Source organism: Mustela lutreola, chromosome 3 (assembly GCF_030435805.1).
Source record: "Mustela lutreola isolate mMusLut2 chromosome 3, mMusLut2.pri, whole genome shotgun sequence".
Taxonomy (NCBI): domain Eukaryota; kingdom Metazoa; phylum Chordata; class Mammalia; order Carnivora; family Mustelidae; genus Mustela; species Mustela lutreola.
The window spans coordinates 169,936,100-170,080,278 of record NC_081292.1 but is presented as its reverse complement, the minus strand read 5'-3'; the positions used below and the strand labels follow the sequence as shown (position 1 = coordinate 170,080,278).

The window sequence follows — 144,179 nt, the reverse complement described above, 5'->3', positions numbered from 1 at the left end:
TTATTTGACTATTTTTTCAGCTTTTTTGTATGTTTGAACTTTTCTATATACGTGATTTGGAGAAAGAAAGAATGAGTCGTAGTAATGAGTATGGTTTATAGATATTCAGTCCAAAAGGAGTAATGTTATAGCAAATGATTTTTTTAAGTTAAATTGAGTAATACATTCATTCAGTGAGTAATGGGACAGCATTCAGTTGAGCCAGGCATTGTCTTAGGTGCTGAGGATTCTATGGCAAACAAGACCATCAGAGTTCTTGCCCTCATGGAATTTTTGTATTCTAGTATTTTTCTTAAACATCTACAATTCATTGGCAGTCTTAACATTTTGGCCCTTCATGGCCATTCTTGATATCGATGAGTAATGCAAGTGGCAGTAACCAATCACAAATCCCCTCTACTCTCTGAAGACTAGCCATTACCTGATATTCCTTTTTTACCAATTGGACTCTGTCACATGCTTGGTGTGATCAATAAGCAAGAAGCCAGTGACCATTTTAGGTTATGGTCTTTCAGTTGTACACAGACAGTAAAACTGACCTAAGCAAATGAACCATGGTAATTGTCAAGGTCCCATTTCCTCTAGGGGCTGCCTCTGAAGTTGCGTATCAGGACAGTGCTATGGTGGGAGACAGTGGGTGGACAGTGGGCAGGTGTAATGCTGGATCATGGATACTTGGATACAGAGGTAAGAAGGTGATATACAGAGAGATGCTGAGGCTCTACACAGGTCGTAATTTGGGATCCACCTCTGTTAAGAAGACCCAGTGTTCTTGTTGTGATGACATGTCTTTGATGAAAGATTTTAAATGTCCTAGATGACAGTATGTGGGGATTGCTCCCTTTCCTCTTTAAGAAACCCAACACAAGAAAAGCAAACCTATATAGTTTGGAAAGGAAGGAATAAGTAAAAGATGAAAATCTGAATATGATTTTTAAAAAACCCTCTCAGTTTCTACAAGTTCAAAACCAGAGGAAAAAGTTGCTGTTTGTGTTATCATTGTCTGTCAGTGAATTGTTTTCAGTTGAGTAGCATTGTCTCCCGAGTCTATTCTAGGAGACATGATGAAGACAGTAATTCATTAATTGATAGTGTTTAGGAAGAGAAAGACAAAGAAATGAAGCCTTTTGTGTAAGATTTCAACGTTAAAAAGTTAGAGAACTTCTCTGAATGAGGTTCTGGTTTTGGTTCTCTTTGCCTTGAGATTAATTTCTTTTGCAATCCCTTCTATGGCTGTCCCCAGGAGGCTTGAGCCCTGCAGGTGATACCTCCCAGGCTCCCTTATTGTGGTAGACAGAATAATGGTCTTCCAAAGATGTCCATGTCCTAATCCCCAGACCTGTGGATATATTTCTTTACAAGGAAAAGGAGATTTTGCAGATGTGATTAAACTAGAGATCTTGAGATGGAAAAGTTGCCTTGGATTATGTAGGGGAGTTCATGTAATCCATAAAGTCAGAGAGAAGGAGTTGTGACAGCAGAAGCCAAGAGTGGGAACAGAGACAAAGAAATTTGAAGATGTTACCCTTGCAACTTTGAAGATGGAAGAAAGCACTGTGAACCATTTCACTGTGGTCCACTGTGAACCAGAAAGAAATGCAGGGAATTATTTCTAGAAAGGGAAAAAAGCTAGGAAACAGATTTTCCTCTAGAGCCTCCAGAAGGCACCAATCTATCTAACACTTTGACTTTAGCCCAGTGAAACTGATTCTGGAATTCTCATCTTCAGAATTGTAAAATAAACTTATGTCATGGTGTGTTGAAAGTTTGAGCTGTTTTGTTACAGCAGCAGTAGGAAACAAATACATTTATTAATGCTGCCAAATGGATTTGGCCAAGGGGAGGCATTATTGAGAGATTGGAGGGTGAAGGAATAGAGAAGCCAAAGCATTTATTTTTTTCTTTCTCTGCATTTGGCATTACCACTAACAGGGGACACATATCCTCCTTGGATCCAGCTTAGACCAGACATACCTGATCATGACACCATCCCTGGGCTTTGGTAAATCCACTTTCACCCTTTGTTCCTCCAGCTTGTGATGGCATCAGCTCCTGGCTGATGCTAATTTCTGTTTTGTTTTTTTTTTAAATCTCAAATGAGGTGCATGACAGAGTGTATACTTAGAGGGATTATACATGTATCATGATTGTACATGTATTGTGATATACTTAAGTGAGTTTGTTAATTAAGATCCCTTCCCAGTTGTATGGCCCTACCGGTATTGTGGTATCACCACAAACCATGCTCCTATTTTATCAAAATAAATTTTGATTTGTTGTAGAAATGTCTTTATAAGCAATGTGCTTTGATTCTAGTTAAAATGAGAAAAAACAACAAGCAAGATTGCTATGATTAAAATGCTCATATCACCTATTAGATTGGCTAGTGTTTTTATTGCATTAGCAAGTTTATTACTATGTAATACTTTATAATCTTAGATAATGACAATCTTACCCAGGACATTTTACCTATTATTAATCTGTAATAGCCAGTCTCTATGTGGCCACAGATGACTCTTGTCTCCTGGTATTTTCACGCTGTATACTATCCAGCACACTGGATCTGTGTACCCAATAGAATATAACAGAAGTGACAGTGTGTTATTTTTGAGGCTAAGCCATAAGATATTTTAATTTCAACTTTAAACTGATTTTTAATCTATTTTTTTCTTTTACTGAGTGGAGGATTGAAATTGAACCGTAATTGTGCTTTTGTCAAATCAGCTTTTGTATTTCAAAGTTCAGTTAGATGCATACGCATTTAAAATTGCTATGTCTCCCTGATGAATTGACTCCCTTATCATTGTGAAATGTTTCTCTTTATCCCTTTTAATATTGTTTGCTCTGGAATTTACTTTGTGTGATATTAATAAAACCACTCCAGCTTTCAGGGTATATCTTTTCTCTTTTCTACTTTTACCCTGTGTCTTTATCTTTATTTTTATTCATTTATTTAAATTTTTAAAAAATAGACTGCATGCCTAACTGTGAAGTCCAGTATGGGGTTCGAACTCACAACTCTGAGATCAAGACCTGAGCTGAGATCAAGAATTGGATGCTTAACTAACTGAGCCACCCAGGCACACTCCTATCTTCATCTTTAAAGTGGATTTCTCATTGGCAGCATATAGTGGAGTTTTGCTGTTTTATCTACTTGGAAAATCTCTGTCCTTAATTGAGGGGCATATCAGTCAGGGTTCAACTAGAGTCAGGGAGTCAGTAGGAAATATCTATTAAGAGTTTTATGGCAAGGAACTGGCTTACATGAGTGTGGGAATGGGCCAGAAAAATCTAAAATTATAGAAGTGTCCTTCAGGAGGGCAGACCAGAATTCACAGTCACAAACTTAAGCTTGTGATTTAAGGCAGAATTTCTTCTTCATCAAGAAAACTCAGCTCTGCTCTTCGGGCCTTAAACTGATTGAATCCAGTCCGCCCAGATTTTCTGGGATAATCCCACTGACTGACAGTTGACTGATTATGGACTCTAATGACATCTATAAAATACAGTACCACCTGGGTTATGTTTGATTGAAGAATCAGCATCTGTACTTTTGGTTTTTTGCTTTCTAAAAAACATTCCCTGTTAATCCATCTTGGCCAGAAATATCTAGTTATTTGTTTTTGGATAGTATGAAACCTATTCATAAAATGGCCTTTCAGTTTTTTAAAATGTAACCTCACAGAAAGAATTGAGAGAGACACAATTACAATCACAGGAGCAATTTTGGAGATCTATCTTCCATTTCTAACTCTAACTCACAGAACCTGAAGTATAAAGTTCTCATGGGGAAATGAAGTTAATAAGCCATCACCTTCACTCTGTTGTGGCAGTCAGGTTTCACATACCAGCAGCGAGTCCTTCAGGCTCCATGAATTTGGTTACAATTTCCACTCAGTAGGAATCTGTGTCAGGCCTGTGAACCTCTAGCTTCCATTCCCCCTTGAGCTGTGTAAGTGTATTTGTAAGCAACTTACAATGGAAAATGAACCTTCTGCCTTCACTGTCATGATTGGTTAGCTCAACTCAAAATCTTGTAGTGCTGACAACGAAGTAACGTGGCTTTGAGGACCATATCACAAACAACCAAGATTACTTAGATGGATAACGACAGAGGGTTTCAGAGTGCCAGCAGACTACATTTCTCTGGAATTTGCAATAAATTTGTAAAATTCACGTACATGTTTGATTTTTGCTTTACTTCATCCAGTGACTCTTTCCACTAAAATATGTTTCTGATCTTTTTCACTTTTTGTAAATGAATTTTTTCTCATTTTTTAAATTATCTTAAAAATTACAATGTAGTGCCTTGGGGGGACAGGGGTGGATGGATGCGCAGAATGGGTGAAGGGCAGTGGCAGGTGCTGGCCTCCAGTTATGGAATGGATAAGTCATGGAGATAAAAGGCTCAGCATAGGGAATATAGTCAATAGTATTGTAACAGCACTGCATGGTGACAGAAGGGATCTGGACTTGCTGTGAGCATAACATAGCATTGTACACCTAAAACTAGTGTAACAAGCATCAACTGTACTTCAACCAAAAAAAAATGAAAAAAAATTTTTAATTAAAATATATTTTCATACTAAGTTTCCAAACATTGGTAATATTTGCTGATTATATAATTACATGTACAATTACATACCTATGTAATAGATATTGGTTTCATACTCTTCACTTCATCTACTGTAATCCTTATTCTTACAAATTTCCTTCTTGTAGTATTTCATTTGTCTTCTAAATATTTCATTTCTTCTAAAGAGGAAGCTAAGATGGCTTCAAGATCCTCAGATATTAATTTTGGTTGAAATATTGAGAGTTTATTAAACAATTCTGCAGTGATACAAGTGGCCAATCTAAATTGTCATGGCTTTACCAAATGTTGAGTGTTCCAGGCTTTTAAAAATATGCTTCAGAACACGGCAGGGATGTCCATTATCACCACTGCTATTCAACATAGTACTAGAGGTCCTAGCCTCAGCAATCAGACAACAAAAGGAAATTAAAGGCATCCAAATCGGCAAAGAAGTCAAATTATCACTCTTCGCAGATGATATGATACTATATGTGGAAAACCCAAAAGACTCCACTCCAAAACTGCTAGAACTTATACAGGAATTTAGTAAAGTGTCAGGATATAAAATCAATGCACAGATATCAGTTGCATTTCTCTACACCAACAGCAAGACAGAAGAAAGAGAAATTAAGGAGTCAATCCCATTTACAATTGCACCCCAAACCATAAGATACCTAGGAATAAACCTAACCAAAGAGGCACAGAATCTATATTCAGAAAACTATAAAGTACTCATGAGAAAGAAATTGAGGAAGACACAAAGAAATGGAAAAATGTTCCATGCTCCTGGATTGGAAGAATAAATATTGTGAAAATGTCTATGCTACCTAAAGCAATCTACACATTTAATGCAATTCCTATCAAAGTACCATCCATCTTTTTCAAAGAAATGGAACAAATAATTCTAAAATTTATATGGAACCAGAAAAGACCTCGAATAGCTAAAGGGATATTGAAAAAGAAAGCCAACGTTGGTGGCATCACAATTCCGGACTTCAAGCTCTATTACAAAGCTGTCATCATCAAGACAGCATGGTACTGGCACAAAAACAGACACATAGATCAATGGAACAGAATAGAGAGCCCAGAAATAGACCCTCAACTCTACAGTCAACTAATCTTCGACAAAGCAGGAAAGAATGTCCAATGGAAAAAAGACAGCCTCTTCAATAAATGGTGCTGGGAAAATTGGACAGTCACATGCAGAAAAATGAAATTGGACCATTTCCTTACACCACACACAAAAATAGACTCAAAATGGATGAAGGACCTCAATGTGCAAAAGGAATCCATCAAAATCCTTGAGGAAAACACAGGCAGCAACCTCTTCGACCTCAGCCGCAGCAACATCTTCCTAGGAACAACGCCAAAGGCAAGGGAAGCAAGGGCAAAAATGAACTATTGGGATTTCATCAAGATCAAAAGCATCACTCGGCATCAGGGAAATACAAATCAAAACCACAATGAGATATCACCTCACACCAGTCAGAATGGCTAAAATAAACAAGTCAGGAAATGACAGATGCTGGTGAGGATGCAGAGAAAGGGGAACCCTCCTACACTGTTGGTGGGAATGCAAGCTGGTGCAGCCACTCTGAAAAACAGCATGGAGGTTCCTCAAAATGTTGAAAATAGAACTGCCCTATGACCCAGCAATTGCACTATTGGGTATTTACCCTAAAGATACAAATGTAGTGATCCAAAGAGGCACGTGCACCTGAATGTTTATAGCAGCAATGTCCACAATAGCCAAACTATGGAAAGAACCTAGATGTCCATCAACAGATGAATGGATCAAGAAGATGTGGTATATATACACAATGGAATACTATGCAGCCATCAAAAGAAATGAAATCTTGCCATTTGCGACAACATGGATGGAACTAGAGCGTATCATGCTTAGCGAAATAAGTCAAGCAGAGAAAGACAACTATTATATGATCTCCCTGATTTGAGGAAGTGGTGATGCAACATGGGGGCTTAAGTGGGTAGGAGAAGAATCAATGAAACAAGATGGGATTGGGAGGGAGACAAACCATAAGTGACTCTTAATCTCACAAAACAAACTGAGGGTTGCTGGGGGGAGGGGGTTTGGGAGAAGGGGGTGGGATTATGGACTTTGGGGAGGGTATGTGCTTTGGTGAGTGCTGTGAAGTGTGTAAACCTGGTGATTCACAGACCTGTACTCCTGGGGATAAAAATATATGTTTATAAAAAATAAAAAATTTAAAAAAAAGTTAAAAAAATGCTTCAAAGACAAGTGAGAGATATTATTTTTCTTTTTTTCAAAAGGAAAAGAAATACTGTATTTATGATTTGAGAAAAATGATAAAAATTTCTAAGTGATTTGGGGAATAAAGAAGTTATACCAAATTACTAATTTGTTAAAATTTCTTTGCAGCTGAGTGGCCCTGCCTCTTGTGGTTACTGTCATCCCAGACCATGCCACGTTTTTACCAGAATCAAATTTTTTTTGGTAGGAATACCTATATAACTGATGTGTGTAGATTCTAGCTACCTCCTTATTAATAACAACAATAACAACAACAGCAACATTTACTAAGATGTTCATGGAAAATATGAACTATTTGGGGCACCTGGGTGGTTCAGTAGTTTAAGCATCTAACACTTGGTTTCCACTCAGGTCATGATGTCAGGGTTGTGATGTAGCACCCCATGTCAGGCTCTGCACTCAGTGAGGAGTCTCCTCAAGTTTCTTTCCCCCTCCATGTCTCTCCCCTCCACTTCTCCCCACTCTCCTGCTCACGCCCTCTCTCTCTCAAATAAATAAGGAGATAGATAAAATATTTTTAAAAAGAAAATATTCCCTATTAAGTTGGCTATTATTCTTCCATTGTACTTGAAAAATATATTATTATGTATTGTCTTATAATCTTAGATAACAGTGACCTCACCCATACATTTCCGTCCTTATTATTCCATAAGAGCAAGCCTCCAAGATGGCCCTCAATGATTCTCATCCCTGTATGAGCACCTTGTACCTCCCCACCTACATTAATCAGGGCTGGCCCTGTGCACCGAGTAGAGTACAGTGGAAATTACAGTTTGTGATTTCTGAAGCTAGGTCATGAAAGGGATTTCCATTTCCATTTAGATCTCTTGGACCACTTACTCTGGGGGAAGCTATAGCCATGTTGTAAAGGCAACCCCATGCTGAGGTTCACGTGGAGAAGAAACAGCTCATTATACCAACCTGCCAGTCCACATGAGGGAGCAACCTAGGAACTGGGTCCTCCAGCCCCAGGCAAGCTTTCAGATGATTACAGCCAACCAACTTTTTAATTTAACCTGATGAGAAACTCAGAGCCAGAACCACCTAACTAAGCTGTTCTTGAATTCCTGACAGAATCCACGAGAGGCAAAATATCATTATTGCTGTTTTAAGCCACTATGTTTTATGAAGATTTGTTATATAGCAATAGGAAATGATAGATATGCTAATGATACATTTTAGAATTTCGGATGTTTTTATAGAAATCAAGCTAAGTTCATCTTTTGAGCTCTTTTTTCTTTTTATCCTTGCTTTTTTTTTCAATGATGGCAAACACAGATTTCCAAAAAGTAGATATTTTCTACTGTAAGCTTCAGGTATATTTCATTTTATTTTTCTCAACTTGTTTTGAATCAGTAGATGGCAATTTCTTATCTATAGTTTCATTTATAAATCTTTAAGTTTCGAAAGAATATCTACTCCAAAATTATCATTATTCTGGTTATATTTCAGTTATTTCTTTACAAATTTGTTGAAAATTTCTAGAGTTGTTCCCCCAGATAGAAACTCCTTGTATTATAAATAAATTTTTTACACAACTGCTTTTCTTATTGGCATAACAGTTGGCATGAGTAAAATGTTAAAGTGATGCATCCTTAGTGACAATATTCAAACTACTGAAAATCTGAAATTCAGGGTTCTTTGACATTTTACGATTGGCCTGGAATCTTTTTTATGTGTATAATCTGAAAGAAGACTTCATTGTTACCCATGACCCAAATACCCTGCGTCCATGTGTTCTGATGTTTGGGTTGGGGATCTATGCTCTGGATTTGATCCCCATAAACCAGATATAGAAACACAGAACCTCTGTCTTGCTCCAGTATATGGATTTTCAGCATCCATGTGATATTTTCAGACTACCTGGGCAAAAGGCACTGGTCTTTGCAATTTACCCTGGATCCACCCAAAGACCCCTGATTGGTCTTGTCATCAGTGGTGACATGAAAGAGAATTGCATCTAAGTTTCAAGTAAAAATTAAGCTCTCCACAGAGAGCCAGTGAAAGTAGAGGGAGGTAATGGATATCTTACTCTTACTCTTGACAGCAAGAAATCCCAAGGTCTGTGATCCTTTGACTACACAAGATAAGGGTTTTCAAATGCCAAGGAGACTTTTTTATAGGATTAAGTTCACTGTGCAGATGGATGGAGGCCCTGTAAGGAAGGCTGTGGGAAAGCTTTATCCTCTGAATATACTTTCCCATGAAGCATCTGGGATTCTGAATAAGGAGGAAGAGAAGAAGGTACAGGGCCTGTTGATGAATTTTCTCACCATAGAAATTTCCCTTCTGGAGGGGCTCTGGTGTCGTAGGGGGCAGAGCTGAACTTGTTCAGGCAGCCAAGAGGAGAGGCACCTTGTTGTGCATAAGGGGAGTACCTCCAGGCAGGAGGAGAAGGAGATGGAGGAGGAGGAGGCAAGTGGCAGGGTCTGGCCTATACTGCACCACACAGGTGCTGTCTTTGCATTGACTGGGACCAGCTGGCCGTGGAGTTAGACAGATTTGAGACTTGATCCTGATTCTCCAACTATGACGCTTTGGAAAAATTTAACCAAACATCATTTTTCAGCCTTCTCATCTACAAGATCAGGATAATAAGAGTTTCCACACTGAGTCATTAGGACTAGATGGAGTGCACTGTCCGTGTTTCACCCAGTGCTGGGCCAGTGCTCAGTATCTGCTAGCAGGTCTTCTTCCCACCCAGACAAGGATAGGTATGTGCTCAGGTAGTAGTCAGGTGGTAGCTCTTAGCAGTGCGTTCAGGGAGCTGTAACAGTTACCTACAGGCTGGGGGATTAACCAATAGACATTTATTTCTCACAGTTCTGGAGGCTGGAGGTCCAAGATCAAGGCATTGGCAGACCTGGTGTCTGGTGAGGACCTGGTTCCTGATCTGAGGATGGCCTTCTCTTATGTCTTCAGTGGCAGAGAAAAGAGATAATGTCATCCTGAGTCTCCCTCCTCCTCACATGAGGGTGCTGATTCCATTCATGAGGGCCTCTCTATCATGACCTATCACCTCCCATCACCTTATTGGGATTTAAGCTTCAGTGTATGCCTTTGAGGGGACACACCCATTCAGTCCATAGCTCAACTGGAATAAATCCTTCCATCTACTTTTCCCCTATCTTCCAGGTCACCTCAGCCTACACCAAAGCAGAGAGAAGGACTCAAAAGAAACTCTGGAGACAAAAAGGTAAGCATGAAGCCCCCAGGATTCTTGGAGAACCAGTTTCTCCGCTTGCAGGGACTAGCAAGGTCCGCTGGGAGGAGGGGAAACTTGCTGGAAAGAGGTCCTGGTAGATAGAGGAAGGGGTAGAATCCTCCTAACGCAAAAGGAAGAAGGGCCTACAGGCTGTCCCGAGGACAGAGTAGAAGAAACATAACAGCCACCTAACCTCTTGGAGTATGGATCCCACTGACACATGTTCTGGAGGCACTTGCTATCTAGTAGGCAAGGTCACTTGTAGTCCTGCCTCTGAGTAGAGGGTGGACCTGGGCACCTGGTCCCAGGAATGGGATGTGAAGCATGTCCTCTGCCTCTGACCCGGAGGTAATGGGCTGTTCTCAGGATGGTCAGGACAATGGCGAACATCTGCCCCTCTCCAGTCACCATCCTTTGGCGACACATGTGACAGATGCTGACGCTGGCTGGGTTGCTCACGGACCCTTGGGTAATCTGGCTCACATGGGGGTAGATATGTATTTGCCATACATGTTGGCAGATTTCTATTTTTTAAAAACTGATATTTAAAAAAAAACGCCTTCCCTTAGCGCTATCAATTTACTGAAGAAAGGACATTCTAATATAAAGGAAAACTTCGGAAGGGCAATATTAAAGTAAAGGTGTATTCTTTATGTTGAAGAAATTTGGTTTTCTTCAAAATTAACAGTGTCAACGACTCTTTCTTCCAGGCCAGTGGAGGCAGCCTGTCTGTGGTGGGCACTGGATGGGAGCCTCTTTGAGGAACAGTCCTACTGGAGCCCACTTTCCCCAGGGAGCTCTGAAGGGAGAATCCAGAAGGCTGGGCTGACCCTTGTGCTTTGGTACTTGGTGTCTATGTGATCTCAGCAGAAGTGCATGGGTCACACAGCTTCCTCCTGGGTTGCATAGGAGTGTAAATGCCCACCAGATAGACTTGTTCTGAGGATAAAGTAGGTGAATATCCACAAAGCAATTAGCTCACTGTCCAGAACTAGGACAGGGGCTAGAAAGGGTCCGTATCATTGTGTTACATTATTTTAACTTCATTTTTTTCTAAAGATTTTTACTTATCTATTTGATAGAGAGAGAGAGTGAGAAAGAGAGCGCGAGTGGAGTGTGGGGTAGAGGGAGAAGCAAGGAGCCGAGTGAGGAGCTCTATTCAGGGACTCCAGGATCATGACCTGAGCTGAAAGCAGCTGCCTAACTGCTTGAGCCATCCAGGTGCCCCATTATGTTAACTTAAAGCATCCAACAGCTGCTATGTTTATCTAGGAGTGACTGGTTTCTCCTAATTCAATGATACTGCTTCAGCTGGCTTTAGGCACTTTCAATAATATCGGTGACATATTCACGCATGCCCAAGCGGGGCCCCCATTTCTTCCATGCATCTGAGAGGTCCTGAAACTGCTTTATGATTGCTCCAGTTGAACTTGACCCCACCAGCTTGGCTACCCCTAAGAAATCAGAGCCAGGGAGGCACTGCCTGATAACACTGCCCACTGAAGAGATGAGCCTGCCCTCCCCCTGCGTGGCCCAGATCTTCTGGATGACTTGGGATGATTTTGGCATCTGTGTACCTTCTTCCCTCTCCTCCTCCCCACACACCCCACCCCCTCCCACAGATAATGGGAAGATGATTTTGTACAAACTGTGTGTTTGGGCAGAGCCACGACGAGGGCTAACAAAGAATGTGATGTGTCTTGCCCTTGGCACGATGTTCGGCACAAGGATGGTCAGCGCAGCAAATTCTGGGCCACGTTGCACTCTTCCCCTGCCTTTAGCCTGACTTTCGGCTTAAATCTGAAAGTGGAAAAGTGTCCATGTCAAGCTTGTTTTGACTATTGCAAAAACGGGGATGAATTTCTGTAACATCCATAGGAAATGTTGAAGGCACGGATGCCCTGTAATGAATTAAACAAGCCATGGTGCCAATACAAGGAAGAAAACAACTCAGGTGTTCATCCCTAGCAACACAAATTCATGATTTACAAGTCTTGAAACAAAAGGTCAACATTCACAGCCCTGACTGCAGATCTTCCTCAGAGACCACTCCCCCTGGGATGTTCGATAATGTAGCTAACACAAGGCTATCAGAGAATCATAGAAATGATCTCTGGAGACTCTCTGGAGAAAAGGTGAGATAAGAAACCAGGTAGACGAACAATGGGGAAGATGAACAAGCCCGTAGCCAGAGAAACCTCATCTGTGTGTTGAAGGAGAGCCTGCTGCGACGGGCCGACCTTCATCACATGGGATAGCTTCTCGTGAGGTCTGGTTGATTGTAACAGACCTCTAAAAAAAAAAAACCAGTGAACAGCAGGAGTCTACAAAAAGCTTGAACCAGAAAAGAAGGAGAAAAGGAAACATCCAAAGCACCCCTTTGAGCCCTATTCTGCCTTCATTTCTTTAGCTTCCTGACCAGAGTCTGCAAATTTCTAGAGCAAAATCTGATGCAGGCAAAGGCCTTTGAAGAGATCATTTGAGCTAAATGGATTTTATATTTTTATTTGCAAGACTGGAGTTTTATTAAATACCTCTTATCCATTAATCAGGTATTTGCCAAGTTTCAGATTCCTCTTGGGTGAGGAATAGACGGCCTCTTTTGAGTCACTTAGGAGGAGGAAGGACAATTAATAATAATGTTCAAAGGGTTTTAATTAATAGTACAGGAGTTAGATCATTACATAAAACAATGGTCATAGGTATCAAAACGAACCTTCCATGCTTTGAAGGACTGTCTTTTTGAAAATAAGAGTATCTTTTTTGGTTTTCCAGCTTCCCCTATGGTTGATTATAAAAGCATCTCCTTATGGGAATGCTGTAAATAGCTAGGCTCTGAACCCCTACCTGCTTGATTAACAGGTACCATCATCTCTTCCTGGTGTTTCCTTGCCCATCACATCTTCTTGGAGTCCATGGTGGGAGAACGGGGTGGTTCTCACATCACCCTGCTGCTGTCCTTAGAAGCTTGGGCGGTGTCCACCATCTGCAAGCTCCTCCTTCTTGTGGTTGGAGGTCCCTGGGCTCAAGAAGGCTCTCTACGCTGCCAATCACCGGCTGCTGGCTGTGCCACTCACTGCCAGCCTCCACAGTGAGCTGTGCCTGGCTCTCTCGAGGGCCTTCCCTCATCATGTTGTCAATTTGTTTCGTTTGTACAGTATGTGGAGGCATGCCTTATGCCCAATAACTCGACTGGTTTCTGAATGGGAGTTGTGTTTCCTTCTCACGACTCTGGGGATTCCTGGGCACCTTCTCTGCAAGGCCCCAGAATGTGGATTCCAGGGTGTGAGTCAGGGAAGGCAGGTACGGAATCAAGGAAAGGAGACCTGTCCTAACAGACAGAGCGGTCTGCCAGGTCGCTTAGGAACAGAGAGGCATGGTGGCCCTCTGACGGGGTCAAAGTTGCCCAGAGGTGAAGGCGGTGGGGGGTAAGTGCAGGGGTGTCACAGATACCAGAGGCCTGGCAACACACCCAGGTTCTACCTGGATCGCCATGAGAGCTCAGAGAGCAAGGGTTGAATTTTCAAATCAGGCAACGGGGAGTCAAAAGCCCAGCTCCCGAACAGCCAGTGGGGCCATGGGGACCGCATGCTAATGATGGTATTAAGAGTGACAGGGAAATGTCTTTGTTCTCATCAGCGAAAGTCATCTCCAGGTAGCAATAAATTGATTCCTGAATATCGTGAGCAGCATAAATAAATAAATAAATGGTCCAGAAATGAAATTCTAATAGACTTGTTGGGAAGTAATTTGCGAACAAATCTTCCCTCGGCTCGGGATGCAAGCGGTGTCTCTGGGAGAGGTCGTCAGCCTCTCCAACACATTTTCTAATTACTAATGCTAATTACTTGCATCATCATTTGCATACCGTTAGGAGTCAGAAGCTACAGAGGGCAGAGGCTTTTGGGTTTTTTTTTTTTTCTCCCATTCATTTAGGAATTGGAGACTTCCACTAGGCTGAGCATTTTGTCAACAGCCAGGATGGCTGGAAGAGCATTTGCCCCTCTCCAAGGCTGGCAGCTTCCAGCAATCATATCTAAACATAAATGCAGCTTAATCTATTCTTACACCGCTACCTACTCCTGTACCTGCACTTGTACCTGTATCATCTATCTATATCCTATCTGTCATCTATCTATCTATCTATCTGTCTATGTTTCGAGGCCCATGGCCAATTTGCATATATTTTCAGGCATTCCTAGTTCTGAGGGGCCAAATGGCTTGGTAGCTTGGAGTCCAGGCTATGGAGTTAGACCCCAAACTCAACCAAATGAGCAAAACTGCAAAACCACATCAAGCCAATTCTGATTCCTTCCAGTGCATGACTAGCATTGACTCATGTCCTGCTCCATCAGTCACCTTATTTTTCAGAGCTAAATTACTGGTGATGCATAGCGTGTGGTTCTTTGGTTGGGTGCTATGGCGGTCAGGATGGGCTTCCCTGCAGTTCAGGCTCCTGGCTTGAAGCTACTTATGGTTAGAGAGCATCCCCCAAAGCAGTGGCCTCTGTATATTCCTTCCTTGCCCTTCTGCTACCTGCAGAGGGTTACAGTCTGCAAGGGGGAATGTGGGGAAGATGCCCATAGGGTCGAAGGTGGGGTGGGAGGCTGCTGTGCCCCTGACCTGCTTCATTCAGAAGAAAGTGTCTGTAAAGTTGACTGATGACTACATGGCTTTTTGACTCTTGTTTGTTTTCCTGATTTAAAAAAAAAAAAAAGTCTGCAGGAAATTGTAGGAAATCAATTATGGTTTTTTTTAAGCTCAGAAGATGGAGCATGTATTTCTCAGACCACTTACATAATCTATACCACAGCAGAAATTTCACCATGAAATTGACCTCTGGCTCTTCCTCTCCATATTTGACTATCTTGACAATTTTTAAAATGAGAAGTGGGTTGAAGCCATTTAAAATATAGCTAGTCAACCTTTGTTATTCTAACCCTGAGGTTTAAATGTTATTTCTTAAAAAGAAAATAAAATGGGAAATTTCCTACTGCTACAATATGGAGCAATTATAATTATATTATGAGTAATATAGAGGAATTATTTGAGATGTGATATGTGGGGTTTTATTAACAAATTAGAGAATCAAAATGTCTCTGTAGTTTGAATTATGATTTGTTATGTGCTGACATGCTTGAAATTATATGTATGAAGTCTTGCATAGAGTTCCAAAGTGAACTTTGCTGCATTTAATTATGTGTTGTTTAATAAACAAGTTACACTGTACCTGATAGTAGTTTTCTGAAACCTTTTCCTACAGGCATAATAATAGCTCTTGTACTTGTGGAATGCACTTACACATATATAAATGTCAATCATCACATGACTCACAAATCTAGTCCAGTACTCAGTGCTGCCCTATATCAGTCTTCTGGTTGGTTGCTACCTATCAAATCATCACAACTTAGCAACTTAAAGCAGCACACTTTCATCAACTCACAGTTTCCATAGGCCAGAAGTCTGGACATGGCTTGGTTGAGTCCTTAGCTTGGTATCTCACAAAACTAAAGTCTATGTATTGGTTGGGCAGCGTTCCCATCTGGAGGGTCAACTGGGGAAGTATCTGCTTCCACACTCCCTCGGGCTGTTGGTAAGACTGACTTGGGACAATAGGACAGAGATTCCTGTTTTCTTGCTGGCCATTAGCAGGAGCTACTAGATGTCTTCCATGGCTCCCTCTACATGGCCCTTTCCATAGCCAGTTCACAGTGTAGCTGTTTGCCTTTCCCTGCAGCACTCAAGGGGAGGGGATTACTCAGGCCATCACTGTAGGATTGGAGATGATGGGGCCACCTTAGGATTCTGTTTACTACTGGTCAGTTCTTTCTGATTCCAGCCTAATGCTTTAGGAATACCTAAGGGGGTTGCAAACTTGTTTTGATGGACAGGGAAGAATGGCATTTTTATTCCCAACTTAGATTTAGAGAATTTGAGAAATTCCACCGATATTTTTGCTGAATTGTTTATGTACTTTTGGAGTATAGAATCTGCTAGATACTTTTTGTCTATTAGGCACTCGTCCTCCAGCATGCTGACCTTTGCCTCTAGGTAGACAATTTTATGGAGACACCCCTCCCTTCCATTCTGTTGATTAATCCAAAGCTAGATTTTATCTGTAGCCTCATTCTTGCTTTGCTCCTTCCCCTTCCTCACCTGCTTTCTCTCTACCTTACAGGTGTCTCCTACAGAGCACCTTCACAATACATTACCTGTGCCTGAATCTCTTACTCAGGCTCTGCTTCTAGGGAATTCAATCTGAGACGTCTGTCTTGTTTCAAAAGAAAGGTCTGATTTCTAGTGCAGCCATTACCTGACTGGGTTTCGGCACCAGGAAAGAGGGAGCTTGTTTTTTGTCTCTGCCACTTATTAGCTATGTGTATTTGCTGCTTAATCTCTGTAAGTCTGTTTTCCTACCAATAAAATGGGCATGACAAGGGTAAGAGGAACAAAGAGAGAACATGTATAAAATGCATATCATAGAGTAAGTGCCTGGGACATTTATTATTACTATTCTTTCCAAAACAAAAGTGAATCTGTAGACACGCTTTTCAAGGAAATATGTTTATTAAAATTTTAAGCTCCACACATATGCTTTTCTCCACATCTAAAATAATTATGCAAGTTCTCCAGGCAGTGGCTTTGATTTTTTTTTCCTTTTTTTGGTATTTGTGGTAATGGGATCCCATTGGAATTTGTCTCTTTCAGGCACTGCCCCTGGACCCTAGGCCCCTGCAACAAGGTTGGCTGCACTTCTCAGGTAGCCCTAAAGCCAGAGGTCTGAGCCCACCTTCTCTTTGGGGACCTGGAGCCAGGTCTTTGAATTTATTAGCAACTTGCTCTCATTTGTTTTTGAAGTGAATCAATCTAGGCGTTCTGGATTTCTTCCAGTTCTGCTGCTCACTCATTGCCCTGAGCACTGAATTAAAGCTCAGATCACGGTTGCCTCCTTCATTAGAAGGTGTGCATGTGTGTGGAGGGCAGCAGGAGGGTTCACTGGGGACAGGGAATGTAAATACTTACCTAGTAGATTTTATTTTATCCCTGTTTCATTACGAATGACCTTCTAATCCATGGCGAAAAATTTAAATTTTACTCTAGGCAGTAGGGAGTCATTAAAATGTTTTAAGCAGAGAAATGCATGATCAGATTTGCATTTTGGAAATCTTTAGCTATGCGGAGGATAGATTGTTGGGGGAGAGGGAAGGCAGGTAGAATGATACCACGCTGTTGCAGTTACACAGAAGAAAGATAATGGGACCCTGATTTAGTGTCATGCTTGTATGGGTGGGTGAGAGAAGTGGAGAAGATGCAACAGATATTTGGAAAGCAGAACCAAGGGATTTGGTAATCGATCCCCTGTAGGGGGAAGAGAAGAATCCAGAATGGGGCCAGGGGTTCTGTGTTTGGCAACCGGATTGATGGCGAGTCATTTTCTCAGATGGGGGCATGGTGGAAGGGGCAGACTGGGGAGTAAGAATGTGAGTTAATGTTGGCCATGGTGAATTGAGATAGGACATTCAGGTCCAGATTTCTGGTGGGAAGTTTCTATAAAGAGGGAAGAATAATAGCTTTGGTAAAACAGGGAAAGGAGAGAATATGGGGGTATAGGAGAACCATTAGTCTGCATTAAAGGATGATTGGGGAGCACAAACCCCAAGGTGCAGCCAGACTTCTGTAAAGGCAAGGGTGCAGAAGGGACATTTGGTGAACTATTTCATGGTATAGGCTGAGATTATTTATTTGGGGGACAGAGGAAGGGTGAAAAATTGAGTGAGGGGAGAAGAAAGACTGTGTGAGAATGAGATTGTGGTAGAATGGGGTGACCATTGCTGCTTCAGCTCAAATGGTACCAAGAAGAGGGGAGCAAACCACAAGGGTTTTGTTAATTGTAAGAGTTCCAGGCACTGACAGATGTAAGGGTCATTGTCTAGGTGAGAAGCTTAGCAATGAGTTTTTCTGTTCCCATTCCCTATTTCTCAGACCTCTTGACCAGCAGACATAGGCTAATATCTACCTGCTCTGCCCACGAGAGAGCTTCACACCATGTGTGAATGGGCCCCATTCACACACTGCCCAGGGCTTGGCTCATTTTCTTCATCTTCTCCAAGACATTTGGTAAACACCTCTGCATTAACTCCACCATCTTTTTCACTCTCAGTTTCCAGTTCTTTTTTTTTTTTTTTTCTATTTATGCCTTGTGTAAATGACTTAGGATTCATGAACTTTAACCCAAAGATCTTAAGGTAAGGATTTTGGATAGACAAGAAATTCAGGGGGGAACTGGTACCCCCTCAAAAAAAAAGTAGGGCTAGGACAGAAGGTAGAAAGTGAAGAAAGAAACAGAATTTCTTAGGAGGAGACTCCAAATATCCATCAGCTGAGATGATGTAAAAAAGTACGTGGAGATAGAAACCAGAAGGGGAGCCTCAAGCAGGCAAAGGGCATCCTCCATCACAAACACAAGGAGGCCAAAGGGAGCAGAGCGGGCCTGAACTGGAGGTGAGACTAGATCAATAATAACACCAACTCTTACATCACTACTAATGTCCTCATCATTGTTTCATAGTTAACTTTTTAAAACTTTTGTTATTAGTATTAGTATTTACTATATGCTGGGCACATAGAATATTCAAGATATGACCAGCATTCGGGTATAGCCCAACCCCTGGGTACCACTCCCTCTTTACAAAGCAGAACTGTATTAAAATCCATTTATATAGTGTTTAACTGATGTAAAAAAAAATGTGCAGAACTCTCAACATTCAGGCAAGAACATTCAAAGCTATTCTCAGAAGTACTTTGTGATAAGGCGGAATTTTTTGCCCTCCCTCAAGCAAGATATTTCTGTTTATACTCCTGGAAATAATGCATTTAATTATACCATCTCTCACAAGAAATACCCCTTTGGGATCCAAGACAGCCCCCAAGTCTCTGCAGAGAGTGAGGAGATATTAGCAGAGAACCTTCTCCAAAATGCAATGCCTCGTGACAGGTGCAGAGTCAGAGACACAGACAGTGTGACCACTGAAGAGGGTAGATTGTGGTGGGGGCATGGGGGGAGGGCTGGGAGTGGGCTAGGTGCTTACTAGCCTTAGTGCAAGCCAGCCAGTGCCTCTTGTTCTAGGTGGCCATCATTCCTGGAGGGCCGAGCCCTAGAAAGCTGTTGTTCCCTTGACTGTGTGCTTTGCCCAAAACCCTCTGGCAATTTCACACAGAATTCTGTCAGTTTTCTTTTCTTCTCTTCTTCCTTTTCTTCCTGATTGTCCACATTTTCAAAAGTGTCTTTAAACATTTTTCTTTGGATCCTGGATATCTGGAATCATTGTAAGACTCTGCATGGTTCTTGTCACTTCTGTGCTCTTCTGCAGAGAACCAGCCACTGGTTCTTTGTCTTCATAAGCACAGAGTCCAAGTGAGCTTTGGCTGATGGCATTGCTCACAACTTGAAACCTCATCATCTCTGGGCCAGACCATGTAGACATCCTCTGGCCCTTCTTGGCAGCATCTTTCCTGATCATTGCACTGGCCTCCTTCTGTTTGGATATCTCTTATTTGCTGTCAACTACCCTCATGCCTCTTCTTATCTTCAATGGCCATTCATCAAACATCTGTAGGTGGCTTTGGTAACCCTGATTGTCAGTGAGGTGGAAGAACTACTCAGAACTTAATGGGTCAGGGGAAGGGACGAGGTGGAACACACTGGATCTTGTAGGTTTGGGGGCACAGGAAAGATAAGGCCCCTGCCCAAGACATGAGGTGATCAGCCGTCAGGTCAGAAAGTTGTGTTGCACAAAGGTTACTCAGAAGCAGAATATCAGTGGATTGGGATGGCTGTTGTCACCATCTAGAAGGAGGTAACGAGTATTACACCAAGGAGATGATGTTCATAATGGAGGGGTGGAGTGAGTGTGGGCATATTAGAGGAGGGAGGAGGAAGGCAGTGCCCAAGGCTTCTGCCCTGGAGGCAGAGGGTGATGATGCCATCAACTAAAGAATTGTGTTACAAGCTGACGTGTCCTCCCCACTCTCCCCAAATTCATATTGAAGTGCTAACCTACAGCACAGCAGAATGGGACTATATTTGCCCTTTGAAGAGGTCATTAAATTAAATTGAGGTCATTGGGGTGGCACCCTAATCCAATATGACCAAGGTCCTTATAAGGAGAGAAGATTAGATTAGAAACACACAGACTGAGGGGTGGCCATGTGAAGATGCAGTGGGAAGATGGCCCTCTGTAAGCCAAGGAGAGAGGTCTCAGTTGGTCTTGAACTTCCAGCCACCAAAGTGTGAGAGAAAAAATTTCTTTGAGCTACCCAGGCTGTGTGCCTTTGCCATGGCAGCCCAAGTGTACAAGTGCACAGACAGAGGCAGAGGAGCACAAAAAGAAGCCAACAGCTTCTGAAAACGTGAGGCCTTCCATGTCACCCCCAGTGGCTTCCTAATGCATACTTTGCTTTACTCAACTAGATTTACTCAACATCAGCTGTTTTGAGGTAAAATTTACCCCTTTAAAGTATACCATCCAGTGACTTTGTCAGTTTATACAGCTGTGCAGTGATGCTCACAGTCGAATTTAAGAGCACTTCCAACACCTCATCAAAATGGCGGCCCCTCCTCCCCTCCTCCCATCCTCACCCAGGCCACCACCGGCCGGCTTTCAGCGGCCACAGCTGTGCCTTTTCTAGAGATTTTGTAACTGTGAGGTCGTGTGATGTGCAGTCTTCTGTGACGGGCTGCTTCCCCCTCAGCACAGGGTTTGGGGAGCTCATCCACGTTGTTGGCTGTATTAGTACCTTGTTCCTTTCTATAATTTCCTGTCACATGGATGTATGCCATTTTGTTACCCACTCACCCGTCGGAGGACTTCCGGGCTGTTTCTGCTTGTTGGCTCTCGTGAGTAATGCTCACACTCATGTCTTTGTGTGGGCACGTCCTCCTTTCTCTTGGGTGTGTATGTAGGAGTGGAGCTGCTGGGTCATGGGGTAAGTGTGTGCTTAACTTTTAAGGGACTGACAAACTGTTTTCTGAAGTGGCTGTGCAAACCCAACCAGACTTTCATTCCTTTCAAACGTACGGTGTGCTGAGGCTGTTATTTCACCTTTGGCCTCCCACTACCATCGCTGTCCTCCTCTCTCAAGACTGTGGAGAGGGCTGGCAGGAATTCACAGACCTGTCCACAGGCCAGATGAGCGAACTCCTTAAAAACATGTAGCTTGCTGCTGGCGGAGCATATGCGGTCCTGTCAGAGGTGTTGGCTCTGCAAGAACATGTGTGTGCTATCGTTGATCTAGCACCGGGCACATTCTTTCTGGAGTGGCTAAATCACTAATACAAACTCTCCAAATCCAACTGATCCCTCACGTGAGCCGGCTGGTGACCACAGGACCCCAGGGTGGTTGGGAGGCCCACGGGGTAAGCGTTCACCTCCTCTGCTCCCTCTGATAGGAGACTCTACTGAGTTTTTGCAGTCGTATCTATCAGCTTGGAAACAGTGAGACTCGAAAGGCAGAGAACACAGCCCACCTGTGAGGTGTGAGATCAGAAGCCTAAAGGTACTCTGTCCTAGGATCCCCATTGGATGGCCAGAGAGGGCTGCTGATGCCAGGTCCCCAGGCCTTTGATAGCATTGTGCCTTCTCGGCCTAAATGAGCAGGATATCCCTTCTTTACTTCATAGCTCGTGTGGAGATCAAGCTGTACACTGTGTGAAAGCTTCGTGAAAACTGTAAAGGGGCTCACCGAGGAAGTGGCCACCGTGGTGCTGAGCTCATTGGCAGCATCTCCCCCGGTACCCCCAGAGGAGGAGAATCCTCTGAACAGATGCACAGATTACCAGCCTCTTCCCTGGACATTCTCATTTCATGGGGCTGAGTCGGGGCCCTAAGAATCTTTGTTTTAACAAGTCCCCTCTGAGAATCCTTGTCATCGGGGCATTGAGGAAACACGAATATCATCCAGTGGTTCTGAGCTGAGGCTGCCTGGGAGCATGGCTGAGACAAAGACCCCATTTGCGATTTCTGACAACTTTCAGACCCCACCCACCCTCCTCCCCAGCTGCCCCACATCTGGGAAAGCTGACAGGGATGCTAAGAGCCCCTTCTTGGGCATGTGGGAAGTTCAAACGTTGGCCTGTGTGCAGGAACCTCCAACCCGGCACACTCCTAACCACGATGAAAACCAAAGCCAGCACCGCCAGCACCACCTTGGCTCAAGCCCTTGGGCTGGCTGATTTCCCCAGAAGTCCCACTGTGTGAGTAATATCCCTTTCCATGTCCTCCCGGCGCCCAGACTCGACATCCTAAGCAATTTGGAATGGGGGTCAATCCTGCCCTCCGTGAGATAACCCCACGGGGAGAGTCACATTTGAGCTTCTGTGAGACAGCCTAGGCATGGCTTTTGAGGGCTCCAGGTGGCCACGATGTGAAGGAGGGAGGAGGACCCTGGGGCAAACCCCTTCCTTCTGGTTGAGGCACTGCAGCTCTCCCCCAGGCAGCCAGGAGGGCGAGGCTGTGCTTCTTTTGTTACAGTTCAATTCCTGCATCTTTGCAACTTCAAGGAGGTACTGAGGCAGGTGCTCCACAAGCAGGGGAAAGAAATGATACAGATGTGGAAGCTTGCAAGCAATTTACACACCCAGTCCCGCTCACTCTTCCCTGCTCTCGACTGTCATTCTTCCATGGAACTTTGGGGTAAAGCACCATGCTGAAAAGGTAAGGAATGGGACTCCAGCTGAGGAATAGGGTTCTAGGCTTTAGAGTTGTCTGAAAATGCAGTAGGGAGTCCCCATATTGGGGGGCTTAAGGCAAAGGCCAGGTTTGGGATTCTTTGGAAGGGCTTCCCAAAGTAAGTGATGTTCAAGATTGAGTGCTCATGCATTCTGGGAGTTGGGGCCTTTTGTGCCGGGAGAGGCTCACTTCCTCTTCCTGGGCCCTAGTTGGTGACCAGGCATCAACCAGGCCTGGGACCTGCAGATCTGGGCTGGGCTGGTGGCCCTGAGAAGCGGGCACTGTCATCCTGATAGTGAGCAGGAGACCAGACAGGTCTGGCGGGGCCAAGGACATTGCCTCAGGATCATGCGGTTGGTTCTTAATCCAAGTGGCATGACGAAGTCTGCTCTGTGGACTCTCCAAGCCCCCGCTGAGGCTTCGGGGCCCAGCCAGCGAGCCAGGCCAGGGAACAGGAGTGGTCGGGGTGCCGTGTAGCTGGGAATGAAGAAGCAGGTCTCTGTAGCTGCTCGAATCTGTCCCATGAGTCTGGGGGGCGATGGGCATTTGAACTCCCGTTAGGTGCTGTGCTCCGAGCCTGCCACCCAGGGCTGCCCTGCAAACACTCAGATGGTTCTTAGGGATGCTTTAATGGTAACAACATCTATGGAGCTCTTACCACTGGCTAAGAGCCGTTTTGAGCACTTTCCGTATATCAACGTATTTAATCCTCACACTAACGCTGTGGGGTGGGCACTGTCTTCACTGTCACTTTGCAGATGTGGAAATGGAGACAGAGAGAGTCAGGAACTTGCCCCAGATCACACTGCTGGTGGGTGACAGAGCTGGGATTTAGACTCTTGACCCAGAGTTGTTACTCTGCATTGTTTTGTGTTGTTTCTGAAATGACCAGCATGGACAGATTGATTCAATTCAGTGAGGGTTCTTCCCATGACGTCCTTGAAGTTAGAGCGTCAGAATGGTCCTACCTGGGAGGGTGGGGAGCAGGGCTTGGGGGGTGAGTTGTTGACACACTCTACTAGTGGGACCCACACAGCTCCCTCCCTAGACTGTGTCATGAGTTGGTTAGAGCATGCTCTAGAGGACTGCCATGTGAGTTTGCACAGTGAGAAGAGTGTTGGGCGACATTTCTGAGCAGTGGGAAGATTAGCAAAATCTTTTGTGGGGAGGATGGAGGCAGAAATCATAATCACTATCTAGAAGGACTCCTTGTTCATTACAGTTCCACCTTTTTCAGGCCAGGATAAAGCTTCTTTGGACCTGTTAGGGCTGAAGCAACGGGCTCCCTCACACGGAAAATGTCTATGACACTCGACAAAAGCTGTCAAATTGCCATGCCTTTGTTCTTTGAGAAATTAGAGCTACCTCACCCCCAAATGCCTGAGGTTACATTTGCAACTCGTGATTCACTTCACTGAAGTGAGTTCTTTTTTCTATAATGATGTCAAGTTTTTGACACTAGCTGGATCTTGGTGGGAACACTGAATGGGAACCACAAGGAATCCCACAGCTCAGTGCAATTAGGTCAAGCTTTAAAAAGCCCTTTCAGTCAGATAAAACTTTACCAGGTGACATGATGAAGGTGAACAGCCTCTGGGGGCCAACTCAGTGGAAGTCACACACCCCACCTCCCCAGATGCACCGGGCCACTGTCTGAGACATTCTGAGCTCATTCTGGTTCCTAGTCCCAAAAGTCCTCGGCTGGCATAGATGGACTTCTGTCCCCATGGTCCTCTCCTGGGCAAACAGAGCACATGGCAGCATGGGAACAGCCTCCTGTGCCCAGCCTCCACCAGGACACATGGGCTGGAAAGCAGAATTTAAAATCATGTTTCTTTTGCTGTTGCTGTTGTGATTAAAAATATTTTCTTTTTTGACTTAAGTTTTGTGAGCATCAAATTTTAAAATCCTGGCAAGATGATGCAAGACCAGTGATTCAAGAAGCTTGAGACGGTCCTCAGATTTTAGCAAAAATGTCACTTTCTTAGGGAAGCCTCCTATGACCAAGGCCTCCAAACCCCACCCTCCACCCCTCAACATTCATGCGAATTCTTCACAGCACTGTGCTCCTGTCCTTTAACATCTTACTTTGTGGACATGTGGATGGCTTGGTGGCTGGGCATCTGCCTTTGGCTCAGGTCATGATCCCGTGGTCCTGGGATCCAGCCCTGCATCGGGGTCCCAGCTCAGTGAGGAACCTACTTCTCCCTCTCCTGCTCCCACCACTTGAGTTTTTTCTCTCTCTCTCTCTCTGTGTCAAATAAATAAGGAAAATCTTTCAAAAAGCCCCAAACTCCCAGAAAATAACAACTTAGTTTGTCATCACGGGCTGATGTCTATGATTATTTCAACTGTGGTTGCGAACCCCCCAATCCCTACTAAATCAAGCCTTGTCTTTGAGAACTGGAGTGTCCAGAGAATACTGCTGAACCTTAAAACATGAAGCACTTGAATCACTTAAAAAAAAAAAAAGTAAATGAGACATTACAGTAAAGAAAAGGAGGGAGGCCTGGGTGGCTCAGTTGATTAGGCATCTGACTCTTGGTTTCAGCTTAGGTCATGATCTCAGGGTTGTGAGATGAAGCCCCACATTGAACTCCTTACTGGGCGTGGAACCTGCTTAAGATTCTCTCTCTCCCTCTCTCTTTCTGGTCCTTCCCTCCGAACTCCTTCTCTAAAAAAAGAAAAGTAAAGTAAAGAAGTAAAGAACCTCCTTACATAAGTAAAGAGGTTCCATGGAGAGATGAGGAGGAAAGTATGTGTTTGGCTCTTCAAACTCAGAGTTTTCTGCACAAAAGACACTTGGCATTTACCCAAAGGATACAAAAATACGGATCTGAAGGGGCACATGCACCCAGATGTTCACAGCGGCACTATCAACAATAGCCAGACTATGGAAAGAGCCGAAATGTCCATTGACTGATGAATGGATAAAGAAGATGTGGTATAAATACAATGGTATGTTATTTAGCCAAAAGAAATGAGATCCTGCCATTCGCAAGGACGTGGACGGACCTAGAGTATATTATGCTAAGCGAAGTAAGTTAGTCAGAGAAAGACAAATACTATATGATTTCACTAATATGTGGAACTTAGGGAGCAAAACAGATGTAAATAGGGGTAGTTTGGGGTTTCTGTCCCATGGGTGCAGGGAGTTTCATGCTAAGCAACAGGCCTCTCTGATGGCAGCCCTAGAGGGTTGTTGTAACTCTTCACCATAGGGGCCATCTTCATGGCAAAGGTGGCATTCTGGGGTAACTTCTGAGGGCAAGGAAAAATCATTAATATTTCACACCAGCTAAATTCCCATGGGGGCCTCTTCTCCAGATCCCATTCTCCTGATCTAATTCATAGAAGGTCCTTCCATGAATAGAGCTGAAGATGGTCATTCTTTAATTTCACACTAGTGACTCTGGGGCAACACTAATTCTTTGAGTAAGTCAAAGATAGAGAGCTCACTTCAGACCCAAAGCATTTCCTTGGAAGCTCTGGATATTATACTTAAAAGAACTGGATGTAAACACGACTAGGGTCTATTTATGTAGATTCAACCCTTTTATGAACTATCTCATATTGCTGGGGTTTGCCTACAGGGCAGTAGAAATGGCAACATTGCAATTAATTATTTAAGCAAAAGCATCTCTGAGAGTTGCTTAAGTGATATTTATGGTATTTTACCATGGCAACTACTCTTGTTTTGAATATCATTAAAAATCTATCAAAGTACAGTGGGGGACTTCTGGTTTAAAATTGCACTGGGCTAGCAGCTCCTGAGACAGCTTCTCCCAGCGCACTAGGAAAATGCCTGTTCAAGGTGAAGAAACGAGGAGTATAGCATTCGACCTTGAGTTGGCTGGATACAGGAAGCCCTGGGCAGAATTGTCATACCACCGGGAGAGATGGCTCTGTGTTCCCAGGGATGGATGAAATGACATTTCTTACACAGTGTTCTGAGTTTTCTGTGGCTGCTATAACAAATTTCTACAAACCGAGTGGCTTTAGACAGCACACATTTATTATATTACTGTTCTGGAGGGCAGAAGTCTAAAATAGGTAGGCAGGGCTGGGTTCCTTCTGGAGGCTCGAGAAAAGAATCTGTTTGCTTAGCTTTTAGTTTCTAGAGGCGACGGCTGTTGCTTGGCTCATGAACCCTTTCTCCATGGTCACATCTCCCTCCCTCCTCCTCTCCGTGCTTCTCTGACTCTGGCATTCCTACCTTTCTCTTGTAGTCATGTCCTTTGGATGACAGGGATCCCACCTTAAAAATACAGGTTAATCTCAGAATCCTTGACTTAATCACATCTCTAAAGTCCCCTTCTGCCATTTAAGGCAACATATTCACAGGTCTGGGGGATTTGAAATGGGACATCTTTTTTGGGAGGAGGCATTACTCCACCCATGACACACAAGTTCACATGTCATGTGCTGAGAAACATCAGGATGTCTTAGGAATGGGGCTCTGTGAGGCTTGGTGAAGGGGAACACATACAGCCCCCATGCCCGGTCCAGCTCCTCTCCCTTTGAGTCTTCTCTCCTCCTCTTGCACCCTGAGTCAGCCCCAGCCACTTGCCTGTCTTGATGACACCAGCCTGTTCCGTGCCTCTGTGTCTTGTAGGTGCCCTCCCTCCTGTCTGGGACACCCAAGTCCCTGCACCCTGGTGGACTCACACTCCACAGCAGAATCCTCTGGTCTTGGGCCCCAGTTCTGCCTCAGCCCTGCCAAAAGAGGAGCCAATGTCATGGTAAAGTGGACAGCCCCAGGGGCTTCTGGATCTAATTAATAATCCCTCTGTCTCATCAAAGTCACACATAAAATGTGTATAATTGTTTCATGCTAAATAAAACACTATCTGCGACCTCTCACTAGTCAATTCTACTTTCCATCTTCTATTTCGATTCTGAATGCATAAATGAGCTTAATAAAGGGGCGTGAGGGATAGCCTTCTGCGGGGGTTCCCACACCTGGAGGCCACACCATTCTGACTATGAATAGCTATCTGACAACTATGTTGCTGATTATTAAATTGGTGTTTATCAAAGCACTTCTCAATTGCCTCATCCCTCAAAGATTCTCAAAGGATGCTGGGTTATAAAGTGGCAAAGTGTTTTGTTCCAGCAGCCTAGCTTTGGGCCATAATAAAATGTGAGCTGCTGCACACGAACACGGATGAGGAAGTTGGGGAGGGAAAGCAGCTTCCGCTGCCAACCGCCTCAAGGTCACTGGGGCTGGTTTTACCATCAGCACGGGGGGCATGGTGCTTAAAGGCCACATACTTTGAGGGCCCCCCCACAAAAATGTATCCATTTCTTTTAAAATCAGAAGAAAAAAGTGAACTTTCTTATATCAGAAAGAAATGAAAATTTTAGGGCCTGTATTTGTTTACTAAGGATAGCATAACAAAATACCATAGATGAACGTTTCTCTTACAGTGGAAATTTATTTTCTCACCAAGATCAAGGTGTCATTGAGGCTGGTTTTCCTTGAGGCCTCTCTCCTTGGCTTGTGGGGGGGCCTTCCTCTTGCTGCCTCTCCATATAGTCTTTCCTTGTGTGTGTGCAAGCATAACCCAGGTGTCTCTGTGTGTCCTGATCTCTTACAAGAATACCAGTCATCCTGGGTTAGGGCCCCTCCCAATGGCCTCATTTAAACGTGATTACCTTTTTGAAAGACCCATCTCCAAATGGCAGTCACATTCTGAGGTCCTGGGTGTTAGGACTTCAACATATTAATTTGCAAGGGATACAACTGAGCCCATGCCAGGACCCACAAAAATTTATTAGGATGGGAGGGACCTACCTAAGGCAAGAGGGCCCATAAAAGCCATTGCGAGAGTCAATTTGATTTTCTGTAAGGAGGGCAATGGAACAGGAGAGGATCTGGGCCGTCTGCAGAAATTCCAGAAGGTTCCAGCTGACTACAGCAGGGGTGCTCATGCATTTGCTGGCAGCATCTCTACCTTCTCCTGTTGGCTACCCTGTTGCCTGAAGCTGGAAAGAACACACAGAATCAGCAAAGCATGTTACGAAAATTCTTGTTTAAATTTCTCCATAAGAGATCTTACTATTTGCCGAGCCTATAGAGTTTTATAGACAAGATTCATTCAACAAACATTGAATTCTTTACTTCTAAACTGCAAAGATCTATGCTAGACCATTTGCTAACCTTATGAAAAGAAACTGATCAATGTGTTTTCCACGTCCCGAAGCGGACAGGAGAGTGGCAGGAAGCAGGCAGTGAGTCAGGGTGGGGCACCAGGCCCAGACCTTGACTCACTCAGGACAGGGAAGACCACATCCTGTCTCCTGTTTCTGCTTCTCATTAACAGGAGATTGTGTGTGTGTTCAGAGAGTTCTGCAGACATTAATCACATCCACAGACACCAAGCGAGACTTGCTAACATTAAGAAGAGTGCGCATCCCCAAGGTCAGCAAAGGTCATCCAGAAAGTCAATGTTAAAAGAAGAGGTGACCATGTTGTCTGGAGGGTAAAGCCACAAAATGGCCCCAGTGTTCCCTGGGTGTAGATGGAGTCCTTGGTCTTCATCTTTCCTTGGGGAGAACGTGTGGTGGGCATCCTCACTCAACCCCCAGGGGCTGCCCTGATTCTCAGAGAACTGCTGGGAGAAATCTTGGGAGGCAAGGCTCTTGTGAAATACCAAGTGTCATGCTTGTTATTTATAATGCTGTGTTTTCATGTTCTAGCATGCTTTCTTTGGTTTCCTGTAGGGCTGGTCCTCCATCCTGCTGGCCACTACATAAGATGGGTTGAGTCAGGCTGGATGTCGCAGGATCCCACCAGGAGAGGGTGCTGAGCTGCCGCCATGAAGATGGGGGTCAACTTTCATCACAGGCTGGGGAAAATGTGAGGGAACTCTGCTGTCAGCTCAGCGACTGAACAGATTCCATGAGACCGGGATGCGGGACGGCGGGCAGGGGCATGGGGGCTTTGGGACCAGTTGGCAAAACATTTGTGATTCCTTCTTCCTAGTTTGCTCTGTGGGAACAAGTGATTTAACCGAGGGGCTCCCACTTGGCAATGACCTCTAACAAGTAAACTGTTGAAGGGGAGCCTGGTATGACTAGTAAATAATTAACATGGGTTCTTGGAGCTGCTCAGTGAGCAGCTGTTAGTGGTATCCCACCACTAACAGTAAATGCTAATCAGTGCCTTTAGATTATAGACTCAGATAACGAGATCAAAGGGGCAGGAAATAAAAACTCCTGATAACTGCTTTTCAAACAAGTCAGGGGAGAATATAGTCTCATTCTTCAGAAATGCTTTACAAGCTGTCTTTGCCCTGACAGGTAGGGAAAATTTAATTATAGATGACCAGCATGAGGGTAGAGTCTGTCCTCCATAACCAAGCTTGGAAAACTATGTATGACGAATATTTGTTTAGAATCAGGCTGGTTATTCTCTCTATGAAAGCTGAAGTGTAACTCCACAGCCAGATTAATCATTAAATGAAGCAATTTCAGGTGAATTCAATTCTGCAGCCTTGTGGCTACAGATGGATGAACAGGAAACTGGAACTATGAAGGGGTAGCCTATGGTTTTTCCAACTTGTAGCTTAAGTCCAGCTTCCTTGAATTATTTGATAGCAACTGTTTGCACAGCCCTCAGTATGCTTCCAATGCATTCCCCAGGCCTCTCTCTTTCCCCACTGTGTGTTTAGAGTGGCCTCTTTGGAAGGATCCCAGCCATGGGATAGGCATGGGAGCCTATCGCCCACCTGACTCCTCACAAGGGTGAGTTTGTGGGGAGAAAGAGAGGAGAACATGCTTCCTCCTGCCAGTCTGGAAGGCAGGGTCAGACCCACGTGTGCCAAAGCCTGTTTGGAACCCCACTGGCCCTTGTTCTGGGCTTCCTGTCCAGGTTGTGGGAGGAGACACAAAGCCACCCCAACTCAGGGGCATTTGATCTTCACTTTCTTTTGGCATCTGAATAGCTTCTTACCTTCTGACAATCAGTAGTATCAGTGTGACCCTTTCCCCAAACAACCAACGTTGGTCAGCCTCACCCAATTCTCACAGCCTGGAGCTGTTCCCCCTTTGTTGTCCCCAGGGTCCCTGGGGGACTTCCTGGGGGATGAAGACCACATAAGATATAGGACAACGAAGGGAGAGAACCTGCTGTCTGCCCATCCCAAGCCCCAGCATGCTGAGCACAGTCAGAGTAGGGCTTCCTCTGCTCCTCTGTCTGCTCACTTGGGGAAGCCATCCTACTCAGCAGGAGGGGATAAGAACTGAACAAGAACTGGCTGGCCAAGGGCAGGCAGCATCCCTTTTCAGCCTGAAGCTAATTTTCAGAGCTTGTAGGTTACAGATCTCGGGCAGCCTTGGTCTAGTAGAATGTACTGGTCACAAATTTCACTTGCCCTGGACAAACAGGTTGCCTCAATTTTTAGGGGAATCAAAATCATCTTTGTGCAGGGGGCCTTCTGATGGCTTATTTAGAGTAGTATCCCTTCCTTCTGGCTCAGTCAGACCTGTTGAGCTTCCCTAAAACACTTGAGTTTGTGGTCATCGTTCCTTCTCATTAAGAATGAAGCAGAGCCTTGGGGCTGTTGGAAGAGTTTCCAGGCAGAGTCCTTTTGCAATTAGTATATTAGTTCTAATAAAGGAAGGAACTGTGTGTCATGGGTGAAGATAGATGAGCATTGTCTGTGGGCCAACACATTCTGCAGGAACAGATTCATGAGGCTGGCAGGATCAGCTCCATGAAGGAAGAAAATCCAGGCCAAGAATAAGGCCAACTGTTCTTCCTCTCATTCAGGGCCATGGCGCAGAATCCCCCAGAGCGGAAAGATGGGAAAGTGACCACACAGTTGCTCCACGGTAGTGCCTGTGAACGTCTCCTATGTGTGGACTCAGATGTTCAAGTCCATGTAATGTGACTCTCCACCCCTGGCATTTGTGGTTGCAGGGCCAGAGGCCTGGAGCAGAGAGGTGACCCCTGTAACCACAATAGATGCTGGCTAGGAAGGATGGGAGGGCCAGGTATGTGGGTCAGGTTGACTCCAATCCAGCAACCACCGGCTGTTCCCATGAGCTACTCATCTGCTTTCTCCTCTGTGCATTTTCATATGCTGGGTGTTTCATATGAATGGAGTCATACATACACTGGCGTTTTATGTCAGGTTTCTTCACTTAGCATAAGTGTTCAAGTTCACCTGTGTTGTTGGGTTGAGTGTGTTGAGTATTATCTACCTTTGTGCTCACAAAAGCAAACACAGCTACTGGCTGAGATTCATGTCCCCCTTGGCCCCTTCCCCTTGCCAGAAGGTTGACAGGTTTTTTTTTTTTTTTTAATTTAATTTTTTTTTAGTGATCCAAAATTCATTGTTTATGCACCACACCCAGTGCTCCATGCAATACTTGCCCTCCATAATACCCACCATCAGGCTCACCCAATCCCCTATACCCCTCCCTTCCAAAACCCTCAGTCTGTTTCTCAGAGTCCACAGTCTCTCATAGTTTATCTCCCCCTACAACTCCCCCCAACTCACGTTTCCTCTCCATCTCCCAATGTCTGTTTTTTTAAGGCAAATGATTTAATAGCCAGGCATTTGCACACATGTATTCCCTTGTTTTCTTTCCTATAGGCTGGCTCAGGTTTTCATACTTTTGATTGCATGACAAATGGTGTATAGGGCTTTATATGAAAAACCGAGTCTACTGTACTTTCTGGGCTACTTAAGGGGTGCCAGGGATACTCTGGATGTCAACTAGTCTTCTGACGGGGTCAGACTCTGTCCGAGCACCTCTGCCTGGGGCTGGAGTGATGCCAGTTTGCTTCGTGTGCAAACAAAGGGAATGTGGACTCCTCTCCATTTATGATCAAGAGCCTTCCCTGAGCTGAGGTCTGTGGCCCCTTCCTGATCCTTTGTTGAAGGATGGTGACAAGACACGGCTAGATTTGTATTTCAATGAGTCTCTGCAATTTCGGGACTGTTCTTTAACTTCATATTTTCAATTACCCCAAGATCAGTGAGGCCTTAGGAAACTGATTTGTATGAAGTACCTTCATAAGAGATTGATTTAGAAATCTCTTGGGAATTTGGTTCACTTACTGTTGGGGTTTGTATCAGTAAGTACAGGCAGGACTCTGTTGCCATGACCGCTCCAGCAGGCAGAGCTGTAAAGCAACGAAGCTATTGTTCTTATTGGTGCAAAGGCCACTACAGGGTCCAGAACTCTCCAGGGCAGCTGTCCTCCTTGTGTGGCTTGGTGCTGCACTTCAACAGTGACCATATGGCTAGGATCAATGAGGTGGGAGGGTCTCCAGGCAGCTACTTAAATGCCCCCTACATAAGCCCCTTTCACTCACAACTCAGCCAAAGCAAGTCATACACCCACATCTGATCTCCAAGGAGCAGAGAAGAACAATTCTGGGAGTGTCCAGAAGGAGAAGAACTGGAAATATTGGAGAAGTACATTGATGTCTGCAGGGGGATACTCCTTTCTAGCAGCTGACATCCTCATGTCCATGTTCCTCCAGACAGCAATGCCTCTAAGAAATGAAATTACCAGGCAGAGGTCAGTGGGCATAAACTGCACAACAAGAACTGGACGTGCCCTTGTTTTTATAAGAACAGCTGACTTGATTGTGCTTACCTCATATGCTATGTCCCAGGAGGTGTCATGTTGACTATTACAAGTCTGATAGACCTTCATTGCTCTTCTATCAATACAGTTTGAAGGTTAGATTATTTGTGGCCCTGAAAAAGAGGGGTTCCTGTATCCATTCACTTTTGTGTGCCTTACTGGAAGCATGTTATTACATGGCAAACGTTTTGTAGTAAATTCATGTATTACTTTGTATTGCATTCATGGATAGATGATGGACAGATAGATAGATAGATAGGTGCAGCTAGTTTGTCTGTGTATGTATGTAGATGTGTGTGTGTGTGTGTGTGTGTGTGTACAAGCCTATATTTATTGCTACTTCTGTGATCATCAGTAATCAATTCCACAGTCAAATTCAGTGGGGTTCTTATAATTTTGGGGATTATGGAAGCCCACTGGTCTCCTTGATTGTATTTGAGTATTTAAGAAATATTACTATTAATTGGAAAACAATTCTCTTACCCCCAAATTATGAAGAGGGCCTCATGCGAGCTATTTATGAACTAATTAAAATTCCTACAAGGTCACATGTTCCCTGGTAAAAAAATAATGTAATCATTGCATTTGTCTCAGGATCATCTGTGACTCAGTTTGTGATCTCCCTCTAACTGCAGGAAATAGTATTTTTAATTTATTTATCTCATTTAATATTAAATATCCCAATAGATGGTGCTCATGAAACTTTATTGATAATTTTATGTTTGAATAAAGAATCTTTTCTTCCCTTTTAATTAGCTTAAATTACAGAAAATACATTATCTGTAATTGTATTTAATTAATTTATTTCATTCCTAATTGTACCACAATAGATTACTCATACTCACTTTGATATTTAAACATTTTAAAGCTTTTGATATTTGTTGACTCACCTGAGGCCTTTCCTTAGCCACATATTAACACAATTTGGGGTAAGTTAAAATGCATTCACTCACTGAGAAAAATGCAAGCAATTTCAAATGCCCATTTTTTCTTTGAATGGGTTGATATCAAATGCAAGCCTCCTATACACGAATGAGCCTTTACTTTATAGTCTATGCCCTGGCCCTGGTCTTCACTGGGAATCCTACAGTTGGCTAAAGTTCTACCCTTGGTAGCAGATCTGAGCCTTTGCCCTGAAATTTTAGGTCTTCAAACTCAATAAATTTCCTTGACAAATTGCTCTTCTTTTTTCCCAGAGTGAAAATTATAATGAAAACAACATTTTCTTGTTTCCTCTGCATGCCATGGGAAGGTTTCAGTGGGATGGTGGAAGGCCCTGTCTCCCTCCCTGGATTCCCTCTTTTCTCCAGTGCTGGGTTTCCTTTGGCCAGGGCTGACAATAGATGCTTTCCACAGTTCTCCTTGATGTCGTCACCTTTTACCAGACCCAGCTTATGGTGTGGATTTTAAAGCCAAGCTGCTGTCAGTTGATGGTGAATCCTCTTGGCAGCTACACCATAGCTGTTTGACCAACAGCCCTTATCCAGTGGCTTTGCCATCCAAGGGTAAACAGTTGCTAGCAATGTCCCCCCACAGCAATCATGGCTGTTTCCTGTGATACATGTTAGCTGTTGCCCTCTGCACCTTTCGTAGGGTCCTTGAACTTCAAAAGTCCATGTCTTCTTTAAAAAACAACACAAAAGCTTTTCATGGCCTACACGTGTCACTTGTTGATCTCTCAACCTTATCTCTATCAAGTATCCTGGAGGAAGTCTCTGATGAGCTGCCTCTTAGGCTTCTGTGTTCCTTAGCTTCCTCTAAAACAATGCCCAGACCTTCTTGGGAAGCAAGGGCTAGATCCTGTCGATCTTAAGAGTCCCACAGAAGAGTCCTGCACATAGTGGATGTTCAAGAAATGTTTGGTGAAAACCCAGATTCTTGGATGAGCCATATGAAATTGCCAAAATGCAACCATGTTTTTAAGCTATAAAACCAATAATTTCATAAGGCTTAATTTATACATGCAGTAATTTCCATCTCATTAAAATTATAATATATATATTATTCCTATCTGCTTTCAAAATAGTTCCTAGGATAAAATGTTTACCTAAAATTTTTGGATTTGGTCCCTGTGAAATCACAACCATTTTATTCTCTTCCTGAATATTCTATGCTTCATATCATTTTAAGACATGAGAAAAAGTGCACCCATGCATTTTAATAAACTGTGTAGTATCTTTTGATGCAACACTCGATGCCTGTCTTGTTCTAAAATCTGAAATAGCTCAAAGAATCACTCAGACATTTTGCCAAAATTTCAGTCTAAAATCATGCAGGACTTCTAAGTTCTTACTAACATGGCCATGAAAAGAGCAAAATATTAAAGCTCACTGCAATTGGCAGACCCATTAACACCATGATCTCTGGGGGCGGGGGAGGGGCCGCCTGATAAAAATTACAGCACAAAACAGAGCTTGGTAAAATCAAAGCAGCAAACAAATACAGACAATTCTGGGAATTCAACTCCCAGGTTTTGCCTGAGCAGACTTCAGACGATGTTTAAAAAAAGAAAAAAAAAAATACTGCGAATTTGTGAGCTGGGGCCTCCACTATCAAGAGAATTGTGTGGTCAGCTGCTTCTCCTCCTTGGGGGCTGCGCTCTCCTCTACCCATCCACTCTCCCCTCTCCTCTTCTCAGAAGGGTGATGAGGGTAGGAAGGGAGAGGCTGAATGGAGGAAAAGCAGTGAATTTTGGGAGTTGTAGGCTGGAAGGAAAGGAGGCAGTGCATCTGGGGAGTTGTAGTCCCCAGGAATAAATACTGGTAACCTCCAGTATCAAGGGAGTGCTGACTATACATCAAGCATCAGTTGAGTGCTTAGCACAAATTACTCAGGAAAATTGTATCAAATCTCCACTTTTCAGTAGTGACTTCTTTTAATTAACTTGACTGCTTTACTCTTGGGAGTTATCTGGATTCTCCCCTCTCACAATCCCTAGTTGCAAACAATTCCTATGCATTTTTCTGGATAAATCCAGAAGTCCTTGAAAATTACATTTCAAGCGCCTGGGGGGATCAGTCAATTGAGCATCTGCCTTCAGCTCAGGTCATGATCTTGGGGTCCTGAGATGGAGGTCCATGTTGGGCTTCCTACTCAGTAGGGACTCCGCTTCTTCCCCCTCCTCTCTGTGCTCCCTCCTCCTCTCCCTCTACATCTGCCCCCTCCCCCCACTCAGTTCATGCTCTCTCTCTCTCTCTCTCACTTTCAAATAAATAAATAAAATCTTTTTTAAAAAGTTTCAGTTCAATGATATATCACTCTACAGCAGATCTGTGCTGTTGCTTTCTGAAAGAGCTCTTTCCATTTCAGAGTGGAATGGAAGGGCTGAGGCTGAGCCCTCTAGCATATGTTCAGGTGAAAATGTACCTGTGGGCATTTGTAATTGCTCCAAGGGATAGTCACATTAATCATGAGCTATATTAAGAATATTTTTAGAAAAATTCTTTTATCATCTTGCATATTTAGCTTTTAACCCAATTCTGTAAGGTCAGTTCTGTAAAGCTATAATTATCTGTGTAATTAAGGTAAAATATATTCTTCGAATATACTCCCTCCCCCCTTTTTAAAAGAAGACCTTATTTTGTTTTTGTAAAAATCATATATACTTATGGTAAAAAATTCAAGTAGGATAGAAAGAGGAAAGTTAGAGAGAACAATCACCTACATTTCTGCCTCTGAAAAATAGCCATTCTCAATTTAAGGAGAATATACACCCCAACAAACGGTTCTTAATAATTGAAGACATATCAAGCAAAAAGGATTTCCAAAACACACTTCACATGAATTATATTTAGATTCTGCCTTTTGATTAGAACTGCCTACAGAATGTGATTTGAGGCCTCTTTGCTAAAACATAATTCTTCTTCTGGTGTCAGAAGAGTATGAGTGCCAGAGTATATGGAGAACCCCCTCAATGCTCTCCCCAGAGATTTCTCCCTAACTTCCAAGATTCTGCTGACCTAGGACAAGTCACCCCACTCATTCTCTGGTTCCCCAGCTTCAAAATGAGAAGCAGGGGCCAACTTGTTGCTAAAGGCCTCTCCACACCTTATATTCTATGGTCTTTTTCCCTTGTTAAAATGGAAAATCTCCTAAGTGGTGCTTGGGTCATGAATGTGAGTGTGGAGCGCTCAGAGGAATGGGCAGGACAAACCCCAGAGGATCCTGGCTCCCAGACTCTACAATGGAGGAAACTCAGATATTTGGGGGTGGAAATGAAAGAGGAGAGACCAAATTTAAGAAATTTCATTTCTCTTACATCTAGTCTTCTAGGATTGACTTAAATTTTATTGTTTGCATCTTTGATTGCCAGTACATTAAAAAATAATTATATGGGGTATAAGAACCCAATAATTTTAAAAAGCACATTAGCGAAGGGTCTTTAAATTATTCCAGGGCTGCGTGCATTTCCAGTCCTGATTGTTTTCAGATCATTAACCAATCGACAGAGAGGTGAGGAGTCGGACAAACTTCTAATGCAAGCGTCAGGGGAGAAAAGACCAGTCCCAATGTGAGAGTTAGTGTAAGGCTTCACTGAGCAGAAGATGTAAGTCAAGGTACACGCATGCCTCCACTTATGAGAATTTGATGATCCCACACATTTTCCTTCCAGGTCCGCTTTGGAAGGTGTTATGCATCTGGAGGGATCCCCCGGGCTGCCCAATTAGAGAATGTGCAGTGAAGTGATAGACTGTAGCAAAAAGACCCTCCCACTGCAAGTGTTTAGACTTCAGTCAGTGGCTGCCTGTGTTTGCTGTTGGCCTTCCTTACTGACACTCAACTCTGGCCGGCAAGAAGAACATGCTCTGTTTGTTTCCTGCTACATCCCTGAGCCAGGGACAGAGCCTGGTTCAGTAAACCTCTATGCATGATGTCTCCTCATCTAGCCTGAAAAAGATGGGCTTCCTGCGGGGGAGAGATGATTCGCAAAGTAATCAGGATGGAAAATTCTTTCATGTTCTTAATCCATGACGCAAGACACTGAGGAAGGAACTCCCAAAGCATGACCAAAAATGGGATGTCCTAACCTCAGTGGGGGGCTTACCAAAAGTATTCGATTTAAGAAAGTAAAGATGAGGGTTCCAGTCCCCTGCTGCTATGTGAAAGATCAATCCCAAACTTAGGGATGTGCAACAACCACCTTTTCATTACACTCACAGTTCTGTGAGTCTATAACTTGGGCAGGGAGGGCTCCTCTCTGCTCCATGGGGCCTGGGACCTCCCCTGGGATGATGTGAAGGGCAGAGTGGTTGGGGTCTTCAGAGGTTCCACCACTCACAAGTCTGGGCCCTGTGCTGAGACAACTGGTGGTTGGGCTCATCTGGGTCTCTTAAGCAGAGCACCTGCACGTGGTCTCTCCTGGTGGCCTTGGCATCTCGACCTTGGCATGGTGGTTGGTTTGATGGTGGAACTTCCTCAGAGTGAACATTCCCAGAGAACAGGTGGAGGCTGCCTCAGCATTCTGACCCAGTTTCAGAAGTTACACAGTGTCCATCCCACCAGCCTCCACTGTCAGAACGTCTCTATATCCAAAGGCTAGAACCCCACATCTTGATGAAAAGGAAGCCAAAGAACTTATGGACTATATTAGAAAACTTTCCCTGTGTCTGAGCCCTTTCCATTGGATGGATGTCTACATGGAGACAAAGGGCATTTGATCCTGGACTGAAAGCAGCTGTTGACTACAGCACATGGTCATCTTTTCCACTCTGCTCACTGACAGTCTGCTATGTGCCCGGCATTCCTGTGGGTATGGACAACAGCGTGGAGCAACATGGATCAAAATACATGTCCACAAGCAGCCTATATTTCAGTGGGATGAGATGGACAATAAACATGCAAGTAGGTAAGATATACTATATTAATTGGCTACCACTTCATGGAGAGAAATAAACCATGGAAGGGGCCCACGAGGGTGGGGCATGCAAGGAAGGACTCAAGTGGAGGGGAGGGCTCAGTGAAGAGGTGACATTTAAGGGTAAGAGACGGTGATGGCCCCCAATTCTCTGGTACTCCTCTCTTTGAGATGTGGGACCTCTGTGTGCTCTGTGAGTGCTTTGACCCATAGAGCATGAAGAAAGGGACTTGGTACTTGTTTCCTGGTTAAGGCCTTAAGAAACAGGCAGCTTCCATCTCTTAGTCTTGGAGGCCAAGTCACCAAGTCAACAGCCCTAAGAATCCTGCTGGTGAGAACACCTGGCCACAGGACCCCACCTGAGGCCAGACTACCAGGGACCCCACCATTATGTTCTCAGGACCCTCAACTCATCCCACCTGCCAGCAGCATGGCATCTGTGCCCTAAAATGATACATCAGGCGAGACTTCTTTAATTGCAGTGATTCAGGAAACTTACTGACTGGAGTAGACATGGTGACCAGCACTTCTGCAGAGGACAGGAACTGCCCACTTCCTGAGCACTGCTGGTGGGCCCCACATACCCAGTTAGTGAGCAGAATGACTCAGTGAGGTGGGTTATTATCTCCATTTTACAGATAAGAAAACCGAGTCTGTCCAGAGGTGAAGTTACTTATTCACGATCGCATGGCCCTGACAGGCTGAGTGAATTCAAACCCTGTTCTTTCTGACCCCAAAACTCATGTTCTGTCCCCTCTCCTATTCTCACAGGATGGGGGCCCACACCCTTCCTGCCGCCCTGATGACATACCTGAGAATCACCTAGGGCCCTCCCGGGCCCTGGGCATGTGTAGTGAGAAAGAACTCTTGATGTTGCCTGTTTCTAGGTATTATCCTGTTGTTTCCTTGAGAGACGGAATTATACTCATTTGGGCTCGAGGCTTTTAAAGCTTTCTGTAGCCAGGAAGGGATGCTGCCCTCCATGTGCCGTCAGCTGCATTCACATTGGTGAAGAAGGGGCCCCAGTCCTACCTTGCTGATCCCAAAGACCTGCTGCCAGCACCCACCTGAACAAACAGGTGTGACAGCAGGCCAAGTGATGCAACAACTGATCTGAAGGAATAATGTAGAGTGTGCTGTAGCCCTACACACACGTGTTCAAGGTTCTTTACAGAGTTAGTCTTAGAACTCACATAAAGTTGCTTTCTCACGGTAGTGATTCATCAGTGGTGCAATTCCACACCCAATGACAAGCATTCGGTGAGCTCTACTTAGGTAGGGGTCTCTGTCCAGAGTGCTCAAATCACTCTGGATAAATGACTCCACTGCTCAGAATAATGAGCCAAATGCAGGCTTTCCACACCACCAGCTACAAATAGAACCAAGGGTAGAGTTGCGCGATGAGTCAGCCCAACGGGTCTGAAGAATTTCTGCTGACCTATGAGGCAGGGTGAGTCATAACATTCTGGGTCATAACTGGGCAAAGGGAGAGATGAGATATCTGTTCAGGTTATCATCCTAGAGTACACAAAGAAAGATGGTGTGTGTGCGCGCGCGCGCGCGTGTGTGTGTGTGTAGTGTATGTGTTGTGGTTGTGTATTGTGGGTATTGATGTATGTCTACTGTGTATGTGTTGTGCATGTGTGTGCTGTGTGTGCTCTGTATGTGTTCTGTGTATGTTGTGTGTATATGTGTTCTGTATGTATTCTATATGCATATGCTGTGTATGTTGTGGGTGTGTGTGCATGCACACAGGTATGTCTAGTGTCAGGAGGGAGTAGAAGCAGACTTAGCACACCAGGCTCAAGGTCAGGAAGACAGGTGACCCAGGGAGTGGGATGTGATCTGTGTCCAGCCAGGGTGTCCAACAGGGGCCCAGGGGACAGCTCAAGGTAACAGCAGAGCTCCAGAGGACTGGCCACACCTGGTCAGATGAGCACCATTACAGTTGACTTCATGGGAAGTCTGAAAAATGGACAGTTATTTCCAGGTCAACATAGAAATAACCTGAAATTGAGCCTGGCTGAGGGGAAACAGAAGACCAGGGAAGGAGATATGAAGTCCAACTCTCTCTGCCTCTGGCCCAGTGAGAATTGGAGTAAAATACAAGTAGGCGCCATGTCCTATATCTTATCCATCTTCAGATCTGAGCAATGATTTCCCCTATGAAGCCCACTGTGCCTTGCTGGTCTGACGTCAGCATTTATCTTTGGGGAACTGTTTACATTTGCATCTGTTCCTTTCTAGCTTCTTCTTCCTTTTCCTTGACATCTCGAGCTCTTTGTCTGTTAAATGACAACCACACACACAGAGGGAACGCCTGACTTTGCACTCTCATTTAGCTCTATTATGAAGTCTGCTCTGTGGCCATATTTATGAATCCCAAGTTTCTTACTAAAACTCGGTTTCATTAGGGTAAGAGGAAGAAATGTTCTTGTCTTTCATATAAATAATGCAAGTGCCAATGGCTAAAGTCTGCTGTGTGGGGCGCATTTCTTTTCCTCTTTTATTTAAAACACCTAGCTTCTGCCCACTGTGCTCACATAGTTGAAGTCCATCTTGGGAACCCTGGAATCTCAGGAAGGAAGGGGAGAGGATGGAAGGAGACAAGACCATGCAATGTAGGGTGCAGAATTAAAGCATATGGGGACAAAGGCTGCCCATCATGCAGGGCCTCCATCTCCACCCAGGAATGAGATCAGCCTTGGACTAGATTTAGGTCATCAAGAGAGGAATGCACTAACACTCCACATGGACCTTCTTATGACCATGGCTATGTCCTTGGCCATGTCCATGAGAATTTCTCTGTGGAGGTGGCTCTAAATAGCAAAGGAGCCTAGGGTTCTTGAAGGCCTATTGGGGCCTTGGTGACTTGAGGGAAGGACTGTCCAAGAATAGCTTCTGAAAGCCTGAACAGAGGGTCATCAAGGGAGGTCCCTGGTATAGTAAAACCATTGGGTGATTGTGAATCCTGGCTCTGCCACTTATAAATGCTATGACCTTAGGCTAGTCACATGGCCTTTCTGAGCCTTTGCCTTCACATCTGTCAAATGGGCTGATATCAGTGAGCTCTGAGGTTGATCCTGGGATATGGGAGATACTGAGTTGCGAAACCATTGAAAATGTTGGAATGTGGAACAGGGTCCACACCCAACAGGATAACAGGATGGAGTCCCCTTCTTCCTTCAAGGCCACTGCCAGTTTCCAGGAATGGTTATTGTGCACAGTTTGAATATGAGAGGAGGAAGAAATGTGAAGTCTCCCTTGAGATTTATCTCATTTCCTTTCTGTTCCTCAAACTTCACCCATTTTGCTCTTGTGACTATCCCGTGGTCCCCTGAATCAGAACCCACAAATCAGGAGCTAAGAAGTCTGGGAGGGAGGCTAGTTGCTGGCTTTGCACTGATGGATAAACGTGGGTGACTCAGAGACCCACTGAGAGCACAGGCAGAGTAAGGGGCTCTACATCCAGAGGTCCCTCTGTCGATCCCCACTCCTATTGTTCTTACTGTCCCTGCAGCCCCTGGGTCTGTGGTGCTGACCCTTCCTTCCCTGCAGGAACCTCATCCCCAGCACCCTCGGCACCCTTGGGTTATCCCTGCTCTGCCCTGGGTGATGGATTTCTGATACCTCTTCTGCAGCTGCCTCCCGTTCGCATGCCTGTCTCCCTCAGTCCAACCTCCCCATCCACCAAGATGACTTCCCCACATCTGCTTCAGATCCTCCCCGGACAGTCTGCAGCACAACCATGGCCCCTCCTGGCTGGCAACATCAGAGGTCCCAAGATGACCATTCCAGCCCTTCCTATGCCAATTTCCAACAGCGATCACAAATGGGCAGCAGTGTCTGCTGGGCTTTGCTCCTGACCCCGTCTCTCTCTTAAATTTCCTCTGCTTGGATTTCTAATGGCCCCTGTCTGCCAGGAAAGCTCCTTCTATCTCCCTCAAGATGCAGCTTAAATGTCACTTCTCTGAAAAGTTATTCTATAATCTATAAGGCAGAGTTAATCTTTACCCCATCATGTTTCTGCAGGTCATAGGATGTAAAGGTGGACAAGAAAGTCTCTGTCCACCAAAATCTTTCTAACTAGGGGAGAGATGGCAAGCTAACAGCCAAATAAAATACAGTGTGATCAGAGTGAGAAAACTGAGAGACATAACCATGACAAGCCAGACAGTGTTGTAGCCTCTTCACAAACATAAGTTCATGGAAACATTGTTACAACAGAAAGAGTTACAACGGAAAGAGATACAAACATTTCCAATTATATAGATGAGAACACTGAGGCACAGAGATGCAAGAGACTTGCCCACCATCACACAAGTATGAAATATAGTCAAGACTTGAGAATCTGTGTTCTTAGCACAGAGGGTCCTGGACAATGTCACACAGCCACTCTTCATGGGTCCAGAAGGAGTGGTCACAGGCCATTCTCAGCCTGAGACCCAGCTGCACACCCATACTCCTGTGGGGGTCACAAGCCTCCCTAAACCCTGAAGAAGACAAGTACACTGGGAGTCCTATGCAAAATCACAGAGAACTGAGTAGGAACAGAATCACCAGGAAAATTCATAACCCCTGTCCTGGGGTTCCTCTCTCCCGGTCCAGGGTAGCAAAAGGAAGATCTGGAATGGGTAAGCACTACCAGATGCAGATCTGGAGATGAGAACGTGCATATTTCAGACAACATGTAAGTAATTCAATGCCCAAGAGGTAGAATCCAATGGAGTTGGTGGGCATGTGGGTGAGGACATGGGGTGGGGTGCAGTAAGAGATGGCAGAAGAAGGAAACAGATCGTGGGGGACCTTAGCTCAGACAGAGGGCTTGACCTGAGGGTAAGGGGGAGCTAATGCGATAATTAGAGTGTGGATGGTGGCCCTCACATGGCTGACATTGCTGACACAGGCTTGTCAGGTTTAGCCAATAAAAATACAGGACACCCAGTGGGGTTTGAGTTTTAAACAATAAGTCACTTTTATAAGTATATTCTCTGTGATATTTGGGACATTCTGATACTTAAAAAGTATTTGTTCGGTATCTATGCAATCAAACACACAACAGATAATGTTTTAGTATCAGAATGTCCCAAATACCACATGGGACTTACATATATTAAAAAAATATTCACTGTGGTTTCTAGAAAATTCAAAGGTAGCTGAGCATCCGTATTTTCTTGGCATCGCTGATGGGAGGAATGTGGGTTCGGGAAGGAGGACCAGCAGTGTGAGTTCGAGGTCATGCTGAATCTGATATGCCTGTGGGCCATCTATCCACGCAGGCATGAGCTGTGGCCAGTCAGCTGTACAGGAGCCTGGGCTCAGCCCAAGTGTAGCTAAAACCATGTGAAATTCATCCAAGTATAAAGAAGCCGCTGGTGTCAATGCACGGTGGGAAAGCCACTGCTTAGCCACCATGAACGCTCTCTGTGGATGAGCCCCTTCAGAAAATGCTGACTGTATGGATTGCAGCTCCGTTAGGGCTGCTCTTAATAGTGAGAAGGTGCAGTAAAGGTGAAGGTCGTTGGAATTCGAAGAGTCTAGTGTATTGAAGCGCATCTACAAGGACACTCATGACCCTTCCGTCTATGTGACCCTCGATTATTTACAGCACGCTTAACAAGGAGCTGGTTGGTGCATCCACCAATTCGGTAAAGTATTTATTTCCACCGCATAAATGATGAAATTAATTTACAGAGAGATTTGGTAATCAGTCCATTATAAGAAAGCTAGCATGTGGCAGTGTCGCAGGGACAAACCGAGCCTTCGGATGCATGCTTTCCTCTGCGCATAAGCCCTTCTGCAGAATACCACAATTCTGCGGTGTTTGGGAAAAAATGAACTATCTGAAGCAATGACATACATTCACTTTGGCCCCCAAATGCTGTCCCAAATGACTCTTAAAAATGGCCGAGGTGTCATTGTGTTATAACACACAGCCTTACGTGAATGAAAACCATAGAAACACTCGCTCCTGCTCCACACCCCTCCGATCCCTTGGCCGTCTCCCTGGAAATGCAGAACTCCGTATGTCTGTTGTGGTGCTGTGACCCGCATCAATCCTGAAGTTGGATCAATAATTGAATTCCCAGTGCCATGAGCTGTTTCAGCAGTAACTTAGAAACCGACTGTGCCATATTAGAGAAATGCTTGTCTGCATAAGAACAGCCTGGTCTGGAAGACTTTCGAGGCACCGCACACGTGACTCAAAGACAATTTTCTGCCTTAGAGAGCTAATGGCCTTGCTCATCATCCCTACAGTTGCATGTGGATGTTAATTCATAAACTTTTTCTAGCCAGTAGTTTTCTGGGAAAAACATTTCTGAGCAGCCATGCACTGAAATACTGGTGCTCCTTTAAAGGGAGGAGATGCCATTGAACATCCTTCCTCTCCCAGACACATGCAGACTCAGAGCTTGTTCCCATCTGGCTACTCAGCTTATGGTGCTATCAGTCATTGCATTTCCCATGCTATCACAAATATTTTAGGGGAAGTGCGAAAATGAATTTGTATATGTGCACACGTACCTGCACTCACAGGACAGACTGGATGGGTAGAGGAAGCGTGTTTGACTCCGCACTGGTATGCTTTTAGAATGTGTTGTTTTATGATCCAATAATGGGGATTCCCTGTGGTCCTTCCATGTGGCATCTGGTTTACCAATAAGAATTTGAGCTTTTTGGGGACACCTGAGTGGCTCAGTCCATTAAGTGGCTGACTCTTGATTTGGGCTCAGGTCATGATCTGAGAGTCCTGGGACTAAGAACTGGGTCAGGCTCTACATTTGGTGGGGAGTCTGCTTGAGGATTCTCTCTCCCTATCCCTCTGCCTCTCCCCCCGTGCTATCTCCCTCTCCCAAATAAATAAATAAAATCTTTTTTTCTTTTTTTTAATTAATTATTTCTTAACATATAATGTATTATTTGCCCGAGGGGCACAGGTCTGTGAATCGTCAGGCTTACACACTTCACAGCACTTACCATATCGCATGCCCTTCCCAATGTCCATAACCAACCACCTTTTCCCCCAACAAACCTCAGTTTGTTTTGTGAGATTAAGAGTTTCTAAGGTATTTCTCCTTCCTGATCCCATCTTAAATAAATAAAATCTTAAAAAAAAAAAAGTGCTTGAGCTTTTTAAGGATTTTTAAAAATTTATTCATTTGACAGAGAGAGAGAGATCACAAGTAGTCAGAGAGGCAGACAGAGAGAGGGAGGGAAGCAGGCTCCTCGCTGAGCAGAGAGCCCAATTCGGGGCTCAATCCCAGGACTCTGAGATCATGACCTGAACCGAAAGCAGAGGCATAACCCACTGAGCCACTCAGGCGCCCCAAGAATTTGAGCTTTTTAAAGATAGAATCAGGACTTAAAGGAGCTGGAGATGCTTGCTTCTAAGAAAAGATGATGTGGGTATGTGCCTTGTGCATGGTGGTAAGGGCTGAAGGCGTAGGTAATGAAGGTCACAATTATCTGAAGATTCCAGAAGAGCTGTTATAGACTCACTCTACATAGAGACAGGTTGTGATTGACAGGAAGGCAGGTTTTGTTAAATGCAGAAAAGATGTTCTAGCAATTATTGCTATTAAAGATGCAACGGATTATATTACAAAGCACAGAGTCTCCTGTTCCTAGAAGTGTTTGAGCTGAATCTAGATACCGGTTTTGCTACCTATTGCTGTGCAATAAACTCTCCCACATCTCTGGCGTAAGCAACTGTCATTTCATCAATTTGCTCGGGACTCCAGAATCTGAGCAGGGCTCAGTAAGGACAGTTCATAAGGCATCACGTGGCTGGTTCAGAGGATCCACTTTGGAGATGCACTCACTTGGGCCTGGCAGGCTGGTACTGGCTGTCACCTAGAAGTCCGGCTGAGGCTGTTGGCTGGAAACCTCAGCCTCCTCCGTGTGGCTTGCATGCATGGCCTCTGTGCACGGCTGGGCTGGCTTCTCACAGCATGGTGGTCACAGGGTAGTCCGACTTCTATTACAATCTGCTCCACTTAGCCCAAGAGAAGTCACTAGGCTCCACTAAGGGTTGGGCCTCGAACAGGCATGGGATTACTTCCTCCACCTTCCACCCCTTGAAGCAGGTCACTGGGCCTGAGCAAATTCAAGGGGGGAGGGGACTGCACGAGGATGTGAATACATCAAGTTTCTTGGAGGCCACCAAAGCCATGTTCTATCACAGTGCCCAACTAATTTATTTTATTATGAACATTTATTCTCTAAGCTGGATATTAAATTGGATGACCAGTGATTCCTCTTCAAACTCTGGAGTTCCCTGGTTCAATTTCTTTCCAACCGCCCGTTCCCTGGTATAATAACAGGCACCCCATGAGCATTAAAATGGGACTTCCTGACTGATTGATTTCACGTCTTCCACTTTCCAGCCTTGGTCAGTCATTTCACAGGAACATAGCACTCTGCCAGACACGATGCCTTCTCAAGCCAACGTGTGATTCCTCCTCATGCTGCAGATATCAGCGTGGTCCCAAGTAATTCATTTTGTAAATGCCATTACCAGACAGAAGCACACTTTACTCTAGTTTGCAAGCTCTGTGCTATGATAGAAGGGCTGGTGGGGAGCTATACGCAGTAATTTAACATACATATTGCATTTGCTACTGGAACTATTTTTTTTAAGGCAAAGTTTTTATTTATTTATTTATTTATTTATTTATTTGACAGAGAGAGAAAGAGAGATCACAAGTAGGTAGAGAGGCAGGCAGAGAGAGAGAGAGGGAAGCAGGCTCCCTGCTGAGCAGAGAGCCTGATTCGGAGCTTGATCCCAGGACCCTGAGATCATGACCTGAGCTGAAGGCAGCGGTTTAACCCACTGAGCCACCCAGGCACCCCTCTATTTGTTTTAAATGTAATACACACTCACTGTAGCAGAAATGATGGAAAAGAACCACACAAAAAAGAAAAACAATCACAATGACCTGTAGACAACTCTGGCTTTTTAATACGTATTTTATATTTAACTTAACAATATTAGCTCATTTAGTCTCATAACGGGTAAGTTTCAGAAGTTACTTTCTATAATATTAGAAAGTTTTATGAGATCAAATAATATACTTTATGTTTTAATAATATTCAAGAATATTATTAAAATCTTTACAGATATTTTTAATCACTATATACAATTCTCCCATTAGTATGAATACTTTTATACATAAAGCCTTTCCTTATTTAGAAAACGTTCTTAAGGGGCGTCTGGGTGGCTCAGTCAGTTAAGCATCTGCTTTCGGCTCAGGTCATGATCCCAAGGTCCTGGGATCAAGCCCCACATCGAGCTCCCGCGTCTCCTTCTCCTTCTGCTTCTCCCCCTGTTTGTGCTCTCTTGCTCTTTCTGTCAAATCAATAAAATCTTTAAAAAAAGAAATATGTTCTTAAAATACACTTCAAAGAGATGCTTAATGTTTGCTCATCTCATTGTACAAATATTTATTGAGTGCCTACTCTGTTTCAGACATACTCTGGACTAACAAAATAGACCTCTACCTTGATTGTGTGCTTAATGTTTGTTAGGAACTATGCTAATGGTGCCTGTATTTGTTTGCGAGGAATACCATGACAAATGACCACAGATTGGGTGGCTTAAACAACAAAAATTTATTCTCTCGCAGTGCTGGAGGCTGGAGATCTTGAGATCAAGATGTGGCCAGAACCATGTTCCCTCTGAAAGATCTCGGGCAGAATCCTTCCTTGCTTCTTCCAGCTTCTGATGGTTGTCAGCAATCCTTGGCACCCTTTGGCTTGCTCCTATGTGATAATGACTCATAGCTGTGTCATTCCAATCTCTGTCTCTGTCATCACATGTCCTTCTTCCCTCTGTGTGCTTGTGTCCGGATTTCCTTTTCTTATGAGGACACCAGTGGCCTCATCTTTACTTGATTTATACCAGCAAAGACCCTATTTCCAAATAAGGTGGAATTCACAGACTTAAGATAGACATGGAGTTTTAGAGGAAACTATTCAACACAGTACAACATTCTGTGAATATAATCCTTTCTGATCTTCACAATTGCTCTGTTGGGTAAGAGTGTCAATCCTTCTGAGTCCTGGGCATGTCAATGATCTTTTCTAGGGTCACACAATGAGGAAGTCAGGGAGTAGGTGTTCAAAGTCAGGTTCCCCAACTTCAAGACCCTTTGCTTGCAAACATCAGTGACATTGCTGGAGGGGTGATTTGTGTCCCTGCCTGCTATGGAGCTATGAAGGGTTCTGGAGCAGCTAGGGTCATAGGGTGGTTTTGAGAGGCGCAGATGCTGGTGGCAACAGAAGGGCAGCTCTAAGCCAACGAGACATCCTTTCCTAATGAATTTTGCCTTCCCTCTGATGAGGACACATGGATTGGCCTAAAAATAGCCCAAAAGGAGCCTCTATTAGTCTCATCATTCCCACTATCACATCCTGAATGAGCGCCTCTAAATTTGGAACTGACAAAAGGCTGCTGAAAGATTTCCTTTCAGAAAATAATGGGCTTAATGAGGCTTTTGACAAATGGCTGAGGTTTCATTTTCTCCTGCTCCTTAGTTTGAACTATTTTCGTTTTTTTGTTTGTTTTCTGTTTTTTAATTTTTTTTATTTTTTTATTAGGGAGGTGCCATGTGCATCTTTGTTTTCAATAATTGGACTTGAATCCAAAGGAAAAGACTTGGAATGAGTTTCCTGTGAAATCGGATCTTAACCTTCTAAAGTGAAATAGTAGTAGGAAGCTGTCTGGTTTCTTCCAGAAGCCAATTGTAGAAAGATAGTCTTCCCACTGACTGCTGTCGACAAGGGGAAAGATGACTGGGAGGTGGGTGACAAGGGAGCTGACGTCCCCAGATCTGAGCTATGTTGGTCCTGGGTTCCCGATAGCTCTGGACACTGCTTCCCTGGGTGGAGGCTTAGGACCTTTCAGAGCTGGCTTCCTTGTCATCTGCTGTCCCTCACCTAAGAAACTGTTTGTGCCATATCTACCTTGTTTTGTTCTACATTTAGCAAGAAAGGAGGAACCTCCCTATGAACTTTTCAGTCCTCCCCCAACTCCATTTCCAATTTTAAATCAAGAAAGGAACCCAAAAAGAGAAAAAAAATACATTCGCACTACAAACCAGGAATGGCACATTTCAAAAGCATGCCAAAAACTTCATGGGATCTCTGCAAAATGTCACGCAATGGAAATCAGATGGAGGGCATGTGTGTCCCACGCCTCCTGGGAGAGGCTTAGCAGAGCTCCATCTACACATTATGTCCTTGGTGCAGAGACGAGAGGCAGAGGGGGACTAGAGCAGTGATGGGGAGTCACCATCCGTCCCTCCAAGTGGGTGCCTGGAGCTGACAGAGATGACACTGGAGGCCTTTGTCATAACACCGTCCCCATGCATAGGCAGAGACCCCATGACACTGTGGGCACTGTTACATCCTGCTGCTACCAAGAGGCTCCATGGCAGCTGGAGAAGTGACCAACAACCCAGCCTCCTTCAGCAAAGAAACTTCAGCACAACCAGGAAGCCCCTCATAGAGAAAGTGACCTCCAACTATGAAGGTAAAAAGTATGGTCAGTCACGGCTTTCCTGTTTCCTTCATCTGGATTTAGACCCCTTCAGCAGCAGGCTGCATGGTCTCCCTTCATGTATGGAAGCCCACTCCTCTACCCATGTCCCAGATAGAGTCAGAACCCCTCTGCATGACTAGCAAGCTGGGAAAAAACAACTGGACACTTGGAAAGATTCCCCCCAAAGGATCACTTTAGATAGGGGGACAGAGGGCAAACACCTCACCATGGTCCTGAATTCCTGGGGGTGGAATAGGCAACTGAGCAGGAAAAAAGCCTTGGAAACTCTCCAGTCTGTGTTCTCAGCATGCAGTGTGTCTGACCAGAGAAGGACACGAGAGCAGGGGAGAAGGTTTTCTGATGAACGGTACAACCCCTGAAGCAACAGGGGGGAGAAAAGTCAGTGGGAGCTGAGAAGTCCAGAGCAGGTGCTCTGTCCTCAGAGGAAAAGTCTGCGAGATTAATGAAAGAAGCAGAGTTAGCTAGATAAATAAATACACGAGAGACACGTAGAGATAAGTAAGTGACATGGAGGACAAATTCGGGAGATTAGAAATATCTGTCATCAGAGTGGAAATAGCAACGAAGGACAGAGACATGAAAGAAGAATTTCTGTCACAGACGACATTGCATTCTTTCATACTTTTGGAGCTTTCTCTATAAATGTGGCTGCTCGTAGACTCACGAGCTTCTCTATTTGAACGACTGCTCCTTTTACCTTGATTAGCTTTGTCGAAGACTGGCTAATTTCAGGGTTTCCTAAAGTTGCCCATTTGTGACAGTCTTCTGAAGAGTGTGTTGTGAACACAGACTTCAGGGCCTTTTCCTCCAAAGTCCTGGATTTGAATTTGGAAGCGGAGGGGTGGGGAGAAGGACCGGGGAATTTCATCTTTTCAACCATCGGAAGCTCTTTGAGGATCACCTCAGTTTGAGAAACTGGTATATACTGTGGCCTTTTCAAACAATTCATTTCAAGGGCAATTTAATACTTTTATTGTTTTTTCTGTTAATTCAAGAAGTTTTGGTTTTGTCTCCTTTTTTCCGTCAGGGTTTTGTTTCCCTTACATTCGTAAGATAAATCCTCGGTTTATTGGTAGTTTTCTCTACTTGCTAAGTAACCGAAGCTTTTAAAACACACACTTTTCCTTTGTCCAAATTCTATGGTATTTGATAAGCAGTATTTACATACTGATTATAACTGCAAGTTGACTGTTTTTATTAACCAAAGCAACAGTTAAGTTTTTTCCCACGTGGTTTTTGTTTCCCCTCTATTTTTTTTTTTTTTTTTAATTCAGGCCAGTAAAGACCTGAAGTGTGCTAACCAACTAGAAAACATAAGGTCAACCTTGACATGTAATCAGAATTGTGAAGTTGTTGGTATGGGTGTATAAATTTGGAGACCAAGCTGATATTGCTAAGTAGAGGAAAATAGAATTAAATGTTGGAATACATCATCATTTTAGAGCAGAGTTTCTCAGCCTTGACACTAATGACAATTGGGACCATGTAATTCTTGGTCGGGGGTGGGGTGTGGGGAGCGGCCCTATGATTATAGGACATTTAAGGGTATCCCTGGCCTCCACCCCCAGGTGCCGGTTTCAGCATGCCCACCCCCATGCATTGGCGGCCACCAAAATTATCATCCGGGAGGTAAAATCACCCCTGCTGACAACCAGAGTTAGAGAAAGTGACTTCCATCCTTGCTCAAGGATGAGTCTGGTAACCTGCAGGTCTCAAAACCATCCCTTTGATCGCTTTCAAAATCCCTTCTCCAGCAGAGATTCACTCCCCTGGGCTTTGGAGAGGAGACTAGAGAAAGGAGCTCGCTTTAAAGAGCACACAGTAATGTGCTTTAATCAATTTATTGATTCTTTTTTCTGTCCAGCAGAACTCCCAGCCTCATTGCTCTTCCTCCTTGGCAACAGTTTCCTAAGCCAATTACTCACCAAAGCCCGCGGAGCAGTGCCTGTCAGACAGTTATGCAGCAGGTCCTTCATACATGTTAATAGCCCATTCCACAGTATTTATTCTACATCACCGAATGGGGGCTGTTCTAATTTCTCTTTGTAGTCAATAAATTGAAGCTTGGGAGGTTAAATAAATAGCCCAAAGTTATGTATATACTTCAAAAGTGGTGAACTGGAAATAGGACCTCAGGGTGGCCCGATCCCCATGTGAGGGCTTGGATTTCTTTGTTAGGACAGAGGCCGGTTAACCGAGTCTTATTTCTTATAAAATAGCCCATAAAGCTTGTAAAACTACACTGCCTGGCAAAGTTAAGACTATCAAACAACAAATCGCCAATGAGGGATATTTTTCCAAATATCAGTTTTTTTGGTGTCCTGTTCTTTTCCATTGTATTTATGTTTTGTTTTATGAGAATAAGAAAGATAAGAAGACAGGAGTGTCACGAGATGCCTGGGTGGCTCAGTTGGTTAAGTGTAGGACTCGATTTTAGCTCAGGTCGTGTTCGCAGGGTCCTGAGATCGAGCCCCACATTGGGAACGGGGCGGTGGGGTGGTCCACTCTCAGCAAGGAGTCTGGTTGTGATTTTTTTCCCTCTGACCCTCCCCCTACTTGCCCTGCTTCAAATAAATAAATAAATCTTAAAAAAAAAAAAAGAAGAGAAAATAGGAGAGTCAGAAAACATTTATGCCATTTGATCCACTCAATCTAGTCTGATGAAACTCAAGTAAATCCATTTTGCAATAAAATATTTATGGTTGTGTTATGTATAACTAACAGCAAAACCTTCAGAAAAATACAAATGTTCAGGATAAGGTAAAGGGTTATAAATTATGATTATGATTAAAAGATTATTAAAAATATTTTAAAATGTGATTATAAAGCTATTTTATAAGCTTTTTAAAAGATAATATGTTAATCTAAAAATAAAGTACTACAAGGTACAAATCTTTTTGTTACTCTCCCTTTAAGTCATTTAACTGATTTTTATTGTGAATAATCTTTGCCTATTAGTCCCTTATCTGCCAGATAGGTTGCAAACATTTTATCCCTCTTTGCCATGTTTTTTTCATCTTTGTTCATGATTTCTTTTCACAAAGAAGCTAATGTTTCTATAGTCACATTTTATTCTTTATTGAAAGGATTTGGTCTTATGCTTCAAAAATGCTTTCCCATTTCAAAATGATATATATTCTCCGAAGCTGTACCCTAGTGTTTTTATGTTTTTGTATTTGAATGCTTAAAATTTATATAATCTGGAATTTATTTTGGAGAAAGAATTCAAATTCACTCAAGAATTGATTGACTCTTCTTTTTTTTTTTTCCAACTGGTTAATAAATTGTCCCAACTCGATTTAGTAAGCCGTTTCTCACATCACCATTGACTTAAAATTATGTAGTTTTTGTTGACAGAGAAACATACTCACCATGATCCCATATGAAAAGAGTTGAATGAAGCAAAATTGTAACAGATAGAACGAGCCCCCTCTCTCAGGCAAATGTATTTATCAAAAAAAAAAAATTGGAAGGGATTATCTAACACCAGGTTTTGGAGAACATTTTTTACTTTAATACTTTTATGTATTTTCTCAAATCCCTACCATGCATTATGCCATTTTATAATCAGGAAAAACATACATCAATTTAAACTACCAAGCTCTTGCCTGAAGTGAGGCAAGGGGCCTATCAATTCAGCTTAGTTTCCTCATAGAATTATCTTCCTTGCTTTCACTGTATTGTTCAAAGTTCTCTGAATTCTGGCAACATAACTAGTTAATTTCCTGCTATATTGTGCTTCCATATCTCAAATTCATCACCCCATAAAGCTTCCACACAGTGGGGATAAATGTGAGTTTTCTCAAGTGAAGAATTACAGTGCATCTTCAGTGAAAAAGTAAAATCTTACGAGTGCAATGGAGTCGTGCACAGACACAGAGTGAAGATTTGCAGACAACTCACACTCCTGCTGTTTCATGGCTTTCTTCTTTCTTTTGCTTCTGGTTCTTCTTCCTTTTGTTTCTGGTTACAATAGATTATGGAAATGCTTAGGTCTTTTTTTTTTTTTTTTAGTGCTTTGAGAATTCAACGGCTCTCAAGGTAAATACCACTCTTCACAATTTACAATGAGATTCTGTACAGCAGTGAAATAAATTAACTAGATCTGCTGCTTATGGATATGTTCTATGAATATGTGCATATATGCTCACATATTTACAATAAGCTTCATAAATGTAACTTATGCAATATATAAAACAGAAATTTATGCAAAATAAGCCAATTACTGAATTTACCGTATTATCTTTATTATTTTATCATCTTAAAAAATATAAAAACCTTTATAAAGGTTAGAGGGATAGTGCAGAATGATAACTGTCCAATCGGGCCTGTGGTCAACTCTGCTGGGGAGTACAGGTGATACAGTGGGGAGACGCCCCCAGAGATAGAGGAATCAGGAGAACCTTGACTGCGTGAGACAGCTGAATCTGTGTGGAGATGAGGGAAGACTAGGGAGAGGCCAAGTGCTTCCAGATTGCCAGAGGATGGTTCTACCATCCCCAAGACCCAGGATGTCTCAGAAGACTTGATTATCCTTTCTATTCTTTCCCCTTCATTCTGTGACCAGTGGGGCCAACCTCTAAGGACAGCCCAGGTGGGATCCCTCGTCCCGTGGCTTGTAGCTGGGCTTGGCCCTTAGGCAGCCCCAGCAGAGCCCAGAGCGTGGGAGGAGAGTGTGGTGAGGGCATTTATTTGCCTGCTCCCCACCCTGCCGGCCTACAGGCCCTTCCCTGCTGCTTTCTCTGGGGCCCCCTCTGGTCCTGCAGAATGATGGTTGTCCGATGGTGCCCATGCCGGGATGCACCACCTCCCCACCCCCTTATTTTTCTTCAACTGTGCTCACATCTAGAAATTGGCTACTTGATTAAACTGTCCTTAGTTACCTGCTTCGAATGAGTCATCTGTTACCTACAGATTTTCTGACTCATAGAAGGATGTGACAGATGCGTTAGTTCCCTGTGGCTGCTAAAACAAATGACCACAAATTGAGTGGATTAAAGAATTCATATTTATTCTCTTGCAGTTCTGAAGGTCAGAAGTCCAACATAGGAGGCTATGGCTGTAATTCCTTCTAGAGGCTCTAGAAGAGAATCCATTTCTTAACAGCTTCTAACCTCTAGGGGCTGCCACATTCCCTGGCATGTGACTCTGCCTCACTCTAGCCTCTGTGTCTGCTCTCACCTCTTGTCTGGCTTTAATTCTCCTACCCTGCTCTCATCAGGAACTTTGTGATTATGTCTAACCCACTCCAACAGTCCAGGGCCATCTCTCCAACTCATGATCTTCAGTGAGTCACATCTGCAAAACTCCTGTTGCCATGGAGGGTAAAATTCACAGGTTCTAGGAGGATTAAGATGTGGGCATCTTTTGGAAACCATTTTTTGGCCTATGGTGTGATTTTAGGTATAAGATGTTGGTGGCAATTGGAGGGGACTGGAGGATACAGAGTGGGCTCTTGGGTATCTGGGTCTGGAGGTCAGTTTGGTTTTTAAGATCATAACCCATTCCTACATTGAAACCAATGTAAAGTCAAGCATAACTCATCCTCCCACATTTGGTTTTGCTAAGTTTTGTGAGGGAAGCAATCCATAGTCCAATACCACTTACTAAGATGGTCTTAAAGATAGCCCTGTTTCTCCTTGGGCCTGCCTTTTCTATCTGACTGATTTAAACCCTCTCCATTTTATAGTCTTGTCATTTCAGGCAATAGTCAAGCAAACCCAAAGTGAATTACAGCACAATTCAAATCCAATGACCTCATATGCAGGTGGTTGTTTTTAAGACTTGCACTTGCTGTATTGACTTCACTATGTTATTTGGGTCCATTGAGAGTAGAGATAGGCTGTTAAAAGCTCAGATATTAGCTGGATTTGGAAATCTAAGTGTTTTTAGATCATAGCAATAACTTTTATAGGCTTAGATTCTAAATTAGGTCACATATCTCTTCAACCTTTTATTATGTAGGTGTCCTTGAACTTATATTTTGTTTGCCTCATTTTTCCTTTTCATGACACAGTGATGGGGTCATTTACAGGCTGTTGTCAGATTAAAGATGGTAAAGATGGAGAAGACTGCTAACAGTCCTTGCACACAGAAAGCACATGAAAATGTTAGTTCCTTGGTTACTTTGCCACCCGACCCTCATGGATTGAAATAGTGTGCCAGTAGCAAAATACTCATTCGTGGTAAAATTCAAATCAGTGATTGCTTATTGAACCCAAACACTTAGTACCATTGGTCACTGAGGCAGATACAAGAATGAATGAAGTTTGCGGTCAAATGATAAAAGCAGGAGAGAACAGAAATAATCCTAATAGAGACATTAAGTCTAATAAATATGTCTTTACCCAGAGCAATGGTAACAGTTTTAGACCAATCTCTCCAGCTTTCCCATCTGATATTTATTGCTATACACAACTGGCATTCTGGCAATAGCTGGCTGGAAGCAGGGGTGCAGTTTTTGGCTATGGACTGAAGGATGAGTGATCATCCATGGTCATGCCCTTGTTAACACAGGGTTCTAACCTGCTGAACTCATCAGCCAGAGACCTACAGATTTTCTCTGGAAACTGGTATTAATTATAGCCCTGCAAAGAAAAGAATATTTATCAAAAGGAGAAAATCAATAATGATTAGTGGATTCCATAAAGGATTATTTCAAAATCCAATTCAATAAATAATATCATCTGTGTGCAGATACTGTGCTTGGGTCTGAGGGATATTGTGCAATGAATAAGTCAGGGAAGAAACAGTCTTACCCTCAAGAAACTGGCAGTTTAGGGAAGGAGAAAAAAACTTGAGGATAGCTAAAGAAGAAGATGACAAGAGCCTTGGGGAAAAGCTACACTTTGGGGTCCAATGGGTTAAAAAACAAGTCAAGCAGATGGAGCCCTTGAAATAGGCTTTGAGGTATGACCCTGTGAATATGCTCCAAATATTCCATTTGCCTTATAATTTATTTTTTCAATTCTGCTTATATCTTTTCTTGTTGTTCTGAAATTATTTAGAAACCAACCCAGTGGTACATTGCTACATTATCAGAACATGCAAACATAGAGTCAAATGTGTCTTCTATGTCAACTCCTTTCTCCAGAGATTAGTATATGTATATTATTCCAGAACATTCTCTATGTGTTTGCATACATTTGTTTTTATGCAAATATTTGAAAAATTGACCTACACTGTGTATATCTCAAACATACCCAGTGTTACATATTATATCTTGATAAGCCTGAAAAAACACACAATGTGTAAGTGTTATGAGAGATCGAAAGAGTATACTTTATGATGTTGATTACTTCTAGTTGGCTAGATTCTTGTACTTTTCTCTATCTTCTACAATGAATGTATATTTAAAAAAATTAAAACGTTATTGAAAATAAACCAAAAGATAGTCAGGGGGAGAAAAAGGGTTCTCTTTCTCTTTCTTCAACCATGGAATACAAGTTGTGGCTTCCCTTTTAATGGACCAACTTGGGTCATTCATCTGCCCCAAAAATAATTAGCAACAGAGGAGTGTGTGTTGCTGGTTCCTGAACCATTCACTCTGGTACAGAGGATGGAGCCATAGTGGTTGTCTTCATATACTGAACGTGGAAATCCTACCACCCAAACCAGATGGTGTCTCCCCAGTGGTGGGATGGGTGTTTGGGAGACAACCATGGCTATTACTTCTCAAATCCTCCCTCAGTGTATTATGTCCTGGGTTTCATAGTGTCTGTCCTCCACCCCCAAATTCATGTCTGTCCAGAACCTGTGAAAGTGACCTTACTTGGAAATAGGTAGATATAACCAAGTTAAGATGAGGTTATACTGGATTAGGATGGACTCCATCCAATGAATGATGTCTTTATAAGAAGGAGGCTTGAAGACAGACTCACAAGGAGAATCCCATGTGACACCTAGAGGTAGAGATGGGCTCAAGAGGTCCAGAAGGCTTTCCAGAGGGGCTGGCCTACCTGTGCCATGCCAGTGAAGAGGAGATGAAAGCAGGTGGCAGAAGAGAGCACATGTCAGGAACACAGGCAGGCACTCCCAGGGTGCACTGGCAAGGGTGTAGTTATACCACTTCAGCCACACACACTAATGTCCTGGATAATAAGCTTCCCATGTGACCTTCCTAAAAACACTTCCTTGCCCTTTGTGTTCTCACTAATATTTCTAGTAGATTTCCAAAGTCTCTATGATTTTTCAGTAGCTCATCTAAATGTTCTTTTCTTATTTTAAGTAAGAAATTCTTCTACTGTGTAAAAAAAACAAAAAACAAAAAACCAAAACATCAACAACAACAACAAAACGGTTTACTTCTCCTTTTACTATTTTTCTGGTAAAAGTAGTGATAGGTGTTATTGGTTCTTACATTGAACCTCTTGCCATCTTCTACCTCCAAGGCTGCCGTCCTAAGACAAACTGCCTTCCCTTCTCTCTCTCTTTCCATTATCTCACACTTTGTTCTATTTTTTAGCAGAACACTGATATTGACTTTTGTTTTCCTTTTTATTTATTTTTTTGTTTTTTAATGGTTCCTCTCTGCAGGACATAAGCTGTATGAAGGCAGGGACCTTGGCTATCTGGTCTACTGCTACATCCCAGGTTCAGAGAAGAGAAATTGGTCCATGACAGGTGCCAAAAGGTGTTTAGCACACGAATTGGTGAAAACATGTGAGAGATATAGTGAAGAAGAAAGAAATGACATTTTCTCTACCTAAGAAGTAATTTGTAAATATTTTACTGCATGAAGTCACTGGTTGAGGAAGTCAGCCTGCTCCACCCCTGGCACCCATCCCCATCTCTCTTTTCACCCCACACTCAGAAAACCACAGAACAGGAAGTGGGGTGGGGTCCTGGTGGAACATTGCACCTCAAGAGTTGTAGTTCATACATGTAGGACATAAGACTACTGGTCCTACACATGTGATTTGTTGCTTTTCCTGTGTTCTGTTGTTTCAGGATCTGAAAAACAGTGATGTGCTTATAAATGATTAACACTCAGCTTTTTGGAGTGAGGGAATAATCCCTCATTTGTAACATTTGCCAGATTTTACTACCGCTACAGCCAATTTCAAGGTACCAACATGAATTGACTGAGTACAGAGTTGGGAAGATTTGTGCACAGTCTGGTCTCATAAACCTGCATGCCTCCTCCAGCACGTCAAAAGAACGGTACGGGCACTCCAGGGTCTCACAAAATTCCATCTGTCTTATATATTCATGGCGGTATGACTCTCCCTATAGACATGAATGTGTTTTATAATTTAACCCATTTCTGGCTGGACCTGCTTTCTCCCTGACCAGTGGAAGCACTTGGACAGAATCTTTGCTTTTCTGTTGTGGCACCTGCTAATAACAGCCAGGCTCTGTGTGGTTGTGAGGCAAGAATAGCTGTACTAAAAGGCTTTTTCTTCTCTCCCCACAAGCAGCAGAGATGCACAGAAGAACATAATGGCCATTTTCAGTGCCAAAAACTAGAGTGCAGGTTTTCTGCATCTTCCAAACTCATAATGATGGGCCTGAATCTTGGGAGATTTTTTAGAGGAGAATAGTCCATAAACCACCAAGAAGCTGCTTTTCTGTGATGAGTGTGTAATTTCCTTGTAAACAGGGGAAAATAAACTTGAATATCATTATGCCCAATTTTGAATGTACCACAGGGTCTTAAGAACTGTAAGATGAAAAGCAAATAGAAAAAAAGACTTGAAGGAAATGCAGTCAACAGTTAGCTGTTCTTGTCTTTGATAACGAAAATGTTTGCATTTTTTCTTTCTCTTACTTTTAGTTTCCAAACTCAAAAAAAAAAAAAAAACAAAAAACAAAAAAAAACTTGAGTGTTACTTTGATAATAGGAAAAAGATATTTAACTGACAATAGCAGGAGAGCAAGCAAAGAAGTAAACTATGTTTCCACCACCAGCGATAAAAGCAGGAGGAGCATGGGGGGCTGCCCTGAATTCATGCTGGGGACTAAGACTAAGTCTCAGATTGGGGTTCAAAGTGGTCTGAGGCACAGCCAGAGAACAGGTTAGAGAATAGTGTCTTAGGTTCTGCCCTTACAGTCACCACCTGCCACTTCACTGCAGAAATTGACAGCTTCTGCCTTGACCATGGGTTCCAGTATATACCAGTGTTAAGGGGCCAGGGTGGGTGTCTTAGGGCTTTGGGGGCTGAGTTGGGAGAAAGACATGACCACAAGGTGGTGGTAGCACATGCAAGCCCTAGCCTGCCTTGTTTTGACAGGTTTGCAAAAGAGGAAAGTCGCTCAGGGGTGGCTTCTCAGAAGGGGAGAGGGCTCTAAGGAGGTGACCTTCCAGTGTCTAGGTCAGAGAACACTGTAAGATGGTCAGCGGGGGCTTAGAGCCTTTTAACTACAGGCTCTACCTGAATAGGTAACGCTATTGGGAGAGGTTTCATAAGATCTGCAAAGGACGCAGGTTCTGAACTTACTTCTTCAGGGTACTTTGTAAGTAACTGGGATGTAAATTTGAGTCTGGCAGTAGTGAGCTTTTGAGGTAAAGGGCTGATATCCAAAATCTATAAAGAACTCCTCAAAATCAACACACACAAAACAGATAATCATGTAAAAAAATGGACAGGAGACATGAACAGACAATTCTCCAAAGAAGACATACAAATGGCTAACAGACATATGAAAAAATGTTCATAAACCACCATAATCTACCAAGAAGCTGCTTTTCTGTGATGAGTGTGTAATTTCCTTGTAAACAGGGGAAAATAGACTTGAATATCATTATGCCCAGTTTTGAATGTACCATAGGGTCTTAAGAACTATAAGATGAAAAGCAAATAGAAAAAAAGACTTGAAGGAAATGCAGTTAACAATTACCTGTTCTTGTCTTTGATAATGAAAATGTTTGCATTTTTTCCCTTTCTCTTACTTTTAGTTTCCAAACTCATCATTAGCCATTGGGGCGATTCAAATCAAAACCACATTGAGATACCACCTTACACAAGTTAGAATGGCCAAAATTAACAAGACAGTAAACAACAAGTGCTGGAGAGGATGTGGAGAAAGGGGAACCCTCTTACACTGTTGGTGGGAATGCAAGTTTGTACAGCCACTTTGGAAAACAGTGTGGACATTCCTTAAGAAATTAAAAATAGAGCTACCCTATGACCCTGCAACTGCACTACTGGGTATTTACCCCAAAGATACTGATGTAGTGAAAAGAAGGGCCATCTCTACTCCAATGTTCATAGCAGCAATGGCCACAGCCACCAAACTGTGGAAAGAGCAAAGATGCCCTTCAATGGATGAATGGATAAAGAAGATGTGGTCCATATGTACAATGGAATATTATACCTCTGTCAGAAAGGACGAATACCCAACTTCTGTATCAACATGGATGGGACTGGAAGAGATTATGCTGAGTGAAACAAGTCAAGCAGACAGAGTCAACTATCATATGGTTTCGTTTACTTGTGGAGCATAAGGAATAACATGGAGGACATGGGGAGATGGAGAGGAGAAGTGAGTTGGGGGAAATTGGAGGGGGAGACGAACCATGAGAGACTGTGGACTCAAACAAACTGAGGGTTTTGGATGGGAGAGGGATGGGGGGATGGGTAAACCCGGTGGTGGGTATTAAGGAGGGCATGTATTGCATGGAGCACTGGGTGGGGTGCATAAAAAACAAATTTTGGAACACTGAAAATAAAATTTTAAAAACCAAGAAATTTGAGACACATCTCAAGCAATATCTAAAGAGACAGTCATCACTCTAAATATAGTTTTCAAGAAACAAGCAAGTTAAAAGTAAGTGGAGTTTCCAACTCAAGAAGTTGAAAAGCAAAGCAAAACAACAATAACAGAGCAAACTAGAGGAGATATAACAGAAGGGAATAATACAGAACTGACAGAAATCAATCCAATGGAGCATAAAATGACAACAACAGTAGAACAACCGAGAAGGTCCACAGAATCAAAACTGGTTCTTTGACTCTTAATGTCACAAAACAAACTGAGGGTGGCTGGAGGGAGGGATATAGGGAGAGGGTGGTGGGGTTATGGACATTGGGGAGGGTATGTGATATGGTGAGTGCTGTGAAGTGTGTAAACCTGACGATTCACAGACCTGTACTCCTGGGGCTAATAATGCATTATATGTTTATAAAAAAATTTAAAAACCTGGCTCTTTGTCTTCACCAAGACTGATCCAGGGGGGAAAATAATAGAGAAACAGAAGATGCAAATAATCAAAATAAAGAATACAAAACAGTTAACAGTTTTAAAAATAATAAAAAGCCTATTGTGAGCATATATGCATTAAAAATGTGGAAGCCTAGTAGATGTTTTCCCATACCAAAAAAAAGATATCAAATTGGGCCCAGAAGAAAGAGAACATGCATGCATCAGTAAGATTAAGGATGCTGAAATTGTCATTAAAGATCTTACCTCTCCCCCAAACTCAATTCCAAATAGTTTCACGGATGAGTTCTACCAATCTTTCAAGGAACAGTAACTCTGTATCACACAAGTTGTTCTAGAAAGCAGAAGGAATTGGGCTCTGCTTCCTTGGATGGTCCTCTGTAACCTTGATTTTAAAATTAGAGAAGGGGGGGTGACACCAGAAGGTGAACCCAGGGATCCATTGCACTTATGAAGATAAGAACAAAGCCTCAACTACAGTGTTTGCTATCCAAATCCAACAGTGCACTCAACACCAGTTCATTCTGATGAAGGAGGCTGGCTCTGGATGCAGGGATGTTTCGAATCAGACAAGGAATCAGGGTCATTCACCATATTCATAGGCACAAGGAGGAAAATCACACAATTATCTCCAAATGTGAGGAAAAAGCATTCACTAAGATAAGAGCCCTTGGAAACCTGCAAGAGAAAGGAATGCCCTGGAGAAAGTTTATGTACTTACAATCTATCATGGCAAACATGCTTCATGGCAAAGTGTGTGAAAAAGGATGTCTTTTATCAATGCGAATGTTCACCATAAACCTGGAAATTTGGGCCCAAACTGAAGAAAGAGGAATAAGAGACTAGGAGGTGAAACATAAAGCTATCATTCTTTGAGGACCAATGTCCTCTTCATCTATTTAGAAAAGGGAAACAAGAGATTCAAGTGATTAACTACTAGAATCAGAAAATCTCTGTAACTTACCAATATCAGCCCTAACCAACTGGAACGTAAAGTAAAAGTTAAGAAACCATTCACAAGAGCATAAAAACATTGATAAGTATTTCAGACTTAATGAAGAACACTATAGAAAATTTCTGAGGCTCAGACTTCAGTAAAAGGGGAAGCAGTCTAGACAAATGGAGAGGGACTCCACATTCTCACAGAGGATAACTCAGAGTTGCAGAGATGTCGTTTCTCTCTAAGTGAACCTGTCGATTCAAGGCATTGCCAACCCAAATTGTAGGTGGTTTTCCCAGCATATACACCTATACTGAAACATGTGCTTGAGTGATTAAAAGTACATGAATAGACATTGGGAGATGGAGAGGAGAAGTGAGTTGGGGGAAATTGGTGGGCAGGGGGAGACAAAGCATGAGAGACTGTAGACTCTGAGAAACAAACTGAGGGTTTTGGAGGGGGTTGTTGGGGGGGGGGAGAGGTGAGCCTGGTGGTGGGTATTAAGGAGGGCATGGATTGCATGGAGCACTGGGTGTGGTGCATAAACAATGAATCTTGGAACACTGAAAAAAAATTAAATTAAATTAAATTTTTTTTAAAAGTACATGAATAGCCAAGGCCACCAGCATTATCTGACTCAAACAGAAATCCCACAGGGCCATTTTCTTTCCTGGGAGCTTTCTGGCTCACTGTTGTCACTTTTAGAAATGGAATATAAAGGGTGGATCTTGCCCTATCACGTATTTATGTACATACAAAGTCAAAATAATCACTTTTAAAAGCCCAGTTTAGCATTTGTTTCTGAACAGATAAACATCCGCTGATAGATACCAGCAGAGAGCTGAGAGGTGGGCCAGACATTGGTCCTGGATGTTTCTTCATTGCTGAGGCTCCAGGAAGCCCACACTGCAGGCTCTAGGGGTCATCCCTACCCCTCCCCAGCCCTGCTCCCAACCTGCTTGCTGCCCTTCCCCCTCCTCCTCCCCTTTCTGAGCTGGGCTGGATTTAGAGCTAAAATGGCCCCGTAGATGACTTAGAATCTCAGGGCTGTTTAAAGGACCACCGTGTCTGAGCAATCAATCAAAGAGGAAAAGAAGAGAAGTGACTCTGGTCTTGGCCCCCAGTCTTTGCCATTGTGTTTATTTGTCACTTGTTCCAGCCCCGATGTGACAGCTTCTCTGTTAGGTGTGTTCTCAAGCACCACTGCTGCATTGAGGGCTTTTGTGGAAAGGAGGAAGGAGGCTAGAGTTAACATGGAACATTTCATGCAGATCCTTTGTTTTGTGAAGCCCCTTGCTCCCAGCACGAAGACTGAGAGCGGCTCACTGGTGTCCCATCACCTCCCTCCTCGCACGCATTGCTGGAACTCTGGCTAGTGTGGACAATCAGTTCCCCAGGGCTGCCAAAGAGAAGTACCACAAATGAGTGGCTTACACAATGGAAATTTTCTCTCTCCCAGGTCCAGAGACCAGAAGTCTGACATCAAGGTCAGAGCGGGCCAAACTCATCCTGAAACTTCGAGAGAGAAGCTGTGCCTGGCCTCTCTCTCAGCTACTGGCATTGCTGGCAATCCTTGGCCTCTCTTGGCTTATAGATGAACCTGTCCCACTCTGTCTCTCTTGTCACATTGCATTCTCCCTGCGTATCTGGGTTTCTTCTCCTTTTCTCATAAAGATCCCAGTCATCATGGACTAAGGACCATGGACTAAGGACATGGACCACCTTACTCTAGTATGACCTCTTCTTAACTGATTATATCTGCAACAAGCTTATTTCCAAACAAGCTCACCTTCTGAGATTTTGAGTAGATATGAATTTGGGGGGACACCGTTCAGCCCAGGTGTGCTTGGTTGGCTTAATTTTGTATTACACCGACTTTGGCATTTTTTTCCACTATTAGGAATGCACCTAATTCTAATGTCCCTCATTGCTTTCCCTATGAAACCATGGATAGTAAAATGAAGTTATCAGACATTTGTGCATGTTATCATTCTGCAACATGCCAGACATTGTGCTAATGAAGACATTGAGGGGTTCATACTCTGTGAGGGGAGCAAACGCATAAACAAACAAACAAAATCACACAGTTGGTTGAAATAGATACCCAAATGAGGGGCAGAGAGAGGAGCACTTGACAAGACCAGAAAAAGCTGCCCTGAAGTGAACCTGGGTGAGAATGAGGTGGGGCTTGCAGTGAGGAAGGAGGGAAGGGAACTGGGGGGCAAGAGAACCAGCACATGCAAAGGCACAGAGACCTAAAGAACAATCCTGTTGGAGGAGTTCCATGCATTTCAGGTTGACTGGGAGGGTCTGGTATGTCTGGGTGCAGTAAGCAATGAGTCCGGAAGGACCATCCCGGACTAGAGAGCAGCTGGGAGTAGAACTTCAGCTTGTAGGTGGTGTGGAGGGCTTGAAGCAAGGGAATAAAACAAAAGCACATGGATTTTTAGGAATGAACCTGGGAGCAACATGGAGGATAGATTGAAGGGGAAGAGACAAAGTTGGGACCTCAACAGAACGATGCCTTATAAGGAGGATGGATGCATCAAGAGTCAAGGGACAGCAGTAGTGGGGTTGTAGGGAGGCGAGGGAGAGAGAGGAGATTCAGTACAATTCTCAGTTTCCAGCGAATGCCAGACATGTAGGTGCCGTTGATCAGAGCAGGAAACAGTGGTTTTTGCAGAGAGTAGCTAGCATAAGCAGTGACTTTCAACTTGAAGTTGGACATGTATTGCTTGGTGTGGCAGGTGAACTGGGTTGCTTAGGCAGAGAGCCGGCTCCAGTAATTGGCATATAAAAGGAAATAAGAAGTTAAATATGCAGGTTTGGTGGCTATTGTGCCTTGGACATGGTCAGGAGTGTTCCCGGAGTGCACAGAATTAGGGCAGGATTGTCGTAGAACCTCAGAGAACTGAACACATGCAGGAGAAAGTGGTGAGAGGTTTGAACGAAATGCTCAAAACAGGGTAGAAGGACAGGAGACTGGGATGTGGTGGGAGGCGGTTCTCGATCCCAAAACTATGCACAGTGAAGTGTGCGGAACACTTTGGGCTCTGAGGCATGGACTGCACACACACAAATTATTTCTATCACAATGATTTCTAAAGAACTTAGCTTTCTAAATCTATAAGGTTAGTATTCTGATGCTGATTGTTAAATACATATAAATAAAAATATATATGTATATATTATGTGTATATATATAAATATATATATTTAAATGCGAAGGACAGTTAAAGGCATTTCAGAAACACTTTGAAGGTAATTTTGCTGAAAGAAATTTACTGCAGCAACTGCATCCCATAGATAAAGACAAGAGGAAACTAACTCAGAGTTCTGTCGTAGCTCTCTAGATCAGCTCCACACTACTCTGCCACAAGGGTGATTCTTAGGATGAATTTGATGGATGGTAGAATCCCAGTGATGCCATACTGACAATGATAGAATCACACTGACACACATGCATACACACACTTTTAAAATTAAAATCAGCTCATTATTAATTCGTTCACTATCATTTCTTTTCCTTCCTTCCTCTCTCCTTCCCCGCCTCCCTCCCCTCCTCAGTTCTTTCCTTCTTCCTTTAGAAGGGAAAACTTAAGCAGCGCCTGGTTTTGCACAGCGGGGGTCGGGAAATGGTGACAAGAGCTAGGAAGTAGTTCCTCGCAATGCAGCTATTTACAGACAGCAATACCTAAGGATTAACAACAACAACAAGTCTAGATATCTTTATGAAGATAAGATTGCTTTAAGAATAATGGAATGTGTTGATGTGACAACCACCTAGAATTCCTGCGTGTGCAAGCCTGAGATGCATCAAGAACCGATGGCCTGAGCTTGGGTTCCGCAGCTCGACTGCGCTGAGAGTGTGGTGGTCGCGGGGCCAGCCCGGTTAAGAGCACAGTTGTGTTGACCTGCGTCCTCTCTTCTGGGCTCCAGAATCCTCTCCTGTGGGGTCCAGCCTGCTCTGGCTCACTCTGTCCTGCAAGGATGTCTGACTTCTGTTTGTTGAGATGTCTGACCTCTTTCTGCTAAGCCTTGGCTACTTCTTATGCACCTGTCTACACCTCAAGCTTTGAGGTCCAAATCTTGATTTGTTGGCATAAATGAAAGACTTGCGAATTCCAGGCAGTCTTAGTGAACATAACTATAGATATATCACCTTTCTGCCTCTGACTGGAGACCGCTGATGGCAACCTCTCTCAGCTTTAGTTTCCCTGTGGAGAAGGAGGGTCTCTCTCTTGGAAAGGGTGCATCACCTCCAGCTAGGCTGCAGTGAAAACAATAGTAGCTATGACACTCCCTGCAAAACACCATTGCCCCCAAAGCCAACAGGCATTACTGCTTATTGATTGCTTGGTCAAGGCTGCACAGTTACCTCAGAAAACTCAGGTCTACTGGCCATGGCTTGAAGATGGCAGGTAGCTTCATCTTTAGGTAGTTTCTGAATTTATACTGATTTTATTCAATGGGTTTCCAAAGTCAGTTTTTATTATCTTACTCCTCTCATACACCTTTGCTAGAGAGATCCATGTCCATGCTCACCATGGCTACCTTTTTCCTCCACCACAGTCTGGGTTCCCTTGTACTGATCCCTGTTGGAACACCTGGACCCAGCTTCCAGAAGCACACGGGTAATTTGTTGCTCTTTTAAGGGTGATGTTTCTTAGCGACAATGGATCGTTAGCCTTGTTTCCTGTCAGCTGAGTCTGTGCACGCTGCTCTCAGCTCAGTTTTTCCAAACTAATCATTGGGAAGAAATAGCACCAGTGAGCTGAAACTAGCATGCTCTTGCCGTCAAAATAAAGTAATCAGAAACAACTAACCAGAGTACCATGTTGTAGGACTATCCTAACTATACTTCTGATTCATACTATTCATCAGTGTTGCTAGACGTTTTCTATGAAGCTCCAAATGTGCTTTTTTGTTTCAGGGCCTAGAACAATTATAGCTGACAAAATTTGCATATATACATCTAAGTCCCCTATGTATACTTACATACATACATACATTCATTTACATACGTATGCATACACACTTAACTTTTCATTTCTTCCTTTTACATTTCGTTTTACTTTTTGCATTTCTCCAAGTGCTTATTGGCCGCTTGCATCTCTTGTTGAAGGATTTGGCTGGTTCAGGACAAGTGTGGCCTTCATCTGCAGAGACGTTATCTGAACTACTACTAACCGAAACTTGGACCAGAGAATCCTCAGGTCTTTGGAGGCTCTCAGTATTTATGGTTTCAGGACTTACTTCCGCTCACACTCAGAAAGAAGTGCCAAGAGCACCATGACAGAAGGAAATAGGAGGACCCCACTTATTTGGGGGGTGGGGTCTTGGAAGTCTCTGAGGAGAGATGTGAGCATAAGTAGAAGCAGCAGAATTGAAGTGTGGACATACAGGGGAGAAAGGGGGATGATAAAGAATGAAATAGGTCCAGTGACACCTGTTACACATGGAAAGGCAGTCTCCATTCAGACTGCTATGATGAACACAGAGATGGTTGTGATGGGGTTTTGCAGTGAGAGAGAGATTTGGCTCATCTCCAAATACAGCATGGGTAAGTGAGGAGTTACAGCCAAGGAACAGGGTGAGGATTAGTGGATGGAAAATTACTAAGAGGACACATCAGGAGTAACGGGGATTCTGGCTAAACACACCTACTGATTCTTGCTGAAGATGGGCCATAGTGACCAGATACCTATCACCTGGGGGCTGGTGGAGGATGAGGCTTCTGATCAGATATCCAGGTAGGTGGTTCTAGTCAACCTACCTAAGCAGTGTTCTTGTTAAAACTAGGTTTTACAAGGCAATGCGCAGATGGGTTCAGGAGCCTGACTGAAGTTTGATCAAGCAAAGAATCTTTGTTGAGGTGGCACGGACATTTGGGATTAAATGATTAAATTAATCAAATTGGCTTTAAATTAAATTAAGTGATTAAGTCTAGGGCTAGACTAGATTAAGTCTAGGACTAGACAGACACGAGAACATCTGAACCAGCCTCTGACAAAGGTAAGGATAAGCTGGGGTACCCTGTTATTTCTCGTATCCATTCTTTTTGCAAAGTAAGTTCTCAGTGTCCACCCACTGTGGGCAGGGCCACTTCCCCATGCCTTCATGATGAGCCCAACCATGTGATTCGCTTTGGCCAATGGGATGTTAACAGACTGGATGCAGTAGGCATGGAGCACAGGTGATTTACTTGCATCTGTGTTTCTGCTGCTCCTGGAAGGAAGATGACAGACACATAGAACAGTGTTATCTCCAGCCACACCAAGTCTCGATTAGCTGACCTCCAGCCAACTCACAGGCTCGGGAGCTAAATAAACACCTGTCACCGCATGCTGTAATTGATAGTATTCAGAATTAAGGCTATAGTTACCTGATACATAGCAAACTTGGGCTTCAGCAGAGTTAATGTTGACCTCCAGGGCACGTCAAGCCATACTGCAGGAAGTATTGTATCTGTTTCCAGGGAATTCCAACACGGGGTAGAAGCCCAGGCACTGACTTGGGGGAAAGGCAAGGAAGTCCAGTGGGACCCTAGGAAGAAGGAACTGGTAAGGTATAGAAAGGCCGTCAAGATCCAGGCAAGGGGAACAGGAATCTGCAAAGCAACTTAACAAAGAAATAGGAGTAAATCCAGGAACCATGTGGGAAGTTTGCTATCAAGGAATAGAACAGAAGGCACTGAAGGAAGACCAGAAAGAACTTCATGGTCTATGTGTACCCTGGGGAAGAGCCTCACACCCTGGAGAGGATCTTGTTCACTGGATTCAAATCATCCTACTCTTTGGAGCTGGTGTAAAGGACCTTTGTGGGATCCAGCCTCCAAGTGAGAGCTTCAGGTCTTGAGAAGCGGCTAGGGACAGAGCAGATGGAATGATTGTATTTTACATGCATATGGCACGGTCACATATATTGTCTCCTTAATCTTCCCTGCTATCCTAGAAATAGGTACTAACATCCACATCTCATGGATCAGGACTTGAGGTTCATGTAAATCAAGTGATTTTACTTCCGGTCAGGTAAACAGGAAGAGGCAAAACCGAGGTCCAAAACCATCGCTTCTGAATTCTGCCCTCTTAAGGGGGAACTTGTGTCCATTATACATCTCTCTGTTCTCCTGGCTGTTACAATTTTTAAAAAAAATTTTAGTCATTAAGAATATCCAGTGAGTTCCTTTTATTTTGGTTTCAAGCTCACAAAGTAACTTTCTTTTTACATTTTGCTTTCTCCTGTAGACTTGTTGGTAGGATAACCATAAATGTATCCAACTTCATGAAGTTTATTCTGTGTTCCTCCTTGTGAATTTATGGGTTGGTAATCTTGAGCATACTCTAGATTTTGCTGATGTTGGTTAGGATGAGGCTTTGTAGCTCTGGGTATACTGACCACTGAGATTCTGGACAAGGAGGGGACCTCACACTTGGGGACCCACCCACCCAGCTGCTCAGCTGGATTTGGGGTGACCTTCCTAGACAGCACTGCTCAGACTTCATATCTTTCTTTCAACTGTAGAACACAATGGCAAGACCAGGCTGATGGTCTTATTTGGGGAGGGAATGTTTTTAAACTCCACACTGTCTTCTTCTCAGGTCAATAGATCCATGCTTTTGTGACAAATTAATACTTTCTGCTGTCATTAGCTTCCCATGCAAAGGGAAAAAAAATCAAACTATAGGATGTTTATAGAGGTTTGTTTGTATTTTGTTTTGTTTTGTTTTGTTTTTGTTTTTAAGTAATCCATTGTATTATAATCACAAATCTTAAGGCTGAAATGTGGAGATTCCTGTGTGTAGTAGCCTGGTGCTGCCAGCACAGTTGTGACGGGCTTGGCATCCTTGTGGACATGCTCAGTGGTACCCTTGTTGGTGCAGCAGATGACACACTTGTTTTGTCTGGAACACACTCTGAAATATAAATTTTCTGCTCAAAAACATGTTTTAATAGGTTGTGTTTTATTTTGTTGGCTACTAATTCAAACACTTACTGCTTTAATAGTCAGTGACTAATTGCAGCTCCTATTCATGTGGGAATTTCTCAAGGCTCCTCTCAAAACTATGCTGCATTAATCAGTGTGACTCACCTTTTCTCAATTCCAGCGTTAATAACAGGGATTATTCAGGCGGTACTTCAGGAAATGAGTGAGAGTGAAGTAAGCTGGCAAGCTCCCTATCCTTCTCTTCTTTTGAGTTTGAAATGAAAGCTTCCTAAGAGTTTGTTTGGTTTGTTTTTTTGGTTTAGTTTTTGTTTTTGCAAAAGGAGACTATTATGTTTGCTTTTCTTTTGGGAAAAACTTTTTAATGTTTTATATACATTAAATATGTAAATAGATAGATAGAATATATAGATAGAATAATATATAGAAGAAAACATAAATAAATAAAAAGTGTATAGCCTGGTAGATTTTAGCAGCATAAACCCACTGGTGTTTCCACCCTTTCCAGGGGCTGCCTCTTTGTTTTGTTGACTGTTTCCTTTGCTGTGCAGAAGCTTTTTATCTTGATGAAGTCCCCAAAGTTCATATTTGCTTATGTTTCCTTTGCCTTTGGAGATGTGTCTTGAAAGAAGTTGCTGTGACTGACGTCGAAGAGATTACTGCCTATGTTCTCCTCTAGGATTTTGATGGATTCCTGTCTCACATTGAGGTCTTTCATCCATTTTGAGTTTATATTTGTGTACGGTGTAAGAGAATAGTCGAGTTTCATTCTTCTATACATAGCTGTCCAATTTCCCCAGCACTATTTATTGAAGAGACTGTCTTTTTTCCACTGGATATTTTTTCCTGTTTTAATGTCCAGACTATGGTAAGAGCCAAGATCCCCTTCAACAGATGAATGGTTAAAGAAGGTGTGGTCCATATATACAATGGACTATTACTCAGCCATCAGAAAGGATGAATACCTACCATTTGCATTGACATGGATGGAACTGGGGAGATTATGCTGTAATCAAGTCAAGTAAGTCAAGCAGAGAAAGTCAGTTATATGGTTTCACTTATTTGTATAACATAAGGAATAATACGGAAGACATTAGGAGAAGGAAAGGAAAAGTGAATTGGGGTAAATTGGAGGAGAAGATGAACCATGAGAGACTTGGACCCTGAGAAACACTCAGGGTTTTAGAGGGAGGGGGGTAAGGGAATGGGTGAGCCTAGTGGTGGGTATTAAGGAGGGCACGTATTGCAAGGAGCACTGAGTGTGGTGCATAAACAATGAATTTTGGAACACTGAAAAAATAAAATTGAATTTTAAAAAGGTGTTTTTTAAAAATTCATTTGAGAGAGGAGCGCACGAGAGATCACAAGCAGAGGGAAGGGTAGAGGCAGAGGGAGAAGCAGACTTCCGGTGAAGAGGGAGTCTGGTGTGGGGCTCCAACCCAAGACCCTGAGATCATGACCTGAGCTGAAGGCAGATGCTTAACTGACTGAGCCATCCAGGCACCCCTATACCCAATTTCTCCACTATAAAGTTACCTTTTCCTCCTATGTAATTAATATGTATTCTCTGGAGAAATGATACATTGTTGATACCAGGTCCTGCAACAAACATTCACCCAAGTTCTTGTCTGAAATAATTACCTCTGTGGTAGTGGCAAGATAGAGATTTTCCAACTCTATGATGCCTTCTACACTTGTTAGTTGTCATAAAAAAAAAAAAAAAAAAAAAAAAAAAAAAAAGAGCCTTTCCTTCTTTCCTTTGCATTTCATTCATCTGTATTTATTAGCACACTGGGGACTCCTGTATTTGCTTTACATTCAATGTGTTATTCATTTTGTCATTATTCTTTTGGAGAATCAATTCATCCGAAATTTAACCAATGGGAAATCCTTCATGCCAGTTAGGGCATGCTATGCATGGGATCAGTCTTTGAACACTTCCTTGCTTTAAAGCACAAGATAGTCCAGGCTTATCACTAGAGTCATTTGATGAACACATTATCTTAATGAAGTCCTTTAGGGTCATCCCTTTCTGTATTCCAATTAGGAAATCATTGTTCAATACCATGAAATGTTTTTCCCATGATTTCTTCTATAGGCTTCAATATTTTACTTTTCATGCTTGAATTAAATAAGGAGAAAAAACAGACCTTGAGGATGAAATGCGGCACTATCAATTACATAGGGCCAGCAAGCATAAACCAGAACTGTCCTGGGGAAACTGGGCCCATGCCCAGCAGGACCCCTGAAGCCCACTGATGACATGCATTGTTTGCTGGCCACCTCCCAACCTCAGTGCCTACAGATGTCCTCATCATGCGAATATCCTTGCTCTTCCTCAGACCCGTCAAGTTCTCCCTCATCCTTAGCATATGTTGTCCCCTCCACCTGAGCTCAGCTCTCCCCAACATCCGTTTGTTCCCATCGACTCTTCATTGGAGTCTCTGCTCAAAGTCACCTCCTCAGAAACCCAATCCAGAAGAGTCAGTCACTCTCTACCCTCTTAACTTGCACCCTGTTCTTCATGGTCTTTACCAGTGCTGGATATAAGCTGACACTGACTCACAAGCTCCAGGAGAGCCGGGACAGATTCTCTTCCTTTACCCTGTCATGGTCATGACAGCATCAGCCACCCAACAAGGCGCAATCAACATCCCTCAAATTCATGAATGTGTGAGTGTTTGCTCCTACTGTGTCTTCACATTCAATGAACCTGCTCTTTCCCACCATGGTGGTTTTTTCTTGTTTGTTTTTCAATGCTTACTTGCTACTTTGTCTGTTTATTTTTCTGGAAAAAAAATGTTAGAATCCCCATTCCCTATTCTAAAATAAATCAACAAAAACAACATCTCACCTCTCTTTGGGTTATTCTTTGAAATTGTCTACACTTAAAAATTAACTTGGAGGAAAATGCCATTTTTACCATAGTCTGCCTTAGCAGGGTACAGAATCCCCACTCTTCCTTCCCTTCTGCCAGTTTCTCTTATGGCTCTCAGTGTGGCTTTTGTTAGTCTTCAAGATGATTTCCAGTTATTTTGTGGGATATTTTGTGTTACTATTGTGAATGGGATCCTTCTGCTACCATGTCTTCTCCCTTGGAATTTTGGGTATACAAGAAAACTCTTTCAGGTGTTGATTTTGTCCACATGTTTGGGTGAATTCCCTGTGCTGACACATACTTCTTTGTCCTGCACTTGGGCATGGGAGAGATGCAGCTGATATAATTGTAACAGCACCATTCATGGCAACAACCATAGCCATGGCTGATATTTGTAACAGCAACATTCATAGAAACAATCATAATAATCACATGACCATGGGGAGCCTAAACTGTCTCCAACACCTACAACACCTGGAGCATAGCACAGGCCTGCAATGAGTATTTGTTGGATAAGTGAATAAATTAGCAGCCATTGTCATAATCCCCATTCCTGCCCCCCTTCCCAGTTTCGTTGAGGACCCCAAGTGAATCACTGACTCCAATGATAACCATTTTTAGAATAACTATCCTTAATCCGTGAGGCAAGAATTCTTTCTGTTCTGGTTTCAAAGAGTTATATCTGAAAAAAGAACAGAACTGTATTAAAGCACTTGCAAAACCTTTGAGATGCTTATATATCTTTCTTTTAAAAAATATCAATATGATGTATTATTTAAATATTACAGCACCTTTCCATTCCGGGATATAAATTCTATATTTCTGTGTATGTGTATGTTCAGATTTAGTACAAAGAGGTATGGTAGGATTTTAATTAGGATCTCTACATTCTAGTTAAATATGAGACTGATTTACAAATTGCCATACCTGTTCTGTGTTAGTCACATGTAGAAATCAGGTATAGAAATTGCAAAAATGCATTTTCTATTACATTTTCAGTACAATTTGCTTAAAAAGATACCTGAAATCAGAGCTTTAAGGAGTAATTATTTGAAAACTTCTATAGTATTTTTTAGTTATTGGCACTCTTGTTTAAAAGCTTCTATTATTTAAAAATTTTGCACAAAATATTTCTTCTTATTAACATTTTCAATTTATTAGTACACAGTTTGATGAAGTAGACTTGTTTTGTGAGAAATGGTGTCGTATTTTTTCTTATAACAACTTACAAATTTCTAATTTTATTTCTTTACATTTTGGAACTTTAAAAATTAGATTTAACAAAAGTTTGGCTATCTTACTAATTAGGAAAGGAAGCAACTTTTAGCTGTATTTGTGGATTGCATTCTTTTTGCCGGTTAATTTCTGCCATATTTCTGTTATTCCTCTGCTCAGGTTTCTTTATGACTAATTTTATTTAAAAACAAAATTAAAAAGTGAAGCCTGAGGTGAATATTAGTACCTGTACTTTTTGTTATTCTTTTTTTTTTTTTTTTTAAGTGTACGTTTCTCTCTGATGACCTTACTGGTGGTGGCATATGTGTTTTGAAATACTGTGATCTCACTTCTAGTCTCATCTGAGTAACTGACCATTGGATATTTTCATTTACTTCTTAATCCTAACGGCTTTTAGACAATTTTCATTTTTAAGTTTCTGAGTGATTTTGATACTGTCTTTTGAACACATTTATTAATGTTCAAGTTCATTGTACTATGTTCAAAAATGTGTTTTGAGCAATTTCTAGTTTAAGAAATGTATGAGGTCTGTCAGAGCAAACATGGCAAATTTTCATGGACACAAAATAAGGAAGAACTCTTATTTATTTTAGGAAAAATTATAACATATCTATTCATTTCTCCTTATTAATTACATTGATCAAGTCTCCTATGCTCATATACATTTTGTGTGCATTTTCTCTCTCTTGGAATGACAATATTGCTTTAAAATCTTGCCAGTGCTTTTCTGTTAAATGTCTTTTGTGATTATAATAATTTTTGCCTTATCGGTTTTGAGTCAGTGTATATATAAATCTCTAACACCATTATCCTCTTACATTGGATTGGGTTTTATGTCCATTAAAAATGGCCCTATTTGCTCCCATTTAATAATGTTTGCTTGGAATTCAATTTCTCTGCAACCTTATTTCTTTTCCTTTATGTGCTAACATTCACTTGTTGTATATTTGCTCATGCTTTTATTTTTTATCTCCCTTTTTCCCCCCTTGGGGATATATTTTTGTAAGTAGCATGCCAGGGAGAACCTTGGTATTTTAATAAGTGGATTAATCCATTTCTTGTCCTTCTATGCTTTTGTGTTTTGTGCTCTCAGCCTGAAAGCTTCCTGTCACTCCATTTCTCATCTGCCCTTTGCTATAGAGAAATGCATTTAGCTTGCCCTTATCTTCTGAAATGGTTTTGAACTTTGACATTCAAAATGTAATCTTATCAGAACACTGCTTTCCCCTGTGCTTGGCCCTGTGAGATGTTCTGTGGGAAAAAGATCTCTGGTCAAACCTCATGAGGAAAGAGGCATACTGTGTACCTCCTAAGATGGTCTTAAAACACGGCAGAGAAGAAAATGCTCTGATAAGTCCTGCAGTACATGTCTTTCCCTTTTTCCTGAGTTACCTTCTTAGGAGGGCTTATACCACTACTATAGCTTGAAGTCTTCAAGAGGTTATATCCTCCAAATGTTTGCCAAGTATGAATTTCTGAGCCTATCCTGGTATAATGGGGAAATTTTCAGTATTATGTTTCTCTCTGAGTTCTAAGACTCAGCCACGTGGTCTAAGGCCCCTAAGAAGAGGATGGTGAGCACACTGGAGCAAAAAGGTTCACGGGATAGGAAAGGAGATGCATTTGACTTGGAGGAGGTCCCCATGGGGAATGAAGGGGTGAAGAACCTTCAAAATGGGAGGGGAAAGGAGGCAGAGGGGACGAGGGTAAAGAGGTCAAAGCCAGAATCCTGACTCCTCCAGGGTTGAGTGGTCTAGGGATAGTAAATTATAATAGCCCTAGAAAAACAAGAAGTAAAGAAGAAAGCAGGGTGTCTTTTGTCTCATTTCCTGTTTGGAGCTCAAGGAGACCAGCCAGGGGCAGAAACTATGCACCAAAGGCATCTAGAAGAAGGAAGTTGGGGTTTCTGGAAGGTCCCATAGGCTTGGGGACTGCCCCTGTTGCAAGGCTGCTGGAGGTGCCTTATACCCTGAGGACCTGCAGCTCCAGTGAGAACCAATGTAGGACCAGAAGGTTCCTGGCTGTGCCTAGGGAGCCTCAGGCTTTCACAGCAGGGCCAGAAGTTCCCAAACAGGACCAGAGCATCACTCAGAGGTCTGAGAGGGATCCAAGCCTCCATCAGAATTCTTTCTGGAAACAGGGGACACTTGAGTTAGGATATTTGATGTAGATCTGAAACTAATCATATACTATAAGTTGGCTAATTGAATTTAAATTTAAAAAGGGGGTTATCTGATGTAGAGATAGAGGAGCAATCTCCAAAGTGTGTCTGAAGGCAGGGGACCACAGGTGACAGGGCAGAGCCCTGGGCAGGGAGAGGGAGAACTTCCCAAACCCAGAGACATGGGAGGGCTGCACAGAGGAAGCTGCCTTCTAGGAGATGAGACAGTTAGTCAAGGGACAAGGTAGTCCTCAGGGACTCCAAAGGGAAGGAACCAGGGGCATGCTCCTCCTTCTCTCTGCCTCTTGCTAACATACCCATTTGCTGAACCCAACTGGTCACCACAGGACATGGAAACCAATGGATGAGGTCCATGTGGTCCAGCTTTGCAGGGCCCAGAGCAGGGTGGAGAGGACACCTGTGCGCCTGGAGAACAACACCCAAGGACAGCACAGGGACCAACAGGGATTCAAGCCCTTCCCATTCCCATGCTGGGAGGCAAAGTCCACTCTCCTCTCTACGCAGGTGAAATCTTGCTGGGGTGATGGGGGTGGGAACGGGGGAGAATTGCAGAAAAGGAGCCCGGCACCCCCTTCAACAGGAAACTGGCATGCTTGGTTCAGCCTCCTTGCCCTGCTATCTCTTGGGTCCCAGAGGAGGGTTTCACATCCATAGAAGACAGTGACGCAAATGAGCCCTAGGTATGTTTGCATACATGAGCGAAGTGTGTGACTATGAACCCTGATCCACAGGTACGTGAATATTTAGTATGAATCAGCTTTAAATATTTGTTTGTTTTGGTGGCAACAAGTTATTCGGATGAAAAACCTTTGTTTCAAGGTTAATGCCTCAAAATGATTCTCATTTTCCTTGCCCAATTCAGCATCTGTTATTTATAGCCCAGTTTGTCCAACAGTGATGTCTTTGCATTTACTTCCCTTAATTGAAGTCGTGTGTGATTAGGAAACATCCAGGAGCAGCCTCAAGAACCTGTTGACTGGAAGTCTGGGTAGACTTTCTGAGGAAGCTCTGCAGAGGTGGAAGGAATGGTCCGTGTCTCTCTTCCTGTGACATGTTAGCATCAGGAGTCAGGACGTGACTGGACTTGCTGCCACCTGGACTTGAATGAGTTGGAAAAATATCTGTGCTCCGAGTGACTTCTCCCTATCTTTGCTCCTGCTCTTGGTGTGTACTTCCATCCCCCAGGCTTGCAGGGGGTCCACAGGGTTGGAGGAATAAAGTCAGGACATCTGGCGAGGATGTCACTGGCCTGATCCATAGAAAGTTCAGAATGTTGATCGTCCTGGTTGGATCATCTGTGGGTGGTAGGAAGAACCAATAACAGAACCCCCAGAGTCATTTCCAGGACCACCACCAGGTCCCTCTTTCCCCAGGTGCCCCACTCACTCTGAGGCACTGGGTCCCCACACCTGAGTCTTCCTCATAGGGTGGGCTTTAGCCTGAGCAGGGATTCTCAATTCTGACTGCACATCAGAATCCCCTGGGGGCTTTGAAAGTGCAGGTTACTTGTTTTTACCTCCATTCATGCAGCTGGTAGTGTGTTTGCATCTGTGTCTTTTAGGGAGACCAGGTGATTCTAATGTGCAAGTAGGCTCGGACTGAGAACCACTAACCCCTTCTTCCTCACCTGTCACTCACACATCTCCCTAGAAGGAAGAGAAGCAGTGGCTTCTGGGCGACTCCTGGGGAGTGATCTGGGCACTTCAGCCCAGCTTCTTCTCCTCACCCCACTTCTTGACCCTTTTTGATTGTCTGCAGAGAAGTGCTCTGGTCTGTAGATCTGCCCTGAAGTCAGGGCCATCCCCTAAAGGTGACATCCTGCGGGTGTCTAGCTCTGCTCATGGCCAGAAAGGTATCTACTAATTCAGTGGCAAAGTATTAGGAGCCCACCTGCCTGAGATCTCAAACCATATCTCCATTGAGCTTCGGTCATTGATAAGGCTAATATTCTCATCTCTTGCCTGGCATTTCTTTCTTCATCTCATTGGTTCAAAACACAGACTATGAAAGAAGGGGTGATATATATTAACAACCTCTCCCCTAGGTTCAGTCTGTCTGATTGGCACATGCTTCTCCAACTATAGGGGAATATGCATGGAATATTTTGAATATTTCAAGAATGCTTTTATTTGTAATGAATACTTATGGAAGCAAATCAAATTCATTCTCATTATAATAAACACTTGCTGTGTATTCCTTTGTTTTATTTTAGTTTCTATTAGCCCTCTGGAGATGACAAGTACATATGTGGTGTGTGTGGGGGGGCGGGCAAAGATGATAAATACAGAAAGGGAAATTAGAGTGGAGCCTGGGGTCTTAGATGTGATTATAAGTGGCTCAGCCTTAACATGGTCCATCGGGATTTGCTCAGAGAGTCTGGCCTGCCCATGCCTCCACGTAGACCTTGTTAGAAGGGCACCTGTGTCATAGTGCTTGAGGCAGGTGTCCCCAAACCAGACCTCATCACGGACTCAGCATACAGCCTGGAATGCTGCTCTAACCCTAAACCAGAGCAAACACTACTGTGTCAGATGCCATATGCATTTTCTTTAGGATTCCAGATTCATAGAGAAGAAATGCCCTTTCAGGGGAAGTTGCAGTAAATTATTTTCCTTGCAGAAATAAATGAAAGTTCTCCAGTCATTGCTATAAAGGGATATGATTCTTTATTATTAAGAAAGATACTATTTTTCTTTATATCTTAGGAAAGATACTATCACATGGTTACTTTAATCTTTATTTTGTTGATTAATGCTAAGATTAAGCCTCTATGTTTTTCTTCTTTTTGAATTAAATGTCTCCTTTATTTTCCTCTTAGAGTATTTTTTTCTAATTGATTTTAAGAGCTCTTTATATAGTAGAGCTCATGTAAATTGAAAATATTCCCCCTAGATTGTCATTTACCTTAGTTTTGCTCTTAGTGGTTTTCACGAAAACCTTATAGTTTCTATAATAACATATATCACTACCTTTTTCTCCATTTGATACTGAAAACAAAGCTCATCTCAACTTTCAGTATTAATAATAAACAACTACATTCTGAAAGAATGACCAACACAGAAAAGTCATCAGTGTACATGCAGAGATGCAGGAGGTCAAGAAAGGACAAATAATCTGAGAAAATAGAGAAGAGGTATCTCTCCCCATGAAATAGATGTATTGTAAGAAATCAAACACATAAGAATGTACTAAAAGGGGTGCCTGGGTGGCTCAGTGGGTTAAAGCCTCTGCCTTCAGCTCGGGTCGTGATCCCAGGGTCCTGGGATCGAGCCCCACATCGGGCTCTCTGCTCAGCAGGGAGCCTGCTTCCTCCTCTCTCTCTGCCTTCCTCTCTGCCTACTTGTGATCTCTGTCTGTCAAATAAATAAATAAAATCTTAAAAAAAAAAAGAATGCATTAAAAAAAATCCCAAAGGACATTAAATTATTCAAAAGAAAACCTCCCCTAAGGTCAGAAGAGATGGATTTCAGGTGGAAAACAGGATTGCAATATTTTTTAAGGGAGGTGGAGATCAATGGTTTGGCCACTGCAGAAAAATGAGTTGGTGAAGTAGAAAAACAGTCCAAGAGCTAGAACCAAAGAACAGGGAGATGTGGGTCCAATCATTCATTCTATAAGCATTGGAGTACCTCCCATGTGCCAGGCAATGTTTGGGACTGAGCCAAGGCAATGAACAAAACAAAGTCCAAGCTGTCATGGAACTTGTGTTCTTCAGTGGGACATAGGAAAAGAAACGAAAATGCATGTGATCATGTATGCTCTGGAGAAAGATACAGCAGGGAAGACAGGGCTTGACTGGGGTGGGATGACTCCTTAAAATAAGTGGTCAGAGGAGTTTTCTCTAGTTCAGTAACATTTAAGAAGAGGCTAGAATGAAATTGGGGAGGGGCACTTAGGTGGCTCAGTTGGTTGAGCATGCCACTCCAGTCATGATCCCAGGGATACATGATCGAGCCCCAAAATGGGCTCCCTGACCTTCTTGAGATTCTCTCTCTCTCCCTCTGTGCCTCCCCACCCCCAGCACTCTCTCTCTCTCTCTTAAATAAATAAATGAATCTTTAAACAAACAAACAGAAAGTGGGGGAACAAAGGATAGCTGTAAGAAGAGCATTCAGACAAAAGGAATAGCAAGTGCTAAGGCCCTGGGGTGAGACTAGGCATGGCATTTCAAAGAACAATTGATTTATTTCATCCATTTGGAAGCATACACAGATGTTTCTCTCTCTCTTTCTTTCTCTCTCATTTTTTGCAAGGAATTACGTAGTTCTCAACTGCCCTTAATATTAGGAAGTCTAGGGGTGCCTGGGTGGCTCAGTGGGTTAGGGCCTCTGCCTTCGGCTCAGGTCATGGTCCCGGGGTCCTGGGATCGAGCCCCGCATGGGGCTCTCTGCTCAGCAGGGAGCCTGCTTCCTCCTCTCTCTCTGCCTGCCTCTCTGCCTGCTTGTGATCTCTGTCTGTCAAATAAATAAAATAAAATCTTAAAAAAAAAATACTAGGAAGTCTACTATCCCCATCCTAAAGCCCAGCCTATCTCCACACCCTGTCACAAAGCCCGAGAAGCCTGGCGATCTAGATGGGGATCTCGACTCCCCTGTCTCTCCTTGCTGGTTGGAGAGAAAGCTGAAGCATCTGAGCATACAATGACATCACTTCTCTTGGTGCCACAAGAGTCATGTTTGAAAATGTTTTGCACATTCCAGTGACATCTACCCAATGGGTGCTGTTGGAGCCTCCCACGTCCCAGCAGGGACTGTGGGGTGCCCTACCATTGGGCTCCAGGCTCTCATTCCTGTGGCCATGGTTAGGCACTCCATCTCTCTCCCCAAGTAAAACCATTTTGGCAGGTTGACTGGGTCCAGACAAACTTTTAACTTTGGCCACATGTTCTGTTACATCCCGTATATTCATTGGGTGTAAAATGGTGTACCAATGAAATCTCCATGCAGAAATTTCAAGGTAGACTTAAAATCCCAGTTGTATAGCTTTTTAAGACCCTCACCCACATTGAGGTTGGGACATAGAGATTGAGAGAGAGGATTCTGGGGAGAGGCTATTGTGGCTATAAATACTCCTTCTCATCCCTCAGGCTGGTGTAAGGGTTTTCACCAGGCCCTCTTAGAGAGTCTGAGGCATGATCCCTGTAGTTTGTGGACACAGTGGGCTGACACCTGACTGCCCAGAGCAAGTACGAAGGGCAGGAGGAGATGGCCCACTGTGGATGGGTGAGTGGACAGACAGGAGGGCATGCAGGGATGGATGTGTGCACCCAGTTTGCGGGGGCAAAGCATTCAGGGGTGTTTCCTTATTTGGGTCCACACGTTTCAGCCCACAGTGCAAGATGTCGAATCCTGTGCTGAAGTGCGTCAGAGACAAGCCTGAGGTCCTGGAGAGTTCCCAGTGGGGAGCGAAAGGGGTAAGAGGCTGGCTGGGATTTATCCATATTATGGGAACAACAGGTAAGAAACATCCAAAGATCAGGGCAAGAATTCTCTAAAGAAGCTAGAAATTCCTCCACAAGCAATCAGTCAGCGTAAACATGTGCTACTGAACTCAGAACATCCTTGCTTTTCCCACAGCTCTGTAGCAGACTCTCCGCAGTGTGTGTGTGTGTGTGTGTGTGTGTGTGTGTGTGTGTGTGTAGAGGGGGTGTTTGGGTGGGGACACAGGATGAGGGGAAATAAAGAAGGAACGGCCTCAGCCCCAGGGTAGCCCACTGCCTACAGGGCTGGGCTGGGCTGGGAAGGGGAAGCTGCTGTAACTGGATAAAGCATGTACTTGAACTCCTAAAGGGAATGGACATTCTAATGACCAGAAGGGGACTGCATGTAGCCCAAGAATGTCTAGAAAACATGAGAGACTTCATGGTTTTCACTGGAGCAGAGAAAACCCAGTGCCACAGAATTTGTTTGAAGACAAGATTGCTTGGCCCCTCTATGCAATGTGTCCTCTGGTTTGATATACTGATTATGTCTAGAATTTCAGAAAAGAACACAGGGATAAGCTTATGTTGCCTTTATCACCTTTCAAGCTCTGCCCTTAAGGCTTCCACAAGTATTAGCTCATTTCATTTCCACCATCTCCTGGGAAGAAAGGCTCTTATCTTACTTACAAGGACTCTGAGCTTCACAGAGATGAAGGAATTTGCCCAAGTTTAGCAGGTGACTAATGGGTTGCATCTGGGGTAAATTAAAATTCTTAACATAATCCAGTGGAGGAAGAGGGAGGCTGGAGGTATAAATGAACAAGATAAGCCTTGAGTTGGCAACTGTTGAAGGCTGGTGGTGGCAGATGGGGTTCACTGCAAGACTCTCTACTTTCCTGTGTTTGAAAATTTCCATAATAAAAGCTTAAAAGTGTATTGCATGTACAGTTTGGTGAGGGCAGTGCAGGGATTGGTGAGAAAGTGCACACTGAAAATCACCTGAAGGCCCCCACCTGTGCATTCTGGTTGAGGACCAGCTCTTGGTGCAACGGCAACTCTAACCAAGCAGTCCACCTCTAGCTTGGGCCCCTGTCATCTACCCCGACTGCCTGCTTTGCTGAAACAGCCAGAGGAGAAGTGGATCTGGGCACCAGATCTTTTCTGGCCCCTTTGCCCATAACCTAAACTCTCTGGGATTCTCTTCTGTCTTCATTCTAGAGTGACCCCCTTCCAGGGTCCTTGCAAGGACTTGGCAGGTGGGAAAATCAGATTTTCCCCCATGAAGAGTTAAATTCACTGCATGATCTCAGAGCAGAGATTTGCAAAGCCACAAAGAGAGGCAGAATTGGTTTTGAGCCATTAATGGAGGAACCAGATGCTCATTTGTCTAATTAACAGGTTTCAAGGTCATGCTCCTTTCTTCTCCATGCATGCATATCTCTTTTAAAAGTCATTAAAATAATATTTCATGGAAGAGGGTTTGATCACAAGCACTGAGCGTCTAGTACATCTGTGGTTTTCAACCACTAATGTGTCGTTAGAGTGGCTTTAACGGTGGTTTCAGCACCAAAGTTTATGAGTTTTATTTTTATTGGCCAGAATTTGAATGTATTTAAGATTAACCTTTTCAGTTGTCACAATAATTTCTTCTTGCATTCTGATAACATGTTTCTAAGTTGGGAGGAGAGAGTAGAACCGAGGCTTGTCCCGGGCCACCCTGGGGAAGGCTCTGTATGTGTGAGAACCATCGTCTTGGTCAGGGGAAATCAAATGATTGAGATCCACTGTTTAGATGCCAGTAAGTGATGGTCAGGTTGGATTGAACACCAAATCCTGCCGTTTCTATTCGGAACAGAAGCATAGAGATAACAGTTTGGATTCCTTTGAACCAAAACCTCACCCGGAGGTGATGGCACGTGTGAACAGAGGGATAAATCACTGTTTGGTTATAAGCTTTTTCAGGAAAATCACCACTAAGGATCCTCTAAGTGGGATGTCAAATGCTTGTTTTGTTAAAAGGTATTGATAATGATGAATTGGTCTTGGATAAAAGGTTTATAGTTAGAGGTAACTTTATTGATTCAGGCCTGGCTGGCCTCTTGGAAGTACAACATTATTTTCAGTAAATCGATTGTGTCTGGTTTGGAAAGGTTTTGCACTACATTTGTCTTAAATTATATTTAAATAATTGATCACAATTTGTATTTGTTAATGACCTTTAACTGAACTGTCATTGACCTATGTTGGGCCACTGAAATCAATTTGGTGGACGGCTCATTCGTCTTTGTGACTTTTCTGAAATACTTGGTGTTATTACACACTTGAATGCTGCCCTAGGTGTTTAAGTCAGAAGTCATGGATTCTGGCATATTTCTGTAAATTAGAATGGAATTTCCATGAGGACCAATGTGTTTCTACTGCCTTTACAGCCATAGAGAAGATCCAGGTACACACATCATCCTCCTGTTTTTGGGTCAGATTGGAAACTCTGGGACAGGGAAGGAAAAGAGATTCCACGTACTTCACACGGTGCACACCGTCTTTCCTCAGCAATCCGGGGTCTGATTTCATTAAGGGCGTCTACAGCTACTCCACTTCCCACCTCCAGCCACCATGCAGGCCTGTGTGCCATCTTTGTTTTTGGATTCTTTCCCTGACCCCCACCCTGTCCATTTGTTGCAAAAATTCTCTTCACACTTCTTCTGGGCTGCAGAACTAAGACACCTCGCCCCATTCAACCACCCCATTCCACTACTCTGATCCAGATCCTGAAGGAGGGGGAGTTGGCAGGAAAATCATGGGTGGCTGCCTATCTCTTGGTATCCTGAAGGACCCCAAAATTGGGTAGCTTGTGCACTCATGTTCTCAGGAAACTGGATATCAAATCTAGAAACCTGATTTTGCCCTAACTGCACAGGGAGGGTGGCTACTCAGAGGTCATTCGCTTATCCAGGGCTTCCCACCTGGGTGCCACAGAGGCCCTGGTGGTCAGGGACTGAGCTCCCCAGCCCACGTGTTACCCAGAGCTTTGACTTTTCATCTTTTCAAAACAATTTGCCAGCATCTCCTTCTTTCTTGTAGGGAAGTGGCAAAATTCTTGTGGGTGGGGGTGGGGTATAAATGACTTTTTTGCTTCTGGAAAGCCTTGAAGGGGATCAGGCTATAGGAGATTAAAGTGAGCTACTTTGCTTTGAAATGGCAAAGTGTTTGAGTTTTCTGCAGGCAGCCTCATGCACGGGGGCTCAAGGGGTCAGGTTAGAAGCTTGACTCTCAAGGATGAGAGCGTTTTAGCTTCCTCGAGCTGCTGTTACAGGGGACCACAAACTGGGTGGCTTTAAATGACAAAAATGTATTGTCTCACAGTTCTGGAGACTGGAAGCCTAAAATCAAGGTGTTGGCAGGGCCAGGCTCCTCTGAAACCTGTGGAGGCAAGTCCTTCCTGCCCTTTATGGCTCCTGAATATCCAGGCAGCCATGTTGGTGCTCCTTGGCTTGTAGACACATTATTCCAGTTCCCTGTGTGTCTTCACATCTGTGCATGTCTGTCTCTGTGTCCAATTTTCTCCTTTTCATAAAACCACCAGTCATAATGGATTTTCCCCTCCCCCTTCCACCAAATGACCTCATTTTAACTTAATTATCTTTGAAAAGATTCTATTTCTAAATAGGGTCACAGTGTGAGGTAGTGTGAGTTAGGACCTCAATATCATATCTTTTTTGGGAAAGGGACACAATCGAACTCATAACAAGGGGGAAGATTGAAGAAAATGCTTAAGGGGTAGAGATCCAGATACTGGAATCTCAGGAAAATAAGCCATTTGGTGGGGACTGGGCAGAGAATTTTGGGGAATAGTGAAGTCTGACATTAAATTGGAAGATTTTCTTAGTTTTAACCTATAATCATACTTCATTTCTTCAAACTTCCAATAAAAGATTTGTGCACAGCAGCCTGGAGTTGGTAGAGCTGGGGGAAGGATGGAAGAAGAGGTGTGTCCATGCTCAGGCAAGGGAGAGTAGCTGTACTACTCTCTAACTGCTGATTAGTAAATTGTCTGGGTCTTTTCCTAGATTATAAGGAGCACGGTCACAACAAGAACAGGGCTCTCTGTCTTATTCATCATGCAGTGCAATGCCTGGGAACTAGTAGGAATTCCATAGACACTTGCTAAAGACACATATGAATGAAGTTGCTGGAGGAGAGGTAATCTTATGGGTTGAGAGCTGGGCCAGTAGCATTCATCTGTAGTAACGGGTAATAGGACACTTGCTGCTCTTCATGCCCTGCCTTCAGACCCCAGGCACAGTGCTGGCTTCCTTCTATCCGTGGTGGGGACTCAGGTATTTCATTTGGATGTTAATGGAGACAGCTTCCAGAAGGCTGAAGAACTCAGGAACGATCAGTTTCCCTGTTTGTGAATAATTATCTTCCTGATTTGACACAGTGCCATCATGGAGGTGGATAGCAGGTGGATAGCAGCGAGCCTTTCCCTTAGTAGGTGCTCAGTAAATATTTATTGAATTGAAGTAAGTAATGTGAGGGGTTATTTGTGAGGTACAGAAAGGAGGGGGATGTTGAGGGTCTAACTTCTATGGAAACTAAAATTCAAATATACCAGTGAAACCTCAGTGAAATTTATCAGTATCACCCTGACATTCTTAACAAATAGCTCAGCGTGTGTCTCAATCTCTCTCTCTCTCTTTTTTTTTTTTTTTGGCAAACCTTTATGATCCTTAGGTCCTCCTCATTTGTATGCTGCCTGGGGAACTGAACATGAGACCCAGATTGATACTGTGACATTTAAATCTTACCCGTGACATTTTCCCGAAGCTCTGCATAGCCAAGATGCTGTCTCTGGGGTGGTACAGTGGTTGGGTGGGGCAGAGCATGAATTGTGTGCTCCTGGCTCTCCGGTCAAGCTCATCTGCTGCTGGTTCATGGGTTCACACACCCAAGGTATTAAAGAATACTGGGCTATAGAGGAAAGTGTGTCCCAAGCCCTGACATAAAGCCAAAGTTTGACCCAATGGGGAGGACATTGAATGAATCAGGTGTCAGAACATTTGAGTTCCAACATCTCCACCAGCCATATGACCTTGAGCCAACTTGCCTCACGGCTCAGCAAGGTCATTTAGAGGACTAAAGGAGAAACACATATGCAAGTATTTTCAAAGTGGAGGATACCAAGGTCCTTCAAATGAATATACTGGAAACAGTTTGTCTGCTAGCAAAGAGCAGGCCTTAGGTGGAGGAGGTGGGCCTTGGTCAGAAGGGTTCTGTTAGGGAGCGTCCCCTTGCCAAACACTTGCTGAGCCACTTGGCTGAGACATGAGGGATCCGGAGTCATCGGTCTGGCCTCTCACAAACCCATCCTTTGATGTGCACGCCCCATATATGGCTGGTTGCAGCATTCGGTTCATCCCTGAGGGCAGGCCATCTCTGGCTACTGGTCTCGAATTAGGGTCTTTTCACAAAGGGTCTGCTGATCTTCGAGCAGGTGTCATGGAGGGATTCTTTCTGTGTGTGATTCTCTTCTGTGGAGGCATAGAGGGCCATATGGTGATCTTCGGCCCGCCGAAGTCCATACTGGGGTTAGATGCCCCCTAGAGGCAGGACGACATCTCCTCTGACTTTGTATCTCCGATGTTTTCGTTGGGATTGGATTCAGGATGATAAAAGCTCTTTTCTTTTCACCTAACAGTCGTGGGCAGGTGCTCAGTTTGGTGGGGTGTTCAAGGACTTAGGCTGAAGAAGGCTCTCCCACCCTCAGCACACGGCTTCCATGGCTGCCATGTTGCTTCTGATTCAGCCAACTGGGAGGAGGAAGGAAATGAGGGGGGAACTGAGGAACTCCAAAGGACCGCCTGAAGAGAGACACTTTTCTTCATCTTCCACTTGCTAGATAGAACCAACCACATGGTCTTTGCAGTGAGGGAGACAGGGAAATGACTCAGAGAAAAGAAGAAATGGATTCTGCTGATGAGCTGTTGATCAGTTCCAGGGTCACGGTGTAGTAGAGAGTGAGTGAGTGCTCAGTGTGTGCTTGCTGACTGAATGGGCCCAGTGAAGAATTTAACTAGTTTATGTAATGATGGGCAGCACCAGGAGGAACATGATCCTCAGAGAATCTGTCCGAAGTTGTTGATTTTCTGCACACGGTTTCTATATATCTCATCAGGCTGAGCAACATTTCATTTAATGCTTATTGTCCTCAGTGTGTCCAGGGCGCTGTCACATGTTAGAGATACCCTTTGAGGAACCCCAGGTCCCTGCCTGCAAGGTACTTTCCACCTATGTGAGGGTATCCGGCATCTGTATATTAAACTGGCTACAGTTCCGCCAGAAAGCCAGATACTATTATATTCATAACCAGAGTTGTATCCTCTTTAGTGGATTTATCTAAAATCCTTTGAACACTGAACCATATGTTGAAACCCTTGATGGACTATTAATCAAAATTTTGTTCTGGGCTCTGGAGCCCTGATGGAAAATGCGTCTGTATAAGTAGCCTTTTGGGGAAAATTACACATTTTACACTGAAGCAAGTAATCAAGTCTTCCCCACCCTTCACAATGGAAAAGCAGAGATGGCAGCTTAAGCAAATGAAAAGCAGGATGATTATATTCTAATGAGAATGCAGGGCTAGCACAATTATAGACAAGTGTGCAAAGTTAGTGAAGGCTTTCTTTCTATTTTGTGAGTTGTTATATGAAAATACCCTTAGGCTTTCCTGCTGCTTTGTGAGGGTCAGAAATGGCCATCGATGCATTTGAATGTAATCATGAACACATCTTATTGTATCACTTTCCACTTTTAAGAGGGAGCTGGATTCTCAGGAACAGTGAAGACATGAAATCTGAGAGCCAGGAGGAGACAGGTGGAACCAGGCCAACAGCAAGGACTGTCTAGGGTGAGGCCATCTGGCACATCGCCTCTCTGCGCAGACACCCCTTCAGTTAGCAACTTAAGAGCCTAATGTGGACAGGAAACTGTAGCACATAGAAGAGAGTTCCGGAATGTCTGATACTCTTATTCGGCTTTGTTAAGAATAAAGTTGATTCGCATTAATGCCTTTCCTGCATCTGTCTTAGAATTTACACTGGTCCATCGGGCTAGTCAATTGCAGGGGCTGGTGTGGGGACAAGATCGGGCAATGGCGGACAGTGGATTGAAGTCTCCTGAGGTTTTAAACTTTGAATCTGTAGATATGCATTTGTCATTCTCTTTTGAAGTTGAAGTGTTGTTAATAAAAAATGTCTGATTTTTGGATGAGAAAGTGTTTGCGTATATAAGTGAAGGCACATGCCCTAGAGTCAGCATTCATATTTTAATTATGTAAAGGATTAATTTATTTTAAATGTATTTTCTGCTCTTAATGTGTGCTGGCTAAGCAGCAGCTAATTCCTTTAAGATGCCAGACTCTATTTCCCATGGGAGCAGCAGACCTGAATCCTCAAAGGTGTAAACTTCTAATTATAAAGGAAAAAAAAAAAAACCCACGTGCACACACATAGGCTGTTAGGATGCCAAATGTTATGATTTAGAATTTATCTAAGAGCATTTGTTTTTTGAATTTCAGGTTTAACTAAGGTAAGCACACAAAACCCCCTCCCCGCCACCATGCTTCTTTTTTCCCACTGATGGCCAAGGAGAGAAACTTCCTAAATATTCCTGAAAGAGAGAGAAAAGAGTGAAACTCTTTTCAAACTCTAAGAAAGAAAGGGACTTTGCTGTGTTTGGAGACCTAACAAGAGAGGAGACTGCCCATGAATGGAAGGTCTCAGGTGCCTCACGCTCTGCTAGCCCCAGCCTGGGGTGGGGGCTCTAGGAATGGAGGCATTATGCCTGCCCACACTCAGGCTGTTCTCACAGAACCACGAATGTCCTCCCCATCCTTTAATTCGCTATAGTTGAGTGTGACTTAAAGGGATCTCCTGGGTCAGCGCTTAAGACGGAGAGAAGTAAGGAGCAGGAGAGAGTGAGGGAAGGAAGGTGTTAAATGAAAACAAAGTGTCCCCCTGCCCATCACCAATAGAGGGGAGACCCCATGAGAACTGCATAACTACCCCCTGCTGGTCAAGGCATTATTCCAACCACCTGGTGAAGAATTATACTTGCTGCTACAAAGAATATACACATCTGAAATTCTATTAAATGTTGTTAGCTTGCAGAAAGTTTGAACCAATTAAAATCACACATCAAAACAGAATACTATCTAAAAAACAAAAAATCATTGGGATTTTCAGGTAGGATAATCTTTAACTGTTTCTGCTTTTAGAGGCAGATTGGAACGTGATAATTGAAGTTTGCATGATTTGTGATTAGCATCTCTACATAATCAGGACTTATGGCACACTGACTGCTCCTATTTGATACTTTCTGGAAAAAAAAAAATCACCATTTCCTCTGACAGGTACTCTTCATGTTTGCTTGGTCTATTCAATTCTTTTTCCTAAGTGTCTATTTCTATCCTTTGCCCACCTTTCTCTTGTCTCTTAATTATTGATTTGTAACAGCTTTTTATATAAGAAGAATATTAACTTTTGCCAATTTTGTTATAAGTAACTTATCATAGGTCTTTCAACTATTTGGGTCATATAGAAATCATTTTTATTATTAGTTAGCTGTTTATGTTTTCATATACAACCACTATTTTCCTTTAAGGGTTTCTGGCTTGGGAGTTATAGTTAGAAATTCATGTTTATTTTAAAATTACAGAATTAGTCACAAAAATTTTCTCCCAGTAGGGGCACCTGACCGGCTCAGTCCATGGAGTGTGTGACTCTTACTCTCCAGGTCGAAGTTTGAGTGTCACATTGAGTGTAGAGATTACTTAAAAATAAAATCTTCAAAAATAGATAAGAAAAATAAAATTTTCTTCCAATTGTTTCATGGTTTCATTTTTTAAAATATGTATATTTAAATCATAAGATACAAATTTAGGTTTTAACTTTTCATCCCCCCCTCAAATGATTTGTTAGTTTTCCTAACAACTTGTATTGGATTTCTTTCTCATTCTCTCATTGCTTTAAATTCATGTGGATGTTTGGACCTATTTGTGGACTTTCAGTCTGTCTGTTCTGGTGTCAATTATACTGTAGCTCTACAATTTTAGAGATTATTAGGGTATGTTCTAATCATTACTTTTCTGTTTTCAAAATTTTTTGACTATTCTATGTTTTCTTCCAACTGAATTTTATTTTTTTTAAAGCTATTATTTCTTTATTTGAGAGAGTGAGTGAGCAAGAGAACATGAGCAGGGAAAGGAGCAGAGGGAGAGGGACAAGCAGACTCCTGCTGAGCAGGGAGCCCAATGTGTGGCTCCATCCCAGGATCATGAGATCATGACCTGAGCTGAAGGCATACGCTTATCCGACTGAGCCACCTAGGCACCCCTAGACACAGAATTTTAGATGTATATGATCTTTACCTTTTTTCAAGAAGGGGTTTGTTTGGTACATGTGGTAGTCAGAATAATGCCTCTTACCCCCAGAAGATGTTCGTATCCTAATTCTCAGGACCTGTGAACAGATAAACTTACATGACAAAGGGACTTTGTTGATGTCATTAAATTAAGGATCTTGAGATGATTATGGGTCATTTGGGTTAGCCTAGTGTAATCCCAAGGGTCCTTTTAAATGGGAGAGAGAGGCAGAACAGGAGCATCAGAGGGACCTGGGTGGATGGGTGAATGGTCAGAGAAGCAACAATGCTGGCTTTGAAGACAGAAGAAGGAACCACAAGACCAAGAACATGGATGAGTTCTAGGGACTGAAAAAGGCAAAGGAAAGGAATCTCCCCTAGTACTTCTGGAAGAAATGTAGCCCTTGATTCTAGGATGTCTCACTGCTAGAATGGTAAGGGAATAAATCTGTGCTATGTAAGCCACAAAGTTTGTGGTGGTTTTTTTATGGCAACAGTAGGAAACTAAAACGGTATACTTTTTAAGTTCCTCTAGATATAGAAGAACTTAATCTCCCATGGAGACCTTCTTGAGAATCTGTATGTTCTCTTACACATAAATAATAGCTTTGTAAACTAAAGAATCGGGTTACAGTAATTTTCCCTCAGAATTGTAGAGATACTGATACGTTGATTTTTAGCACTTGGTCCTACAGAAGATAAGTTTGAAGACAATCTGACTGCATGTCTACCTTTAAAATGCTCACCCTAGGTGCTAAGAATAAGGTCCCCTTAGCCTTGAAACATATCTTCAAGGTCTATAAGTCTCCTTCTACTTATTTTTCTTGGTGTTGTTGAGCCTTTCAACTTGCAGGCTTGTATCTGTCTTCAGCTTAGAAAAAAATTTCAGGTATTACTTCTGTGTTCTGTTTCTACTCCCTGTACAACATTTTCTGAGAATTCCCTTTATAGTTAGAGTCGGTTTCTTGTCTCTATTGTTAAAATATCATGATATTAGGTTTTTTTTTTTTTTCAATCAACTGCCACAGTACAGTGTTTTACTATAGTTTGGTAATACATGTCTCCTTATACTTCTCAGGGCAAAATGGAGCAAGATACCACAGAAATAAACAGCACACTGAGATCACAACCCATGAGTTCATGGTGTACACACTCCAATCTAAGCGACTCCAGGCTGTTCTCTTTCACAGCATCCAAAATGCACTTCATATTTGCTTCATTTTATGCAAACGTATTTCTTGGATCCAACCAATAGGAATTCCATCATTTGCACATTAATGACTAAGTGAAAGCAAACCTCTATATTATAAAGCTGACTGAGCTCATTTCATGCTTCCTGCTCTGGGAACTTCCATCCAAAAGCATTTATAATGAGGCATGTGTTCAAACACACATTCAAATGAAGGGGAAAAATGGGAAGTGGAAACCAACAAGGCATCAGGATCTTTCTGGAAATGACTCAGAAAAGGCTTTTAAAGAGAGATTTTCATCATGGCTTCATAAAGTGCAAGCTCACTGTGACTAAGCTCATTCTAAACAAGACATAAACACTTCCATGATGCAAAGGTTCTGGGTAATGAGAAGTGGACTTACTCTATCCACAGGTTGGTCTCCCTAATAACTAGGCAAAAACATCATTATATGTAAATGATGGATAACTCCAAGAAAGAGCCACCCATGTTTCTTTAGAGTATACAAGAGTCATGATTTCAACAGTCCCAAGGAAGGTCTTGTTCTGGGGCAGGATTATTAGAGATTACATGATGAAATTCATTTTTTTACAGAAATCTAAACCAAATTAAGCACAGGCATTGGGGCAGGGGGCATAAACATGACACAAAACATTAGAGAAGCTTGTGTTGGCTTTGAAAACTTAACACTTTAAAAAAAAAATCTCCCATGGAGACCTTCTAGAAACTTCTGAGCCAATGAGACACATAGGTTACCTCAGATTTTCAGGATGTGATGTAGACAGTAGAGGCTGGAGTGGGTGTTGGATGAAGACCAGGTGTAAAGAAGTTTTCCTCCAAGATTTCTGCTGAGTCATGATAGGAGTGTTGAAATGGTTAGGACCACAAGTCCTGGGTGTCTGAATGAACTCACCATTACTGCCATTATCTATCACAACAGACCCTCAATGATCAGTCTTCACTTTGCCCTCCCTCACTCTCATACCATTCTGTTATCACCATAATGAAAACCTTAGTTCAGGTCTTCATAACCTCTCACCTGGCTTACTGTGAGAGGCTATTATGTTAAAAATGGGCCAGCGATTTGAACAGACACCACCAAGGAAGATAATGACCAATTAGCTCAGGAAAAGATGCTCAGTGTTACTGGTCTTCAAGAAAGTGAAAATTAAAACCACCAACAAGATGTCACTTCATACCCAAATTAAAATGAAAAATACCAAGAGCCCCAAAAGTTGGCTAGAATGTGGAGCAACTAAGACTCTGAGACACTACTGGTGAGAGCATAAGAATTTACAACCGCTATCTAGAGCTCTGGATGGTTTCCTGTGAAGTTGAACACAAGCTCGCCCTGTCTCAGTGCATCCTCCCTTAGGTACTTACCCAAGGGAAGTGAGAACATATGTCTACAAGAAGCCTTGTATGAGAATGTTCAGAGCAACTTTATTATAGTCAAAAACCGGAAGCAATCCAAATGTTCATTAGCAAGAGAAAGGACAAACAGATTGTTGTTTATTCATACAATGGAGTATGTCTCAACAATAGAACGAAATAAACTACTGATGGACAGTAAAGGCATATGGGGAGAAAAGAAGCCCGACAGTTGCACACCATACAGTTCCATCTATATGAAGTTCAAGTATAGGCAACACTAATCTATAATGAGAGAAATCAGAATGGTGGTGCCTCTGGGAGTAAGAATGATTAAGGGAACATGAAGGCATTTACTAGGATTTGGGAATTATTTTCTATTCTATTTGTGTGTTGAAACTTATAGAACCAAACACTTAGGATCTGTGCATTTTCTTGCTTTTCACTGAAGATAAAAATACACAGAACATATTTATTGCTCCTATTTTTTGGTAATTTTAGTCTACTGAATGAATTTTTTTCAAGGTGCAGAATTGAGTTTTTCTTAAATAAAGGAATTTTTATTCTTTTATATATTATTCCTTTTTTCCATGGCTTCTGATCTCTTCCACAGAAATTCCAATTACCCTGATACCCTTCCCAATCTCCAGTGCTCCACATTTTGTCCTTCTCATCTGCATTCTGAGAGAACTTCTCAGCTGCTTCTCCATATCACAGAGGGTGCTTCTTCTCTTTATGGCTTCCATGTGCTGATTTTAATTCTGAAATTTATCTAGCATCTAATACTATTCTCTCCGTGCACACAGCTCCCTTCCTCTCTCTCCTGATGATATAGAAATGAAAACACAGGTTTTGGAATCAGATCTTGCTTGTCAATATAGGCCCCTGTCTATACCTATGTTTTGGGAAAATTAATTTAATTTAATAAGCTTCTTTTTCTAATCTGCAAAATGAGAATCAGAGTTGTAACAACTTCATAGTGTTATTGTAACAATTTTGTGAGCTAATGACTGTGCAGTACTTAGCCTGGCTCTGGGCATAAAGTACTGAGTAATATTAGCTTTCAACAGCAGCAGGGAGCATCTTCATCATCTTCATCCGCCTGACAAACATTCAGTTTCAAGCTATTTACAACTCACCTTCTAGGTCTTTCATACACTGACTGACGGATGGCGGACCTCCAGCGAACATCTGTTGAAGAAACAGATAAATTTGTTCCTTTAGTTTTACCGTCTATTCTCACATAGCGTCATGTCACTATGTTTTTGTTGTTAATTAAACTCTATTATTAGTGAAAATCTATTCTTGGAGTAGGTTTTAAAACAATGAATCAATTCCTTTCCTCAGAAAAAATATTGTTACAATGTCACCTTGATGTCACTTGAACAATGAACCCATCAGGAACAGAAAACTGATTCCATGTTGAATTTTTATTCAGACAAACATTACAAGACTACATCAGAATTAGTTTTCCTGAAATAGAAATTTGGGGGGCACATCTTGTGGCAGTAGTTATTAAAATTTTGTTCTTTAAGATCTTTAAATATTTCTAATCTGTTTTATTTTTCTTTCAAGAAGTCTCAAAATAAATTATTAGAGAGATGATAAAGAAAGGTCTCTTTCTGCGTGGCTAGCTTGATCGGTGGAACCTGTGACTCTTGTCTTGAGCCCCATGTTAGGTGTAGAGATTACTTAAAAATAAAATCTTAAGAAAAAAAAAAAGAAAAGAAAGAAAAAGAGAAAAGAAAGGAAAAGATATAGACATCTAGTTTCTTAATGTTTTAGTAATGCCCAATTTTAAAAGAATAGGTACGCCTTAGGTTTTAATTTTGAAATTCCAATCCACCTGTTCAAATGTGAACTTACCATCCTCTGTGGGAAGGAGAAATCAAGATCACTCACACCAGACTTTAGCCCATCCTGCTTAAAGCTCTAGGCATTGATGAGCCAACTCCTTTTGATGTGCTGCAAGATTCTTTGCACCACTGTTGCCAGCATCCCCAGGCAAAGCTTTGGTGGAGCCCATTGGAGTTGGTTCAGTTTCTTCATCACCACCATAGCCATAGTCACCAGCCAACCAAACCTAACACTGGTACTCAGGCTCCTCCACACCCTTATCACACTAGGGTTTGTCACAGATAAGACAATCCGCATCAACACCTTTGCCAACACCGTCTCATGCCTGACACTTTGCCCACCCCACAACTATGTCCATATGGCCAGGATCCTGACCCTTTGATTTGGTTTTGGTAGAGAGCTGAGTTGCAGGACCATTCCTATATCTTATGAGCTTCCTTCTATCCTTACCTCCTTTCTATTTAGTGAGCCTTTTAATTATAGGGAATTCCTTTTCCTGCCAGACCAATACGGCCCCAGGCATTTGAAGTAGATACCCATTACCTAAGATGGCTTCCCTATGCCCTCAACAGCTCTGATCACTGGGTATATTAGTTATCTACTGCTGCATAACAAATTACCCCAAACTTAGCCTGTTAAAACAATAAGCAGTTATGAACTCACAGTTTCTGAGGCTTGGTGGTTCTGGCTCAGGTTCTTTCACAAGATTTCAGTAATACTGTTGACACAGATTACAGTCTCTGAAGGTTGACTGGGCCTGGAGGGCTCGCCTTCAATATCATTCATGTGGCTGTCACAGGAGGATTCTCTCTCTTCCCTGCAGACCTCTCCATGGACTGCTGGTACAGCTTCACCTAGAGTAAGAGTTGTAGGAGAGAGAGAGCCAGTGAACACACCCAAGAGAGGATAACAACTTCCATTTGTAACTTAATCTCAGAAGTGACATCCCTTGACTTCAGCCATATTCTATTCATTCATGAGTCACTAAGTTCAACCCACACTCATGGGAAAGAGAATTGTGCTCCATCTTTTGGATGGAGGACTATCAAGAATTTTTGGAAATTAATAAAATTAATTTAATAAATGAATAAATAAGTTAATAAAATTAATAAAAAATAAAATATTTTATTTTATTTTAATATTTTATTTATTTATTCAACAGAGAGAGAGAGATCACAAGTAGGCAGAGAGGCAGGCACAGAGAGAGGGAGAACCAGGCTCCCTGCTGAGCAGAGAGCCCGATGTGGGGCTCAATCCTAGGACCCTGAGATCATGATCAGAGCGGAAAACAGAGGTTTAACCCACAGAGCCATCCAGGTGCCCCATTTGGACAACTTTTAAAAATTACTACCCTGAGTTAACACATATATATCTCCTCAGATGTACGAAAACACAGTTAAGTGAACTCAGGACGTGTGAGCTTATTTCTTACCTTGGAGTGTTTGGATTCCTGTAGAAAAAAACAAAACTAAACTAAACTAAACTAAAACACTGCTCAGAGCTGCCCCATCCCCAGAGGGGGTTCACTGCTTTTCTGTCCCTCCGATCCATCTGGTTGCTTATTAACACAGCCCCTGACAAATCAGAACTAATGAATTCTCTCAATGCAAGAGGGAGGGTATGTGAGAAAGCCCCGGAAAGGGGCAGAAAGAGCTTAGTGCTGCAGGCAACATAATAGATTAACTCTTCAACCGCACAGTGATTCATCGTCCTGTCACAGACTCACTGAGCTGGAAAGAAAGTCAGGTCTCTTAACTGTCTAGAAAGTGGGGCTTTTGGATGAAGGTCAAATCCAAGAGAGTCATGGTTGTCCTGACAAGTTTGAGAAATAGTTTAAGGGATCGTACAGTGGGTCTCAGAGCTTTGACACAGATTTGAGTAGTGCGAGGGTCTTGAAAGATGAGAACACTTTTAAGACACAAATATCCCTCTCTGCGCATGGCTTCGTCTTGGTGAAGGGCTTCTGCTCTGTTCCTTGTAATGCACTGTCGAAGGTCTGGTGATGCTTCTCATCTGCAACTTGGGCGTGTGGTTTGATCAGACGAGGGATTCTGATGTCAGATGTCATATCCGTCCATGTGGCTGTCCAAGCAAGTGAAATAGGGTTAATAGAAATAATATGGTTTATGTGAAGTTAACCTCAGGGGAACCTTGGAACAATGTTTCCCAAAGTGTGTTCCACAGAACCCTGGTCCCATGAGTCATTCCATGAGTAGAAAATTGTATGGTAAAATGAACATATGAAACATTGCACTAAATGCTGACGATGCATTAAATGCTAGATGATAATGGTATAGGTTATTAGTAGATGAAGGCATATGAGAACTCCTGCAGCTGAAAAATTATTCTCCTTCTCCTCCTCCTCTCCGTTATAATTATTAAACTGGATTTCAGCCATTGTTTCCTAGATATCCTCATCTATGGAACACAGGGGGCTTTAAATTTTAGAGAAATGTGTATTTTAATTTCTAACTAATTTGCATTGCTGTCAAAGCACAAAATCTATAAGAAGTGGTTTTTTAAAAATTTTTAAGTTCTGAAATTTTCTTTATGATCTATTGCATATTCAATTTTTATAGATAATCCATTTGTACATGAGAACAATGTGCATTTCCCCATTGTTGAATGCCAGGATATCTGGACATCTATTGAACAGAGTTTGTGAAGTGGTGTTAGACCAGTCTTGTATCTCTATACTAATGTTGTTGTCTATTTGACACATTAGTTACGAGAAAGGGAGGTCACAACCTTCCATTCTGGTGGAGAATATCTCAGGGTCTCTCTATAGTCTCTCAGTACTTGCCATATATATTTTGTAGTTATTTAGGATAACACAAACTCAGGATTGTCACAGAAATATAAAGTGAGCATTACTATCCCTAGTAATAATTTTTCTATTTTTATAACTGCTCCAGATTCCTTTAGTATTTGCCTTGTAGCCCTTACCTCTTTTAGCTTGCTGTATGCCCATGCTCTAGGAGAATTGTGTCTAAATAGGGCATCGTAGATTTTTTTTAATTATGTGAAACTGGAACTCTGTATTTTCAGTGGGAAGTTTAGGTCATTTTAATCTACTGCAGTTACTATATATGAAGCCTTATTTTTCATCTTTACCTTACTTTGTGCTTTCTATTTGCCCTGCTAATTCTTTGTTTTTTTTTTTTTTCCCTTCTGTTTGAATAAGTTTGTTGCTGTTGATTCCATTTTCCCCTCTTGCAACTTGAAAATGATACTCTCTCCCTCCCTCTCCCTCCCTCTCCCTCCCTCTTCCTATATACTTTGTATATATTCACCTTTCTTTCACATTTTTTTAAAGAATCTTTTTTTTTTAATGACCATTGTTTTATTTATTTGACAGACAGAGATCACAAGTAGGCAGAGAGGCAGGCAGAGAGAGAGAGGAGGAAGCAGGCTCCCCACCGAGTAGAGAGCCCGATGCGGGGCTCGATTCCAGGACCCTGGGATCATGACCCGAGCCGAAGGCAGAGGCTTTAACCCACTGAGCCACCCAGGCGCCCCTCTTTCACATTTTTTATCTAATTTCTCCATGCTCAACATTGGCCAATTCCTTCTCTGCTTTGTGATTCTTTCTCTGGCTGTATTTAATCTACTCGTAACCCATCTATTGAGTTTCTTGTTTTATCAGTTATAACTTGTATAATTTGATTATTAAAAGATATTCCTAGAAATTTGTCTTGTCCCCTGTTTATGGTCATTCATAGTATTTCATTTCTTCAAATAAAAACAGTTACGTCATTGTCTGTATATGGTAATTGCAATTATTGAAGTACTCGAGGGAACTCACTCTATTGTTTGTTATTTGCTGCTTTTCCTTGTCGTGACTTATTTCTTTGCATGTTTTAGAAGTAATATTGAATTTATATTCACCAGGATGTTATCCAGGGCAATCCTGAGGATATACATCAATGCTGATTTTGTCTGTTGAGGGTTTGCTTCTGCATGGAGCCTGGGGTTCAGGGTCTTGTTCATCTCCCTCTGAGTTCCAGGCTTCCTGAAACTCTTCCTGGTCTGCCTCCCTCCTCTCATCTAGCACAATGAGTCTCACTGACAAGAAGCTGAGAACATGGGGATAAAAGCCAGTTGGTCTTTGAAAAACTTTGTCCCAGAGAGTTCAGTGGTTATCAGTGGCTTTCCCAAGACTCTGCTGGCATTGGTGCTCAGGTGACTTTGAGTCTTAGCTAAGACAGCATAGTGAGTGAACTGCTGTTTTCCTAAGAAAGCCGCATTCCCAGCATGAGACTGAGGGGAAGGAAGAACAAAAGAACAAAGCCACACATATGATGCAACAACACACAGGAACATTCTTTATCTCTGATGGCATATTAATGGCATGACTCACAAATGACTCTTTACAAGCAACTTTACTTAAAAAAACCAATATCCATTGGAGAGCTTCAGAAGTTTCAAGTGACCATTAAAAATTAAAAAAAAAAAAAAAAAAAAAAAGCTGTTAAACCTAATGTTATCTAATCACTCAAGAAGATCTCAAAAATTTATTAGCAATCATTTCAATCCAGGAGACAATAGGATATGCAATTAATATTTAAATCTAATCGCGTTAGATCTAACAATACAATGAGAGATGTAATTTCTGTTTGTGCTGAGTGGCTTGAGAAAAAAGATGCTTTTTGTTTCTATTTGAGAAATGAACACAGTAGAGATGAGAAAATTTAATGACAACCTGAATTTTGTTGCTGTTAAAATCAAGTCCAATAGGGGCGCCTGGGTGGCTCAGTGGGTTGGGCCGCTGCCTTCGGCTCAGGTCATGATCTCAGGGTCCTGGGATCGAGTCCCGCATCGGGCTCTCTGCTCGGCGGGGAGCCTGCTTCCTTCTCTCTCTCTCTGCCTGCCTCTCAGTGTACTTGTAATTTCTCTCTGTCAAATAAATAAATAAAATCTTTAAAAAAAAAATCAAGTCCAATACATCATACTGGAAAATCAAATCCATATTGGCTGATGGAAACCCATATTCTGATCTCAGCTCTGCCACAGGATTTCTATGTGACTCTGAAAAGTCACTTCTGCCTCCTGGATCTGGGTTTGCTCAAATATAAAGAGTTTCTCTCAAGGGTTTCTCCTGGCCCTGGAATTGCAAGATTTTTGTGATAAATATATATTGGTTTTTGCAGTATCAGGAGCACTGAAGATGGGCCCCAAACTAAAATTTTTATCTGACAAAATCCAGACTTTGAAAGATACCATGAATGCTTTGTTTAAAGTTATCAGCTAGTTGTTAACCAAGTCACAGAGGTTGAAGCTATTTTGTTAGTAAGAAAGAAGGAAAGCGCAGGGTGGGGGGATGGGGAAGAAGTAGTGAAGGGAAGAACAAGGAGCAGCCTTATAAAGCTGATTTTCAGATGGCATAGTAAGAGGGGAAGGAACTCAGCTCTTTTTGGCAGGTGTTGATACACATCTTAAGTGTGCAGAAATCCCAGTATTTAGACAATAAGTTCCCTCTTGTGTTTAGTGATGTCTATAATGCACACTTCTTCAATTTCTATGAGAACACAGTTTTAAAAATCTCCATGAGGTTATATTTAAGGGCAAGATACACAGTGCTTTTCAGGTAGGTGATTTTAGACCACATTAGATGCAGTCTAAAATACTGTATGGGGATATAGCATTTCAGAATTTTTTTGAGGCACTTTGATCTATGGAAACGAGGGAAGAAAAAGAAGAAATGGTTGGGGAATTTTCTAAAATAAATTTTAGTTTCAAAAAAAATGTTTTTAGTTTCTTAGAAACTTCCTGTAGGAAGTATTCTTAAATTGTTCTGGATAAGAATTATGGAAGGGGTTTGCTTCCCTTCACTAAGACAACAGTCTTCTGAAAGTATCCTTCATCCAGAGGACAGAGAATGTAAGAGGCAAAGAAGACAGTGTTATAGGGGAATCCTACAAGGACATTTGTCCAGAGATGTACAGTTCTTTCCAGCTAGGTATTCACATCTCTATGTGCTATACTTCCCGTCTTCCACTTTTCTTACAAGTTACCTTCAGCCTCCCCAAACTCTTAAGACAAGTTTTCCCCAGTATCCAAAAGTACAGTGTTCTATAAAAATTTTCATACGGTGAAAGAGAATACAGCAAAGAAGCAACTGGCATTAACTTACATGGGAAAAGTTTTGAGCATTCCAAGACCCCCCAAATCACCTCTTTTAGGCTGTTCTGATACCTTAGGGTATATCCTGTTAATGGATGCACAAAATAAATTGAGATAAAGCACAGATGCTCAGATACAGCTCAAGACTCTGGCAGCTGAAAGTGGTTTCCAGGGAAGGAGCTGGACGGCGCTCCTCTCACCAGTCAGGGTGCATGCTACCTTTATAACTGTTCGCTGCAAACCACTGCTGAATTCTTCATTATTGCTGATTTTCACCTTTTTTCATAAAATCAAAAATCCTCTTGAATTTCCTTCAGTTAATGAAAACAGGTACTAGCATTAGGTCTTTTGTAAAAATGAAGTGGTGTCACATGAACTTTCCAAAAGCTGGGATACCCATATTCATTTTACTCAAATCTCGGTCCTTCCTACCAATGACTGATCCGTGAGAAGTCTGTATCCTGTTTCCTTCCACCTGTGACCATAGTCCTCCCTAAACTTCTGGTCTTTGGCAGAGCAGCTCTCCAGGACGCAACACTCTGGCTCTCTTGGACATCTTGTTCTTTTCCATCCAGCTCTATCTCCTGACTGTGGAACCAATAAACTTCTCCTCTATGGTGCCAAGTCCTTGGTCCACTATTCCAAACAACTCCAGCCTCTCTGTTGCCTCTGAGGGATTTCTCCATTCCACCCTGGGGTGCTAGCTGTTCCATTTGTTTTCCACCAGGACGGAAGGCTTCTGGTGCTTGCTGTCCTTCCTGGGACCATAGCAAGAAAGCACTTTTACAAGTGCAAACAACGGCACACACTGGAGGGTCCGTGTGGTGGTGATGACTGGAGGGAATCGGTTTACTGCTGAACAGATTCAACCTTCAAACATTTACACAGGCCCTTGCTTGACTTGGGAAGATGAGGTCCCACAGTCCTGCTGTCCAGTTTGCCCCTGGAAACTACCTTGCCTCTGTCGGCATGATTGGAAACAAGAGATGCTACCATAATGTAAAATGTAAAGACCGATAACAGCACTTCCATTCATTAAGCGTCCCCCTCCCTTTTTTTAAACTGATGAATCATCCATCAACTATTTAGAGGAGAGGACCCAGCCTTGGCAGGTAAAAGGCATTCAACAAGAAGACACATTTCTAAACGCCAGGAAGAGAGAGTGAATCACAGACTAGAGCCCTGAGTCTGGTCTGTCCTGGAAGCTTTACAAGCATGTTTTGATTTCCCAATTCACTTCAGACTGCTTCTCTTAGTCCCTATTGGGCTAACCCAACTCTAAGTGCTCAGGTTGATTGTTCTGATGCAAAAGATGACCTGATTTCAGATCCACGAGCCCACCAAGCTTAACCCTGAACACCGTCCATTCTGAGGCTCATTCACAGTAAAATACACTTGAGATGGGAAAAAAATTTATGTAGAAACACATTACAGTATGGATTAGGATCACTGGCTACCTTTAATCAACTGGTTTCAGCATATGCCAAATCAATAGATTTCTAAATAAGTCACTTTCAAGACTTAAAAAAAACAAAAAGAGGGAAAAGGCAAGCTTATTGGATTACTTCAGTATCTGCTTCTGGCCAGGCTTCCTTGTCCTGGAAATGCTGTAGTTGAGGAGGTTTCTAGAAGGGCATGCAGGTGGGGAATGTGAGGACTATGAGATCACAGGATTTCCAGAAACAGGCAATTCGCGCATACAAATAGCTCACCACGGTGTGGACAGCCTCTTATGGGCAGCTGTGCCCTTTCAGTTAACTCTCCTTACCTCTGCCACAACATCTTTCCTTCTGATAAGGGTTCTCATCAGAAGATGGGTTCTTGGAAACCTTATTCATGAGGGTTCTCATCAGAATATGAGGGGTGAACACCTGTAACCACAGAACCAGTGGCAGAATCAACTAAGCACAAGTAGAAGAATTTTTGTCACATATTTGTCCATAGTTAAAGAAAACACACAGGGTATGATCCATTTTTGTTTGGAAAATGTAGGTAGGTGGATGATAGAAAATGCTATGCATCAAAGTCTTGCATGGTTAGCTCTTAGGTGGTGATTTATATATAATTTTTTTCAACTGATATGCATTTGCTAATATAGGTACAATGCAATCAAGACACAGTGTTCTCCTTCTCCTTCTTCTTTTTCTTAAGGAGAAAACTGCCAGAGAAGAGAATGACTCCTGGTCACCACTATTGGGTTTTGTGCCAAGGCACACTCAATTCCCAAGCAACTGGCTGAATGTCTTGAACCCCTGCAGGTCCTTAAAGTTCCGGAATTGCAACACTGGCTCTTGGACAAATGTGACCTTAATTCCATCTGCAATAAGATCAGCCCTAGCCCCAGATCCGCCTCAAAACAGCAGAGGGGAAGCAGTAAGTGTCCAAGGGAATGGAGGAGGAAAGAGAGTGACACCAGAAGCCTTGGAAAAAGCAGAGAGGTGGGCTCCGTGTGAAAACTTTCCTTGGAATACTGTCCATATCACCAGCCAAGAATGAAGCTCTGAGTCGAGACTCATCCTGATCTGTTCCTCCCCTCGCTGTCTTCTTGGACCTGACCTTGGAACTCCCTCAGGACTCGAGCAGAATCTACAGTGATCTCTGGCAAGGTCCATCTGAACGCCCACCTGTCAATAGCTGATACTGGCCAAACACAGGACTTGCTCCAACAAGTTGACAGAAGAATCCTCAAGCCCATAGCAATTCAGCACTCTTCCAGAAGGAGAGATGGATAGGTTCTGGAAGACCCAGAGGGCCTGTCTTCCTTGGACATAACTTTTCTTCAGGAAGATGACAAAGAATAATCTTAGAGAAAATATCTGACTTATGTGCTCAAGATTCAAGTAACCATAACGCTTCATCAGTTGTAAGAAACCTCTTTTAAAAGTACTAACACACAAAACAGGGAATGATGGTGTGAAATGGGAAGCCGAAATGTGGAATGTGAAGCATGAGTGGTCACTGTGGAAAGTGAGTCTGGATGATATGTGACCTTGAAGTTGGTTTGATGAACTGCATGTGACAATTATAATCCTGTCACTTTACAGTAACGCATGGTACACAAATCCCTGCTTGCTTTTGAAAGGGAAGTATGTATGGAGGTCACTGCTGAGCAAGGTAACATCTCTTCAGTTTTTCTGAAATGGAGCCATCTCCTCCAAGCCCCCATCCCTGGATCAGTGGCTCTCCCAGGAAAGTGTAAAGTAGGACCTACCTGCTTGATCTAGAGGCTAGATCAAGAAACCATTTGGAATGAATGAAAGGAATATTGCTTTGTCACATTCCTTATTCATGAGCTTCACCCAGGTGAGATGCTAACTGCTTTCAACATCATTTTACCCTTGACTCTCATGTTACTGGTTTTTGAACACACATCCATGTTGGGGAAGGAGAGAAAAGGAAGAGGTGGCAGGACGTACAAACACATGTTGAGAGATTTGAAATGAACTTTTGACAAGATCTGTATTCTCAAGGAATGGCGGGGTCTGGGAAAGGAGACGTGTCTGGTCAATGCAGCTGGTAAAACAAGCCACAAGCACCTTTTCCCTCCCTTGGTTCTCTCTCAGCACTGGGTGACCAGGTCCTGCAGTGAAAAAAATCCCACTATTTTTTCTCATCTTATTCCCGGCAGACAAGCATGTGAAAATAGATGTGTCTCGGTCACATTCACGATTTCCAGGGTGGCTGCCAAGTAACCAGCAGGACCACATGTGGGAACTGACATGGTAAGCGTGCACCTGCTATTTTCCCATTAACATTTTCCCATGTGGGAGCTACAATTCTGCCAGCGTGTTGGAAGATTTTATCTGTTTATATTTTAATGCATGAATTCCACTTTTTTGTTGTGGAAAAAAAAAACCCACCATAGATAAGTCCTCTTGATATTGTCTTGGTATTCTCTTGAATATGCATCCACTTTAGGACTATACAATGGTCAACTCAGAAACTTGCTTTGGCCCTACAGTTCAAGTCTGTTCTGATCACTCTCCACCAGAATGAACACCAGCCTTGACCAACCCAATGATCATCCTCTCATCCAGCCATTGGTATTTGAATCAATAAAACCATGGAAGGGTGTGCTATTCATATCCCCATTTTACAGATGAGAAAACTGAAGTCCAGCAAGGTTAGGTGACTTGTCCAGGGTTTTGCAGCCCATAAGTGGTGTGGTCAGGGATAGAGCGCAGGCAGTTTGTCCCAAGGTTCCCTCTGTTAACACTCTGCCTTGCTGAGATTGGAGCCTATATGCATAAGTCACTCAGGGGTAGAGTGTTTAACAAGAGCAAAGAAACAAACAGAACGGGATGCCCAGTTAAATTTGAATCTCACAGACAGCAAATGTTTTGCTATAAGCATGTCCTATGGAATATCTGAGACATGCTTTTACTTAAAAATTCTTGTTTTTAATCTGAAATTCAAATTTAATTGGATGTCTTGTATTTTCTCTGGCTATCCTAGCCAAGAGAAACATTGGTCATGGATTGAGAGAGCCATCTTTGGAGAGCCAGAATCCTGGGGCTTAGGGCAACCTAGGGTGGAAGGTGGGCGTCAGCGAAGACAAACTGGTCAGTGGAGGTAGCCTGGAGCTTCACTTCATCCCTGCCCCAGGCTGACTCCCTAAAGAGATCTGCAGAGCTCCATGGAAAGTGTTCATGCCAATGACACACATGTGGGAGCATGCACACTCACACATGTATGACTAGCATGCTCACACACACATTCTTGCACACTCAAACACATGGCTGCACATGCACCTTCACAACACACACAGTCTCACATGCATACTCATGCCTGTGCACACATGTGTATACACACACACATACACCTGCCTGGGACACCAACCTATCAGGAGGGAGTCCATGCCAGTGGAGTTTCAGAGCTTCTGCTGGACAGATGGGAAGCAAAGTCAAGTCAGGGGGCTTCAGAGAACCCCAGCTAGAATCCATCTCCCAGGAGTCCATGGTTTTAAACTGAAGGGCTGGAAGGTATTATCAGAGCCCCCTATAGTTCCTTAACAGGCGTGTGCATGTATCTCTGGCCATGAAGCTTTTCTCAAAGATCAGTGTGTTCTGTCTGGTCCTGTTCAACAACATGGTATTTTCAGAAACTCCTCCATGGATTCTGTGATGGGACTAATTTTTAATTTTATTTTGAAATGAAGATACATAGTGTTTCTATTTTATGATTTTAGAGGTGCATGTACGTGTGGACAGATAGAGAGATACGAAACATGCTTACTTCAAAAATATTTCATGGGACTTCAGGTTATGGCTCTTTAAGGGAGAAGCAGGGTCTGCTGTCTTGCTCAGAAAACCAATAAGTGTATGACCCACTAGATTGTAAGCTCCTCAACGCAAGGACAGGATTCTGTCCTCTAATGCCCAATGCAGAGCCTTATATTTATTGTTCCATTAGTTCATTTGTAAAATCTGATTAAACAAATACTGTTTGGTCAAAATGATAAGCCCCGCAGCAGTCAACAGTACTCCTCAGCCCAGGAACTAGATGAACAACTATAATACATAATTGAATTCAAAGTTGATTTTTGCCGTTTCCTAAACAGATGAGGTTTCATTGTTTATTGTTGTCAATGGAAATAATCGAGATACCCTGGCAAAACAAAAGAGGGCACAGATGGCATTGTCCTTTACCACGCAAGAGGAGCCTGTTGTACACGCTCACTGTATGCCAGTTGCACCTGTCTGGGATTTTGGTGGAGAAACAAGACATTTATTAAAACATTAAAATAAATATCAACAGAGAAATCATTTATCTTTACAGTAAAGATTTGTTTTAGAGCGCAATCAGGATTTTGAGTTTGTTCAGAGCTCAGTAGAAATATATTCGAGGCCAAAATATATCTTTCTGGAACCTTCAAGAATCTACAGAGTGAAAGAAAGATTAAGATACAAGTATCAGGCAGCTCCAAAATCAAAGTGATTTTGATATATTCAGCGTTTCTAGAATCTGTACAAATAAAAAAATACATATGTATACAATGTATATAAACCAAGATAGTCTTCATTGCTAAATGTTAACACTTTTTGTAAGAAAGCATTGCATTTAATCAGCTCAGCAACTAATGATACTTCAATGCAAATTTGCTAGAAGAAAGAAGTCAGAGTCACTAATTCAAATTATAAGGAGAGATACAAATCATATTTGTGGTACTGAATGCTGCTAGAATAACCCAGCCCAGTTACCCCAGCATAGTCAAAGTGGAAACTGGGTAGCCAAGGTTCATTGCAGAATACAACCAGGGGTGGTCTTGACAGAACCAATCAGAAACACCTCTCTAAGCCACGCCATTTGGACAGACACCTGAGAAGCCTGTGAAGTTTCTTACTGAAGTGTGGAAATTCTAGAAGCAAAGCAAATGTCCCTGTTATTAAGTCCATCAACCACGAACCTGTTATTACTTCAACCAGGTCAGGTTGAAGAAGAGAAATGTTAGTCTAAGTGCTGACATTTATTCCTAACCTGGTCAAACTGTGGTTGGATGCTGCTGGGCTTTTGTTATGTTGGGCTAACGACTTCAGGTTAGGTACAGGTGTGTGTGTGTGGCATATGTGAGTATATAGGAGATATATATATACACACACACACACATATATAATAACTATATAGAAAAATATATGTATATGATATGCATATATATGTGTGTGTATATATACATATATATGTATATATATACAATCTTTTTAAAAAATGCATCTTTAAAAATCATCCCTAAGTTGAACTAAGAAACACAGAGTGAGCATATAAGCTAATGGGGTTTAGAGAAATAAGGGCACTTGTCCAGGGCAGGGGTGCAGGGCACAGCTAGCCCCTGCTGGGTAAAAGCTGGGGACTGAGGAATCCTGTAGCTCATGGAGGTGGGAGGTGGCCAGGACAGTGAGGCATGGCTGGGCATGGCTTCCAGTTTGCATTCCTTCAAGAGGAGAGTGATCCACTCCCATGTGACTTGGTTTGCTGTTCCCTCCAGGTCAAAGTTTCCTGAATAAGTGTCACTCTGTTGAGTCCTGGTCATGCCCTGGCCTCTCAAGAGACTGTGGGTCTCTCCATGACATGGGGGTGAGGGTTTGCCTGCCTGTCTGGAGCTGGCCACCCTCATGGATTCCTTTGTGGAAGGAACTGTCAAATTTTGACTATCAAAATCATGGCGATCTTGCTGTGTCACCCTTGCATTTAATAGAAAGTCACTGAAAACTGCTGAAACATAAATGAGAAGTCACTTCTCTCAGGTCACCATGCAGGTGACTTAAAGCACCTGTTGACAGATACCTAGGGATGGATACAGACTCTGCACCCAGTGGGACCTGGGTTCAAATCTCTACTCCTCTGCTTATAGGTGGGAAAACCTGGAAATCCTGGTTCCATTGAAGGTAAAGATGCAAATGACAGCAAAACCAGCACTGGAGGGTTTGTGAGATTCAAATGACAGAACCCAGTGTAGAGTGTGTAACACTGGGTCTGACACGTGAAAAGCATCGCCATCATCATGGAGTGAGTATGTGGTGACTCAGAGTAGAAGAGGCCACAGAAAAGGATCCATTAACTTCCTGAGCTTAGGGCAATTCAGTATGAATTTTGAAATGTCAGACATCACAATGAATACCTACTGGGCTCCTACCACAGCCCAACAAGATTCAAGGGTTAGGGCAAGAGAGTTGGTGTCCTGCCTTTGGAAGCTTACATAATAATACAAGAAAGAAACAAAGGAAGGAAGGAAGGAAGGAAGGAAGGAAGGAAGGAAGGAAGGAAGGAAGGAAGGAAGGAAGGAAACTTAATACAGGTGAAGGTTCAAAACCTCAGGCATTATGTCTGGAATGATTTTTGCAAATCTTCTCTAGTGACCACAGAACTTAGCTCTGGTCTTGTCAGAAACCACCAGCTTGTGTCCTTATACGGAATTCCTCACCGTCGGGGCTGGAGGTGTGGAGGCAGCACCCCTAGACCCTGCCCAGAGGGATGGAAGGCCAGGAAGGATCCAGCCTGTGTTTGAGGAACAGTCTACCTCCAGCCAGAGCTGTCTCTCAGCAATCCCCACTGCCAGTGAAGAGGGTGGAGGTGAGGCTGCCTCCCCATGGGGAAGCGTGTCAGTTCTGAGCCAGCATTTCTGACATTTTTTCAGGGCCTGCAAAGGCATACTACTCTCTCAAAGCGGAGGGATTAGAAAGGCAGTTTTCACCCTGGCTTGCTCTGGCACGTTTTAAGGAGCACGTGTGGGATCCGTCTCCTGACAAGGAGGTTGCTGGCACTGGCTGAGCACCATTGGTAAGGAAAGGTCTGGGAGTCACAGATAGGAAACCGAGGGGAGGCAGAGGGCAGGGGCTGGGGAAATATCGAGCATGGACAGCAAAAGGCAGAGGGTACACGTTCTTTCTTCAGGTGATTTTCCAACAACATGGAACAAGTTACTGAGCTGCTTTCCCTAGAGCTCTGGAAGCCCTGGGTCCTTTGACTGGGAGAATCCAAACGTGGAGCTTCAGATGGCAACACACATTTCAACGTGTCGTTTATAAATTGTCCCAGATAGCCTGGGTCTTTGAATCATGGCAAGAAGTGGTTACATGTTAGAAAAGCTGTAGTTCGCAGTAAAAGGAAGAGAGATTTTTGGCCAAAACTTCAGTCATTTCAAAGAAGAATCATTCATCCAGAATCGTCTTTACTAGCAGGGAGGGAAATGTGCCGAGGCAAGTCCTGGGCTGGAAACAGGAGCAAGCCGGCGTTGGACCTGTCCCATGCTTACCCGTCCCGGGAGCAAAGCACGTCCAACCCCTCAGCCCACACCCTCCCTGCCTGGAAACACTTGGGGACCAGGTAGAAGAGGATCTCAGAAAGCCACAGTCACAACAGGAGGATGGAGTCCTCATTACACGTGAGTTTTTGGAGAGTCCATTGATGGCGGCACCATACAAAGAGGCCCGTGCTTCTCGGCTGTTTGGGGCTGACACGGTGGGGAGGCATAGAGATAGGTGGAAAATGAAAGGGATAAGAAGGTAAGTTGGGCCTCTTAATCAGAATAAATATGAATTTGTTTGATCATTATTTACATCTTCTGCACATACCTCCTTGGGCTCTGTGTTGTGTTCTCTGGGGTGACTATGGCTAGGGCAGATGCAGGTCAAGGAATTCATCACATGGTTAAGAATGCATCTGTCTGGAATGCAAGTACTGGGAGCAGGTTTACTCAGGCCACTGCCACCAGGGGTAAAGACCCTCCTAGGAGGGGTGCCGCTGCCCTGGGGACTCTCAGCAACTTTCTCCCGGGGACTCTGGGTCTTCTCAGGTTCTCCTTGGGTGTTCAGAAAACTTGGTCCCTGGTCTCCAGCTTGAGGTCCACCACGAGCACGCTCCTGATGAGCTCTCTGGGATGTTCCTATGGTGGCTGTGCTCCCAATGCCCACAGAAGACATCTGCATAGAAGATGTCCATGACTTCCATCTGGGGCCTCTCCTACCTCCCCACCCCTTCTGGTAATTGGATCATTTTCTTTGGGAATCCGCTCCCTCCTCTATTGTAACCAGCTCATGGTAGTGGGACTGTCAATTTATATAGTCTTCATAACTCTGGCCACATTGATTACTCCGTGTGTGAGTGCAGGGGTCTTTGTCAAGCCAATCCCATCCCTACATGTACTGAAGTGTGCAGAAGGCAGTTCTCCTGGGGGGTCACTGAGCTGGGATCTCCACTATGTCCATATTACCTGAAGTATAAAGGAAAACCCATTGCAGGTGACATGAATGAGCCCAACACAGAGAAGGAGGAGAAGGGAGACAAAGTCACACTGAGGATATCATTTGTATGCTGGGATTCAGCTTTCTCAGAGACCAGCCCCACCTCTGGCCTTCCCAGATGTGTGAGCCATTAAATCCTCCTCTTCAGCTTTAGCTGATTCAACTTCACTTTCTTGCATTTGCTAACGTGGTCCTTGCTGCCACCAGATGGCCTGGATGTCCTCCCTGGAGCTGCCTAGTCTGCATGCACCCTTCAGGGCTGGTCCTCACCCATAAAGCCAGCTGTGATGCAGCTGGAAATGTTTCCATGGATTCTGATGCCCATATGCTTGGTGTCTTCAGACCCATTGTCATTGAACTTATGGTGGGCCCAGCTCTCTTCCGTGGAATGAATTCTTGCTAAGAGGCTCCATAGTCTCCCGGGCAGATAGATCCCTGGTAGCTTCTCCTCCTGTGCCCTGAAGACACACCCCGGCTTGCTGAAGGACAAGATGAGATGGATCAGGCTTAGGTTGGGAATCCTGGTGCAGAAGAAGCACTATGGCAGTCAGAGGAGGACAAGGAATGATTTCTGAGGGAGAGGAATGTGGTTGCCTCCTGCTTCATGGAGGACATGGCCTTTGCAATGAGTTTGAGGGAAAGATAGCATTCTCTCACTTAAGTCATGAGCAGAAGAAAGTGATGATATACTATAGCAACCTGGACAAGGAGCACTGTGAAAAATATGGAAGTGCCTGATTACTGCTATGATGTGAAAGGCTTAGCATGCCATTTGGACAGTTGGGGGGTCTTGTGTGGACAATGGGAGCCATCAAAGATTTTAGGGGAGGGTGAAATTACCAGAGGGAATAGGGGAGGGCGAAGTTATCAGAACTCTGTCTCAAGAAGGCTCACAGGCTTTGGCTACAACTTGACCTGGGTCAGCTTCTGGTCAGACCCTTTACCTTGCCTTGCTGGATCATTCGTCCCAAGCAAGCCAGCTCAGTCCAAGCCCAAGTCCAAGGAGCAGCCCACTAAGAGGGAAGGCTTACACAATGGGACTCGTTGTCCAGTTTCTTCCTGTAAGGCCAGGTGGATCCAGGATATAGGGTCAGGTTTCACAGAGCAGTGAGGATGGGCTGAAGAGCTGGCATGTTTCTGGAGGCACCCAAAGCAACATGGCTACGGGGAATGCTGGCTTCAAAAGAGCCATCAGGCAGTGCTCAGTATTCCTTCTACTTGTTCTCCCCCAGGACCACACTTTATTGAAATCTCATTCCACTTCTGTATCATTGATATTCCCTCTACTGGCTCTTTCCAGTTAGAATTTGAATGTACTTAGTTCTCTCTACTCTCAAATAAATTCCTCTCCTAACTGCACACACCTCCCCATCTATTTCCTAGCACATTGTTTCCCTTGGCAGTCTTGAGAGGGCTGTCTACATCCTCTGTCTCCACTTCCTCACCACCCATTTGTTCCTCAGCTCTTACAAGGTAGCTTTCCATTACCGCTACCCCTTATATAACCAAAATGCCAGCTACATCCCTTCACAGATTTTTTACAACATTTTCATTGCATGCATTAGCTAGTCTATAAAATCAACAGCAAAAGCTTGCTTTAGGAGTTCAGGATACAGGACATCCTCATCAAGGATGCTGCTGACAAGCAAGAACACAACTGGCAGCTTACCTCCTAAGTCCTGGGGATAAATTATAAGTCATGGCCACCACTGTTCTCTTCAATTCCTACTTTTGCTTACTTATCAAGTGACATGTCTCTTGCTTTGGAATTAATCTTTTTGGCATGATGACTACCTCTTCATATTTCAGAAAGTTAACTTGGATCCTTATTGTAGGGCAAGCCTACATGTTCCCAGCATACAACACTATTCTTACCCATGGCTTCTTCATTGAAGCTCCAGTGGATAGTGGTGGAGGTTTGATATGGGGTGAAGGAGACTTTTCCAGTTTGACACTCTGGAAGCTTCTGATATGTTTTGAAGAATGTTAGAGGTGGGGTTTGCCTCCACCTGTTCCTCTGCCACCACTTCAGGAACTAGGGCTGACTGTGGAATCTTGGACATCCTGCACCGAAGACTTAGCTCTGTCCTTTCTCTCTCCTCCTTCATGTCCCCCAAAATGAGATGGCCCTCTTTCTATTTAAGGCCATTGTCTCCACCTGTGTTTTGGACCACACTCTCTCTGGAAAGATGCTCCATAGGAGGGGTGATTGCACAATGTATTATCCAAATTGGGACACTTTGGGAAGTGAAATATGGTCTTTGGGAAAATCAATTGGATGCTGTGACAACGGGTGCATGTGAGGACTGTCCCAGGAAACTGGGATGTGGCCATCCTGCAAGAAGGGATCTCTTTCCTTTTTGGTGCCTACAGTCTGATTTCTGAATAGGCTCTTTTTCCTTCAATAGGTAAGTGTGGCCAGACTGCTCTCACCTTTGTGCCTCTGTTCTCTCTCCCAACTGTTTCTCTTCCTCTTCTCATCCAAACTTATTGACCCCCTTTCAATGTCTCATTTCTTCATCTACTATTCACTCTACAATCCAGTGCAACTTGTTTTCTGCTTCTACTGCTCCTTAAAACTGTATTTACTAAGATTACAAATCACATTCTAATTGCTGAATAAAGCAAAAAGTCTTTTTTAGATTTTATTTATTTATTTGACAGACAGAGATCACAAGTAGGCAGAGAGGCAGGCAGAGAGAGAGAGAGAAGCAGGCTTCCTGCTGAGCAGAGAGCCCAATGTGGGGCTCGATCCCAGGACCCTGGGATCATGACCTGAGCAGAAGGCAGAGGCTTTAACCCACTGAGCCACCCAGGTGCCCCAGCAAAACATTTTTATCATTTTCTTACTGAGCTTGAGACTACTGCTCATTTCTTTCTTCTGTCCAGACACTCTCTTATCCTTGGCTCCTCTTTACATTAGCTGTCTCTGCATTCTCTGTGGCCCACAGTGACTGCTCTGTTAGGAAAGTAGGGATTTAGTTTTGCTTTCTCTTGCACAGAGAGTCACCTGTGTTAGCACTGTGTATTAAGCAATGAGTTTCTGACACACTTGTCATATATTTAGTTCTCAACTCTACTCGAATCCACAACAAAATTTGCTGTTTTCTATCACTGGTATTTTCATTCTTTTCTTAAATACGTTCTTATATTTGAAAAATCTTAGTACCTCCCCCCAAATACAAATGATCTACATTGTCTAACTACAATGCAAAAGAAAATCAAGAATTACCAAAAACTACCAACAATAAAAATACAAACAATTGGAGGGACCAAAAAAAAAAAAACAAAAAACCCGTCTTGCATCAAAGAGAAATCACAATTTCAGTGCAAATATTTAGAAATCAGAATATTACATAGGAAAATAGATGTAATTCAGCCAAAGTTGTTCCTAGAGATAAATTCATAGCATTCAACATGTTCTTTAACTTTAAAATGCATTAAAAACTACATATTCAACTCAAGAAGTGGGAAAGCCATAAAAACCAAACAGAAGAATCAGTAAGAAAGTAGAATAATTGGTGAATGAATCTATGTGGTGTTTCTTTGAAAAAATCAGTAAGATAGAAAAACCACTATTTAATATAACAAAGAATAAATGGAGGAGGAAGAGCTGGTGCTTGTTAAACTTTCTTGTCTTTCTTAAATTAACTATTATATAAAGTATTATCCAAGTCCTGCACAGTACTTCTTAATCAGGAGCACAACACTTATTTTAAAAAGATTGATTGATTCTTTTTTTTTTTAAATTATATCCCAGTACTGAGAATGTGCCTTGTGCACACAGTTGGATCCCAAATAAGGCGATTTCAGATGAAAGAGTACCTTCAATTGCTTTGCAGAGTGATAAATCTTGGCCACCTGAGCAATCATTGTAGTTAAGACTATAGGCTAGCTCATGCACGGAATGACAATGTAAAAACCAGTGAGGGGAAAATCCTGGAAAAACACGTGCATCTCTAAGAGAGAAGAATGAATAAATTACTCTAGAGTCAAATGGAAGAACACTACGAAACCATTAAAAATGAGGAAGATCGACATATACTGGTCTAGAAATATGTCCATGATGTTAAAAAAAGTAATTCTATTTGTACATATGCAAGCATCACACACACACACACACACACACACACACATGCACACATACACATCACGATTCTGTTTTATATAAATATGTCTGCTTAAGAATATAAATAGATCTGAATGAATTTAGGACGATTTTGGGAAGGCTACCCACCACCTGTGAAGAGTAGCTACATGCTACACAACAGATTGGAAGGGTGAAGCATTTTCTTCTTTCCATTTCTTACTGTCTATGACTCAATTTGAAAACAAGAAGAGGTACGATGAGTGATCTTCAAAATAAAAAGAGCAGAACAGAACAGAACAAGATGGAGATAGGTCAGGCTCCAAAAGAGGAACAGCTGCTAAACCACACGACAGCCACGTGGGCCACCAGACACTGCCTGTCCCTCAGAGGCACCTCAGAGGGATGCTAACAATCCCCCCTCCCCAGACTCTCAGGAATAAGGTTTGGCAACTACTACCCCCCACCCCCAACCTGGCCAGAGTTTGACAGACGATAGACCTTCCATGACAGCCAGGTCCACAGGGGTCTCAGCTTGTCATCAGGAGAGTGGCAGAAACCACTCACATGGGCAGCAGCATGTGGGAAGAGCCTGCCAAAAGACAGGGCTGTCCCCTCCCTGAGCTGGCAGTCCCTGCCCTCCCAGATCTCAGAGGTTCTTCTTTCCAGTTAAGTGTCCGCAAGAATGCTGGACCGGCAGCAGAAGCAGCCTATTGATCCCCAGTGAACATTAGCAGTTCTGTGCCCCAAACCACACGGGGACATGTCCTTTCCTTGGAGAAGTTCAGGAACCACGACAATTTAAAAAGAATCTTTTTTTCTCCTTTCCTTTCATGCCACGTCTTATCACATGAAAACCCTAGAGTTTTCAACACCAGAAGCTTCTTTCTTGGAATTATTTCTTCCCCTCAAATAATACCTTAAAATATCTCAGAGAAGCACAAAACAGAAAAATAAACCCACACACTCAGCAATTAAGCTTTTCCATCTCTTGTAGGAAACTGGAATAAAATGACATTTATAACGCCCCGTCTTCCCAAGCACAGCCCGCATGGGGGGTGGTTGAGGATGTTCATCACAGGGGTGAACACTTCGCTCCAGAAGGGATCAGACTTAAGGGCGGGCTTGCGAGCGGGGAACGTGGCAAGATGAGGGGTGGTGTCTGATCAGGTCGCCACTGCACCCCAGAGTTCTGGTGGACCTGCCATGACAACACCCTCCCATTAGAAGAGTGTTACTGTGCACAGTGGACGAGCAAGCAGGCTCCCAGCCTTAGCAGATGGCACTCTGAGTTCTAGATGGCACTTCACCACTTTCAAAATACAAGGGTAGGGGGTGCCTGGCTGGCAGTCGGTAGAGCGTGCCACTCTTGGTCTCAGAGTTGAGAGTTTGAGCCTCATGTTGGATGTGAAGCGTACATAAAAAAATATGACAGCATGAGTTCTTTATTTCATTCCCAATATGAGGCTGTAACATGGGCCAGGAAGGTGTCCTTATCTCAGAAATCCTAGCTTGCTTCCAGTTGCAGATCTAGGGGATGTTTGATTAAGCTTTCTTGGTAAGACTTATCGTGTCCAATTTGTCATATAATGTTTTGTTCGCTGTTTATCTCTCCCACCAGATGATGGAAGGCATCAGCAAGCACTTTATCTGCTTTGTCAAATGCCGTCTCCTCAGGGGTCCTCCAAATAGAACCTGGTATCTGGTAGCCAGTAATTAAAAATTGTAGCTACTTTTGTTGCCAGTCTCATTCGTTATCATCCTGGAGGAGGGCTTTCTGCAGAAAAGTCATGTGAGCAGAGATGGAAGACCAGGAGGAGGGAATAAGACCAAGGGGAACAGGTAGAGGCGTTTGGGCAGATAGACACACATGTGTAAAGGTCCTGGGGCAGGGAGGAACGTGGAAGAGAAAGGGGCCAGGAAAGGCAGTGGAGCTGAGATGGGGAGCATGGGGTCTGGGGAGGGGTTGGTTGGCCCTAGGACTTCTCATCACATATTCTCCCCTCAGCTGCTCTCCCAACATGCACGGGCTGCTGCAAAAGCTGCCCACCTGTCCCGACCACACTTGGACTGTGACCAAAGCCAACTTTTAACAATTCAGACGTGTGCAAATCCCTTTCTTCCTTAACGTCCCCTAAGGCCTTTGTGACACACTGCCTAAGGCCCTGTCAGGAGTGCCCTTCACCGAGAACAGCCACGGCAATCCTGAGGGAAAGAATCGAGTGCCTGGTCACCAGCTCTCCTCATTTACAGAGCCATAAACAGAAGGATGGCATATTGACGAGAGAGAGGATGGACAGACAGGCGATGGAGTGGAATGAAATACAGAAACAGACCACACATGCACAATCATTTAATTTATGATAAAGGTGACATGGCAGGCAAGGGAGTTGGGAGATTAATAAAATTTTCAGTAAATTTTGATAGAAAAAATTAATCCTGATGCTTCTCTTAGAGCATCCCTAAAAAATCACTTCCAGATGCTTCGCTGTTCCGTATGTGAAAGATAATGTCCAGGTGCCTGGGTGGCTCAGTCTGTCCAGCGTCTGCCTTCGGCTCAGGTCATGATCCCAGAGTCCTGGGATCAATTCCTGTGGCGTGCTCCCTGCTCAGTGGGGAATCTGCTTCTCCCTCCCGATTGTGCACTCTCACTCGCTTTCTCCATGTCAGATAAATACATAGAATCTTTTAAAAAAAATAAAGATAATGTCGGAACACTTTGAGATGAAAATGAGAGCGCATCTTCATGGCTCTGGAGTCATGACGGGTTTGTTAAATAAGATGGATAGAGCATGTTTTCAGCCCAGGGTCAAACACCCCGTAGCTTTAATAAAGGCTGACTAATCACATAAAGAGTTAAAGAGACAGTAATTACACCAGCAGAAGGGATTTTTTGCATGCCTCTGGAGCTGTTACCAAAACAGATACAGGGGACCCCGATTGTGTCCCAGGGTAGTGGGCCATCCATGGGTTCTGCATGTAAACCTCGGAGAAGGGCCACCACCAAAGAAATTTTGTGGTTAATCAGCCCAAAGAGAAGGAGGATGTCCATGGCCCTTTGCCTGAGCCTCCTCTGGAAAAGCTTCGTGCTTATAAAACTATTATTTACTTTTTTGAAACTGTTTAGAGCACCACGTGTGGTATCTATCATTTCCCTTCAGTCTTTTCATGGTTCAGATATGCTCTTTGTTTTCCAGAACATGCTGACAGCTTTTTAGAGCCATGCAAAGTCTTCTACACAATTGTGACTTTTAGAAAAAAATCGGTTTATTTTGCTGAATTTCCGCACAAGGCATTCAGGGCGTACATACCTAGTTTGTGATGTAGCTGAACCAAGAATGGCTCTTCACTCTACACATAAAATGACCTCAGGTCCTGCCTAAAACTCTTTGTCTGATATTAATGTCGTCATACCTGCCTTTTAAAAATTATATTATTCTGTTATTACCAGTTCGGTTCTAGAGTTTATTTTATGTTTAACCTTCTGTTTCTCTTAAGTGGATTTTTTTTAATAGAAAGCTAGTTAATGAAGTTTTAATGATCTAATAAAAAATCATGCTATTCAATAAGAGAACAAAAGCCCTTTTACTACCATAATATTTTTGCTGGGTCTTCTCTAAGCTTGGGTATATGTTCTTGCTCTTCCTTCTCAATTTTTCTCCATCTTTTGTTACACTGTTCTGTCTGCTTTCACTTCTTCAGCAAGCTAGAAGTTTAAAATCTGATTTTAGTTTCACGAGCCCTTACTTTATAGCTTTGCAAAAAGGTCTTGAACCTAAGTTTAGGTATTTTCATGCTGAAAAAGAAACCAAGCACATTTTCCTTTCTTTCACAGGAGATGAAGATCCTTAAGCATTGACTTATTACCCCAATACTACCCAGTCTCCTGTGATTTTATCTGAGATCATAAACCACATCACATCATTATTTACATTTTTATGATTAGTTTTTTATTATTATTTGTATTTACTATTTGTTATGATTTCAAATTCACATGCAAATTTAAAAGAATTACTGTGACTTATCTATACAGATTTTAATTAATTAATTAATTTAATTGATTAATTAATTAAATTGAACAAATTTTAATTCTTATCACCTACCCAATTACTTTCAACAAAACTTCACCATACTTAAATATGATTCTGTGTCTGGGATCTTAAGAACATTTACAAGTTATTATTTATTAGGAAAAGCATTATGTTGCTGCATCACAGGAAAGGATATGCATGAAGAATGTTTTTTAGTTTCCTGCTTGCAAATGTCAATCACAAATTCTCCAGACAAAAAATGATTAAGGGTCACATCTTACTGTTGTTGTTATTTTGTTTTTCCAAACCAAATTAATTTTCTTAGGTTGAACTGGCACAGAAGTCTATAGTTCATCTGATTTTTATTTTTTTTTATTTTTTTATTTTTTTAAATATGGAACGCTTCACGAATTTGCGTGTCATTCTTGCGCAGGGGCCATGCTAATCTTCTCTGTATCGTTCCAATTTTAGTATATGTGCTGCCGAAGCGAGCACTGATTTTTATTTTTTGAAGGCAACACATTACCCATTTGGTTTTTTTATTTCTCCTCCCTGAATACTTATAAAATTCTTTTATGACCTTTGACTTTTAAAAATGTAGTTCAGATAAGTCTGGGTGTTACCAGCTTGTAATTAAATTTGTTAAGTTCGTGTGGCCAACTCGCTCTTCATATTTGAGTCTTATTAGGTCTGAAATGTTGGTTTAAAATTATTCTTCCTATATTCAAATACCGCTTTTGCTCCATTTATTCTTTTTTTTTCCTTTGTGGGAATATTATTAGATTGGTTTTCAGTTAAAATTCTTCCATGTCTGTTACCTTGTCTATCATCTTCTCACTTCTTTACTTCGTATTCTGTGTTCTGATTTTTCAAAATTTTCTTCCACATAAATGGATGTGATTTTCTGTTGGAAATGAATCTCTGTTGATTGCCTTTGATGTAAGTTTTTATTTAGCTTTTGATTTGCATGCTGGTCCTATACTTGTCTTTTTGTAATCCTCAGTCTGCGTAATTAATAGAAAATAAAATTTTCCTGAAGTTTCTTTTGCTTTTCAATAAATAAAATAAATGTATATGCAGAGGGTGCCCCCTTCTTGGAGAGCTGTATGGTGCTACATAGTCACTGTGACCCAGTGTCTAGAGAGACCCCTGATTTCCATCACTACCTTTGTTAATGCCTGGAGGGTTCTTCCCAGCAGGGGGGCTGGACATCAACCCACAGTCTCCTTTCAGGCTCCCTAACACAGTGAGGTAGTGTCCCCAGGGCTCTCAGTTTGGGATTTTAAAATTAATCTTTAAAGTAGGGTTTTCACAGATTGTATTTCCACTTCTCCAGCATTTTTATGCTCTTTGCATCTGCACCGATGAGGTGACCACTAACGTGCAGACTGTGGAATACAAACCAACTCAACAATTTGCATCTTTGTGCACCTGCTACAACATGAAGAAGGAAGCTGGCACATTGCTCAGTTCTTCCTGCTCTTGCCTTCTTTTTCTCAGAAGCCATTTCTCCCAGTTTTCAGGCACTATGAAACAATTCTCTCCCCACCAGCTTTTTTGAGGGTTAAAAACCCTTTGCCAATGGGCATTCATTTCAAAGAAATGAAAGTGTATATTCATGCACAAACCTGTACACAAACATTCCTAACAGCTTTACTCATAATAGCGAAAGACTGGGAGCAGCCCAGATATCCTGCAATGGGTGGATTGTTGCACAAGTGCAATGCAACTATACCCAGGAGCGAGGTGCACCCATACTCTGGAGGGAGGACCACCCATACCTTGGAGGTAGTTGCACCCATACCCTGGAGGGAGATGCATTTATACCATGCAGGGAGATGTGCCCATACCCTGGAGGTACTCCCATACCTTGGAGTTACACTCCACCATGGAACACTACCAGTGATGAAAAGGGATGAGTTATTGAGAATCAAATAACCTGGAAGAAACTCCAGAAAATTCTGAGTGAAAAAATGTTATATACTGGATTCCATTTATATAACATTCTTAAGATGACAAAATCACAGAAATGGAAAACAGATGAGAAGTTAGGAGTTGGAAAGAAGCAGGTGTGGCTATAGAAAAGCAACATGACAGGCTCCTTATAGGGATGAAACGTCCTATATCTTGACCACATCAATGCCAATATCCTAACTGCAATAGCGGACTACAGTTTTGAAAGATGCCATCATGGGAAGGCATTTTTTTCAACTGCCTCTGAACATATAACCATCTCAAGATACTCTTTGCCTAAAGTCTTTCAGAGACTCTACCTTCTGGCATTTTTATCCCCATTGTCATGGCCATTATCCTAAACGTGTGTGATGAGTCCTAATCAACATGAATATAATCTGATTGAGTGAGTCTGATTCATTAAGATCCATGCCAAACACTCACTCTACCTGAGCACATCATTACACATTTTTTCACGCAAGATGGCATTTCAGGAGATGTGTGCCAGGCAATGTGCATGAAGTCTTCTCTGTCAGGGAGCCAACGTTATCAATAGACCACAGAGTAATTACCTGAACCATTAGGGTGTAAGCATCACAGAGAAGGGGGACATGTGTCTTGTTCCAGGTATAGGCACCACAAAGCTGAAAGCAAGAGTTCCATCTCTCTCAGTCCTTTGATTTTCTGATGCAACAAAAGAGTCGCCATGCTAAAGGGGAGCTCTACAAAAATAAGGGAAAGTAGAACACTGTACTGAAGCTGTGCTGAAGCCAGCAGCAGTGCCATTTCCCTGTGCCAGGATCTGCAAGAACCCAGCCTCTGCTCTGCCTCAAGGAGAACCTGATTCCCCTCCCACTGTAGTCTGGGTCCCATGTGGTTTGCTTGCAGTATGCAGTCAAAGCCATGCTGACTTGGAGGTCAATTCCAAAAAGATGGTGCAGTCCCTACCTTGCTTGTTGGAAGGCTCGCCATGGCCCAGGTGGCTGAGGAGCTGATGCTGGCTCTTCTGTGTTCTGCAGCTGCCTCTTCGTGGGGAGCCAGCACCTTCTGGGTCACTATACGGGAAGCTGAGCACTGGAGAAGCTCTCACAATGCTTCCTGCTTCTGCCCAGAGCTTACCCACATCTTCAGTTGCATCTTGCTCAGAGAAGGCACTCAATATATTTTGTAGAAGGAATGAATTTTAGCTTCATAATTCATGTTATAATTCATCTGATAAAGAAATATATTCCTTTTATAATTTTTCTTTTCCAGCAATGTCCTGGCTATTCCATATTTCTTTTTCCCTACCAATAAAACCTAAAATTATTTGGCCAAGTTTCAAAAATTCTCTTGGGCTATAAGTTGGGTCCTATCTAACGTAGGTGAGAATAAATAACATTTTAAAATAATGTTGGGTTTCTGCTCTGTGTCAATTATATTATATTATATTATATATTTTTTATTTTATTTTATTTCTTAGTGATCTCTACTCCCAACATGGCGTTCGAACCCATAGCCCCAAAATCAAGAGTCACGCGTTCCACCCACTGAGCCAACCAGTCTCTCTCTCTCTCTCTTTTTGTAAAAAAGATTTTATTTATTTATTTGACACAGAGAGAGAGAGAGAGAGAGAGATCACAAATAAGCAGAGAGGCAGGCAGAGAGAGGGGAAGGGAAGCAGGCTCCCCGCTGAGCAGAGAGCCTCATATGGGGCTCGATCCCAGGACCCTGAGATCATGACCTGAGCAGAAGGCAGAGGCCTAATCCACTGAGCCCCCCAGGTGCCCCATCTCTCTCTCTTTTTAACATGTTTTTGTCTGAATATGCATCAGCAGAGATTATATATCATTTTCTTCATATAAATCTTGTACCTTTTTATTTATCTTATTCCTAATTATTCTGCTTCTATTGCTACTGTAAATAGAAGCTGTCTGCTTAATATTTTCTGCCTGGGTTTTGAGTTCAGTAATGAGCTATTGACTTTTGTGCCCATAACTGTTATTTTAAATAACCAATCGTGGAGGCTGTGATCACAATGCATATTTATTCTTGTCTCCCTATCCTTTAAGATCCACTTAGTGCAAGAGCTTTTCCTTTGCCTGTGAGACCCCCCCCCCTACATGTTACATGCTTACTCTCCCATGAAGGTAGCCCCAGGGCCACTTTTAGTGAGAAGGCAAGACATGATTCAGAATTTAGGGTACCCTGTCACCTGGGATGGCCAAAACACTGACCTTGATGTAGAGACCATCTGCTCCCCTTGACTAACAGTGTTAACAAAAGCAGTGGTAGGGTGTTCCACACTCATTTTTTTCCATTTAAAAGGAAGGCTTTTGACATTTCCCTATCTAGGAAGACATTTGTTCTGTATTTTTCATGGATACACTTTAGCACACAAAAGAAATCTCTATTCTAAAATTTAGACTTTTAAAATAAAATCATGGTTGGGTGTTTTCGTATATCTTGATATTCTGAATTTACTGAGATTACCAGATTGTTTCTCTTTTGATGGATGGGCATATTCAATTCTATATACGCCTTTTCGGATATCAAGTCATTTTTGCATAACTGGTATAAAATGCAAATGTATTGTTCTGGATCATCTTTATATATTTTGTTGGGTTCCATTCTCCAATATTTTATGTCTATAGGCATGAATTACATAGACCCAAATACCCCCTTTCTGTGATGTCATTGAGTTCTATTAGCATGCAGTTTTGATGACTTTATGAAATGACTTTGGAAGTAATCTCTCTTTCTTTTTTCTTTATTGTTTGTCAGAATTCGTATGAAATTCATTCCTTAAAGTTTTGGTAGAATTAGCCTATGACCACATGGGACTGATGTGTTCGAATTTTAAATATGTAAGCCTTTTGATGCAGCAATCCCAATTTTAGCAATATATTCTGTTGATATTAAAAAAAACATGCTGTATAAAGGTTTGTGCATAAAAATAGTTATTTCTAGAGAAAACAACTGGAAATGATCTAAGTGCCCATAAGTAGTGAAATGGTCCCATAGAGTATAGTCAGCCACAGTTTGTGGTTGACTGTACTATAAAACATTGTCAAACATCTCTTAACTCTCTATGTTACCTCTGCAAAGATGTCCAAATATATTGTCAGGTGAAACAAGTAATGTTGCTATAAAGAAAGGGAAAAGAAAGAAAAGGTGGTCGCCTGATGTGCATAAGTTCCTCGGCATCTACCAGTGTTTATTTAAAACAATGCTCTTAAACAAAGAGCATTAACATCTCCAGAAAGTCTGCCCGGAAGGATTAGCAGAGGAGAGTAGCTGTGATCAGAGGCTTTGGATGGAGTAGCTGTGACCAGGGGCTCAGGAGCCCGAGATTGCTGTTGAGATCCCAGCTCTGACACGTATGGACTGTGGGACCTGGGGCTTCCTACTAATGTCTCTGTGTCTCTGTTCCCGTTCCTGGGAAACAGGGGTAGGAAGAATGCCAGACTCTGCCACTTCATGGATTACATGAACACACCTGGGTTCCTGGCACAGAGTAGGAACTTCATGAATGGTGGCACTTATTATTATTGAAGTGTTAATTAATATTATTACATTCTTTATTATTTATTATTTAAGTGCTTACAATTATTTAAGTATTATCTAAAAAGTTGATGGGAAGAGGGAATATCTGGTTGTGAACCATCTTTTAAATCCATTACTGTGGTTTTTCCAAAACTTTCAATGATTTACTTCTGTCATTGAGAAAAATAAATCAAATGGAAAGAAAAGAGCCCACCAAGTGTATCAAGGGTGAGAGTGGTTTCTGGGAACAGCTGAATCCCTGGGCAGACAGATAAATCTGTGGAAGCTTTGATGTTTCTCAAAACAGAGCATTAAGCTGAGTCACAGACTCTCCCGTAGCTTTGTATATCATTCTTAAGTTGGAATCTGTATCATTCCTACCCCAAATCATCAGCAGTGACAAGCTTGCTTCCTGGCAGAGTAATTAGGAGCCCACATAAATAAGCATTTTTATTTCCCAAATGCTTGGCTCTGGGATGGGAGCCCTGAGCCTATAATTCCTGACTCTGGGGTGACATGGCCATGGGGACACAGCAACTGGAATCAGACCACACTGGCCCTGCCCCATCTGAGCTCCTGGCATCTCACTACCCCTCACAAACTGTGGTTTGGGGAGCCATTTCTTCCTGATTGAGACTGCTGTGAAGATTTCATGAGCTAACCTACACACAGGTCTTATAGAACGCCCGGCACAGGAGACTCACTCAACTCTGATGAAGATGGTAACAGTGGCTAATTTCCAGGATTGGAACAGTATGCCAAAAAATATCTATCTATCTATCTATCTATCTGGCTAAATAATAATTGAACAACATGCATAATTCAAAGACATTTTAAATAAGAAGAAAAGACAAAAATTTAAGAATGACTCGACAAAGCACTTGTGCATTTCAAGCTCAACAGAAAATGAGCAGAATATGCACAAATAGGAGGAGACACATTAGGCTGATGAAAACAGTGAGAAGTGTGACCTCTCTTCACTCTCCAAACACCCTAACAGGGTGAACTCTCCCCAGATGAACCCATGTCTCTACTGCCCCTTCCTAATGCTCCCCGTAGAGAAAAGGAACAATCTGAAAAGTAAAAGGAGGTGCTTACTCAGATGCTCCCTTCTTTTTGGGAGCCAGATGCCTGCGGGGAGAGGGAATCCTCTTCTGTTCTCTTCTCCCCCATGCTGAGACTCACCGGACAGTGCCCACACCAGGGAAGGTCTGCAGCAGACTCTCCATCCATCTGTCCAGCTGGTACTAACCAGGATGCAGAGAAGTGGGGCTGTTGAATTCATAACACAGTTCATAGCCGTTGTGCCCTCACACGAAGCTGCCTCCTCCCCCTTCACCTTCATTAGGATTAGAAGTAATATTTTAGTCCCCCTGTCCCGTTTAGGTCTTCCTGCAATTGTCAGACCGCAGGCAGGGGAAAGAGCTGCCATTTTGTGGGCTCCTTCAGAGACTTCAGTCATACATGCCAAAAATGTCCAGCCTGACTGATAACCACAAAAAAAAAAACATGCACCCTGAAACAAAAGCAAAAGTTGTGGGCCCTAGGCCACCTGTCTGGGAACAGCGGGACAGCTGTGCGGGCTCCCACCTGCCTGGTGAGGTCAGGCCATGACTGCCAGGAGTTTTACAAGCTGGGAATCCGCTCACTGGTGATTGCACTTTCAGGACTCCATCCCAAGGACAAAGATTCATCTCCAAGCTTTTCCATATAGCACTGTTCAAAAGAATAAACTTGGGAACACCAGCAATGTCCAGTAAGGGAGAATGGCTATGTGATATGCACCATCTATGGGATGCTCTGTGATAAGACCATTGAAGGGTGTTTGGAAAAATCTTCGTAGCATGCTTGTGAAGGAATGTTAATTAACAGAATAGAAGATGATAGTATCACTAAAGTATAAACTCTGTCGTGTACTTAAATTTGGAAGGAGATGATACAAATTATAACGAGATTTCTATCTCAGGGGTTGGACCACCGGTGATTTTTACTTTCACTTCTCTATTTTTCTACATTCTCCACCTTATCTGCAAGGTGAACCTACTCTTTTAATAAAAAGAAAAATCATTTTACAAAGTCTCAAATTAATCTTGTGTGAAATGTGGGGTGATAAAAGCCATGAATGGAACACAGAAGACAGAGCAAATGGCCTGGGTGGGTTGCTGGGTGCTGCCAGGAGGAAGGACGTCTGAACACACACACACACACACACACACACACACACACACACACACACACAGATTCACCTGTCCAAAGAAGGGAGAAGGTTTCCCAGATGGAGTGGGGCTGTGGAAAACACACGCTGGTGTGCACCGACCAGCTGTATGGGAGGGGTCGACTTGAGGCCGAAATGTTCCCAGAGATTCAGACTCACAGAGCTCTGTCTCCATGGCCAGAATCCACCTGCTGTAAGGTCTTGTTTCGCCCTTGCCACACTTGGGACCCCTTCGCCCACGTCACATCCACCTGCCCTCTCCAGCCCGCTCCAGCTCGGTGCCCTCGAGCCGCTAAAGGAACGCTTCCTCTCTGGCCAGAAGGGAGCGCTGTGGAGCAGGACGCTCACCCAAGACCAAGAGACCGGTTCAAGTTTTTTGCTCTTTCCGGTAACCTGCAAAAGCCGCACGGGGACGTGAGATGATAATAAGGCCTTTATCCCGGGCTTCCTCTGAGATTAAATAAAGCAATTGTACGCAAATATTTATAAAGCCGTGATACACAAAAGAATAAAAGGTCTGCAGTAGGCGGGGTTATTCATTCTTCAGTGCTTGCTTTGTGAGGGTTAGACTCTTTGTTGATATGCCGCCCATGCTCGCCAGCCTTTCATGTCCCACATTCGTGTTGGCCGAGGTCTGCTTGTGGGCTCTGTGACCATGCCCTTGTCCTGCTTCTGCCCTTTGGACTTTGGGGTCTGTGTATGGCAAAGGTCTGATGAACTCCGCTACTGACTCAGTCTGACCACCATGCCAGGTTCTGGGGCCGCTCACCACCAAGGAGAGGTGACCATGGATGCCTGGCCCAGGTGTTCATGGGTTTATTGATCAGTATCTCCAACCATGGTCTCCCTCAGAGCCAAACGCCAGAAGAACCCTCCTCTCCTCTGTGGGGAAAGGCCTTGCCAGCTGCTGTCTGGGTTCTAGATCAGCCTCCTGCTTTTGTTTCCACCATGGACCTAGCCCACACAATGTGACCTCCTTGTCACTATCAGTCTTTGCCCTGACTCTGGCTCAGAATCTCTCTGTAAAGCTGTGCAGTCTGTGCACTGCACACCCCTAGGTGAAGCTGCTCACACTGAGGTATGCAAAGAACAAAGCAAGGCCTGGACAGCTACAGACAGCAGCCCTGCTCTGTGGCAGTGATCATGCTGTGAGCCAGGTACATTGGCCTTGCCTTGTTCATGAATACTCCTGGCTTTTCTAGCTGTAAGAGAGAGACCTCACAATCTCTCTGAACCTTGTTTTCCTCCATTGTGAAGTGAAGGGCTAGATTGGTTGATTTCTAAGCTCTGTTGCCTAAACATGCCAACCTGTACCATCTACTTAGTTCTAGACTCTGTCACGATGGGTTTTGGCCAGTGCTCTTGATGTTACCAGATGTGTGCCAGTGCTCAGCTCCTGATTCAGGATCCCAGCACTGTGCTGCTCTAAATGCAGTCTTCAACCTGCTGTTACTCCTGGCCCTGTCCTAGCACCTTCCACCCACCATCACAGGAAGCTCTTCCTCAAGCCCCCAGTAACAGACTCTATATCCTACTGGCTCATGCCTTCATGCTGCACCTACTACAGAGTGGGGGCCGTGCATAGCCTATTCACAGGCAAGAAGGAGCAGGGAGGCTATGGAGATGTTTGGGAAGGTTCGAGACAGTTGGCTGCACTGAATCAGAGAACTCATGGTGGATATTATGGCCTGAAGTCTGTGTCCAGACCACATAGTGGCTATGTTTGCTCTTGTCAAGGTGATTTCAAGACTAGGAGGTCAGAAGGCAAAGATCTTTGAGCCAGGTGGCCTACAGCCACACATGTGACCTGCCTCCCTGCCCCCACCCTGACGGTAAGAAGGCACAGGACAACTCCGAATCCAGGGAGCCACCATCTTACAGATGTCACATCCCGGGCTCTATAGGAGGAAGTGGAACAGGGTGAGGATACCCTCCCAATGTCATAAGACACTCACAAGGATACCAAGCTCAAATGCTCCCCATTATGAACCCGGGGGCTCCAAGGTGCCTCTGGCCACTCCATGGAAGCTCTTTGAGTGGAGCTCATCTCCGTGTGCCTCATACATGTAGCTGCAGAGGGAGGAGCCCAGAGGCTGGGCTGGTGCATGTAGTCAGGTCAGGAAGGGCTGTGTGCCATATTTCAGATTTTATCTTGAAGAGTCACTCAAGGCGTTAAGCCAAAGAGGGAACTTTTGAAGGGATCACTCTGCCTGCCTGGTGAAAATGGGTCTGAGAAGGGCCAAAGGGGACTCAACAAAAAATTTGGGAGTGTGTGCAATAGTTCGAAGAGTGGGTGGCTACAACTGAGACAGAAATCACCTGCGTGGGGCAATGGGGACACCAGATACATCCAACCAGCTCGTGTAGAGTACCTTCCAGGGGTCCGAAGAGGTCAGGGGTTGGGGTGCCTTGAGATCAGAAAGGACATGGCAGAGCCAGGAAGAGGCAAGCCTCCAGTGAGGCTGGCAGCCCAGTAACCCCTCACCTCACCCAGGTAAGGCTGCAAACAGATATGGAGCCAGGGCTGTGCCTCTGCACTTGTCACCACAGTCAGGGGCCATGCTGATTAAACCAGCATCCTCTCCACACCGTCTGGTCTGGATCGTATCAACAGAAACAAGATTGTACTATGTTGCAGCGCAGAGCACTCAGAAAGGATTCATCTTTCTCTGCTTTGAAATGAAGGCAAATCTGCTCGGGGCTGAACAGACCGCATCCGGAGAGGAAGTGATAAAGCTCAGAAGAGCGGTGACAATAACCATGGTGATCATCTCGCAGTTTGGAGGTCGTAAATAAGAGGTGTGTTTTCTTTGGAACTGCAACCGAAGAAAAGAAAAGCTACGATGACAACAGCAAAGGAGCAGTCCTCTCTTCTGGGCACATCTATAAAGAAGAGACAGTTATGGAACCGTTTCCCAGGGGCTGTATGTAAATCCAAGATTTCCTTTTGACATTACCGTGTAAAAGGTCTTCAGTTAAGAAGATGAGTCATTCAGGGGTTTCTTTCTTTCTTTTTTTAGCTTTTTATTTTGAGATCATTTTAGATTTGCCTGCATTTATTAAAATATAATAATACAGAGAGATCCCATAAACCCTTCCTAGTCCCACCAGTGATAACCTTCTGCATAGCTATAGAATAACATCTCAACCAGGAAATGGATATTAACACAATGATTCAGTATGGAAGTGTTATATTGTTACTTCTGGAAATATAAACACATCAAACTTCTGTATTAAGAAAAAAACCTAAAATTAAACTACAAAATAACCAGACAGGGAGAAAAATGTTTTTACCTTAATCCTAGGAAGGCGTTTATGTCCATAGAATGGGCATGTTTATAAGAAAAATATTAAGCGGCCCCTGGAAACATTTTGATATCCTATAGATTATAACCAGAATGAATATAATACAGTAATATCTAAGGATATTTATGAGGCATCATTGGATGGATTTACTTTACTTAAAGAACCTTTAAGCTTCTTTAGAGGTATTACTGTTTATGTCCTTTTTGAAGTTTTTCATGATTCTCTTTTGTATCTAGAAACCCACCAGTTCCTTCTAGTTTATTACATTGTAAATACCTCGTGCCTTTTTGCTGATTCATTCATTCAACAAATATTTATTCACCACCTGCTATGTCCAGTTATTTTTCTCGGGTTACAAAAACAGAAGTGATCAAAAAAGCCCTTTGATCAAAAATGCTGACATTTTAAGCACCCCCCCCCATTTCCTCTCAACTATGATGGCCTTGTTTCCGATTCCATCACTTTCCAGAAGACCACTGTAAAAGCTTCTGAATCCAGCGGTCTCCGTATAGTCTTCCCCCACCTCTGTGTTCATTCTCTGCACTCCTGAGCTTTCTTGGGACTGTTTCATTTCCATTATGGCCCTAACTTGTCAATAAAAGTGATGTTCTTTTCTTCTTCTTCTTGAAAAAGACACATCTGATGATGCAACATTCTCCTGGAAATCCAGTGTTCCCGTGGCTCCTGCCTTGCTCTATACAGAACCAGTTCTAAAATCTTTGCAGCCCTTAGTGGTCCAGTCCCTGTTTTCCTGCCCACATCCTCAGCCACCCACCTTCTCTCCAGCCCACTGGATGGCTCAGACCTCCCATCTTTGCACGTGGTCTTTCTTGGACTAGTGCCCTCCCCTGGCTGTTCTATCTGAAACAGTCCTGCTTATTAACCTTTTAGTCTAAACATGACCTTCTCTGCTGAATGAAGTGAGTTAATTCCATTTAGTGAGAGATTTTATTTACTTGGAGATCACCAAAAAACTACCTATTGATTGGGTTTATGTGCTGCCTTTCAGTTTATTATGAACAAAGAGGTATGTTTGTCCATTCCCCACTGTTGGTATCTTCACACCCTTATCCCGTTACCACGTGGCAGCAGTGATTCCCTTGGTGTTGCACAGAATGAACTTAGCATTTTTCATTTGTTTTATCAATCCTTTTTTTTCCCTGAAGATAAAAGTCATTTGAAAATTTGGAAAGTAGTGAGAACACCAAATATGAGAAATAACACTGCAAGGTTTGGGTGTATTTTATTCACTTTCCCTGATATTTTTATTTACTTTATATGATTATATATGTAGTTTAAACCCTTGTGTATTTTTTCCACATTTATCAAAATGCTTTGAGCTTTTGACACAAACTGCTAAATTTGTTCTCGGAAAGATAGTTCATTAGATTAAAAAATGCACAGCTTATCTGCATCTTTACAAACTCTCCTGTCACTAGGTCAGGAGGCAAACACTGGTCTTTACCTTCAACTTCCCTTTTCTTTGATTCTTAGTAAGATTGACTAAATTGTCTTTTGCTGGTAAGCTTCTTACCCTTACCTTTCTGAGTTTTCTACACTTGTTCTTTTCCCATTTACTTAATGGAATAGTCCAGCTTTTCTCATTGATTTATATGAATGACTTAATTTATTGACATTTTAAACCCTTTCTCAATATTGTGTATTTAAAAAAAAACATTTTAAGCCTATAATTGGCTGTCCTTTCTTTTGTGATGTTTGACATGTAACTTTTATATGAATTCAAATCTATCTTTTCCTTTTGATTGCCTTTCATTGGGTTTAAACTTAGAAAGTCCTTTCTCCATCCAGAAACCAAGGAGTTATTTTTTCCCCTATTTTTTTTTTTAAGTAACTGAGCTGTGATCAATCTGCAGTTTATTTTGGTGTGTGGTAAAGTTAGAAGTGGACATTTTCCCCAAATATCTTGCCAACTATGGTGTCATCCTTGATTGAGAAATCTTTCATTTCCCATTGATAAGTGACACCTCACTTAACATATGTGAAATACTGATCAGTTTCCAGCCGTTCACTGTTCATTGATGGGCGGCTGCTTCTTATACCAGTGATGCTCATGTTCACTAGCTATAGGCTTATCACACAGTATAAAATCTGGTAGAGCAAGTTCTTCTTCTTTTTTTTTTTTTCTGTAGAAGATTTTCTTTTCTTTTTAAAAAATTTTTATTAACATACAATGTATTATTAGCCCCAGGGGTACAGGTCTCTGAATCACCAGGTTTATACAGTTCACAGGACTCACCATAGCACATCTCTCCCAATGTCCATAACCCCACCACCCTCTCCCTACCCCCCTCCCCTCGGCCACCCTCAGTTTGTTTTGTGAGATTAAGAGTTTCTTATGGTTTGTCTCCCTCCCAATCCCATCTTGTTTAATTTTTCCTTTCTTACCCCCCAAACCCCCAACGTTGCCTCTCAACTTCCTCATATCAGGGAGATGATATGATAATTGCCTTTCTCTGATTGACTTATTTCGTTCAGCGTAATACCCTCTAGTTTAGTTGTAAACGGCAAGATTTCATTTCTTTCTATGGCTGCATAGTATTCCATTGTGTGTGTGTATATATATATATATATGTGTGTATATATATATACCACATCTTGCAGAAGATTTTCTTAAGTATTTCCCCTTATTTACTCTTCTAGTTTCAACTGGGAAAGTTATTCACTTTAAAACTTACCATTTAAAAAAATAAAATAAAAAATAAAACCTAGCATTTTCCAGGGCAAGACATGGCTATTCCTTCTGAAAACAAAAATATTTTCCAGCTCAATTTTTTTTGTTCCATTTATTTAGTCCCTTATATTTATTATTAAGGATATTCTCAACTACTCTACTTGCAGGTATGTTATAAATGGGATTTTCTAAGTTCTATTTTTAACCGGTTAGATGCTTCTAAACTTTTCTAAAGAAAAGTTACTTACTTTGGTATGCTGATTCACAGTGATTTTGGTTATTTTATTAACTCCTCCTATTACTTCATCAGCTAGTCAGTGATCTATTGGGTTTCTGTGTATGGCTAGAAGAAACTGAGAGTGGAGAACTGGTATACCGCCATGGCCAGGCAGACAGCATTCCATCCACATAATGTTCAGACCCAAACAAAGCTGGTGGATAGTGGCAGAGGTCAGGATGGAGGCTGAGTCTGGGGAGAAGGAAAGGGAATGACGGGAGGAGGCATCGGTAGGGAATCTGTGGAGTTGTTCTGGGAGGTGGTTACATGAGTGTGCTCCATGTACAAAAATTCACTGAACTGTCCGATTATGATTTGTGAACTTTTACAGATATCTGTCTGTAGCAGGATGAACAGGGGGCCTCAAAAAGACACGTCTAAGTCCTAATCACCCCCCCACACACACACACACCGGGAAGCTGTAAATGTGACGTCGTTTGGAAAATGGGTCTTGGCTGATGTAATCAAGCTAAAGACCTTGAAATGAGATCATTCTGGATTAGGGTGGGCCCTAAAGCTGGTAAATAGGGTCCTTTTAAAAAGAGAGGAAAAGCAGACACACAGAAGAGACAGTGATGTGAGGAGGGAGACAGGGATGGGAGTGATGCCTTCACAAGGCCAGGAGCACCGAGAACACTGGCGACTACCTGAAGCTCAAAAGAGACAATGAAGGGTCATCCCCTAGAGCAGGGACTTCATTCTGGCCCTCTGCTCCCTGCCTGGACAGTGCCCATTCTTCCAGCCTTCTGTCCTTCAGACTCTACCAGGGCACCTTTAAAGCCAGGTGTCTCATCAAAGCTTTTAGTCATTACCTTAATGGTCTTTTCTTGTTCGTAATTGGATATTTACATGCTGCTCTGTTGAACGTCAGTCTCCCCACCACCACCCTGTAACGAACAGATACCCACCCCCACCCACACACATGGCTTTGATGGCAGAGACCACAGCCCAGCTCCACGTGATCAACCACATGCCTCAGTAATGTTGGGCACAAGAAACCACCCCAGCTGAAGATCCTCACATGCAGTCGTTGAGAGGAAGTCATCTTGGTATGACCCGTGCCCGTCTCCCTCCACTGGGCTCCACTCAGCCAATACTGTGCTGTCACCTGGGGCATTCCCACAAATGTGCCTCCAGGCTTGTGCGCGCTGCCCCCTCCTCGTGAGTCTCTCCTCCTTGCCCACCTGGCTCACACCACTTTCTCCTGTTAGATTCTGCCAGCTGACTGTCTCACATAGGAAGCTGCCCTGGTCCCTGGAGGCAGAGTGAGGTGCTCCCTCTTCCACCTTTCCTTAGCACTGTTCTCCTATCTGAACATGAGGCTGCTGCTCTACCTGGTTGGATTGTGAGTCCAGGTGGCACTGCTATAGAGACAAGGCACAGGGTGACCATCTGTCTCCATCTTGTCCCCAGGGCCCTGCACACCCCAGACAAGGAACCTTGATGGAAGTGTGTTTTGTGAGTGGATGAATTTCACATTCACCCTGATTTTCATGATCTACCTGCCTCCTTGGAACTTATGATCCTCTCATCCCAGCCTCCACTCTGCATCTTCAGCTTTCAGATTTACACTAACAAGACTTTGCATTTCTTCAAACATTTTTCATTCATCAGACAAACATGAGTCATGTGTTTATGAAGGACGTAGTAGCACAAGAGCTCTGAGGACTGGGAGCTTGGGTTTGGTCTCAGCTCCCCCTTGACCACATGTGCACTCTGGGAAAGTTGTGCACCATCCTCATGCTTCATATGTCCCCTGCATGTGGGCTGGTGACAGCAGCCCAGCTCCTAGAGTGCCTATGGAGAGTAAATACAAGCACACCTGCAAAGCATTTAGCACATGTCAGCAGCTCATGGTCCTGACATGTGAGACACAGAGGCAGTCCCAGGTAAGGAGCTGAGTTCCTGCGTCACTATAGAGACAAGGCACAGGGTGACCATCTGTCTCCAGAAGAGCTCTGTGTGCTTCTACAAAGCCAGGTCCTCTTCAGCCAGGGGTATGGTGTCCATTCTAGTGGTGACAATAGTATCTTAGCAGAGTGGCTGCCCAATGAGATAACTTGCAGGTCCCAGTGGAGGTGCTCACATCTCCCTTCGAGAGAACCTGCTACAGGTAGACAGGTAGGCAGAACCTGCTCTGTAGACACACACCTTCAGCTGCTGCAGCTTTGGATACTCCACAGTGTTAGCTCCCTTCCCAGAGTGTTTTCAGCCAATGACTAAACATGGTGCCAGGGACCAGATCCAGGTACCACTGCCCAGGAACCCCCACCAGCTGAGGCTGTAGTTCAAAGTCCTTCTTATAGCCAGCTTCCTTCCTGCCTGCCTGCCTGCCTGCCTTCCTGCCTTCCATCTTTTCCCAGGTGTTAGACCTGCATCAATCTGAAGGCTCTCCTTACCTCCCTGACCCTCTCTAACTATCCCTTACAGCCATACCCTCCCATAAGTCTCTCATCTTGGTTTCTGCTTCTTAAAGGACAGACAGACAAATCAACTTTGCCCCGATTTGTGAATTCAAAGTATCTGTTCATGGACCTGTAATCATCCACCTCGGACATCACAAATCACTGACAAACAAGAACAGAAGGCATGCCCATCCCCAAAGAGGGGCCTGCAACTTGGATTAACAATCTTTGTACCTAGACTAACACATTGTCTCACTGTCACACAAAAGGTAGTTTCACAAAACCAGAGTGTCAAAATTTAATTGACAAATTTTTCAAACTAGTATTTCCTGAGGGCATGCTACATTTTTACCCCTTACCTTAATTCCTTCCTGGACATCTCTAACCCATCCATCCCCTACAACCTACACCCACATGATCAGTCAGCAGATGCCCATGCCATGCGTGCCATTCACATGATGGCCATCCCCATCACAGACCTCGTAAGTGAGAGCTGAAGCTTTGGTGATTGGTCTATTACCCATTTAAAGACCAGTGGTAATGAAATCATCATGCCCTATACCTTAAATGTATAGTGATATATATTAATCATTTCTCAATAAAACTAGGGGGAAAAAAAAGACCAATGGTGTCCACATTGCCATAGAAAAGACAGATTTACAGAAAGACAACAAGAAGGACATGGCAGTAGAGCAGACCCAAAAGGAATCCTAAAGAAATCCTGATAATATCCTGCTCAGATCTACTGAACAATAAGTACAAACGGACAATCCCTACAAGCTGGGATTTTTATCTGCACTTAGACGTCATAAGTACTCCTAATCTCCCAGTGTCATTGCCTAAATTATAAAATGAGTTTCGGAGCTTGAAGATATTCAGCATCAAGTGGCAATTTTGTAAAAGGCTTTACAATTTAAGGGGTGCCTGGGTGGCTCAGTGGGTTAAAGCCTCTGCCTTCGGCTCAGGTCATGATCCCAGGGTCCTGGGATCAAATCCTGCTTCCTCCTCTCTCTCTGCCTGCTTCTCTGCCTACTTGTGATCTCTGTCAAATAAATAAACAAAATCTTTTTTTTAAAAAAGCATTACAATTTAATAGAATCATTATAAGGTCTTGACTCAATAACGAAAAATATCTAATTAAAAAATAGTCAGAGGAACTGAATACACATCTTTCCAAAGAAGACATACAGATGGCCAACAGACACATGAAAATATGTTCAACATGACTCATCATCAGGGAAGTGCTAATCAAAACTACAATGAGCTATCACCTCACACCTGTTAGAATAGCTATCATCAAAAAGACAAGAAATAACAAGTGTCAGTGAGGATGTGGAGAAAAAGGAACCATTGTACATGTTTGGTGGGAATGTAAGTTGGTTCAGTCACTAAGGAAAACAATATGAAGATTCCTCAACAATTAAAGATAAAATTACTCTACGATTCAGCAATTCCACTACTGGGTATATATGCAAAGGAAATGAAGACAGGATACCAAAAAGACATATGCACCCCCATGTTTACCGCAGCATTATTTACAGCAGCCAAGATATGAAAACAACCTAAGTATCTGTTAATGAATAAGTGGACAAAGAAGACGTATATAATGGAATCTTATATGACCATAAGAGGAGGGAATCCTGCCATTCATGACAATGTGGATGGACACTGGGAGCATTATTCTATAGGAGGGAAGTCCCAGGCAAAGAAAGACAAATACTGTAGGAGCTCACTTATTTATGGAATCCAAAAAAGCTGAACTTGTAGATATGGAGTAGATAGTGGCTTGGAGAGGAATGTTGGTCAAAGGGTATAACCTTGCAGTTAGAAGGTAAGTTCTGAGGATCTAATCCACAATCTTGTGACTAGAGTTAGCAAAACTGCTCACATACTTGAAAGATGTTAAGAAAGTCAATCTTAAATATTCTCACCACAAAAAAAGGAATGATAATTATGTAATGTGACAGCAGTGTTGCCTAACACTACAGAGCCAGTCATATTGCAAAACGTAAGTGTGTCAAATCAACACGTACACTTTAAATTTCAAAAATGTTACATTTCAAGTACATCTTAATTTTTAAAAATGATCACAATGTCAGAAAAGACTTGAAAATGATGTAGGAGTTGTTTTGCTTAGAGACCAAGGGAATGTCCACAAAAGCTTGAAAAAGCACCCAAGCTTTCAGGGACCATAAATATCCTGAATGTACCCATGGAGACCCCGGGGGCCATTCCCTATGGCCAGTTTCCTCGTCTGAAATTTGTATCTCTGAAAATATTCCCATGATATTTTCTTAATTGAAAATAAAGTGTGCTGCAGACAATAAACATAGCTCAACCCATTTTTCCTTTCACCATTATGTACATAATCCAAAGGGCATTATCTGAGAGGAGTAAGATTGAGGGTATATTTTACCTTGTATTTTATAAACTTCTAAGCCCTTTGAAGTATTTAAAATAGCAAATATGTTACTTTTGCAATAATAGTTTACAAACAAATTTTTTTAAAAAAGAAATGATAACAAATAAATTTCCAACAAACTGATATTCCGACCTAGTTTTGCATCTCTGATCTCAGAAAGCAGCGGACTGCCTTGCTATCCACCCCAGAGAAGCCCAGCCACCTGCCAGGCATCCGTTCATGGTGGTTCCCCATCTCTCTCCACTCTCATATCTTGGTCCGTCTGTAATGACTTCTTCCCCACTGGCTACTGCTTGACCAGCTTCCTTGGAGATTGATATGGCCAAGGGCGTTTGAATGTCAGGTGGGTCTTTGCTTTACTGAGCTGATTCCACTGGTCCACCTGCATTCCTGTCCCGACACCAAAAGGCTGAATTTCTCAGCAATAAAAGCCCTAATTTGCTCTTGAAGACTTATTTATTCATTCATTATTTTTTAATTCAGACAGTTGCTCAGCAAATATTTTTATAGCACCTAATGTGTAAGGGTTTTGTAGAAACAGAGAAATTAGCTGCAAAAATTAAATAGAAAAATGCATCCAGCTGGAAATTAAAATAGCCTGTTCCTACAAGCTAACAGCTGCTATGCTAAGAAGTATATAAAAAGGGTGTTTCTCACTAGAAGGGAAGGAAATAAATGCATATTATAATAACAATGAATTGACATTTTCATTGTCAGGGATTAAAATAAAATAATAAAACTCGTTGCTGGTGAAGATACGGTAATTTAGGCAATTACTACTCACTGCGGGAGACCAAATCAATACAGGTGTGGCAGGCTAATTTAGTGAGATACTAACTTGTGTTTCTCCTACTGAGTTTTTCCTTCCTCCTTCAAAGAAAGTAGTTAGGCAATATCAATGTTCTATTGCTACATAACAAATACCACCAGCTTCACAGAGTAAGACAAAACTGATTTCACAGTTCATAGTTCTGTAGGTCAGAAGCCCAAGCAGGGCTCACCTGAATTCTCTGCTCAGGGTCATACAAGACTGACACGAGGTGGCAGCTGGTGTGGGTTCATTTCTGGTGGCTTTGGGAGACAACCCACTTGCAAGTTCACTCAGGTTAGTGGCAAAATTCAGTTCATTGGGGTTGTGGGACTGAGGTCCCTGCCTCCCTGATGGTCATCAGTCATGGACCGTTCTTGTTTCCTTGAGGTTGCCTGCATTCCTTGTCATGTGGACCCCAATATCCCCAAAGCCAGCATTTGTCCCCACCACACGCACATAGGGTCTCTCTCATGCTGTTTCCAGAAAGCTCCTCGTCTCCTGTAAGGACTCCTCTGATTAGATCATACCCAATTGTTGAAAAAACATAAAATAATAACATGAATAAATGGTATAAATATAAGACAAAACATTGAATGATATTTGCACCATATTTTTTGTGACAGAAGGCTCACTGATACACTGACTTTTTTTTTTGTTTTGTTTTTTAGGATTGATTTTATTTATTTGACAGAGAGGGAGAGAGAGACAGCGAGAGAGGGAACACAAGCAGGGGGAGTGGGAGAGGGAGAAACAGGCTTCCCGCTGAGCTGGGAGCCCAATGTGGGGCTCGATCCCAGGACCCTGGGATCACAACCTGAGCCAAAGGCAAACACTTAATGCCTGAGCCACCCAGGCGCCCCATGACTTTTCTATACATAAGACAAATATGTATAATCTGGCCCCAAACTCTGGACCTAACCAAGAAGCTGGCAAAGATGTTGCAGAAGTATTGTTAGTAACATGTGGAATGATTGTTTCTTTTTTCCCTCTGCCTGTCTTTTGAAAGTTAATCCCATCTGTATCTCTCAGTTATGCCCCCTACACACACACACACACACACACACACACACACACACACACACGTGCGCGCGCACGCACACACGCATCCTTGCCCAGACAGATCAACAAGGACTGGCAACTTGATTGGCTAGCCACATTTGGAAAGTTTTCAGGCCCTGCTGTAAATCCCAAAAACCCTATGCAACCAGACCAGAGCTCTGCTCAGCGTATTTCAGCATGCCCTAGCCACAGAGGTTCGACTTTGAGATCACAACGACGCAGGGGCTGCAGAGAAAAGGGAAGTCTAGGGCTGATACCTCACTTGGGGAAGCCAGCTAGGAAGGCATTTAACAACCACATCTTCTTCTCACTTCCTCAGGAGCAAAGGAACTGGGCTCTGTGACGTTGGTGTCAATGATGCTGGGGATGGGGTTTCCAGCAGGTGTCATAACAAGAAAACCAAGGAATTTTCATTTTGTGTTTGGCATCCCACTCCTGAGGGCACCTTGCTCTAATTTCCAGCTCATAAAAATCCCTTGCTTGAAACTTGTGGCCCCTGCTCCCATATTTTTTAATCTGGCTTGGGAACCTCCAGATGTCTATTCTGGAATTGTCCTTGGGGCGGGGACCAGGGGAGGCAGGGGAGGCACCACAGAAGCAGAATTGGAGGAGGTGCTCACTCTTGTTGGGGAAGAGCAGGGTCATGACCCTGAGATGGAGGTCCCTTGAGTCTCTAACCCTGGGCTCCTAAACTAGTCCCTACTCTGGTGCCATCCAGAGCCCCTGGGCCCATTAGGGGTGCCTCAGGGTGAGAGGTTTGATGTCAAGGCTAGACATTTATCTTCTCCTCCTCAAGGGGCAGAAGAACCCCTCAGAACAGAAGCCACTCAGTTTCTTTAAAAAAAAAAACAAAAAAACAAAAAAACAAAAACCAAAACTGAGTGCAATCACCAGGCAACCCAGCAACTGCACTCTTGGGCTTTTGTTCCAGGGGCATGAAGTCCCAGACATCCTTCAGGGGGGTGAAAGGTTAAAGAAAGGGAGGTATATCTGTCCCCTGGTCCGCCATTAGATGATGAAAGAAGTGAACCATGGTTGCATTCAACATCTAGAACAATGGGTCTCCAGGGAAATACGCTGAGCAAAAACCCATTCCAAAATGTTGCATGGGTTCTATGATTCCATTTATAAAACATTGTTGAAGTGACTAACTTACAGAAATTGCAGAGATTAGGGGATGCCGGGTTGGGGTTGGGAAGGGCCAACTATTGTCATAACCGGGTCACATGAGGGGTTCTTGTGGTGTTGGAGTCACTGAGTATTTTGACTGTGGTGGTGAACACCTGAGCCTACAAGTGTGATTAAGGACCATGGAACCAAATGCACACACACAAGTGCAAGGGAAACTGTGAGTTGGAAATAAGACCCGTGTTTGGGATCAATGTCAATAACTCAACTGTGTTGTTATAACATAGTGTTGCAGGAGAACTACCTCTGGGGAAAATGAAAAAAGGGTATGTGGGATCTCTCTGCATTGTTTCTTACAACTACATGTGAATCTACAATGATTGCAAAATAAAAGCTTAATTTTAAGAAAGAGGGAAACACAGGGGCACCTGGGTTGCTCAGTCGGTTAAGGTTCTGACTTCTCCTCAGGGCATGATCTCAGGGTCCTGGGATCGAGCTCCATGCTCATCTCCCTGCTGAGTAGGAAGTCTCCTTCATCTTCTCCTGCCTCTTCCCCTGCCCATGCTTTCTCTCTTTCTCATAAATAAATAAATAAATAAATAAATAAATAAGTAAAATCTTAGTCTGGCTCCCTGGTAAGCCTGCAATCCTTGGGGCTCTTTCATCTTTCTTCTTTGGATTTTCTTTGTCTCCTTAAATGGGTGAATTTATTTTGTCCGATTTTCCCTAGTTGTGACTAGGCAGTTGTGACCCAGTGTTCTCGGAAGAGGCTGATGCTAGTGATTGTCCAGGAGTTATTCATGCTGCAAACACAGGTAAGAGGGATCCTTATCTGGTTCCCTGCTCAGAACATCCTTGGCTCCTACCCGTCAGTGAGACAGGCTATAAAGCTTTTCTAGAGTCACTGTTCCTTCAACAAACATCTTCTGGGCACCAACTTACAGTCCCTCATGGTGTTAAACCTTGGGAGATGGACTG

At 43.0% G+C, this 144,179-nt stretch overlaps 2 long non-coding RNA genes and 2 other non-coding genes across 4 annotated transcripts; 1 reads left to right on the top strand and 3 right to left on the bottom strand.

Moving 5' to 3' along the window:
* Nucleotides 1–67,169: 67,169 nt before the first annotated feature.
* LOC131827309 (uncharacterized) lies at nt 67,170–105,419 on the bottom strand. The gene is made up of 5 exons (XR_009351973.1): nt 105,322–105,419; nt 98,094–98,284; nt 96,713–96,764; nt 70,315–70,475; nt 67,170–70,157 (listed from the first exon to the last, which is right to left on the bottom strand). It is a non-coding gene; the product is annotated as an uncharacterized LOC131827309 (long non-coding RNA).
* Nucleotides 91,829–91,963, top strand: LOC131828427 (U8 small nucleolar RNA). Its single transcript, XR_009352436.1, has one exon. It is a non-coding gene; the product is annotated as a U8 small nucleolar RNA (small nucleolar RNA).
* A 14,304-nt stretch (nt 105,420–119,723) lies between the features above and the next one.
* LOC131827308 (uncharacterized) lies at nt 119,724–124,400 on the bottom strand. Its single transcript, XR_009351972.1, has 3 exons — nt 124,310–124,400; nt 123,934–124,083; nt 119,724–120,062 (listed from the first exon to the last, which is right to left on the bottom strand). It is a non-coding gene; the product is annotated as an uncharacterized LOC131827308 (long non-coding RNA).
* On the bottom strand, nt 121,797–121,903 carry LOC131828293 (U6 spliceosomal RNA). The gene has a single exon (XR_009352319.1). It is a non-coding gene; the product is annotated as a U6 spliceosomal RNA (small nuclear RNA).
* Nucleotides 124,401–144,179: the final 19,779 nt, after the last annotated feature.